The 104,240-nt window shown below is 34.6% G+C and overlaps 1 protein-coding gene across 1 annotated transcript; it reads right to left on the reverse strand.

Annotated features, from left to right (window-relative positions):
* Positions 1 to 10,997: 10,997 nt before the first annotated feature.
* LOC148940466 (cystathionine beta-synthase-like) lies at positions 10,998 to 76,252 on the reverse strand. The gene is made up of 8 exons (XM_089105514.1): positions 76,012 to 76,252; positions 69,774 to 69,880; positions 63,784 to 63,918; positions 57,392 to 57,606; positions 29,826 to 30,096; positions 20,058 to 20,188; positions 15,240 to 15,514; positions 10,998 to 11,750 (listed from the first exon to the last, which is right to left on the reverse strand). The coding sequence occupies exons 1-8, from the start codon at positions 76,131 to 76,133 to the stop codon at positions 11,468 to 11,470; spliced, it is 1,539 nt and encodes a 512-aa protein (XP_088961640.1). The 5' UTR covers positions 76,134 to 76,252; the 3' UTR covers positions 10,998 to 11,467.
* Between the last annotated feature and the right edge of the window lie 27,988 nt (positions 76,253 to 104,240).

The raw sequence follows: 104,240 nt of genomic DNA on the forward strand, positions 1-104,240 counted from the left end.
CTACTAACCTCATTTCTTACTTTTACCGCAGCAATATTATTCTCACACATAGCACTAATCACTTTAATGTATTTATCTGGCATGCCACACAAGGATAGGACTTTTGCAAAAGCTCTTGAATCACCTAAAACTAAGGACTAAAGGGTTTTGATGACTCAACACTTCTCAATTATTAATTTAAAAGTGAAAATTTTCCCGACACCTCCTCTCTCTTTCTTGAAACTACACTGTTCTTCTCTTAAAACTTTATCAACAGCATCTCAAAGTCTAAAAAATATCATCATACTAAGTAATTTGCCTTACACAGCAACCTCGCTAATGCCTCTATAATTACCACACTCACTCTTATCACCTTTTTTATAGAGGGGTTTAATTAGTTTTATTGAAGTCGCTATGTAGTTCCCGCTTTTCAAAAATCATATTCATATATTCTGTAATTTAGCTCTATTTTTACAACTACCATATTTAAAAAATTCATTTACCACACCATTAAAGTGTCAAGCTTTTTCATTCTTCTCTTTACCTTTTCGTGAAACTCTATCACGGTGACATTCTCAAAATATTTAACAGTCTCGCTTTAACTCTTCCCTTATCACTAATTGTGGCCCCGCTCCTATCTTTAACTGGGATAAGTCGAGATTGACTATAATGACTATCATCTCTCAATTTATTAACATGCATGCACATTTTTTGCTGCTATACCGTTTGGCTCCGTCTTCCAGATCTTCAGTAATTGTATCCATGGCCTCCACTTCACACCTCCTTAATTCATACTTAATTGCTTTCTCCACTTTCTTCAGATTCTTCTTCTTTTCATATGATCTTTCGCTCAAGTAATTCTTAAACAAGCCACTCCTCCCTTCTACTAAACATGAAATATTTCCACTAATTTTCATAGTATCTTCCCTAAAATACCATTAGTTGCTTTACAAACTATTTTCCTACAATTATTCCATCCATCCTCAACAGTGATAAACTCTCCAGATTGGTATGCAACTGTTCCTGGAAACTTTCTCTCAACTCTTCATCCTGGAGTCTACTAACGTCATAAATTCCCGGAAGGCATTTATCCTTCCTATATTTTAGCTATACATTAACTGTAGACGCTGAATCCTGAAATAGGCCTGACCGATATAAACTTTACTAACGACATCACTGTACTAGAATCGTGCAAGCAATGACCTAAAGAACTCTTCGACCAAGGAAGATAGAGAGGCTGCCAGGTAGGCCTAAAAATAAATATCGAAAAAACAAAATGCAAAGCCACAAAAGACTCACCCCTGATCATTGCTTGCGGATCCCAACAGTTAGAACAAGTCGTCCATTTCAAATACTTAGGTAGCATAATTGAAAATACAGTATCTACCACAAAAGAAGAGCTCATAAGAACTGGTCAAGCTAATTGATCCTCCAATAGACTACGGAAAGTTAGGTGGTCTCAAAGCTGCTCTCTACGGCTGGAATTGCGACTCTTTAATAGCAGCGTCTTGCCAGTTCTGCTTTACGCACCCGAGACCTCGTACTTAAACAAGGAAGAAGAGAGACGAATTCTTGCTTTCGAGAACCCAATTATTAGAAGAATTCTCAACATCCAAAGGCAGCAGATGATAACCAACCAATACATCCATGATAAAACGAGTCATCCTCTTGTGAGGGTTGTAAGAAGAGTTCGTCGATGGAGAAACTTTGGCCAGTTCTTTGTCAGAGTTCAACCTGTCAACACCTCTCTAAGTACAAAGCTACAGTGATTGTGACCTTTGTCCAAATGGCAAAACAAAAACAATACTGTCCAGAATGCAGACTACGAGTTACTTCTAACTCAATCAAATGTGCCAATTGTGACTCTTGGTTCCACGTAGGGGCCGAAAAGTGTGCCAGGATAGACATTACTAATTGGAGTAACTCTTGGATGTGCCTTGTCTGCTTCACTAAATCCAAGGTAAATCTTACTTCTCCTCCGGGTCTTTCTGTACCCCGTTCTGGCTTCGCTCGAATGCCTCGTACCCCAGTTGACACAAAAAGAGTTCTTAGCATCCTAAGTGATCTAAACAGTCCTACTCCTTATACTGACCCTACACACAGCCAGCTTTCTGTTTCCACAGATAAATCAAACAAGCCACAGGAGGCTATTTCAGTTGGTCCTACAATTGTACTTGCCCCACCTCAGTGTCAAGTTCTTGACGTTCTTCCCGAAGGCCCAACATATGTATCATGCCAAACCACTGAATGCAGCATGGATAAATATGTTCGAACGGACAGCGTCGCGACATCCCCCTCATCACAAGCAGATTTTACAAAAAATTTTACTTTAAAAGAAAAGCTAACGGATGTGTTAATACTAATTAGAGATTTTTTGTCAATCTATGAAAATGATTCAAGAAGTCAACTTACAAATTATTCCATCACAAACGAGGTAAATAACACCTTAGATTCTCATCATCAAAACAGTACATTGTCCCCAAGCTCAATGAATATTAATGAAGGAAGCAGAGGATTAAGTTCATCAACTTTAGCCACTACGAGTGACATAAACCTAAGTTCAGAAATTGTACCTGACCCCAGTATCACCTCTATTCAACCTAATTATAATCCTGACCTTGAGAACTCAATCAGAGATGCCCGAATTTGTTTTGGAATTACTGAAGTGATTCTGACTAATAATAAGGACTTCTCTGCAAATAATCGCAAATGTGCTAACATAATTTTGGCAGGTATTTGCAAATTAGGCGATAAATGTCATTTTGGACATGATTGTGCTCCAAGCAAGCTGCAGGAATTAAGTGTTCCTGATAATAGTGTTATAAAAATTGCAAGTTTTTTAAGCAAGAAAATTGTAAATTAGGTCCAAAGTGCCCCTATAATCATGAATCTATTACCCGTAACTTCAAAAAACAAAATGAAGCTAGTCCAAGAGTTTGTTCTCAATTTTTATATAGCAAGTGCGACCAAAAGAAGTGCTTGTTATTGCACTTATGTCGTTTTTACCTCACTGGCAAGTGTACTAAAACAAAGTGTAATTTTGACCACGTTCCTTTATGTAAGTTAGCATCAAGTGGGCGTTGTTTTGAGTGTGATAGCCTGCATATTCATGTCCCCCCTTCCTTTTTACGAAATAAATCGAGCTGCAAACAAAAAACAAGTGCACAAACTTGGGCAGTCCCAGCTGTTACCAGTCAAGGTAACAAGGTAACCCAACGTTTTTTAGGGCGACGCCGAAAGTATTCACGACCCCCCCCTCCCCTAGTTCGTGTTTCATTCGAATTTCAGTCTTATCCCCCTGCATACCCGATACAGAGCAGTATACCTCAGAAATCCATCCCTCGAAACAATCCTCCGCCCCAAGTACTTACGCCTGCCCAGTCAGTCCAACCCCCACAATCACTTTACTCAATTCGGACCATCCCCAAACCCTTCCTCACTCATTTTCCTCCCAAAAATCCACTTCCTTTCGACTCCATTCTTCTCCGTGCGTCCAAGAAGTTACCGACCGGTTCTGGACTCCACCCGTTATTTGCCGGAACAAACCTAACCCCTCCCCTCTCAGACACCCTCCACCGTACTTCCCTCCCTCAGCATCATCTTGCCCCCCCCCACCCCCCATATAAAGAACACTCCCATTTTGACTTATTCCCAGATCACCAGAAAACCTTTCCCCATCCCTTGCACTATATTCCCCCTGGTTACCCTACCAGTATGACTCTGGTTTAAGAGTAAGCAGGCAGAATGATCCACAGGTAACACATCCATGCAGAGTTTCTAAAACTTCAAATAGTAAGACGAATTCCACCGTAGTTCCATCCCAACTTAATATTCCCATTATTTGTCCGCTGTCCTCCTTTTCTCTCAAGCCCGGTCCAGTCCCGCCTTTTAATAATGCCTCAAAACCACACCCTTACCCACAGCATCCTTCTCATAAACTTCAACCCCAAATAACTCCCTCCGGAATTGAAAAAAAATTTCAATACCCAAATCGGTTTAAATTTCCAACTTTCCTACTTACCAATGCTGAGAGCCTGAATTTTGACAAAATTACCAAACTCGAGGGTATCTCTGAAATTCATAAAATTAATATTATTGCTGTGACAGAGGTTCAGTCACAGAACCCAGATTTCCTAAAAATCAGCAATTATGCTCAGTTTATAAAACTTCGCCCTCCCGATCACCCTCTCGGGAAAAAAGGGGGTGGTATATTATTTTTTGTCCGAGATAACCTCCAACCTAAACTCATCCCCACCTCCAACTTATCAGATTACGATAAAATTCTATGGCTGAGCCTCAGAACGAAAGTACTTCCCCGCCCTTTCAATTTAGTTGTAACCGCCGTTTTTTATCATTCCCCTAACCAAAGTATTGATCAGAAACGCAAATTTATACAGTAATTTCTTATAAGTGCTGACTTTGTGTTATCAAAGTATCCGAACGCTGGTATTTGCTTACTTGGCGATGCAAATGACCTGAGGATAGACTCTATCTGCACCTCTCTTAATATTAAACAACTGGTTAAAATATCTACAACAAAAGGTAACACCTCTCTGGATACTATTTGTTCAAACATGAGTAAGTATTACAACTCCCCGCAAGCGCTGCCACCATTAGGAGGCAGTTACCACTATTGACTTCTTTTTTCTCCCTCTTCAGCCATTGAACATTCCTTTACTACCTCCATTGGGGTTTGCCGTCCCCTCAGTGACACAGACCTTTTTTCTTTTGGATCATTGGCTGACCAGCGAAGGTTGGTCAGAACTTTATATTTCTAATAACCTTGATAATAAAATTCGATTTTTTAAAAACAAATATTTGATTCCTGATCATCATATTTCCCAGAAAAAAAAATCAGAAAATGTTCCAGTGATAAACCTTACATAAAAAATCACATAAAAATATTAATCCGCACGAAAATAAGCTTATTTAAGAGGGGTAATTTAGCTGAAGCAAATAAGTTAAGAAAGGAATTAAAAAGTCAAATTAGAAAAGCTGCCCGAGTCTACTATAAAAATAAAATTAAATACGTTTGACCGCATAAGCCAAAGAATTGGTTATCTGAAATTAAAAAACTTATCAACTAGAGTCAAGAACAACTACATTTTAATATAAATAAACTAACAAAAGCCACTGCACGCGAACAAAGTACATTACTAACCCATAGTATCCAGAGTCTCCAACCACTATCTTACGTATTTCCAGATGTTACTGATCCTTTTTCATTCCCACATATTTCTCCACTTGATGTTGTAAAAAAATTGAAAAACTAAAACGACCAAGCATTTGCCCTTTAGATATTCCTGTTCCTCTGATTAAAGCTTTCAGTGATTACCTGTCAAAACCCCTATCCACCTTGTTTAATGAAATTACAAAATCTGTACAGTTCCCTCAATATTGGAAACAAGGCTTTATTACCCCTATCAAAAAGAAAAATGGGAAGCCTGGCTTTGATGGCGTTCGTCCTATTACCCTCACCTCGATTTTTTCAAAATTGTATGAAAGTTTTCTCGCAGACTGGCTTAAGATGAAAGTCCTCCCCCTCATTGATCTTAGACAGTTTGGTAATCTCAAATCCACGTCAACCTCTCATTACCTGATCCATCTTGTTGATACCATGGGTCAATTACTTGAAAAACCTAACACTTGGCTTAATCTAATTTCTATTGATCTTCAAAAAGCCTTCGATTTGATTAACCACAATTTACTCATAGATAAACTTATAAATGAATTCCACATTGAAACTTTTCTTGTTAAGCTCGTTGCCTCTTTTCTTTCTAATAGATCTCAAGCAGTTAAATATCTAAATTGTTTCTCAGATCATATCCCCATATTTAATGGCATTCCTCAGGGGACTATTCTAGGCCCTCTCCTTTTTTCTCTTATGATTAATAGCCTTTCAACCCTTTATGACAATAGGTGGAAATTTGTCAATGACTTGACAGTTTTAGAGATATGTCATAAAAACATCTTTAGCAACCCATTAGCATACTCCAAGATATTGCCTGTGAGGCCTCTTCCCTTGACATGACAGTTAACCCTTCTAAATCCGCAATAGTCTCAGTAAGTTTCCTTAAATCCCCTCCCCTTTTTCTTGCCCCTATTCCTCCTGAAACCTCTGTCACATCTCTTAAACTCCTTGGTGTTACAATTTCTTCCAATTTGAAATGGGATGCCCATATAAATAATATCCTACGACAAGCAAACTCCTTGCTTTCCCTCCTTAAACTTTTAAATAAATTCAGTTGCCCCCAATCACATTTACTACAAGTATACATTTCTTTTGTGCGTCCCATATTAGAGTATGCTCGTCCTGTGTGACACCCTGGCCTCTCATATGAAGCAACACAAAAGATTGAAAATATCCAAAAGAGAGCTCTAAGAATTATTTTTAAAGAGGGCAAGATACCATATTTGCATTTGTTAAATATTTCAAACCTAGAGACCCTCGAGAGACGAAGAAATAATTTGTGCCTCCGTTTTGGTAAGTTGGCGCTTTTGAACCCCCGTACTGCGAACCTTTTCCCTGAATACCATGTACCTGATAGAAATCGTCCTCCACGAACTGTGTCCCAGCCTATCCCCACCTTATCTCCCCTTCTTTGTACTACCTTGCGGTATAAGAAATCTTTTATCCTTTTGTTTACTGATATAATAAATAGTGGTTAATTTGTACATAAATTTTGTCTTTTTTCTTATATAATAAAAGAAACTGCTCGTTTTTCTTTATACTCTTTTTTTTGTTCCCTAACCCCTTTTTATGTTGTTTTTTAAATATATATATTATTCTTTTTTTCAGTTATATCAGTTTTTATCTTTTTAGCTTGCTGCAATTTTGCAGTTTTTAATATAAGTGACAAAGGAATCATATAGCATTCCGATATTTAATTATTTATTTTTTTGCATTGGTTGCCAATTTTTTAGTTGTTGTGCTTTTGTTATGATTTTCTTGCTTGTTTGTTTTTTTATGGACTTCGAAATTCGATTTCGGCCGTTCAGGGCTTGTGATAGTAATTTCTCGAAATAAATATTTTTTATCTTTATCTTTTAAACACCTCAATCCAGCCTCAATGGGAGGACATACTGAGAACTGCAAACTTGCGGTAAGATCGGCGGCTCCTTCTTCATGTCCTGAGTGACTAATGGCACAGGCGGATCTCTGGTCTAAGCTAGGAGCCCACTAGATTTTGATCTTCACTTTTAACATTAATAATACATCTCCTATATACCATAGTATCTTATATCAATCCTGACTGTCTTCGATTTGCAATAGCATAATAAGGTTAGCTGACTTACCATCATGTGAATACCTTGTTAACTTAGGGGACAAGTTATGACTAAATAGTCATTTGCTTTCTAAAAAACAAGCTAATGCCTCTATAATTACCACACTCACTATTATCACCTTTCTTATAGAGCGGATTAATTAGTTTTTTTCTAAAATCGCTAGGTACTTCCCCCTTTTTAAAATCATATTCATAATCGTCAGTACTGTAACTTTCTAAACACCATATTCAAAGATTCATTTACCACACTATCAACACCTGGGGCCTTATTATTTTTTAATCCTCTTAGTCTTCCACTCATAATAAGCCTTTTTTTCCTGTAGCTCTATCATGGTTTAGCACATTCTTAAAATGTTCCGCCCATCTCTCTTCATCTCTTTCCTTATCGCTATTTTGCCCCGTTCCTATATTTAGCTTGGGCAAGTCCAAATTGACTATTCCTTCTTTATTTATTAACCTGCCAGTACGATATTTTAGTATTATGTTCTCTGGCTGCATCTTCAAGATATTCGGCAATTTTATCCATGGCTTCCAGTTTTGATACTTTATTTTGATACTTCCTCCATTTTCTTTACATTTCTCTTATTTTCATATAATTTATCACCTAAATATGTCTTGTACAAGCCCTTCCTCCCCTTCTTTCAAACATAAAGCACTTTACTAATAACCCAGCTGCTTATCTTACTTTCTTCCCTTGGACACTACCCGCAACTTCACAAACCATTTTCCTAAAATTGTTCCATCTGTCTTCTACATTGTCAAACTTTCGACTCTCGAGTTTAGCATTCAAATGTTCCTAGAAATTTTCTCTCAAATTCTCATCCTGGAGTCTGCCAAAGTCATAGCTTCTCGGAAGGCAGTTATGTTTCCTAAATTTCAGCTTTAGAATAATGCGGGGCTCCCACGGCGTCAACAAAGTTAATAAACCGTTTTACTCGCATGATTTTGTTGACTTTATTGCTGTCGGAAGAAAGTTGAACTTTATTTAACTTTTTCAAGAAAGTCCACAAAGTTCAAGCAATAGCAGAAGACGTGTGGAAAATTTCAAATAAACAGCATACAACTTATTGTCTACAAGTATAATAGTGTATACTTGTTTAAATATTTTGCTTGGTAAAAGAAACAAAAAATATTATTTGGTAACATTAAAAGGAAAAAATGCTTTAAAATGGTTTTCTCAGATCCATGTCTAACTATTTCAGTTACTTTCTATGAAAAATTGGCGTAAAGTCAAAAAGGTAAAATCCTTGTATGAGTGCGATAAACTTTATGGTTCGCACTTTCATGAAAATGTTTATTACTTTATTGACGCTGTGGGAGCCTTGCATAACCCTACACACTACTAGATAATGATCTTTAATAACATCAATAACAACATTCCTATATATCCTAGCATCTTGTATTGAACCTGTCAGTCTTCAGTTTACAATAACATAATCAATAAGGTTAGCTGTCCTACCATCATGTGAATACCATGTTAACTTATGGACCATTTCATGAATAAATTCGTTATAATCAGACTGCTACACAATGACGACACAGTGAAAGCATAGATACACAAGTATTTCAAATCCAACAAGAGGGGTACTGATCAGCGTTGCCAACGTGGTACAATTGTACCGTTTTTAGTACCATTTAGAGGTCCTGGTACAGTGCAGTACATTTGGAAATTTTTTGGTACAGTCAGATTTCCCGCTACATTTAGGTTTTACTTGCTCCCTTTTTACTCAAATATCTGTTCCAAGTTTTAGTTTATTGAGTTTTCATATTGTTATGGCAAATTTTTAAGCTATTGTTCCGGTACTAGAAATTATTTTCTTGCGGTACGATTTAAATTGTAAAACTGGTACAGTTCATTTCAAAGCGTTGACAACACTGGTACTGATAAGACTAGGAGGAATCGAAGAAGGCCCAGTAAAAGGTCAGAAGTGATTCTTACGAGACATTTTGAACCTAGCTAACCTTAGCTAAAAAGATCTAAGGTCCCGGTATCTAAAGTTAAATGAGACAGGATAGATAAACAATTTTTTTTTCTTTTGAAAACTACTATGGGGTAAATGGTTGAAAGGGTTGTCGGTTAAATACTTAGAAAACAAGAAAAAGAAACTTGTAAAGGGATTGAACCAAGTAAAACCACAAAGACAATTCAGTCTTGTGACTAAAAAAGAAATCATAAAACAGAATATAGTAAAAACGAATCATGAAAAAGTAAGTTCATTACGTATGAGCAAAACATAAAACAATTGTAATGTGAAACGGGATTCGGGAACGAGAAGATGTTTGGAAAACGAAAAACAGAAAAGGGAAATTAGGCTGCCGTGTTTCAAATGACACATTGGTGGTAAGTTGAAATCAAATAAAAAGTGCAGGAATTTTAAAAAAAAGGTGGAGGTTGATTAGACAGAAGAAATAATACAGCGGTCTTTAGTTGAATTTGTAAAAAATAATAAGTTGAAAAAATGGAGTGTGGTTTCGTATAGGTGTTTTGAATTGGGAATAAAAAACCTTGAGTAATTTTTGAGTACATTAATGTGGAAGATGATGCACAGACAAGATTTTTTGGTAAATTGCGGGTACTGGGTAGGAGATTGGGATGAAGAAAACATGAAGTGAGTAGAGAAACTTTGGAGCAAAATAATGTATGTTTGTTAAATATTTGTAAGTATGATGCCAGCGTAAAAGGGATACTTTATAAAAAAAACGGCATGCTGTTAAACATATAGGAAGATGTTATTTTCGGGTAGTTGATTGTAGAGTGTCAAAATCAAACCTTTAAAAAAGTACAGAAAAATTTCTGCTCTGGAAGCGTACTGACAAACAATGCTATATGCTCGTTTCACAATTAAGTATATAAAGTTTTTCAAATTAGTACCTGCAGTAAGCTTTGATGAACCTTTTTTTGAATGAAAACAGAGGCTCGTTCTTAGGCAGCGGTTTCCAATACGTAATAAAATCCAGCTCTGCATCCTGCTTTTTCAGAGCCCTGGGTCCAATATTTTTACAAGAAGTTTTCAGCCACCGTGTTCTCTCTTGTCATCAAACCGGATTTGCTGAATCCAGAAGGAGATAGAATACCGAGTTCAAATTCGGGGCTCCACTATTTCTGAAGTTTAGATTCAAAAATTAACCACAATGGTAAATTCACGTTGACTTTTAAAAATGTCAACTGTTTTGGCTCAAAAACTCGCTTTGTGAAAACTGCGTCATGGCACTACACATGTCCAACCCGCCCTGGAACCCGTCGATTCTGAGAATGAGGTTTAGGTGACAAAAGGAGTGACTAACTCCCAATGCGAGTCTAAATATTTTACAAGGCCGTACCCAGGGGGGGTTGACCCCCTCCCCCGAAATGTTTTTCTGACTCTTAAAAACGTAACAAAAATGGATAAAAAAAAATTTTGTATGCGTTTTTTGTTTTTTTTGTGTAACCTCCCCCCCCCCCGATTTTTTTTAGTAAAGCCCCCTCCAAAAAAAAAATCCTGGGTACTTGTCCTGGGCCTTGTTATTTTAACATAGTAATGAGTAAAAGTCGAGTCTTCAAAAATTGCGTGAGCATCCTGGGTTTTTGTGAAAAAAAACAAAAAAAACATAAGAAGATACAAGTATTTAATTCTTCCTGGGCTGACCTTCATGACACATTGACCTTTAATTCAAAGCTCTGAAAGGTTGGAAATAATAATGTATTTAATTACTTCCCTCCTGGGTTTTTGTGAAAAAAAAACCATAAAAATATACGTCAGAATAAGTATTTATTTGCATGTTGAAGTACAATGAAGAATTAGAAAACAAGACAGAATTTCAGTTTCTTATTACTTTGTATCAATTCCAACCTCTATAGAAAGTTGGTTAAAAGATTATTTGATCAAATAGGATCCAAATAGATCAGGTATGTGGAATCTAGTAGTATACATACATTTTGTTTTTGATTTTAGTCCTTTTGTCAGGCTATATTCCTTTTTTTGTTGTGAGCGTTGAAATTTCTTATAGGAATACAATAAAAGATTAGATATCAAGAGAGTATTTCAGTTTGTAGCTAATTTGTTTAGATTCTAAACTAGTTTGTTTCAAATATTGTTGTAAGAACAGAATCCAGACTATGAAAAAAAAAACATCTTAGGCTATTTTATTAGACGGGATATACCGAACAAATATAATGAACATTTTGCTATCAGAATTAGCAGTAATGAGAGGCAATCAAGTATTTAATGTCCATTAAGGATGGGCTCGCCATTAAGAACAGTTTGTCCGTTAGGGACAGGTTTATTAGATGAAATATATCTGAAAAACTCAGTTTTTGTTATAATTTCTTTGCCTAAAACGACAAATCCATCACGCTCAAAAAATCGAGCTACTGAGCCAATTGAGGCGGTATCATCTGTGAGTTTCATGTTGGTAATCATGATTCTGTCAGCTGCATGATTCTTCTCAACTTTACAGTCTAACATTTTGCTCAACAAAATATCTTGATTGAAAGCTCCAACAACCCTGAAAAAAAAAAAGATCGTCGGTGGAATAGATGGAGTAAATTTTCAGGTTTACCTTGAGCATTTTCAGAGTTTCAATTTTAAAAATTTCAGCAAATTTTTAATGTTGAACAAATAAATTTTCAGATTAATTTGCTAGCTAAGCGATGAATATATCAGTTGATGAATTTTCAGACGCTTATCATTAAAATTGCAAATTCTTCTTTGAGCCCTTAAATAGACCCTTAAAGTGACCCATTATTCCTTAGTTTTGGCTAAAACTACGGCTAACAACGACTAAAACTTGCCATTTGATTAGAAATTCAATACTACTTTGGTGTTTCATGGTCGCCTATTCCAAGTACATGGGTTTAATATGGTCGAGTCCAGTAAACTTATATAAACCTTTCAATTCCACCATTTTCAAGGTTTTCATAGATCACGGGTGGGTATTTTCACCCCACATGAGATAAGTTTCAAATTCCTTTTGTTCAAAATATTGACAAGATGAATAAAATTAGAAAGAAATAGTTATAAAAAAAGATGCGATATTATATAAAATCAATAATGGATTTTGAGCTGAATTATATATTTTTATCTTGGTTCTATGAGATCAAAAGTAATTGATAAGGTTTTACTATAAGGATCCCTTTAACATTGGCGTAATTTTGTGGTGGGGGGGGAGAGGGGAGCAAAACTAGCTCTGGAGAAGGCAATACCGCCCCCCTGGCCCATAGAAAATTACGCCCCTGCCCTTTAAGGGCGTAAAATGGAATTTTTGATTGTAGCTATTAGTATATTTGGGAAGGGCATTAAAGACGCATCGAGTGGTATATTCCCATTTTGACTAACATATTATGTTTGATATATCTAAAAATTTCAGGGAGGAGCTGGGAGGAGCTTGAAAACATGGAGGAGCTTGCCGATGGTTTAAAAAAAAAACTTGTAATTTAAGTCCATGATACACAATCTTTAAAAAGGTGTTCAACAAAGTCACTAAAACGTTTTAGTAATGTAAGGTCAAGTAAGGTAATGTAAGGTCAAGTAATGTAAGGTCTTATTATTGTATAAATGTTAATCTTGTTTGAGTGTTCCCCTTCCAAACAAGCTGCAGTAACAGTAAAATTATTACCTCGTATTACTAATACAACTCTTTTTGACGTCACTGTGAAAGATTTTTGAAATTGGACTTTGTTTAAGTTGATTAAAAAAATGTTTCAGTAATTTCCCCCATGTCAAATTTTTAAAAGCTTGTGCAAAAAAAAAAAATCTGCCATCTTTGTTAAAAGCATCGCAGACAATGTGGGAAAAGGGTTGCAAGAATATGTAAAGTCAGAACACTTACAATAAAAGAACTTTGAATTTTGGACGGAATTAAATGTAGCAATAAAAAAGTAGTTAGTAAATTTATGGTGACAAGAATGAAGCAAGGATTTTGCTGTTACTGCTGCTTGTTTGACAGGGCAATTCTCCTGCAAGGTTACCTAAAAATCACGTCTTGCTGAATTGGTATAAAATAGTTTTATTTGTTTTTATTTTTGATTTCTCAAAAAGCGTCTTAAGCATCATCCGCCACAGGCTTTAATAAACCTATCCTTTTAAGAACCCTGAGAAAAGGTGTTCTTTCTAGCGTTGTTTATCAAGGATTTAATAGTTGCTAAATGAACATGAATATGTAATTCATATTATCATTAAAATTAATAAATATGCAATAAAATTAATGAATGAATAACTAAATGTATGTTGATGAATAGCTAAGCAGAGTCTATATATATATATATATATATATATATATATATATATATATATATATATATATATATATATATATATATATATATATATATACCAAATATAATTTCCTTCTAATAGATAATTGGCGCAAACTACTTCAATCCACCATTACATACTAATTAAATTAAGCAAAAAGTGTTTTGTTTTTTTCAATTTTGGACATCCATAAAAATCAGAATTGATGCTTAAGAAGGACAAAAATTTCACTAATTACATTTAAGATGACTTTTAGAGACCAATCTGACCAAGTCCAATCAATATTTTAGCTTCAAATTCTCTATACCTAATATATGTCATTAAGATTTATAGGAGTTGGCCATGTTAAGAATTAGACTTATAAATTCAAATTAAATGATGATACAACTATTTACCATAATTTTTGTCCCATAATTCAAATATAATTTATTTTAATTAGATTTTAATTTTATTTCAATTGAAGAAAAAAGGTCTAAATGAATCAGGACATATTTTGAAATTTCTTTCAAAAATTCGAGATTCAAAATGTTTGTTGTTTGTAAGCGTAAATCTTGTCTGTTAAGGTTTTCAATTCTTTACTGCTGTATATAATATCCCCCCCCTTAACACAAGTCAGCAGAACTGGGATGCTCAAGCGCTTCCTTACTAAAAGCACATTCAGGATAAGATTTAACTAATACCAAAATTTAGCAAAATTTAATACCAAAATGCCAGACCCATTCATAATAGGATTTACTTAAATTCTTGATGTAGCCAGATTCAGAACCGATGTTCAGTTTGTCTTTACTTCTTTCGAATTTAAATAGAGGCAACTAATCAAAGAGCTTCATTACCAGACCTTATCTACATAGAAATATGAACTTCACAGTGATTCAATCATAAGGTCAAAATTTTCTCTCCTAGCTAGCGTGAAGTGGCTAATTAGACAAATCTAATTATGAATGGTCCCGATATTGGCTCAAAGCTCGACGTTACCTAAATCTCGATGTTAGGTATACATCAGTGCTAGCTAAATAACATTTGAAAGAACCTCAACAAAGCCAGAAGAAGATGTTTTTGTAATGACCTTCCCAGCACCAGTAAACATATAGCCTTCTGTTCTCACTCTTTCAACTTACGCTCACACATTCAAAGCTAAATTGAAAAACAGAACATATTGCCTCAAATCGCCAATAATCTCAGACCAGAATTCATCAAACACTATCGGATGCTAACGAGGCTTGTATCTTTTCCCCCTTTAAGATTTGAAAAACAGATATTTTGACCAACTGCTATCACTAATACAACTCCCAATGCTCCTACCATTACTTTAGCTAATCGCATTAGTAAAACCTTCAGGGAACAGTGAATGTGGTGTTAAACTGAATCAAAACACAATGTACACGTAGGTTATCAAAGGGGTCCAATATTACCACCACTTCTTCTATTACTACTGCTATTACTAATGATGCTATTGAACTAAATCAAAATAGTTTAAGCGCATCCAGGTTGTCAAAACAGGCCAGGTTGTCAAGGTATCCAGGCGGTATATCTTAGGATTGGAATAAGATATAAAGTGGAAAATTTCAGGGGAAATTTATGTAGCTTGAAAGCTAAGTCAAAAGGCACTATGGGCATGATTCCAGATTCCATCATAATTTCAGATTCCATGAGAAATTTGTGTTCTCCCCTAGTTTACAGCACAATATTATTACAGCACAATTACAGCACAAAATTTACAGCACAATAAAATAAAACTTACTTTCCATTTCGTTCTAACAGGCAATATTCCACCTTGTTATGAGTCATAGCTTCTGCTACACTATCTACAGTAGATTCAGCAGGAACAATTGGCACTTTCTCCTTATTCAAGTTTGACAGAGGGTGTCCAGCAAACCATTGTTTGTTAACTTTTGTGTCTTCTAAAAATCCTCTCTCAATCATCCAATTATCTGACAAGAACTTTGTCATGTAATTTCTAACGCTGTCTGCAAACAATACTAGACATCGCTGATTCTCCTTAAGCTTTGCGGCAGCCTGGAAAGATATTTAGTGTTTATTTGGTGTTTGTATTATTATTAGTGTTTAAATTTTAATAAGTTAGTGTTTTACATAAAACAAAGAGAAAGGAATTGACTTACCCGCGGCTCCCAAGGAATACAGTAGGTACGTAGCACACTAACTGTGTTTTAACTATAGTTTACCTCTCATCCCTATCCTAGTAAGCCTCCATACATTTATTTCTTTATTCCAATCATGTTCAAAACCTTCAATCATGCTTTTATTATAAAGAGCAAACGGAATGACCGGAATAAGTTTTCAAATGTTTCCTCTTTAGCTTTTCGCATAGTTAGTTTTTTCATAATTAATTTTGCTTATGGAGGCGCCAGACAGGGAGGAAAACATGTGCTCTCTCTTCCTAGATTTTGAAAAGCACCATATGGGGTATTTTCACTGAAAAATATCCTTTTTGGCATTTCCAAGGAATATATTGAAAAAAAAACCTTAGATTCTTAAGTCGTTCGACTTATTTCTTGAGAAAGGAGGGGTATCAATATGGAAAATGTCATTTTTGAAAAATTATAATACAATATATTTGAGAGCTTTTCAGCTACGGATAAATCATATATTTATTATATTTACTTATTTTTATTTTAAAAACAAAATCACCGAAAGCCACAATATGTGTAGAGTTAAGCCTTAGAAGCAGCTGATACTCCCAAGGTACAAAAATAGTCCCCTTTGCAGATCGAAACTTCTACTTGAAGAAAAACTTGAAAAACCCGACTGGTTCTTTTATGAGAAATATTTCTTAATAATTTTATGAGAAATATCGAAACAGTAAAAAGAACGAAGCCCTTGAGCCACAAAATGGTATAGGTAAACTCTAAACTCCTCTGCGATATAAAGCTCTGAATATATCGAATGTTGTATCGAATATAGCATTCGATACTATTTGGTTTCTAATTAGTTTATCTTGCTAATTAAAGGAATGAAAATATGACATAGTTATACTCGAAGACCACACTGCCTTTTCATGATATTCAAATAACAGTTCAATACGGACAAATCATTTTATTTGACAGTGAAAAACAACAAAATCTCAGGATATTTCCTTTACATATACAACGGCCGTCATCAATTTCAATCCAATGGGTTTATTTACAAAGATAAAAAATAAATTGCACATAACAAAAAATACTCAGTCCATCTCTGGACGCCGAGAACCACAATCAATATCATTTCAACATAAAACGCAGGGTGGTCACCGCTCTTACTCTCAAACAAAACATTACCTCTCATTAATAAAAAAAAAAGCAAATAACCATTACCTTCCTGCTCCTTTCCCCAGGGGAAGCCACCCCATCATAAATAAAAAAAAATCATACTTCGGATATTTATATTTTAATATTTTTAATTATCATACTTTAAAATATTTATCACACTCTACTTTAACTTTTCTTTTGTAATGCCAATAAATGATTTTTTACTCTTTTTTAAATGACGCTAGGGACCTCCTAGGTCTCAGCTCTTCAGGGATCAGATTCCATATCTTGGCGCATGTTATATTTGGAGAAAAATCTGATCGTACAGTCAGGGTGAAGGGTATGTGCAGGTTTAATGACGATTGAGTTGGCAAATTATGATGGTCCGAGATAGGCCGGAATGGTGTTTTAAATGAAAATAGTAGCTCACCAGCTAGAAACTTAAACTCAAAGGTCAAGCATGACAATTGATGTAGCGACTCTAATAATAAGTACTCTTAGTTTTTTTCAATGAATATGAGACATTGTGTATGAATGGAGTTCATTTTTCGCAGATGATATTTAGAAGTTGACTACCAGACCATTGCACAGTACTGTAAATGGGACTTTACGAGCATCTTCGGACTGAAAATAATCTCCATCGTGGCATAGGTTATAGCAGCGGAGTTTAGTGTGTGCGGGGTTCAGCACTCGACTTCGATTGTTAACGTGGATCAGGAACAGTAGCAGGCCTTATATTGAGCCTTGGGGGACACCACATTTGACGAGTACATCGTTCCTTGGATCTTCTCCCATAAAAATTCTGCGTTCCCTAAGATAAGATCTGAACCAATCCAGAGCTTTGCCTCGTATTCCTATGTCTTCCAGTCTCCCGAGGAGAATTGAGTGGTACATACTATCAAATGCTTTTGTGATATCAAACAGAACCACTGCAGGTAGCAGGCCAGAGTCCAGAGCTTTGTTCATCCATAAACTTAAAGCTGTTAGTGCATCTTGAGTGGAGTGCCCTGGTCTGAACCCAAACTGGCGATTATTAAGAAGCCCTTTCTTTTCCAGAAACAGGAGTAGCTGCTGCTGCATAGGTTTTCAAAAACTTTTGAAAATACTGAAAGAATAGAAATAGGTCTGTAATTAGCCGGGTCAAGTCGAGAACCTCCTTTGTGCAGCGGAATTATTCTAGCTCTCTTTAGTAATTCTGGGAAAGTACCCTTTTGCAACGACAAATTTATTAAGTAAGTAAGGGGCGCAATGATGGACGGAGCAACTGCTTTTAAAACCTTTGTGTGTACTCTGTCGAACCCAGAAGCCGAATTGCCTCGCAGATTTTGTATGACTAACAGGATTTCAGATCGAGAGACAGGTAAGAAGTGCCATTGACTTACCATTAGTCGGACCAAGGTAATCTTTAAAACTCTTGCTGGGCTTTCCAACAGAATCTGCAGTTTTTTTTGCCAACCTCAGCGAAAAATGTCCCCAATGCATTTGAAACATTTACTGGTCCCGTTACAGTTTCCCCATTAACAGATAATTGCGATGGAAGATCAGGGAGAAGGCTACAGGGGCACAGTATGGAGTTTACAACCTTCCATATTTTTCGAGAATTCTTTCCACTTATCTATTTTCTCATTAAAATAATCTCTCTTGACTTTTCGTAAAATTGATCGAAGACATTTATTATAATTTTCATATTTCTCAAGCGTTGCTATGGCATGGGTCATTTATGTGATCAGTCCATAGTTTATTTTTCTTATTAATAGACTGGAGTAGTCCGTGACTAATCCAAGGGCTGATAGGTTGATTTTTCTGTTCAGTGATTTTTGTACGCTTTTCGCAGAAACAGTTCGTATATGTACTCATAAAAATACTATGGAATTTCTCAAATCCTCTATTAACATCATTTGTGCTCATAACACTTTCCCAAGAAGTGCTCTCTATATTTTGTTTAAGAGTTTCCAAGTTCTTATCATTCAAATTCCAAGTTGTAAATCCCTGTTTAATCAAACCATCAGGTTTAGGATGTAGATGCTGTATGTTGAAAATCGTAAGCAGAGGGAAGCGATCAGAAGTGTCAGATAGCAGAACTGAGGCCGATATTGGTTGCATCGTCGAAAAAGTGTTTTCAATCAATGAGTGTGAAGTGGGAGTAACTCGGGTAGGTATCGTCGTCAAGGGGTACATATTCGAGGCTGACATTGCACTAAGCAGATCTGCCGAACCGGCGGACAGAGGAAGAGTTAGATTAATAATGAAGTCTCCCATTAAGATAGCTTTGCTGCCTCGTTTTTCCAGAATACCAGTTATCTGGCTTAAATTTCCCAGGAATGCAGAGATGGATCCTACCGGTGGATGGTATACTTCTCCAACTGTTATTTTCTTCTGCGAAGGTAAGGATATTTCAAGGAAAAGTGATTCATAAACGCCTTCGACGTTCCGTGTTAATTCTCTACTAATACACACTGAGTAGTCTTGCCGTGGGTAAATAGCTAAGCCTCCCCTACTCATAGTCGATCTGTGAAAAAAATGGGAAATGTATCCAGGCATTTCCAAAAGGGTATCTGTTTGTCCTGTTAAAAAAGTTACTTAAAAATAATAAAATAATACAAATTAGACACCGATATTTGTAAAAAAAACAAACAAATTAATGACATATCGTTTAATGCTCTTTTTTTTAAAGCAGTCTATATATATATATATATATATATATATATATATATATATATATATATATATATATATATATATATATATATATAAAAATATAATATATATATATATATATATATATATATATATATATATATATATATATATATATATATATATATATATATATATATATATATATATATATATATATATATATATATATATATATATATATATATATATATATATATATATATATATATATATATATATTATATATAAACAGAAAACAAAAATAAAGGGCATAAAACAGAAAACAAAAACACAGAAAAACAAATTGGATGTATCCAAACATATTGTAAATGATTAAAATATGTATTTTATTTTTCGTCTGTGTTTTTGTTTCGTGTTTTTTTGCTTTTTCTTATATTTTTTGTTTAATTTGGTTTAGTTTGTTTTTATAAAGGCTTTCGGAACAAAAGTCTAAATATTCAAACCTTTCTTATTATTAAAGTTTATTTTTGTTTTTTTTCCGGAAAAACTATAAGATATATCCAAAACTTATGAATAAATTTTAGTTTCAAATAACTAATTACGAGAGCCTACGGAAGCAAAGGTGCTGCTTTACGGGACAATAATGAATATAGATTCAACAGCTTCTAACTTGCCTTTAATGCTCCCGCTAAGACCGTTCCGCAGGATCCTCCAACTAAAAGGCCCTCTTCCTTCATAATTTCTCTGCACATGTTAAAAGATTCATGATCACTTGGTTTATACCATTCATCTGTAACTTGGCCATCTACAAAAAAAAAAAAAATACACAAAAAGCCATATAGTGATAAATAAATTTGAAAAATTATTCGTTCCAATTTTGAAAAAAATCAGTATAGTTCTTTCAGATTTAGCTATTGTCTTTCAAAAAGGACAGTTAAGATTTAATCACCGCAGTTTCTTCTTTCTTTTTGTAAATCTTATATAGCCTACACCAAATAAATTTTTCCAAGAACAGTGAAGAGCAAAATTAAAACTTCAAAGAAGCAGAAATCTTCTTATGTGAGATGTCAAACCAAAACCTGGGCAGAAAGGACTGAATAAAGAAATAAAAGAAAACAAAAATAAATAAAATGAAAAATAAATTCAAACTTGATGTTGGAGCTTTTCTTTTCTCGTGCGGTTAAGGATTTCGATTTTACTGCTTACAAATAAAGTGCGATTTCAAAATTAAACAAACAAGTGTGCACACAAATAATTTGCATAAATTCATTGTGCTCCAAGGGGGTTCGAACGCCGCAGACGAGAATCCCGATCAACTGCCGCCGACGTGTCGTAACACCGCCACCGAGACATTCCATTGACTTTAAATTAATTTGAGCCAATTCTTTATTGCGTCAATCGCAATGTTGGAGCTTTTCTTTTCTCATGTGGTTAAGGATTTCGTTTTTCCCGCTTAGACATCAAGTGCGGTTTTCAAAATTAAACAAACAAGTGAGCACACAAATAACTTGTATGACTTCCTTGTGCTCCCAGGGTGAGTTTTTATTCAGCACTAGTTCTTGTAGCACATCCATTGAACAGACAATTGTCTTTTAAACAGACACCAGATTAAATTCCATGTAGGAACTTGGGATTTAAGGACCTCTCTATTTCAAGAGACCTTGGTATAGCAAAAAAAAACAATATTTTTTGAGCCCATGCCATAGGCAGGTGCTTATAAATACTGAGGTTTTGATTCCGTGACATACATGCGTTACTTGACACGGTAGGTTCTGAAAATTATCAAGTTCCTAACTGTTAGAATTTAACATCGAAGACTATTAATGTGTTTCATTATTTGTCATAAAACCACTGGAGGTGTAATTACTAGGAGGTGTCTAATTATAGGACGGGGATTTTCTTTAGACATAGACAGAAATTACTGGGAAGGAAACTACAAATTCAGATTTCCCTAATCACCATCTCAATAATAGAGACCATGCAGTTAATAAATTTTTAGTTTGACTCTAATCTTGGAAAATAGGCTATTGCCCAATCTTGGACAAAGGATCTTTAAATTGAAGTAGCTCAATCACGGACAGATTAAATCACTGAAATCTGTTGTGAAAAAGAGTAATTATATTTAAATAGACTTGGCTTTAAGATTGTAGACAGCCAATCCCAACTATCTGCATGAGGTCCAAGATTAAGAACCTGCTGTCCTTGTTTAGGGAAGCTACATTTTAGTCAAAACATTTGTCCAAGATCACACACTGTCCAAGTACTGTTTTTTTTTTATTCAAAGTCCTCTTTCATGTAGTAGATATGATCTGGCTGTTCCAGCCACTTTCATACATTATCTCTCCCACCACTCATAGTTGTCACACTGACCTCTGCAGTAGGTTCTACCTTCTCCCTAATGGCCTCATAGATGACTTTTACAAAGTTTCCAACTGCAACCCAAATTAAAACTAAGTTCACATTCCTTTTCACTATCTTACCCAAGAGAACTGTCTGAGTTGCCATCAACAGTCACTGTCTGAACCTTTTCAGTTTCATTTCCGCCCTCAGTGCTGTCTTCTCACCAAATCTCTTCACAGTTTGTTTCTTTTTTTTCTTGATTTTGTTGCTTCAATTGTTTGTTTTCCACCTCTTCGTTGCCTTCCTTGTAGCAAAGGCAGCTTCAATCTTGGCTTTCACTGATGTATCAATGAGCACTTTTGTTCTGCCCTTCTTCCTTCCTTGAAGCATTTTGTTTTCTTGGTAGTACTGGGATGTGGTTGTACCTGTTCAGGTATGACTTTCCTATTTCACAGTGCTGCAAAACGACAGGGCTTACAGAAAGCACTGGTTGAGAGGATAGCAGTGCAGGTAGTGATGGGGTTGGAGTTAGAGCCTCTAATGAGCACGGCAATTTGCCACCAGCTTCATGGGCTAAAAAACATTTGTTTGGTCTGTATTTGAGAGCACAGATCTTCATGATCAAAACCATCTAGATTGAAAGGGGATATACCTTCCAAATCCCTTCTGGATGTTTGATAGAATGAAAGCTAAGGGGAAAGATTTTTCTACTAACCCAGCTGTGATTTAAATGGTGACAGTTCTTCTCGATGGTGACGGTTGTTGGATGAAAAAATACTACTAATTCTGATAATTAATTCTGTTAGGAATACATTGCTGTTAGACATTTCAACTATTATGCAAGGGTTCTGAAATGCCACAGCCATTTCGTTTCTACCAGATTTCTACTTCTATTGATGAATAACTCCTGGCAGCGCTCCTCTGGAGCCCTCCTCTGCCCCCTCCCCTTATGGGCGCCCTTGATACACATTGTACTTTACTAATTAAATGGTATTGAATTGATGTTGGGAAGGGGCTGAGGAATAGATAGAGACAAGATTTAACACCAATGAGTACATCAAAATGAGTAGAAGCGATAACCAACCGAAGAAAAATGAAACTTACAACAAACAGAAATTGAACAGAAAACAGAAATTAAAATAAACGATGATGAAACCAGACTTTTGAATCACCAATCTACCAAACATAAAGACGGGATATTAACCTTCCCCAGGGGTGTCAATTAGGGTAAGGGCATAGGGGGGAATTGCCCCTCAGATTTTCGGCATTCTTATTACACACAAATGCCTCATTATACAAAGTGTGTGCTTACCGTGTTTTAATTTTTGACTTTTATTTTGCAATGTTATCCTCAGATTTGCAATCAACATGCTTAGACATTTTAAATTCTTGCTTGGGTGGAAATAAACACCATTTTTTTTTATTATTGAATAAAATAAAAGTTTTTTCAACTGAAAGTAAGGAGCAACATTTGAAACTTATAACAAATAGAAATTATTACGTATATGAGGGGGTTCACCCCATTGTCATACCACACTCTTTACGCTAAAGTACGAAATTTGTTGCAATTCTTTAAGAATGACCCCTGAATCAAAAAGGCCGTTTAATTAGAATAAATATCTCTTTTGAAAGTACTAAATAATTTAGCATAAAGAGCGAGATATTGACGATGATATTGACGATAATATGTAATAATTTCTCTTTGTTTTATGTTTTAATGTTGGTCCTTACTTTCAGTTGAAAAAACTTGTTTTTTTATTTAATTTCTGATCGCTTTTTAAATAATACTGGGAAATCCAGCACCCCCTTCATAGAAAATTCCCTTCCCCCGTGGAAACTATCTCAGTGTAAAGATCCTCCCACGTAACCCCATCCCCGACCCCCTCCACCAGAAACCCCCCCCTGAAAACATATGTATACTTCCCAACAACCAATACTATATGTAAACAATGGGCAAAGTTCATAACTTGCAGCCTTCCCCCCAGGGACTTTGGGGGATTGAGCCATCCTCAAAGATAAAGGTTATTTGATTTTTCGACTATACTGAACAAAATGGCAATCTCAAAACTTTGATCGGGTGACTTTGGGAAAATGATTAGCGTGGAGGGGGCCTAGTTGTCCTCCAATTTTTTTGATCACTTAAAAAGGGCACTAGAACTTTTAATTTCCGTTCGAATGACTCCTCTCGCGATATACTAGAGCCACTGGGTCAATACGGTCACCCCTGAAAAAAAAAACGTATCTGTGATCTTTCTTCTGTCGCTCCTTACTTACAGTTCGCTACCACGAACTGTTTAATGGACTTGTATTTTGCAATATTTATCTAAAATTCACAATTAACAAACTCACGACTTCTAAAAAACGACTTTGATGGATATCAAGCGCAAAAATACGTGCTGAATGGGTTTTTATTCTATAGTTTTGTATTGAAATTTCAGCCACAGATCAACAGCATCAGAAATAATTAAACACTCAAATACCATTTGTGAAATATGTACCACATATGTGCTAATTTTTAACTTCGATATTGCAATATTAGGTTGTGATCGACAGGCTTAGAAGCCCTTTAAATACCGGCTTTGGGACAAATGAAACACGATTCGTGAAATATGTGCTTAGTGTGTTTTTATGTGAAGTCATGCTGCGATCTGAAGGCCTTTTGATCATTGAAACTAAATCTGTAAATGTGAGTCAAAATGAAAAGATCAATTGACCAAAAGGTAATATGTGCATGCTAATACTAATTACAACATACTTGGAGGTGGGGGGAATGAAATGGTAACGGTTCCAATGGGCTAATTTTGAACTTTTCACACACATTGAAAATCCTTGTATTTCGGCAGGTTTATTCACATAGCCTATGGCTCTTGCCTAAATACAGGGATGATAGCACCCCCAAGGCCCATATCAAAATCGTTTTAGGGGAGCCGTGAAGATATTTCAGGCTGCCCTTAAATCAGTTCAAAGGCAGGCATGAAGAGGCTTCAAACTGCCCTTCAATCAGTTAGAAAGCCAGGATAACTTCCAACTTGCGACCAAATGAGCCATTCTCCAAGCTTATCCGACTATTCATTCTATGGCTGTGAAAAATTTGACAACAAGTTTGCACTGCATTGACCTTACACAGCTTCGTCCTATAGCAAATTATGGCTACTTACCGTATTAGTATCAACGTTAGCACATGCCGTCCTATGGACACTAGCCAGAGAATTTTATGTCGGCTGATTCAATTGATTCACTTAATGTCGCTCATTCTTGCAAATAAATTGAAGTAATAAGAGTAGCAGCTCTCAAAAATGTCTGCTGAGGAAATGGCGGTTTTGCCATCTAGCTTTAATGCTTGGAATTACTAATTCTTAATGATCACAGATGATCTACTAAATTCGGATGATCTATTAAATTTGGATATTTTTCTTCTCTTTTACCAGAGGAGAGGGTACCACCTCTGAGGTTTCCAGGAGGGCGAGAGGGTGACAGCCTGTCATAGAATATCGACAAAAGGTCTCTTTTGAACGCAAATTTAAAGTCCCAGTGCCCTTTTTAAGTAATTAAATAAAAAAAAATAAAGTTTTTCAACTGAAAGTAAGGAGCAACATTAAAACTTAAGACGAACAGAAATTATTACATATATGAGGGGGCTCACCCCCTAGTCATTACCTCCCGCTTTACACTACAGTTTGAATTTTGTTCCAATTCTTTAAGAATGACCCCTGAATCACAAAGGCCGTTTAATTAGAATAAATAGCTCTTTTGAAAGTACTATAGAACACTTTAGCGTAAAGAGAGGGGTATTGACTAGGGGGCGAACTCCCTCATATACATAATAATTTCTGTTCGTTTTAAGTTTTAATGTTGCTCCTTACTTTCAGTTGAAGGTTTTTTTTTATTTAATATCTGATCGTGTTTTAAATAATACTGGGAGATCCGGCGCCCCTTCACCGAAATGTCCCTTCCCCCATAAGAACATCCTCCATGGAAAGATCCTCCCACGTAACTCCCTCGTCTGACTCCCCCTCCCCCTAGAAAGAATCCCTCCTGAAATGTCAGTATACTTCCCAATAACCAGTACTATATGTAAACAACGGGCAAAGTTTATAACTTGCAGTCCTTCCCTGGGCACTGTGCGGGATTAAGCAGTCATCCTAAAAGACCTGTTTATTAGATTTTCGACTATGCTGAACAAAATCGCTATCTCCAAATTTTGATCGGGTGACTTTGGGAAAAAAAGTCAGCATGGGAGGGGGCCTAGTTGCCCTCTAATTTTTTTGGTCACTTAAAAAGGCCACTAGAACTTTTAATTTCCGTTCAAATGATCCCTCTTGCGATATTCTAGGACCAAAGGGTTTATACGATCACCCCTGTAAAAAAAAACAACAAATAAACACGCATCTTTGATATTTCATCTGGCAAAAAATGCAAACTTCCACTTTTTTGCTGAGAGGAGCTTGAAACCTCTACATTAGGGGTCTTTAATATGCTGAATGTAATTGTGTGGTTTTCGTTTAAATTCTATCACTTTTAGGGGGTGTTTCCCCCTTTGTTTTGAAAATAAGGCAAATTTTTTCAAGCTCGTAGCTTTTGATGGGTTAGACTAAAATTGATGAAACTGGCTATGTATTTGAAATCAGCATAAAAATTCAATTGTTTTGATGTATCTAATATTATCAAAATTCCATTTTTTAGAGTTTTAGTTACTATTGAGGCGGGTTGCTCCTTACTTACAGTTCGTTACCGCGAACTGTTTGACAAAAGAGATCACCGCAACAAAAGGCTAATTTCTGCCATGCTGGGCCACAACAAATAGGACTCAAACACAACTGAATCCGTGTGCCGAAAATAGGACCTCATTGTTTCCAAATAGGAACAAATACAGCCAAGGCCGTACACAGAGGGGGAGTTAGGGGGGTTTGAACCCTCCCCGAAATGTTTATCTGACTCGTAAAAACGTAACAAAAATGGATACAAAACAAATTTTGTATGCGTTTTTTGATTTTTTTTTGTGTATCCCCCCCCCCCCTTCAAATTTTTTCATTAAAACCCCCTTCAAAACGGCCTTGAATACAGCCGAGAAAACATGCAAGGTATTCAATTGGTTATAAACTGCCGAACAGCTATTATATTACTTCCCAGTTTCAGACACCATCCTGCCACGCGATGATATTGTATAGTTGAACAACAGTGATGATCCTCTGGGATGGAGGGTGTACCCTAATTCTGCTTTATTGGGACAAATATGTGAAAACCCGTAAGAAGTATTTCAAGATAAAAATGGCGGGAGGGTAATTTAACATCTGACGTATGTTCTTTTGGAAGAGCGTCAAGGGTTTGATCTTATTAAGTATAAAATAGAGTGTAAGTATAAGTATAAAAGAGTATATTCACTATACTCTTAAGTATAAAAGAGTATATTCACTATACTCTTAAGCATAAAAGAGTATATTCACTTGCTTTTCTGGTCAGAGGCGGCAGGGTTTGGGGCCATGTCTCCCTTAGGAAGAATATGTGTCTGAAGAACCCCTTGCCCCTTGGAAGTATGATAACTATGGCCCGAAAGTAAACTTTCCGCATTTCAGATTAAAAAGTAAGAGTATGAGGGGGTAGCAGCCCCCTTATGTTTGAGAGAATCCCATTTTAATATTGAGAGTAAATACACCTGAACGATGCCATCCACTCTCAAAACATTGTAATGTAATGGTTTAGCTCTATCATAAAAAAAAACTTAAAATTTAATTGTAACGGCCGCCTCCTTTAGGCTTTGGACAGGACTGACTATTGAATGCTATAGATAGATAGATAAGTGTATTAAAGCCACAAATATGGCCATGAACACAAAAAGAACACAAATATAATAAACTTAAATCAGCGATCGTCATAAAAAGCACAAAGACAATGAACTTGTATCAGCCATCATCAACAAACACTTAAATGAGACATACACTTAAAAACAAGTTTTTTTTACTGAAAGCAAGGAACAGCACACAAAACTTAAAACTAACAGACATTAATCCGTATATATGGGAGAGAGGTGCTGTCCCTTCGTTGGACCTCTCTCTTTACGCTAAAGTTTGACTTTTTGTCATAATTCTTTAAGAAATACTGCTCAAACACAAGAGCCGTTGAATCTTAATAAGAAGTGTTTAGCAAGAACTTTAAGGCAGCCACCCCCCATTTTTTCTTACTATCCGGCTGAAAAAATTGCGTTTTTTAAAATTTAATTTGAACTCAACACTTTAGTAACAAAAAAAAATGCAATGCAATTCCTCATTGAATACTCTTTGCAAATATATTCATCTTTGCAAATACTCTTTGCAAATATGTTTATAAAAGAACACTAAATAAGAATTATATTTTAAGTGACGTCACATTGGCTCGTATTTCCAGCCACTTAAGAATTAACTTCGAATTAGACCCCTCATTTTAAAATTCTTCTTTTTGTTTTCTTAAACCTGATCAATTGAAAATAATTTACTCATTTTATTTAACAAAATTTCCAGATACCTTGCTATTCTACAAATAAAACGAGGCGACGTACTATTTTAAACACCTGGAAGCATCAACTCATTTTTTCCGAATATCCCTTCCCTTATCGTAGAGGCCCTGGCTCTGGCTCAAGCAATGCATTAAATAAACCTCTTTGACTCTGCAAAGCGGGCAAGTATGTCTGTCTTCATTGAAACATCTTTCTTTAGAATATCCTTTAAATTTAGCGTTGATTGGCAAGCATTTTTTGTTGTATCCACAATGTCAAATATCTAGTTGATAAATTCAGCTTAAGGTAAAACTCCTGCCCATAAGACACCTTAACATCCTTATAAAATTTTAGTGTTTCTGTTTTTTTTTTATCTCCTCACTCCCTTTCTGGATCATTTGAATTTCTAGTACTATCTTAATCCGATTCTCCAAATTTGCATTTACGTCCATTGGTCCTCTACCTTCATTAAAAAAAAAAGAAAATCATATTTTGTCTAAAATGTATTTATTTTTTGTGGCCCTGATTTTTTTCCCTCTGCAAAAGCAAACCTACATAAGCTGCCTTAAATAACCTGTCACTCGATAACTGGACGACTCTCAACCAAAAATTTATCATTGAAACTAGTCTGTAATTTTTTAGTGCCCATATACCTAGATCTTCATTTAAAATTTGGGAACGAGTTGTTCTATGCAGCCCAAACAATCTCTTAAAGTACCCTAATTGAACTCTCTAGCTGAGCCGCTTTCTCATGTCCCCAAATCTCTGCTCCGTAATGTAGAATGGGTATTATTCTCGCTAAAAGACCCTTTTATGAAACGACAAATTTGTTATTCCCATTACATTACTCCGGAAAATTGTAAACATTGCTGCTCTTCTACGGTTTATCGTTTCTTTTATATGTGAATTTCATCTTCCATTACTTTGAAAAATATATCTAAGATACTTAATTTTATCCACAACTTGTATCTCCTCCCCTTCAAACCAAAATTTACTTTAACATGTATGATTCCTTTTGTTAAATACAACCATTTTTGATTTTTGAACGTAAACGTTCAGAAATTTCTGAACGTTTACCTGATTAAACCTGAAGGCACTTCATCTTTAGATAATCATCTGTTAAATCCATAAGGTTCTGTAAATCGTGTGCCGAATTCGCCACTAGAGCAGTGTCATCCGCAAACAACAACACTGACAAGTTTTCATTACCTAATGTCACTGTTTGAGCACATTTTTTTGCTAAAGATTCAAAAATGTCATTAATAAAAGGACCAAAAAGTCGAGGTGGCAAGGCGCTTCCCTGCTTTACTCCTTTCTTAACTTTAGAAGGCCTTGAAAGACCCCACCCAAATACTCTTACTATTGCACTAGTTTCAAAATACATATTGACAACCAAACAATAAACTATATTAAAATGGAATTTGTTTTAAAGAAACTAAAGAGGGGCGTTAAAACTTAAAAGAAGAGAAATTAACTAAAATAACATGCCCCTACCCCTACAGAACAGGCTTTTGGAGCTATAGATCTAAGAAATAGGTTCCAATTGAATAAAGAAATATAAGCATAAAATAAAAAATAGAAAATTGTAAGTTCAATTTAAAAAGAATAAAAATTTTTGACATTTAATACGCACCAAGCACTGTAGGGGTAAAATCGTGGCCAATCCCTTCAACTTCGAAAAACTTCTTTTTAGATCTATCTTCGTCGCTCATAATTGAACCTTCTGGTTCTACACCAACAATAATGCAGTTGGGCATTTTTTCCTTGAATTTCCTTCCAATTCCAGTAAGGGTTCCACCAGTACCAGCTCCAATGACCACCATGTCTAGTTTTCCATCACATTGTTCAATGATTTCTTCTGCAGTCAAGTCGTAATGGGCAAGCGGATTGCTGGCACTTCTATACTAAAAGACATTTATTAATTTTAATTAAGACAAGAGCATGTAAAATAATATCAAAATAGGAGGGAGGGACACATCATCAAAAAGCCCCCTAATCAGATAAATTGCAAAAAAGGAAATTGTTTGAAAAGTCGCAAGTCTGGACATTTGGTAGGGTTTAAAAGCCCCCCCCCCCCCAAACTGCATACAATGCATTTTTAATATAAAATCCCAGTTATAGCTTATCGAGCCATGAAGTGACTTAACAGATAAGTATACAGAGGGAAGATGGATGGAGAGTGTCTACAAGCCCTGAACCTTCACCCCAAATTTTATGGTTTCCCAAGATTACATGAACCTTTCCCCTCTAGCTAGAATAACCTTCTACTCAAACACACTGACTACAAAATTCAAGAGGCGACACGTTTCTAGTTTCTAGGCGCGCAGAGAAACTAGAAATGCGTATCAGGCTTTTCAAGTGTTACCGACCTGCTGACCGTACAATGAAGCGCTTTCATGCAGTGAAAATCACCAATCAAAAATAATACCGAATTCTCAACTTCAAATTAATAAGTTTTAAGCTATTCAAAATAATTTTAAAAATGATAACCAGTGTTGCGTTTGAAATAAGGACAAAATAATGCCTAGTTCCTGATTTCTTCCATGAACATCTTAGGATTGATGACCAGATAGTATGTTTTCATGAGAAAATCCATTTTTCCGGGATGGGGGAGGGGGTATTGTTTTTGGTATTGAACGGCTAAGCTACGACGAAAAGCTATTTACTCTCAAATCTTCAAAATCGACTATTTCTGCAAGCGAATATGCAAGCGAGTATGCAGGTTCAACAGCAGGGCTGAGCTGTTGTCAGAGGCAACGCTATAGCGTTGCCTATAGTAAAGGCCATACGGCTCCAATGTTTTATTATTATTAAATTAAAAAAAACAAGTTTATTTAACAGAAAGTAAGGAGCGACATTAAAACTTAAAACGAACAGAAATTATTCCGTATATGGAAGGGGCTGTCCCCTCCTCAACGCCTTGCTCTTTACGCTAAAGTTTGACTCTTTCTCACAACTCTATTTGTTCAAACAGTAAAAGAACTTAAAAAAAAACAACATACAAACAAACAAATAAACACGCATCCGTGACTTTTCTTCTGACGAACAATGCAAAATTCCACATTTTCTCAGGTAGGAGCTTGAAACCTCTACAGTAGGGTTCTCTGATACGCTAAATATGATGGTTTGATTTTCATTACTATTCATCACTTTTAGGAGGAGTTTCTACCTTTTTTCTAAAATTAGGTAACTTTTGATGGGTAAGATTAAACTTGATGAAACTTAAATATTTGAAATTCCAATTCTTTCGATGTATCTACTGGTATCAAAATTCAGTTTTTTTTAGAATTTTGGCTACTATTGAACCGGGTCGCTCCTTACTTACAGTTCGTTACCAAGAACTGTGATTTTTTTCCCCGGAGGCATTTCATATAGAAGGAGTCGTCGTATAAGCTTCAAGGGGGGCCCATACGATAGGTTATCGAGAGTTCTACTTCTCTTTTTCAGAGTCAAAAGAGATCGGAGGGCACCTAACCCCCCCTTTCATACCATTTTTTCTCAAACCCATCCGAAGAGCTTTGAGATAGCCATTTTTTTAAAAATAGTTCAAAGACCATATAACGAAAACTCCGGGGTCAACACGGCCCCCCACGGCCTGATGGCAGGCGTTGTAAGTTATGCCTCGGGGGAATATATGGTTCTTATGGAAGGTATGCTCGTAAAAACTCCAGAGAGGGCTCATTTAATTGGGAATTGAAAGTTCTTGTTCAGTTTTTGAGAGTCAAAAGAGATTGGAGGGCAACTAGCCCCTCCCCACGCTCCTTTTTCCCAAATGCATCCGATAAAAGTTTTGAGATAGCCATTTTATTAAAAATTGTACAAAAGTCAGAAACAAAAACTCAGGTGGCGACACAGCCCCCCAGGGCCCGGGGGCAGGCGTTGTAAGTTATGCCCTGGGGCAGGGCATAAGGAACGTGGAAGTTTATACATCCCTTATATATCTGAAGTTTATACAAGGGATGCTTGTATAAACTTCAGAGAGGGCTCATTTGATTGGAAATTGAAAGTTCGAGTTCAATTTTTATGAATCAAAAGAGATTCGACGGCAACTAGCCCCCCCCCACGCCTTCTTTTTCTAAACCAATCTGATGAAAATTTTGGGATAAATATGTTGTTAAAAATAGTTTAAAAGTCGGGTAAGAAAAACTCGGGTGTCAATACAACCCCCCAGGACACGGGGGAAGGCATTCTAAATCATGCCCTGAAGGCATGTATGGTTTTTACGAAAGGGATGCTCGTATAAACTTAATAGAGGGCTCATTTGATTGGAAATTGAAAGTTCTAATTCACTAGAAAAAAACTCCGGTGTCGACTCAACCCTCCAGGGCCCGGGCGGTAGGGTTGTAAGTGTTGTCCTGAAGGCGTATATGGTTCTTATGAAAGGGATGCTCGTATAAACTTCAGAGAGGGTCATTTGATTGGAAATTGAAAGTTCTATTTCACTTTTTAAGAGTCAAAAGAAGTCAAAGGGCAACTATCCCCCCCATGCCTCTTTTCCCCCAAATGCATCCGATACAAATTTCGATATAGCCTTTTTGTTAAAAATAGTCCAAAGGTCAGATAACAAAAACTCCTGTGTCGACACAACCCCCAGGATCCGGGGGCAGGCGCTGCAAGTTATGCCCTGGTGGCATATATGGTTCTTATGGAAGGGATGCTCGTATAAACTTCAGAGAGGGCTCATTTAAATGAAAATTTAAATTTCTAGTTCCATTTTGAAGAGTGGAACTAGATGGAACCTGGTGGCATATATGGTTCTTATGGAAGGGATGCTCGTACAAACTTCAGAGAGGGCTCATTTGATTGGAAATTGAAAGTTCCACTTTACTTTTTAAGTCGAAAGAGATCCAAGGGCAACTAGCCCCTCCCCCTTCCATACATTTTTCTTCCCCAAACCCATCCGATAAAAATTTTGAGGCGGCCGTTTTGTTAAAAATGGTTTCAAACATCAGATATCAAAACTTCGGTGTCGAAACAATCCCCCGGGGCCCGGGGACAGGCGTTGTAAGTTGTGTCCTGGGTGCATATATGGTTCTTATAGAAGGTATGCTCGTATAATCTTCAGAGAGGGCTCATTTAATTTTTTTTACTTTGAAGTGTTCACTTTGATACTAGTTTTGATACTTCGATGAACATTTGATTTAAACAAAAAAAATTTGATTTTGAAATAAGGCATTTTTAAAAACTTGAAACTTTTTTAAATAAAAAATGAAGATAAATTAATTAAGAAAAACTTCCGACAAAGAAGTTTTTCAAAGAAAAGTAAAGGCCATTTAAAACTTAAGATCAGCAGATACAAATATCTGTTAAAATTCAAACTCAAAACGACCAGAAATCACTATTAAAGAATAAATGAAACCCAAAACAAACAGAAAATTAAACAAAAATCATAACAGTAATATATACAACAAGTAATAATATAAATGAATAAATAAATCTTAAAGCGAGTAATGATTAAATTGAGTATACAAATCAAGATTAAAACGAAAAAAATAGTTTGTTATTGAATTATAAATGAAACCCAAACCGAACAGAAATTAAATAAAGAATCAATGCAAACAAACATGCAATAGATACTAATGTAAATGAAGAAATAAATCTTAAAACGAGTGAAACTTAAATTGAATATGCAACTCAGGCTTGAAATGAACAAAAATCACTACAAACAAGAACTCGGGTATCGCCTCCTTCTCTCACTGTAAAAGTCTAAAACCCACTGCGTCATGGCGCTTTACTGAAAACTATATGTGTCTTGAACAGTCTTGGAAAGCATAAACAAAATCAAACTGAATATTTGATTTGATACTTGAATATTTGATATTTGATATATAATGATAATAATTGTTTAAAAAATCCATCAGTTCAAGATTTATTTCACTGTAATTTTATTTTATTTTCAAGGCTGTAAGAACTGAAAAAGAAAATATTTGTAATACAACTCGTTTTCAGTGAAGCGCCAATGACGCAGTAGGCTTTAGGTTTTTACGCTTAAGGAAGCGGATAATTTTAGGGGTCTTTAACAATTTTAGAAAGAACTAATAAATTAAACTGAATATTTGATGTATAATGATATTAATAGCTGAAAGCTCATCAGTTCAAATTTTACTGTAACTTTAATTTTAATTTTCAATATTAAGTACAAAAGAAAATAATTGTGATACAATTCGTCTTATGTAAAGTGCCAATGATGCAGGCCAGAACATAATTTGCACTTTACTCAAAAAAATACAAATGAATTTGCATTGTCAGTTTAATATACATATACTGATATTTAGTAATCAAAATGTTAATATTATTTGATTTATTATAAGAATAAAAACATTTATATTTTTTCAGTAAAGTGCAAATTATGTTCTGGCCATGGGAAGGCATAGGGGTTTTGAACCCAACTCATGTTAATTTCTGCCCGTTTTGAGTTGACTCGGTTATTTATTGTAATTTCTGTTCGTTTTGGGATTCATTTATTTATCAATGCTGATTTGTGGTAGTTTCACGCTTGGTAGAATATTTGATTATATTTTTGCTGATTTTTGGTTTAACGGAGTTCCTTACTTTTCTTTGAAAAAATTATTTAGTGGTAAAAGTTTTTCTTAATTAATAACTTTCAAAGGGTGAAATAAAAAATGATGAAGTGACATGTCGGAAGTATAAAAAGCAGGAGACTTAAATGCAAGTTTGGTAGCCCAAAAAAAGACCTAATTTAGCGTGCAAATCTTTCCTTGGAAGTTTAATTCTTCTAGCTTAACAACCTTCCAATATTTGTCATGTAACAGGCTTATAACAGATGAAATGGGAAATTCGTGGGAGGGTGTAAAAAGGGAGGCTTTGAATAGTTCGTGTGTTGGCTTCAGGCGGCTTGGTGCTGCGGTGAGTTATTAGTAGTAGTAGTAGTAGAAATTGAAAAGCAGATTATTGTAATATAGTTTTAGTTTAATCAAGTTAGACCTAATCAAGGTTGCAGGTCTATTCTTGAAAACTTTATTCATATAGCTTAAAAATTTCCCAAGATTTTATCATGCAACGAATCTTCATTCAAACGCCTAGACATCTGATGCAAGTGACTGGTTTTTAATCTTTATTGCAATACGCTCAGTCGGCCCCTAAGAATGACACCCTTAACCGAATAAATGAATAGGGGAATTTTTATGCCCGAGCAACATCATAGTCACATCTGTTGATATAAAAACACCAAGATTTATGAATGATGGATGACAAATCCTTTATAGTAACTCACACTGCTTTTTACGAGATTTGCTGGGTAACTAAAGAACTGTCAGTGGCTACATGACAGAAGAAATTACGAGATTTGCTGGTTAACTAAAGAACTGTCAGTGGCTACATGAGATAGAAATCTCACAACAAAAATAGAAAAATAAGGCAGCATCATTCAGCCAGGGGGGGGGCCCGCCCCCCCCCCCGTATGGGCACCCATGCCAGTGTATACTCAGGTCCACCCTGTTGTTCTACAGGTTTGTTAAAAATCCTAAAAAAAAATTAATTCCTTCTGCCGTGTGTCACGTTTTGCTAACAAACCATAAGAACGACCTAGTAAAACTTGGCAATATATTGACTTAGTCCTTACCTTAGACCTTAGATCCTCCTGCACCGCCAGGGACGCCTAGGGCATCAGTGAATATTCGCCAATCGGGTCTGAGATGAGCCGATGCGTATACATCTTCCCAATCTGGTTGGAGAGAGGCATTCAGGCGGCATAGGTCACTGTTGAGGTTTGCCTCAATGTGTTTCGAGGTCTCCCTTGCTTTTGGCTTCCAACTGGCTGCCACTCAACTGTAGACTTCGGGATTCGATAGTTTTCCATTCTTAAAACGTGTCCGAGATACCTCCATCTACGGGATCTGATAGTGTCGGTTATTAGTGGTTGATTGGTGATTCTCCGAATGGTATCGTTTGAGACCCTTTCCGACCAATGTATATTCAGCATCCTCCTGAGGCAATTGTACTCAAAAGCAAGAATCTTCTTCTCTTGTTGAATGTTCAAGTGCCAAGTCTCAGCGGCATACAGGAGGACTGGTAAAGCGTTACTGTTGAGTAAGCGCAGCTTCAGGCGATTTGAATAATTCCTGGATTTCCAGATTCTTTTTAATTAATTGAAGGCTGCGTTAGCTTGCCCTATTCTAGTTATGACTTCTTTTGTGGTAGATCCAGTATTCTCTATGATGCTGCCCAAATACTTAAACTCAATAACTTGTTCAATTTCCTCACCAGCACTTGCGATATGTAAGGGGGAATTGGATTTTGCCATGGTTTTTATCTTTCCTGCATTTATTTTAAGACCATGTTGGCTGGCTTTCACACTGACTCTGTGAATGAAGTACTGCAAGCGGTGCTTGCAACCCTGAACTAATGTTATGTCGTATTGACATAGTAACCTGGTATTTTAGCCTTCGTCTTCTCCAGGCTTATAGTAATTTCAATGATAGTTGCAGCAGAATAGAGTTCACAAGCTTGAACCCATGGTATAAAAAAACATGTCGTATTGACATAGTGACATCTCGTACATAGCCCAATCACTTTAATGTATTTGTCTGGTATACCGTGCGAGGATAAGACCTTTGCTAAAGCTCTTCTATCAACGGAATCGAGCGCTTGCTCATAATCTATAAAACTGAGGACCAAAGGTGTGTGATAAATCAGGCACTTCTCAATTAGGCTAATAGCCTAAGAGTGAAAATTTGATCAGCACATTCTCTACCTTTTAAAACTGCACTGTTCTTCTCTTATAACTTTGTCTATAAAATTTAGCTCCTTGTTACGGACAACAAAATTGTTACTGCTGAGCCTCAGCTTGGCTCAAAAATTTCGGGGGGGGGGGGGTTCAAACCGGGTCCCCCCCCCCCGGATACGGCCTTGGTTTTTTTTTTGTTGCTTTTATTGATGCATGTATATAGTCACTGAAACCCTTATAGTCACTTGGCAAACCATGTTTAACATCAAACCTTACTACAGATAAGGAATTTGCAATACGGAGATTTTGGTTTGAAAAGCCATTAATTTGTTTCCAAGTATTGTCTACTAATATACTACCTTGTCTTTGTATATTCTGCCAGATCCATCATACTCGTTGTCTCCTGTTCATAAGGAAAACTCCTGATCTAAACTTCCATGTGTTCTAATCACAAAAATTGAATCTTAGATCAATATTCTGACTGGCCAGTCACAAATTTTACGCTTGAAAGTTTAACATTGACACTCACTAAAAATTTCGCCCGGGATGCATTATTGTCGCTGTAGTTGTGCATAATTTTGATTAATCTGCAAGTGTGATTATAATGCGGCCCTGGCAGTATAAAACTTGCTAAACAATTTCGAATTATTCAATAATTTTTGACAATAATTTCTAATTGTTTCTAATTCCAGAAATCATTTCCAATTATCCAATGATTATTGACTATTTCAGTTATTTAATATTTATAGAATATTTATATCCACTAATTTCCAAACAGTTTTATAATTTTCAATATATTGAAATAATTTTGATTATTTTTAATGATTTCCAAAATTCCAGTAATTTCAAATAAATTATAAAAAGCTGAAAAAAATGTCAAGCTATAACAACATTTTCTTCACATAAGCATAGGCATTTTTCATTTTATTAAAAACTTTAGTCGGTAGAATTTCTTGTTTTCTTTCTAAATGTATTTAGTGGTCAATGAACTAAATAAATTAGTCTATAAATTAATGTTCACGGTCCGTAACCGTGTTAAGAATTATAAAAACAGACATAAATCTGACTCTTGTTTGTATTTGAAATTTATCTTCTTTTTATGATCCAACGACACATTTTGTTGCCAGAACTTTGCTCCTTATAAGATAGGGAATATCATAACCATAGGATAGAATTTCAATTCTCTTGCAACACAGGACAAATAATTACACAAGAATATTTCTAGCTACAGGTGGAATACACGTATGGACACGTATCTAAAGATATGTTTCAGGGGAAGGGTTTACACATTTAAAGGAACCTGGAAAACGTCTCCCGTTGTGTAATGTTTCCAATAATAATTTTAGTAATAAGGCTTTTGAATCATATTGAAAAAAAAAATCGAATAATCTTAGTAATTTCAAAGTTATTCCGATAATTGAAAATAAAGAACCAAAGTTTAAAAAAAACATAGAAAAAAAAATTCTATATAAGTAAGACTTTTCTATATAAGACGTGATTTTTGACAGTCAAAAATTATATTGTTTCTCATCTTATGATTTCTAAACAGGCGCCACGTGTAGTTATTCCACATGGACAGGCGGAAATTATTTTCGCCTGTATATTTGGACCATAGCAACATGTTTAGAAGAACCGTAAAAAATGCTATTAAAATAAGCATAAAATGCACAAAAGAAAACGTTGTACCCAAAACGAAAAGGGCTTATCTCTCATTTTCATAATGAGACCTGTACAAGAGAGCAAAATCAAGATTTTAAGCTTTTAGTAGGTATAGCCTTTTATTGAGGATTTATATAAAAATAAATTAAATAGTTCGTGGTAACGAACTGTAAGTAAGGAGCGACTCCGCCCAATAGCAACTGAAACTCGAGAAAAAGGAATTCCGATAGCAGTTATTACATCTAAAGAATGCTGATTCCGAATATAAAATTCATTAAATTTTATGTTACCCATCAAAAGCTACGAGCATGAGAGAATTCACTTGATTTTCAACAAGGAAGAAACACCCCTCAAAAATGAAGTAATCTTAATGAAAATCAGTTCATCAGATCCAGCATATCAGATAACCCTATTGTAGAGATTTCAATCTCCTATATAAAAAAATAGAAATTTTAGATTTTTTGTCAAAAGAAAGATCACGGATTCGTGTTTATTTGTTTGTTTTTGTTTTTTCATTTTTCCAGGAGTAATTATATCGAACGAATAGCCCTAAAAAACCAGGAAAGAGTTCATTCCTATGGAAATCAAGATCTAGTGGATCCTTAAGTGACCAAAAAGATTGGAGGCAGCTAGGCCCCTCCCATGCGCCTTTTTTCCTAAAGACAACCGATCGAAATTTTAAAATAGCCGTTTGGTTCAGCTTAGTTGAAAGGTACAAAATCTATGCCTTTGGGGGAACCGTATGGCCGGCTGTAACTATGGTCTCCGGGTAAATTTTAAAGGAATTTTTTTGTTGCAGGGGGAGGGGAATTTCCTGACATGATTTGAAAAACCTTCAGAAATTAAAATGAAAAAAAAAGTTTCTTTCAACTGAAGACAAGGAGCAACAATAAAACTTAGAACGAACAGAAATTATTCCGTATATGAGAGGGGACTGCCCCTTCTTCAAACCTCGGTGTTTACGCTGAAGTTTTTTCTTCTCAATTCTATAAGAAAGAATTCCGAAAAATAATCGCCATTGGATTTTAATGATCAGTATTTTAAAGAGCTTTAAGACTTTCAAGCAGTTCGAGGTAATAAATTGTATATCAAAAGATTCAGCTTTTTATGCTGACTTCAAATGTATAAGTTTCATTCAGTTTAGTCTTACCCATTTAAGGTTACGAGCCTGAGAAAATTTGCCTCATTTTTGAAAAAATATGGGAACACCCCTTGAAAGTCAGATGCAGCGTATCAGAGAGCCCTACTGTAGAGGTTTCAAGCTCCTATCTGCAAAAATGTGGAATTTTATATTTTTTCCAGAAGAAAGATCACGGATGTGTGTTTATTTGTTGTTTTTTTTTCTCCAGGGAAGATCGTATCGACCCAGTGGTCCCAGAATATTGGGAGAGCTCATTGAATGGATATTAAAAGTTCTAGTGCCCTTTTGAAGTGACAAAAGAAATGGAGGGCAACTAGGCCCCCTCCCACGCACCTTTTTTTCTAAAAATCGTCCGATCAAAATTTTGAGATTACCATTTTGTTCAACATAGTTGAAAAGCTAAATAACTATGCCTTTGGAGATATCATGACCCCCTCCACAGCCCCTGGGGAAAGGTCTATAAGTTACTTTATTTGCCTATTATTTACGTATAGTATTTGTTATGGGGAGTATGCATACTTTTTTCGGGTGGGAGGGGCAAATTTACTACTGGTGGGATTTTCCACAGGGATAATTTTCTATTGGGGATGGAAGTTTCCAGGGAGTGAATTTTTCAAGGGGAATCTTACACTGGGGGGAATTTACCAGAAGTTCTATACGAAATTCGTCTTATGTCTTGCTTTGTCTTTGCCGGCTCAATTTTACGCTTAAAGGTGTTAAGGGTAATTACACGGGGTAAATTTTCACCAGGATCGAATTGTCTAGAGAATAAATCCGTGGGGGGAGGGATTTTTCCATGGAGGTGTAGCCAGATTTCCTGACATTATTATAAAAAACAATCAGAAATTAAATAAGAAAACTTGTTTTTTAAACTGAAAGTAAGGAGCAACATTGAAACTTAAAACGAACAGAAATTATTACGTATATGAGGGGGCTATTCTTCCTCAACAGCTCGCTTTTTACACTAAAGATTGAATTTTGTCTCAATTCTTTAAGAACGACTCCTAAAACACAAGGGTCGTTTAATTAGAACAAAAAGAAGTTTTTTTATAGACACTAAAAAACTTTAGCGTAAAGAGCGAGGTGTTGAGGAGGAGACAACCCCTAATATACGTAATAATTTCTTTTCTTTTAACTTGCAATGTTGCTCCTACTTTCAGTTGAAAAAACTAGTTTCTTTATTAAATAGCTTAAAAAACGAGGGGTGATGAAGGGGTAGCCCCAAGCCCATATACGTAAGAATTCCTGTTCACTTTAAGCGTTCATTTTTTCCCTTATTTTTAGTCGAAAAAGATTATTTTTATTTAGTTTCGTCAAGGGTTAATCTTTGTCAATTTTTTATCTTGGTATGTGATAGTGGTAATGCATCTATATATTTCACGACTACATGAATATACAGTGTATTTTCACGACTACAAGCCTGAGGCATGAATATACACTTCAGTTTCACGTGCACATTGCAAAAAGCGATCAAACCTTTTATACCTATAAAGTGAACAAACATATTTTGAAAGTATAATTCCTTGTGTAATTGATATCAATAGCAATAACCACTCTGGTTGGGTTATCTGTTGCCATTCATTGAGTTTGTATTTTTTTTCTTTTATCCATTGAGGTAAGCCATCGAAGTATTTAGTTTTGTATGGTTCAGTCACTTTGTTTGATTTTGACTTAAAGCTTCAATTGCTATGAGGTATGTCAATATGTTGTTGAATCATTTACCAAAAAATAACTATTTGCAAAAAAAAAGGTTTAGCATTTGCGAATTGAACTCTATTAAAGATATTAATTAATGTTTGAATAATAGGAGCGTGAATGATTCTAATTAGTGATTGGATCGTATGAAGACGGAGACAAAGGTTTAAAGTGATTAGCAGTTAAGGTAACCCCAAGGACCATGTTAACTCACAGCTTATTTATTATAAATTTGGTACAATAGCAATCTATGAAAACGGTTACCGATGATAAAATGGTCATATGATTTGGCCTTGATTTACTTCTTCGATGTGTTCTGTATAATACACAAGTGGTGTTTGAACAGTGTTGTCAATTTAAAATAGTTTAACGTTATAGTATACTAAAAAGTTGATACTAAGAGAGATGTAGATGGCAAGAAAAGGATTTTAATAATGGATAGCTTTACTTCTTCGATGTGTTCTGTATAATACACAAGTGGCGTTTGAACAGTGTTGTCAGTTTAAAATAGAATTTAACGTTATAGTATACTAAAAAGTTGATACTAAGAGAGATGTAGATGGCAAGAAAAGAATTTTAATAATGGATAGCTTTACTTCTTCGATGTGTTCTGTGGAGATGGGGCGATGAACATTTTAGTTGTTCATCATAGAAAGGCAGTGTAGTCTGGGAAAACGATACCTAGTTTAAGGTATCAGGTCGAAAATGGTAAAACTTAACTTTGAAGTTTTTTGAACATTTTAGTTGCTCATCATAGAAAGGCAGCTTAATCTGGGAAAAGGATACCTAGTTTAAGGTATCACGTCGAAAATGCTAAAACTTAACTTTAAAGTTTTTGAAAATTTATTTGTTAATCATAGAAAGGCAGTGTAGTCTGGTAAAAGGATACCTAGTTTAAGGTATCAGGTCGGAAATGGTAAAACTTAACTTTAAAGTTTTTTGAACATTTTAGTTGTTCATCATAGAAAGGCAGTGTAATCTGGGAAAAGGATACCTAGTTTAAGGTATCAGGTTGAAAATGGTAAAACTTAACTTTAAAGTTTTTTGAACATTATAGTTGTTCATCATAGAAAGGCAGTGTAGTCTGGGAAAAGGACACCTAGTTTAAGGTATCAGGACAAAAATGGTAAAACTTAACTTTAAAGTTTTTTGAACATTTTAGTTGTTCATCATAGAAAGGCAGCGTAATCTGGGAAAAGGATACCTAGTTTAAGGTATCAGGTCGAAAATGGTAAAACTTAACTTTAAAGTTTTTCGAACATTTTAGCTGTTCATCATAGAAAGGCAGTGTAGTCTGGGAAAAGGATACCTAGTTTAATGTATCAGGTCGAAAAAGGTAAAACTTAACTTTAAAGGTTTTTGAACATTTTAGTTGTTCATCCTAGAAAGGCAGTGTAGTCTGGGAAAAGGATACATAGTTTAAGATATCAGGTCGAAAGGGTTTTGGATCGAAAAATAAACTATTTCTGTAAAATTTGAGCTAATAAGGGTGTTTGACCGTAAACTCTAGTTTTTTGTAAGAAAAATATGGAAAATACAATTCTCTGGTTCAAATGTGAAACTTAAGTCCATTTTTGGATCGAAAAATAAAACTATTTCCGTAAAATCTGAGCTAAAAAGGGTTTTTAACCGTAAACACTAGTTTTTTGTAAGAAAACTATGGAAAATACAATTCGTTGGCTAATAGGTGAAACTTAAGTCCAGTTTTGGATCGAAAAATAAACTATTTCTGTGAAATCTGAGCTAATAAGGGTTTTTGACCGTAAACTATAGATTTTTTTTGTAAGAAAAGTATGGAAAATACAATTCTCTGGTTCAAATGTGAAACTTAAGTCCATTTATGGATCGAAAAATAAAACAATTCCCGTAAAATCTAAGCTAATAAGGGTTTTTGACCGTAAACTATAGTTTTTTGTAAGAAAATTATGGGAAATACAATTCTCTGGTTCAAATGTGAAAGTTAAGTCCATTTTTGGATCGAAAAATAAAACTATTTCCGTAAAATCTGAGCTAATAAGGGTTTTTGACCGTAAACTATAGTTTTTTGTAAGAAAATTATGGAAAATACAATTCGTTGGCTCATAGGTGAAACTTAAGTCCAGTTTGGATCGAAAAATTTACTATTTCTGTAAAATCTGAGCTAATAAGGGTTTTTGACTTATGGAAAATACAATTCTCTGGTTCAAATGTGAAAATTAAGTCCATTTTTGGATCGAAAAATAAAACTATTTCCGTAAAATCTGATCTAATAAGGGTTTTTGACCGTAAACTCTAGTTTTTTTTAGGAAAATTATGAGAAAATACAATTCGTTGGCTCATAGGTGAAACTTAAGTCCAGTTTTGGATCGAAAAATAAACTACTTCTGTAAAATCTGAGCTAATAAGGGTTTTTGACCGTAAACTCTAGTTGTTTTTTTTTAATTATGGAAAATACAATTCTCTGGTTCAAATGTGAAACTTAATTCCATTTTTGGATCGAAAAATAAAACTATTTCCGTAAAATCTGAGTTAATAAGGGTGTTTAATCGTAAACACTAGTTTTTTGTAAAAAATTATGCAAAATACAATTCTCTGGTTCAAATATGAAACTTAAGTCCATTTTTGGATCGAAAAATAAAACAATTTCTGTAAAGTCTGAGCTAATAGGGGTTTTTCACTTATGAAAAATACAATTCTCTGGTTCAAATGTGAAACTTAAGTTCATTTTTGGATCGAAAAATAAAACTATTTCCGTAAAATCTGAGCTAATAAGTGTTTTTGGCCGTAAACTCTAGTTTTTTGTAAGAAAATTATGGAAAATACAATTCTCTGGTTCAAATGTGAAACTTAAGTCGATTTTCTGATCAAAAAAGAAAACTATTTTTTTAGAGTCTAAGCTAATAAGGGTTTTGGATCTAGTAAGGGTTATTTACTTGAAACTCTATTTTTTGTAAAAAAAATTATGGAAAATACAATTCTCTAGTTCAAATGTGAAACTTAAGTCCAGTTTTGAATACTCATAATGATGAGGACTGATGGTTCAAATTCAATATTTTTTTCATAAAAACAAACTATTTTTTTTAGCTTCGAAATTATACAATTTTATTTATTTTTTATTTATTTATTTTTTGTACGTATCTTAAAATGACAAAATATGCTTACGGCTCTAGCAATTGTACTCTATGATTGCTCAGAGACACGACGTGGCTTTCCCACTGGTATTCTATGTCCGGTTATCGACACTACCTAGTCTATTGCATGTATTAAATCAGTATTTTTTACGCAGTGGAACGATAAACACATAAGTCATATGTTTAAAAAAAAAGTGAAGATGGAGCATTTTAATAAAGTGTGTTCACATGACGAATTTTATTGTAGCATTTAAGGCTAACAAGGTAAAGTATCTAAACGATGAAACAAGTACAAGTAGTAGAATTATTGAGATGTATGCAGGCATGGTCATGACAGTAAGGAATTAAATTTCTTTGGAGTACCGAAAAAATTCAACCATTATGTTGGTGGATATGCGAGATTGAGATATCCAGAGATGATTGCACTCAAAGAGAATTCAAACATAAAAATAATCGATGATGATACGAGGACAACTCCTTGCTACTGTTGCAGGTAACACATTACCTACTGATACATCCAATCGTCAGCTTTCGGGTATTAGCATTCAATGGAAGGTCAAAAAAAGAAAGGCCTACTCTTCTACTAATATCGTAAGCCATATCTTGTCTACATGCCAAAACTGTTACCTGTGTAAAAATAATGTTATAATAGACAGTGAAATTACCAGAAAAATAAAAAGGGCATTGACAGAAAATATCACTATGGTATATAAAGATGAATCGATGAAAAACGAAGCACCGACAAACGTTACTGACATTGATCAAACAGTCAATGAACCAAATAATACCAAAGACGAAAAGCAAATTAAGCCTGTTGATGAGACACCAGTAAAAATTGTGTGTGACTAAAAATGGAATAATGATTATTCTACTGATTACGAACTAAGAGAAAACAATAGCTACAATATCAAGAGAGAACATGGTGAACTATTTTATGGAACAGATTCAAAATGTTCAAAGTTGATCATTGATATTAATAATGTACAATAATATCTTTTTGTATTAATATTCTACATAGCATTATTTCATTAAAAATGTATTATGCCTTACATTGTTATGTGTTCATTATTTTTAGAGTAAGCTAGCATACGAGGCATATTTTTTAAGTAAGTACCGTGTTGGAATTAAAAAAAGACTTGCAAAGATATTGCAATAATTTTATTTTTACATGAAAGCCAGTACCTTAATCTACTTTTCTAATTAATTTATGTGAATATTGAGGCACTTGTCATAACGTGGCACCAGTTTTTCAATACCCTCCTTATTAAATTCTGCCACCTGATTTGTATCACAACTGTTTTGAGTTCGTTATCGTCTTGAAGACACTGACCACCCAGGTGTTTCTTCAAGTGCAGGAAAAAATGGTGGTCGCTGGGCGCCAGATCAGGGATGTATGGTGGATGATCCAGAGTTTCCCATTGAAAAGGTTTGATGATATCTTTGGTCCGATTAGCCATATGTGGACGGGCATTGTCATGCGGCAAAACGACACCCTTACTCAACTTGCCACGTCTTTTGTTCTGGATTGCACGACGCAGATTGTTCAATGTCTCACAATAAGACGCTGGATTGATTGTCTCATTACGAGGCAGAAACTCCACTAGCAATACTCCCTTTTTTTGTCCCAAATTACTGTGCACATGATTTTCCGGGCAGAAATTGCTTGCTCAAACTTCACTTTTTTGGGTGATGATGAATGTCACCATTCCATGGATTGTTGTTTTGATTCTGGTGTGACGAAGGCCACCCATGTCACTTATAATATTTTGTCCGTAAATTTCACAGATCTCACGATGAATATCTATCAGTTTGATGCCTTTAGCGCTAAGAAATCGTATGACAGCCCGTACTTCACAATCGGCGGGAGTCACGATTGTCGGAGGCATCTTAAACACTCAGTAAACAACGTATACAATGAAGAATCAGACTGTAATGGCGTCAGTGCGTAGGCAAGAGATGTAGGTAACCAGCGCGCATGTGCAGAACACCCACCGTAGCGCTGCGGCAGCGGAATCACACAACGGTACTTACTTAAAAAACATGCCTCGTATCAAACGTTTAGAATGTCTATTAAAACATCGGAGATGTAAGAAAAGGAATGTACATACATCTGTTGTCAGACACATGGGATAACACTGACAAAATCTAGGTATCAGAATGAATAAATTCTTTATCAACATCCGTTGTTGGATATGTCATTATGAAAAAATTGTAAGTAAGTAAGTAAGTAACAAACTCTTTCTTGAATTCACCTCTTGGATACACAATACAGAAATTTAATTCAGGAAATTATGAAAAAAAAAATTGAACAAATTCTTTATCAACATTCATTATCGTTTGAAGTCGCTTCCTAGACAGACAATACAAGCATTTCACAAAATCTAAGTATAAGAGTGATTAAATTCTATATCAACATCCATTTCTCGGATATATAGGATAAAATTGACACAATCTAAGTATCAGAGTAAATAAATGCTCCATGAGTACTCTTTGAATGTATTATCAGAATCACATGTCGGACACATCGCATAAAAGTTATAAAATCTTATTACAGGGAAAAATAAATTTGTTTATAAAGTTTTAATCGAAAACATCAGATAACAGTTATTAAATTTAATTTCTATTCATTTGACTTCATGCGTCTTTACGTTGAATTTAGGTTAGACCCGTTATAGATGATACTACACCCGCTCAGACACACAGTCATAGTGAGAGAGATATTTAAAAAGTTGAGTTAATTTAAGTTCACTTAGAGTGGCCAGACATGCATTGGAATAAGTAAAGCTGGCCCCGCGGCGCATCCCGGCCAGATTAGGTTAGGTTAGGCTAGGTTAGCCTACGTACGCGCGCGTACGTAGGCTAACGTAACCTAACTCAACCTAACCTAATCTAACCTAACTTAATCTAGCCTAACCTAACCATACTCGCCGGAAAATCCCCCCAGATCAACCGCCGGGAAGCGCCGCTGGCCGAGAAATGGATGTTGATATAGAATTTAATAACTCTGATACTTATATTTTGTCAAGCTTATCCCATGTATCCGAGAAAGGGATGTTGATCTGGAATTTAATCACTCTGATATCTATATTCTGTCAGTTTTATCTGACATATCCAACAAACGATGTTGCTAATGAATTTATTCATTCTGATACTTAGATTTTGTCAAGTTTACCCCCTGTATCCAAGAAAGGGATGTTGATATAGAATTTAATAATTCTGATACTTAGATTCTGTCAATTTTATCCAACATATCCGGCAAAGGATGTTGTAGAGCATTTATTCATTCTGAAATTTAGATTTTGTCAATTTTATTTGATGTATCTGACAAAGGATGTTGATAAAAAAATTTATTCACTCTGACACTTAGATTCTGTCAATTTTATCCGATGTATCTGACAAAAGATATTGATAAAAAAATTTATTCACTCTAACACTTAGATTTTGTCAACTGTTTCCTATGTATCCGAGAAATGGATGGTGATATAGAATTTAATAACTCTGATACTTATATTTTGTCAAGCTTATCCCATGTATCCGAGAAAGAGATGTTGATCTGGAATTTAATCACTCTGATACTTAGATTCTGTCAGTTTTATCCGACATATCCGACATACGATGTTGCTAATGAATTTATTCACTCTGATACTTAGATTTTGTCAATTGTTTCCTCTGTATCCAAGAAAGGGATGTTGATATAGAATTTAATCACTATGATGCTTAGATTATGTCAATTTTTTCCAGCATATCTGACAAAGGATGTTTTCAAAACATTTATTCATTCTGAAAATTAGATTTTGTTAATTTTATTTGATGTATCTGACAAAGGATGTTGATAAAAAAAATTTATTCACTCTGACACTTAGATTCTGTCAATTTTATCCGATGTATCTGACAAAAGATATGGATAAAAATAATTTATTCACTCTAACACTTAGATTTTGTCAACTGTTTCCTATGTATCCGAGAAATGGATGGTGATATAGAATTCAATCACTCTTATACTTAGATTTTGTGAAATTAGTGCATTGTCTGTCTAGGAAGCGACTTCAATCGATAATGAATGTTAATAAAGAATTTTTTCAATTTTTTTTTCATAATTTCCTGAATTAAATTTCAGTATTGTGTATCCAAGAGGTGAATTCAAGAAAGAGTTTGTTACTTACTCACATACTTACTTACAATTTTGTATAATGACATAATGACATATCCTACAACGGATGTTGATAAAGAATTTATTCATTCTGATACCTCGATTTTGTCATTGCTATCTCATGTGTCTGACAATAGATGTATTTAAATCTCTTTTCTTACATCTCCGATGTTTTAATAGACATTCTAAACGTTAGATATGCTTGCTTACTCTAAAAATAATGAACACATAACAATGTAATACATAATATATTTTTAATGAAATAATGCTATGTAGAATATTAATACAAAAATATATTATGATACATTATTAATATCAGTGATCAACTTTGGACATTTTGAATCTGTTCCATAAAATAGTTCACCGTGTTCTCTCTTGATATTGTAGCTGTTGTCTTCTCTTGGTTCGTAATCAGTAGAATAATCATTATTCCATTTTCAGTCATGCACAATTTTTACTGGTGTTTCATCAACAGGCTCAATATGCTTTTCGTCTTTGGTATTATTTGGTTCATTGAATGTTTGATCAATGGCAGTAACGTTTGCTGGTGATTTGTTTTTCATCGATTCATCTTTATATTCCATAGTGATATTTTCTGCCAATGCCCTTTTTATTTTTCTGGCAATTTCACTGTCTCTTATCACATTATTTTTACACAGGTAACAGTTTCGGCATGTAGACAATATAGGGTTTACGATATTAGTAGAAGAGTAGGCCTTTCTTTTTTTGACCTTCCATTGAATGCTAATACCCGAAAGCTGACGATTGGATGTATCAGTAGGAAATGTGTTACCTGCAACAGTAGCAAGGAGTTGTCTTCTATCATCAACAAATATTTTTATTTTGGGATTCTCTTCGAGTGAAATCATCTCTCGAGATCTCAATCTCAAATATACACCAACATAAGAGTTGAATTTTTTCGGTATTTCAAAGAAATTTAATTCCTATACTGTCATGACAATGCCTTCATACATTTCTAATAGTTCTGCCACTTGTACTTGTTTCATAGTTTAAATACTTCTCGATGTCGGCATTCAGTTCTTCAATAACATTGTCATGTGAACACACTTTATTAAAATGCTCCATCATAACTTTTTTTTAAAGATATGACTTATGTGTTTATCGTTCCACTGCGTAAAAATTACTGATTTAATACGTACAATAGACTAGGTAGTGTCGATAACCGGACATAGAATACCAATAGGAAAGCCACATCGTGTCTCTGAGCAATCATAGAGTACAATTGCTAGAGCCGTAAGCATATTTTGTCATTTTAAGATACGTACAAAAAAAAATAAAAATAAATTTGTATAATTTCGAAGCTAAAAAAACAATAGTTTGTTTTTATGAAAAAATATTGGATTAGAACCATCAGTCCTCATCATTATGAGTATTCAAAACTGGACTTAAGTTTCACATTTGAACTAGAGGATTGTATTTTCCATAATTTTTTCACAAAAAACTGAAGTTTACGGTCAAAAACCCTTATTAGCTCAGATTTTACGGAAATAGTTCTATTTTTCGATCCAAAAATGGACTTAAGTTTCACATTTGAACCAGAGAACTGTATTTTCCATAAGTCAAAAACCCTTATTAGCTCAGATTTTACAGAAATTGTTTGTTTTTCGATCAAAAAATGGACTTAAGTTTCACCTATGAGCCAACGAATTGTATTTTCCATAATTTTCTTACAAAAAACTATAGTTTACGGTCAAAAACCCTTATTAGCTCAGATTTCACGGAAATAGTTTTATTTTTCGATCCAAAAATGGACTTAAGTTTCATATTTGAATCAGAGAATTGTATTTTCCATAATTTTCTTACAAAAAACTATAGTTTACGGTCAAAAACCCTTATTAGCTCAGATTTTACGGGAATAGTTTTATTTTTCGATCCATAAATGGACTTAAGTTTCACATTTGAACCAGAGAATTGTATTTTCCATAATTTTCTTACAAAAAAAACTAGAGTTTACGGTCAAAAACCCTTATTAGCTCAGATTTTACAGAAACAGTTTATTCTTCGATCTAAAACTGGACTTAAGTTTCACCTATGAGCCAATGAATTGTATTTTCCATAATTTTCTTACAAAAAAACTAGAGTTTACGGTCAAAAACCCTTATTAGCTCAGATTTTACGGAAATAGTTTTATTTTTCGATCCAAAACTGGACTTAAGTTTCACATTTGAACCAGAAAATTGTGTTTTCCGTATCTTTCTTAAAAATAAGAAGAGTTTACGGTCAAACACTCTTATTAGCTCAGATTTTACATAAATAATTTATTTTTCGATCCAAAACACTTTTGACCTGATATATTAAACTATGTATCCTTTTCACAGACTACACTGCTTTTCTAGGATGAACAACTAAAATGTTCAAAAACCTTTAAAGTTAAGCTTTACTATTTTCGACCTGATACCTTAAGCTAGGTATCCTTTTCCCAGACTACACTGCATTTCTATGATGAACAACTAAAATGTTCAAAAAACTTTAAAGTTAAGTTTTACCATTTTCGACCTGATACCTTAAGCTAGGTATCCTTTTCCCAGACTACACTGCCTTTCTATGATGAACAACTAAAATATTCAAAAAACTTTAAAGTTAAGTTTTACCCTTTTCGACCTTATACCTTAAACTAGGTATCCTTTTCCCAGACTACACTGCCTTTCTATGATGAACAACTAAAATGTTCATCGCCCCATCTCCACAGAACAAATCGAAGAAGTAAAGCTATCCATTATTAAAATTCTTTTCTTGCCATCTACATCTCTCTTAGTATCAACTTTTTAGTATACTATAACGTTAAACTCTATTTTAAGCAGACACCACTGTTCAAACACCACTTGTGTATTATACAGAACACATCGAAGAAGTAAAGCTATTCATTACGAAAATTCTTTTCTTGTCTTCTTAATCTTTACGGTCGTCAACTTTTTCGTAAACTAAACTTTCAGTCTTTATTTTAAATTGTCAAAAAAATCCGAACGCTAATTGTGTTTAATACATAATATGTAAAAGACGAAAAAATTGCCATAGGCAAAACTATGTTTTTGCACTGTACATCACTCTTAGTTTCAACTCTTGTGTATACTATAGCCTTAAACTCTATTTTCAACTGACAACACTGTTCAAACACCACTTGTGTATTATACAGAACACATACAACACTGTTCAAACACCACTTGTGTATTATACAGAACACATCGAAGAAGTAAAGCTAGGTCAAGTCATAAGACCATTTTATCATCGTTAACCATTTCCATAGATTGATAGTGTTCCAAATTTATAATAAATAAGCTGTGAGTTAACATGCTCTTCGGGGTTACCTTAACTGCTAATCACTTTAACCCTTTTTCTCCATCTTCATATGATCCAATCACTAATTAGAATCATTCACGCTCCTATTATTCAAAAATTAATTAATATCATTCATAGAGTTCAATTTGCAAATGCTAAACCTTTTTTTTTGCAAATAGTTATTTTTTGGTAAATGATTCAACAGCATATTGACATACCTCATAGCAATTGAAGTTTTATGTCAAAATCACACAAAGTGACTAAACCATTCAAAACTAAATAATTTGATGGTTTACCTCAATGGATAAAAGAAAAAAAATACAAACTCCATGAATGGCAACAGATAACGCAACCAGAGTGGTTGTTGCTATTGATATCAATTACACAAGAAATTATACTCTCAAAACGTGTTTGTTCACTTTATAGGTATATAATATAAAAGGTTTGATCGCTTTTTGCAATGTACACGTGTGAAATGTATATTCATGCCTCAGGCTTGTAGTCGTGAAAATACACTGTATATTCATGTAGTCGTCAAATATATAGATGCATTACTACTTGTAATACCAACATTTGAGTGCGGGATTTCGAGTAAAACCCATAATCGAAGCACCAAAGCCAAAAATGGCACACCTCGACCTCACGAAGGAAAAAGAGAAAGAACAAGGCAGCAAAAAAAAAGCATTCTGATTTGCTTCTTTGAAGGCCAATAAATTGTCCACGGAGAGGGTGTCCCCCAAGGTCAGCAGTAAAACAACAGTTTTATTGAGGACTTCTGGAATACAAGGGAGTTGCATCACAAAAATGTGCCTTGCAACAACACTGATTTCAAGCATTAAGTTTCGGAAATATATTCCCGTGACTCTTCAGCCTCCTGATTTGTCCGAATTTAGCCTTTGGTAACTTTTTTCTTCTACCAAGAATTGAGGTCTTTCCTGAAGAACAACATTTCGGAATACGAGAAAATATCCTAAACGCTCACAATTGAGCTGACTAGGGCTTACTAGAGTATCTGAGCTCCAGAGCTACTACGAATAACCGATACAGCGCTTTCAGCACTTTATGGATCTACAAATGTCATTACTTTATTTACAAACCTCACTCCCCCACCCCCACCCCCCAAAGGTTTAAAATTAATTTTGATGTTCTAGGTTCGGAAGGGAGAACTAAAACAGCTCTATCCTCCCCGGTGGGTACCCTTGTTTTTAAAAAAAATATCTAGATATAAGAATTAAAATGCAGAATGTTACTTTTCTAGCATTTGCCTCCAAAAAAACCAGTAAATTCGATAAGACATATTCAATTACTTTGATTTTTTCTTAAGTTAAATTGAAGTAGCACCGTATCATTCATATTTCATTATTCTCCTTAGATATAGTATTTTAGTTTGTTTTGATAAGGAAAATCTTGTTCTGATGGTCTATGGACTATCAAATTAGTTTACACATTGTTCATAATTGAGTAATCAAATAGAGAAATTAATTTTCCCTTCAGAAATAAGAAACATGAAAAAATATAAACAGCATAGCATAAACGTTATTTTATTTTCCACGTGGGAACGAAGATAAATCCAAACATTTATACAATAGCGCTGACGATATTTCGGCGATTTGCAGCTTTCTAATAATTTATGATCAACTGTAATCTGACCATCATCTGACTTTGCGCTGAGGTCGAACTCAATTAAAGGAGCTAATTTGAAAGATTAAATCTTTTGTTTAAGGTTCAGGCAGTTAAAAAAAAAAAAAAAAAAAATTGAATTGCTTGGGCCGAGGGCTCTCCACTTTCAATAGTCATATATACGAGGGAGCGCACGATGTGTGCAGTAAAAGCATACCATGCAGGGTACGAAGCATCTCATACATGGCACAAATAGATATGGCTTGGCAGAAATCTGCTATCCACAGAGAAACAAGAAGCGCTCGGAGATGTACACCTATTGGTGGCGAGTAGGCAACCCCCCGATTGGACGAGACAGTTGGCTTACACCTGAATGCAAATTATAATACACTTAGTAACAAATTTTAGCTCAAGAATAACATTCTTCCCTAAAAACCTTATTAGTATCTCACAAACGAACAAAAGAAACAAGCAAAACATAAAAACATCTTGGTTAATCGAATTTGCTTCATTTTAGTTGGATTTCAACGTGAAAGCTTTGCTACAGGCTTTGCGTTTTTTTGGTATTTCAAAGGAAAAAAGAATCTAAGTGATGAAGTGCTATAGCCAATATGTCCGCATTTTTCAACTACGTTTGACCTCAAAAGAAACTTTTATTTATTTCGTATTTTTTGACGATCAAGATATATCAGAGCAGATGCATACGGAGCATTCTGTTAGGGGTGGGGTTGGGGGGAGGGGGTAGCTTCAAAAGTGTCAAAATTAGGTGAAATAAACGGAATATATAAAAAATTATATAAACCTCTCAGTTTCCTTTTAGGTGAGAGCACGAACGCAAAGCCCCTTCGTAGAATTAAAAAGACATAATCTTCAAAAAATAGTCCAAATTAACGAATTCGAACTACAAAATCGTATTTTTCTCAATCTGTGGGTTGCAATTAAATCGATAAACATACAGATAAATACTTATTCATACAATAAACAAACAGTAGTAAATAATAAAAGCAGATACAGCATCATATGCTTCCCGTAAGGCTCTTTGGCTGGGAAAACTGGGAGATAATTTCATAATTTTTTTTACGAAAAGTTTTATATTGAAATTTAGTGTTATAATTTAATCTTACAATTTATATTAAAATTTAAAACGAGCAGAAGTAATTCACATACCAATTCAAGGTTAAAACGAGCGAAAACTACCACAGATGAAAAAATTAAACAAAATAAGACATAAATTACAATGAATACAAATAGTCAAACTTAAAATTAGTAGAACTTACAGTGAACACAAAATACAAACTGAATAAATAACCCGAAATTTACCAAAAATAAGAGTTGAACTATCTTCCCCCAGGTCAAAGTAGAAATAAGCAAAGTGAAAGAACTGCTTCTATTTCTTTTGTTCGGTACTAAATCCTACCACCTGGGCCGTACTGTACCTACGCGTGGTCTCGAGGCCAAACACCCACAGTGAACCCCAAAATATGATGAGATATTGGCATCTTTTGTATGTAATTAAATAAAAAAAACAAGTTTTTTAAACTGAAAGTAAGGAGCGACATTAAAACTTAAAACGAACAGAAATTATTCCATATATGAAAGGGGCTCTCCCCTCCTCAACGCCTCGCTCTTTACGCTAAAGTTTTTTATTGTTTTAAAAAATAAAGTTGTGAGACAGAGTCAAACTTTAGCGTAAAGAGCGAGGCGTTGAGGAGGGGACAGCCCCTTTCATATACGGAATAATTTATGTTCGGTTTGGGTTTCAATGTCGCTCTTTACTTTCAGTTTAAAAAACTTGTTTTTTTTATTTAATTTCTGATCGTTTTTTAGTTAATGCAGCTTTTATTTGCATAAAAATTTTACTTTTCTTTTGCTAAATGGATGTCTTTACAAATTAACTTACGTAACTAACTTCTATATTCGTATATTTTTCTTCTGGCAAAAAATACAAAGTTGCAGATTTTTTCAGATATGAGTTTGAAACATATGTAATAGGTTTTTCTGATACGCTGAATCTGACGGTGTGATTTTCACTAAAATTCTTTCACTTGTAGGGGATGTTTCGCCCCTATTTAAAAAATCGAGTAAATTTTATCAGGCTCGTAGCCTTTGATGAGTAATACTAAACTTAATAAAATGTATATATTTAGGATCAGCATTATAAACACATTCTTTTGATACATTTATTGACATCAAAATTCCGTTTTTAAAAGTTTCGATTACTATTGAGCCGTATCGCTTGTTTTTTTATTGTTTTTTTATTACGTATATGTTATTACGTATATGAAGGGGTTCTCCCCGTAGTCAATAACACGCTCGTTACGTTAAAAGTTAAAAAAAATTTTTATTAACAAACCCCAGAATCACAAACGCCGTTTAATTAGAATAGATAGCTCTTTTGAAAGCACTAAAAAAAACTGTAGCGTAAAGAGCGAGGTATTGACTTGGGGAGAACCCCCTCACATATGTTATAATTTCTGTTCGTTTTAAGTTCTAATATTCCTTCTTACATTTCAGTTGAAAAAACTTGTTTTTTTTTTTAATTTAATTTCTGATCGTTTTTTAAATAATGCTTGGAAATCCGGCGCCCCCTTCATAGAAATGTCCCGTACCCCAAAGAAACATCCTCCACGGAAAGATTCTCCCGAGTAACCCCCTCCTCTAGCCCCCCCCTCCAGAAAAAATCCTTCCTGAAAATGGTTGTATACTTCCCAATAACCAATAAATAATGCTGGCAAGTCCGGCGCCCCCTTCATGGCAATTCCCCTTCCCCCATGAAAAATTCCTTCATGAACAGATCCTCCAACATAACCACCGACCCACCCATCCCCCCCACTACCAGAAAAAAAAACCTCCTGAAAACTTCTGTATACTTCTCAATAACCAATACTATATGTTAACATTAGGTACAGGTCATAACTTTTAGCCCTCCCTCTCGGAGCTTTGGGGGATTAAGTCATCCTAAAAGACTTATTTATTATATTTTTAACCATGCTGAACCAAATGGCTATCTCAAAATTTTGATCGGGTGACTTTGGGCAAAAAATAATCGTGGGAGGGGGCCTAGTTGCCCTCTATTTTTTTTGGTCACTTAAAAAGGGCACTAGAACTTTTAATTTCCGTTCCAATGAGCCCTCCCACGATATTCTAGGATCACTGGGTCGATACGATCACCCCTGGGAAAAAAAACAACAAAACACACAAATAAACACGCATCCGTGATCTTTCTTCTGGCAAAAAATATAAAATTCCACATTTTTGTAGATAGGAGCTTGAAACCTCTACAGTAGGGTTCTCTGATACGCTGAATATGATGGTGTGATTTTCATTAAGGTTCTATAACTTTTAAGGGGTCTTTCCCCTTTTTTTGAAAATCAGCCAAATTTTCTCAGGCACGTAACTTTTGATGGGTAGCACTAAACCTGATGAAAGTTATATATTTGAAATCAGCATTGAAATCTGATTCTTTTGATATATCTATTGGTATCAAAAACCCGTTTTCTAGAGTTTCGGTTACCATTGAGCCGGGCCGCTCCTTACTTACAGTTCGTTACCACGAACTGTTTGAAAAAGCTAAAGGGATGTTTTTTTTGTTTTTTTTGGGAGGGGGGTAAGTTTTTTTCAATATAAATAAAAAGATGAAAAATAATAAATAAGAAAGAGAAACAGGAAGAAAAATCTAAGAGAGGAAGCCTTGGTCATAACGTGAAGGAAAACTCCATTATAGATCTCTTCAACTTACATTATTTTTTGTGCGGAATAATATCATTTTTGTAATGATATTTAATTCTCATTTACTATATTTTGTTCTACTCCAAAAAAAATTAAATTAGCATATCAATACCTGATCAACAACAACAGAATTGGGGATCTCTTTTTGTAGCTTTTGAGCAATGTAATATGATGAAAGTGGTGAATCCCATGAGGCTGCAGTAGGAGTCCTGATGATTTCAGCTCCGAGTGCTTTCATCGTATCTTCTTTTTCGGCAGACATTTTCTCTGGCATCACAATAATACATCTGTAACCCTTGACGGCAGCAAACATGCAAATACCAATTCCTGAAATAAACATATTTAAATGCGAGCATGAATTTCACTTGAAAACTCATATTAAGTCAAATATTAAAATAAGGGCAAGCCAATCAACAATGAAGAGACATAGTAGAACAAACATCGAACGTGTGAAGTAGTCACAAGGCCCTTTGTGGATAATCCCATCCATTTTTGCGTGATTTCACTTCCACAAGAATTACCGATCCTTGAAATACAAACCCCAATTCCTGAAGCAAACATATTTGTACGTGAATAACATTTTCCCTTGAGAAATTGTGCTAGATCAAACAGATCAAACTGCAAATGAGGAACTAACAAGATGTAACAGCCATACATCTTGGGATTGAGTCACAAAATCCCTTGTGGATTCGTCAAGCCCTTGTTACATGATTTCCCTTCCATAAGATTTACCGATTTCTGCAATAAACTAACGAAACAAGTTTTCTCAGCTGAAAGTAGGGAACAAAACTAAAACTAAAAATAATAGACATCATTCCGTACATGAGGGGGGGGCTGTCCCTTCCTTATCCCTCACTCTTTACGCTAAAGTCTTAAAAGTTTAAAAAAAATACTTATCATTCAAATTAAAGCACCTTTGTGTTTCAGGAGTCGTTCATAGAGAATTGGGATAAAAATTAAAACTTATGGGCAAAGAGCGAGGGATAAGGAAGTGGCAGCCCCCTCATACAGAGAATATTTTCTGTTCGTTTCAAGTTTTAATGCTGCTAATTAATAAAAAAAATGTTATATTAATTTAATTTCTGGTTGTTTTCATATATTGCCAGGAAATCTCCCCTCCCCGTGTAAAATTTTTCCTGTAGAATTCTTCCCAGAGACTTTTCTCCCCAGGGAAAATTATCCGACAGGAAAATCCACCACCCCAAAAAAATTCCTGTATATTTCCCAATAACAAATACTAAACGTGAACAAAGGGCAAATTTAATAGCTTACAACCCTTTCCCCAGGACCAATGAGGTCATGTTATCCTCAGGGGCATGTTTACTGAACCTCTCAACTATGCTGAATCAAACAGCTATCTAAGATATTTTGGGCCATTAATTCGATATGAAAAATATTAAATATACCTTTCTGCATAAAAATTACACAATTATTATTTTGAACACAAAAGCATTTAGCGTTTGATGTTTATCCTTCATCTTTTAAAAGACGGGTTGGGATAGCATAACTCCGTGATCATCCTTAATAGCTGTTTACTCATGTATCTCAGTTTACATGAGGAAGAAGGAGGCAATAAGGTTCAAGAATTCCCTCAAGTAAGGGGGATAAAACACAAGAACTTCAAAGTTCTAACCCCAAGAGCCCCCAGGGACTTCCCAAATGGCAAGCTTATATTCGATGTTGTGCAAATAATTTTATGTGCAAACTTTTCTCATTAAAATAAATGGGCTTAATTATCTATGACTCTTCCTAGATGAAATATATGAGTGTACTTCAAGAAGAGGAAATAATAGACAAGGAAAACTAAAAAATACAGGAAAATTTCAAGAGGAAAATGAGAATACATTTCCTCTACATTTCCTCCTCCAGTCCTTTTAAACTTAAATTTTGTAAATTTCATTGATATTAATCTTTCCTTAGACTTATTACCCGTAAACCCTCCTTATACCTATTAGACTTTAAACTTGTAAGATGTTCTTTGAAAACTTTTTACTTAATTTTATTTTTTATTTTTACTTAAAAATTTTATTTTTACTTAATACAAAGGGATAGATGGTGCTGCAAGGAGCTGACAAGGAGCCAAGACAAGGAGCTGCAGAAAATAGTATGAGGTGATAATTAAATGTAAATATTTTATATAAACATGTAAATATACATCACATATAAATAAAAAGAGTGAATCATTTAAATATATAAGGAATTATGGGAGCAGTTAGACAAAAAAATGATTTTTCCAGGGAAAGGAACCCCTTCGCGCATTTTTACATCCATACATTCAAACAAATTCAACCCTGGTAAGAAATTAATTAAAAAAATTTTTTCCACGAAATAAGTTTTTCAAAGAAAAGTAATGAACTCCATTAAACCAAAAATGAGCAAAAATAAAATCAAATAATCTACCAAGCGTGAGACTACCATAAATCAGCATCGATAAATAAATAAAAGACAAAACGAACAGAAATTACAATAAATAACTGAGTCAAACTCAAAACGAGCAGAAATGAACATGAGTAGGGCTCAAAACCCCTAAGCCTTCCAAAGGCCAAAACATAATTTGCACTCTAACGGAAAAATATAAATGTTTTTACTTTTATAACTTTAATAAATCCAATAATATTAACACTTTGATTACTAAATATCAGTATATGTATATGTAGGCTATATCGATGCTGATTTGTGGTAATTTCACGCTTGGTAGATTATTTGATTTTATTTTTGCTCATTCCTGGCTACGTGGACGTGCGCTGGGTTGAGAATTCTTTGTCCCAAGGGGCAAGGGTTCGATTCCTGGCGTGGCCTGTTATTTGGGTTTGGGACGCGGGTCAATGGTGTGACTCTGTAAGCTTAGCCAGAGTCGACCCAGCTCCAAATGGGTACCTGGAGAAATCTCGGGAAGGTAGGCAGGAAGGGTGTGCGAAAGCACAGGATGGCTAGCCCCCCATTGTACGTCCTGGCTGAGGGCCACGAAGCGGAGATCAGCACCGCCGGTTTGGACCTTAAGGGTCTTGTACCGTCATACTTACTTACTTACTTACATTTTTGGTTTAATGGAGTTCTTTACTTTTCTTTGAAAAACTTATTTTGTGGAGTTTTTTTTTATTAATTTCTGTTCGTTTTATATTGACATAGAATTTTACTGGAAAATGAAAATATACTTTAAATCTTTTCGTTTTTTTAAGATTTTATAGTTTGGCCTGCTATTTGTGTGCCGGAGAAAAATTTTCAGAAATTTTTAACAACATACACCCTTTTAAAAATCTGGACACAAATAGTAGTATTTAATTTAGTTTCATGCCTCCTCTAGTTGACCTGAAATAGAAAACTTGATACCATTCGCAAACAAAATCTGTTTACTTTCTTCGATAGCTTGGATACACTTACGCTATTTTGATTTGGTTAAATTTTAAGAGCAGAAGTAGTCCCGAAAGTTTGAACATAATAGCCTCAATCGTTCTTGGGATACTGCTGAGATGTCTTATTGGAAATTAGCATTAATACAGTGGATTTTGATTTAATCTTAAGGCAACATTTAGTATTTAAGCATAATGGGCATTTGGGAGGGTAAACGTGGGAGAGGGACTAGTTACCCTTCAATCCCTTTTAACTATTAAAAAGGGCATTATCTCTTTCTACTTTCAATCGAATGAGCCCTTTTCGAAGTTCTTACGACAAATTCTTCTAAACGAAGTGTACTGGTCTAAACAAAAAAAAAAAAAATGAATAATAATAATATATTGTACCCTCATCGATCTTTACTATATAAATGTCAAGCCTTCCAATCACTTTCGACTATTGAAAAGGGCACTAGCCCTTTCAATTTCCAATCGAATGAGCCCTTTTTGAGTTTCTACTACAACAACGCTTTCTATAAACACCTTATATGTCATCAGAGCATAAGTTACAACCCTTGCCCTGAGGGCTGTGAGGGGGGTTGTCATCCTCAAAGACCCAATTTCCAGAATTTTCAACTACACTGAACAAAACGGCTATCTCAAAATTTTGATTGGATGGGCTTGGGGAAATGATGGGCGTGAGAAGGGCGTTAGTTGGTCTCCTAGCACTTTCAACTATTAAAAAAGCACTAGCCCTTTCAATTTCTAATCGATTGAGCCCTTTTGAAGTTTCTACAAAAACGCTCTCAATAAAAACTTTATATGCCCCCACGGCATAACTCACAACCCTTGCCCTGAGGGTTGAGGGAGGGGTGGGGGGTTGTTATTCTTAAAGACAAAATTAAAATAATTTTAAACTAAGTTGAAGAAATTGGCTATAACAAAAATTCTATTATATTTTTTTGGGGAAATGGTGGACGTGACATAGGTCTTTGATGCTTGTCAAACACTTCTAACAGTTAAGTACGGCACTGGTCCTTTCAAATTCTAATTAAATGTGTCCTTTTCAAAGTTTCTACGATAACACTGTCTATAAAAACCTTATATGCCCCGAGGCATAACCAAGTTGACCTTTCAACTACGTTGAAGAAAATGATTGTCTAAAAATTTTGATTGGATGTGTATGGTGGGCGTCAGAGGGGGGTTACTTGCCCTCCAAAAACTTTCGACTATAAAAAGGGCACTAGCCTTTTCAATTTCCAATCAAATGATTCTTTTTTGGATTTTCTACGACAACGCTTTTTATAAATAAAACCTTATATGCCCCCAGGGCATAACTTACAACCCTTGTCCTGAGGACTGTAGGGAGAGTGTCATCCTCAAAAACATAATATCCAAACTTTTGAACTACATCAAACAAAATGGCTATCTCAAAATTTTGATTGGTTGTGTTTGGGGAAATGGTGGGTGCGAGAGTGGTGTTAGTTATCCTCTAATCACTATCGGCTATTAAAAAGGACACACGCCCTTCTAATTTCCAATCAAATGAGCCCTTTTTGAAGTTTCTACAACATCACTATCTATAAAAACCTTATATGCCCCCAGGGCAAAACTTACAATGGATGTGTTTGGGGAAAAGGTGGGTGTGAGAGGGGGGTTAGTTGCCAATAAATCACTTTCGACTATTTAATAGGATACTAGCCTTTTGAATATTCTGTCGAAAGAGCCCTTTTTCAAGTTTCTATGAAAAAGCTTTCAATAAAACCTTTTATACCAAGGTGATACAGCGTAAGGCCCTTATTCTGGGGAATGTGGGGGGAATTTTGTCCTTAAGTAATCAACTTACAAATCTTTCGACTGCGTTGAACAAAATCCCAATCTAGAAATTTCCATTGGACGTGACTATATAAATGGGGGGTATGGAAGGGGTGTTAGTTGCATCTTAATCACTTTCGACCATTAAAAAGGGCACTAGCCATTTCAATTTCCAATAAAATGAGCCCTTTTTGAAGCATCAAAACACTTTCTATAAAAACCTTATATGCCTCCAGGGTATAACTTACAACCATTACCCTGAGGGCTGTGGGACCGTTGTCATCCTCAAAGACCTGATTTCCAGAACTTTCAACTACGTTGAATCAAATGGCTATCTCAAAATTTTGATTGGATGTGTTTGGAGAAAAGATTGGCGTTAGAGGGGGTTACTTGCCCTCTAATCACTTTCGATTATTAAAAAGGGCACTAACCTTTAAATTTCCAAACGAATGAGCCTTTTTTGAAGCTTCTACGACAACGCTTTCTATAAAAAAAAAACCTTATATGCCCCCAGGGCATAACTTACAACCCTTGCCCTGAAGGCTGTGGGGAATTATCCTCCTCAAAAGCATAATTTATATTTGGAAATCAACTACGCCGAACAAAATGGCTATCTCAAAATTTTGATTAGATGTGTTTGGGGTAATGGTGGGCATGGAAGCGGTGCTAGATGCCTTCTAATTACTTTCAGGACACAAGCAACGCCAATTTCCAATTGAATGAGCCCTTTTCGAAGTTTTTACGACAAGTCCTTTGATACGAATTGCCCTGGTCTAAAGGAGAAAAAAAAAAATAAATTGTGCCAACATCGTTCTTTACTTAGGCAGTGCGATTGCGCTGCCTATGATTTTGCTGTGAATTTTATTTAGAGTTGTTTTTATATCACCTTCTCAGGTTTTTCATTTATTTATTAAAAAAACTGTATTAAGCCATGGGCTTTTCATAAGAGATTTGAAATTTAATCATTAGTACACTTATAGAAATAATCAAATTGCCACCCCGGGCGGCAATTTGCCACGTTTCCTGACGTGGGTGTATTTGCTTTTACGCTGCTTTTACTTACATTTAACGAATCTGTAAACCCAAAAAGTAGTCAAAATTCTAGCCTTCGATTTTTGAAGTAAACAAGTATTAAAACTCTAGGACCCCCCCCCCTCTATCTGAAAGTCATGGATCTACAACTGAGGTACGATACCTTAAGACACAGGTGGACCTTTATTCAAAGGCACATATGAAACAGTTAGCACTGAGATATAGCTTCGCAATAATTACAGTTTTCGGCAAGGGAGGGGGTTTAAGCATGGAGAGGCACAGGTCATTAGTTAACTATTTGGGCATTATAGCATTATGAACTCACCTGTGTTTCCAGATGTCGGAGCAATAATCGTGCAACCAGGTTTGATCTGTCCCATTTTTTCCATGTCATTGATCATTCTTGGACATATTCGATCCTTCAAACTTCCCCCCGGATTCAAGAACTCACATTTGGCCACTGAAGGGAATAAATATGATTATTGTATATCATTACTAGTAAATCAATACATCATCAACGTAGTAAATAAGATGAACGATCTTGAGAAGTCGTTTGGAACTTTTTTGCAAATTTTGTTCTTCCAGTAACACCAACTTAACACTATAAGACTTAACCAACTTAAGAATTTATACGAAAATCATCCAACCATTGGTGTGGCTACAGAGAAATAACAGAGAAGCTTACTCAGGCTGAATTTCCTATTTTTATATGACCCTTCAACCATTTCTTGGAGGGAACTAACCCTAATGAACCCCTACCACTTCGGTTGCATAAATGCACGCAAATAAGTTCAAAGTCTGTCGCTAACAGGAACATATAGCGAGGGGATTACCCCCCCCACCTTCTTGAGACAATTCTACATATTTGTTCTATTTTCCCAACAAGCCCCGTGTCTAATATATATTAATTTAAAAACAAAGTTTTTTTAGGGAAATAAAGAGTGAAGTTGAAACTTAAAACGAACAAAAATTATTGCTTCACAGTCTATCTAACATATATCAATAAAACTAGTACAAAAAAACAAACAATCATATTTCCCTATGTTTGTAGGATTATAGAAAACTAGCGCTTTACTGAAAACACAGAAACCAAGTTTAAAAAACAAGAATGTTGTTTTATTGGTTAAAAGTGAGTACGTAGCCTGACAACAACAAACTAATCTATAAAGCTTTTCATAGTCTTACACCAGCTGTAGTATCAGTAACTTTCAGCATACAATTAAAATTATCTTAAAAACATAAGAGTAAAAGTAAATATTTTTTTAACAACAGCAAAGTAATAAAAAAATTGTAATACACTTTAGCATTACTCAAAAAATGTTTTTTTCTTATGCTGTAAAAAGTGGCCTTAATTGGTTTACTGTGGTAAGGTGGTTTTACAGGTATTTAAGTGATGTACTGGTAGATGCCTTTATTCTCATTTTATAGGGGAGATAAACTCTGGTCCTAAGGTATTTAAACTTTGGTAGCGTGCCTTAGGCTATGACCGGACTAATGAGGCGTACCAGCAGGGTATGTTCGAGGGACTAAAGGTAGATTGTAGAGAGGTTGGCTATAATACAATACTTTTATTCAGTTAGCATATAATAATACCAGATATATATATATACATTCTACTGGAACTGGCTGTGCCAAATAGACCACAAGTCTCAGAAAACTACAATAATATATAATAAGATACTTAGACACTTACAATCATTTGACAATATTCAAAGGTATTTCTAAATCAACGGACCAAAGGTCAGTCCGGCATAAAGTTAGTATCGGTCTCCCCCTTTCCATAAAATGTATCTTTTGTACATTTTTTCCAACCACACCTTCCTGTACCCAACCGACGCAATTAGCTAGGAAGTGGTGATTTCTCAATTTCCCTTTAAGCAGAAAACATAAGGATATGTTCCTTATCTTAATAAAAAGTGGTATTTCGAAACTTTGTATTTGCGTCTTAATATATTTTTACTAAATTCCAAATTGACTTAATTAGAAGCTTTACCACAATACTCCCCCTTTAAAGAAGAGTTGTCCCAACTCTCAATATTTTACTTTAAAAACAACTTAATTTTGTTTAAAGCTATTATGCAGCTATCTTTGGGTCATTATGTGCATATACCCTCAATGGGTTTCCTTAGGGTCATGTTTCTGCTGCAATATAGGCCATGTTCTTTTTTTTTGTTGAAGGATTTCAATTTGAAATTCATCCTTTTTTCTCTTTTTCTCTGTCTCTAGGACTGAAAAATACTTTTTTTTTACCCTTTTCATATGCATCTTCTGTTTTAGCTTGACCCCAAGCGGCTTAAGCATTATATTAGTGGTTCTGCTTAAATTAGATTTCAAGTTATATTAGAAACGTTTATGAATTATTTGAGTTTAAATTTAATCCCCATTAATAATTTAATTTATCTGTGTGATGTGGTTGATATGCCGCTTATTTTTCAGGCTTAGAAATGCCTTGGATAAATTACAAATATCAATTTTGGTTTTTAAATTTTCACATATTTTTCCAGCACAAAGCATTTTCACATATTTCAATAATATAAAGCATTGAGCCTATGTAGCACATTCTCTAGGCCTAAATTAAGTTCTGATTTTATCTCACTTTCTGATGAACTTGTGGTAAAGTCTGTAATACTGCATACAGTTTCCAAAATATCGGTTGGATAATGATGGGTTATCTGGTATTGCGTAATTATTCTTGCTTTCAGTGAAACAATATAATAAATCCAGTGACAACCCTCCCATCTGGTCTTTTGAGACACAGATACTGTGGCAGCCCCTACCCCGATGTACTATTGAAGTTGCCAACTCCTTTTTGGGCAACATTCCAATCATATGCATCCTGGTTTCCGAAAATTTCTTGCTATGTTTCCGAGAATTTCAAGAAAAGAATGATGCGTTATCTGGTATTGCGTAATCATTTATTTTGTCAGTGAAATAATACAATACATCCTGTGACAGCCCTCGCATCTGGTCTTTTGAGATAACAACAGAGTCAACAACATTTTTATCTATTTTTGTTGGGGGGGGGGGAGCTTAATTACTTTTGTTTTTTGGACTTAAAATTTTTTCGGGGACTTTCAGAATTTCTTTGAGACTTAGAACTTCTTTTGAACTTAGAATTTTTGGATCTAGAATTTTTTAGGACTTAGGATTATTTTGGGACATCGAGAATTTCTTGGTATGTTTCCGAGCAAATCTTATTAGTAAAATCAGATGTATTTTAAACGTGGATGCTCGTATTTTGGAAAACCAAAACCCAAGTTTACTAAATATTCAAATATTATTAATAGAATCAGATGTATTTTAAATGTCAATGTTCTAATTCCTGAAAACTAAAATCCAAGTTTATTAAATTCTCAAAAATTATTAACAAAATCAGATGTATTTTAAACGTGGATGTTCTTATTTCTGAAAACTAAAATTCCGGTTTATTAAATATTAAATTATACTTTTGAGTACAACAAACTCAACTAGTTGTTAATTTTCAAGTGTTTTAGTTGCTGACTGAATATAATAAATTTAATAAAAACACTTTAGTACAACAAACTCGACCAATTGATAAATTCCGTGTGTTTAGTTGTAGGCTGGGTACCAAATATTAATAAAAGCACTTTCAAGTTCAGCAAACTCAGCAAGTTTATAAATTTCGAGTCTTTTACTTGCAGGTAGAGTAAAAAAAAATTAATAAAGTTTAAAATAAAAAAAATAAAAATGTATCTTTGGAGAAGAAAATATGTCACCATCTGTAACTGTAGTTAAAAATAACGCCATCTATGATTTGTTATCTAGATGGCAGCATTGGTGGAATCACCGTTAAACCTTCTTCATGATCTCAAGCCAGTAAGGAAGAAAGATTAGGAGGGGGGACTGGCCGCTTGTACCTGTTGATAGCATACTACTAAGGCATCGCATCAAAATTTCAAAATAGCAATTTCAGTCAGAACATTTAAAAAGACTAAAAAAAACGGGCCTCTATGCGCAATATGATGCTTCAATCCCTTGGTGGAGTCAACTCAAAATATAAAGATATTTCCCACCAAAAGCCTCATTCATACATTCTAGTTAGCAAAAAAGATGGACACAATTAAATTAGAATCATGAATCCCTTTCAATTAGATTGGATATATATTTTTTTTAAATTTTGAATAAAAATCCTTTCAAAATTAGAATGATGTTTTAACCTACACAAATCATGGGTCCAAAGTGGGGCCTTGCACATCTATCCCTATCTCCAGCCTTGTGCAGATAGATATGCTGCATTTTTTGTATTCCCGATTATTCAAAAATCATTTAGGAAATATCGTAATTGATTGAATATTTATTACCAAAAACTAATTGAACCAACAAAATTAAGTTACAACGTGAAAGCTTAAGGAAAAGAAAAATGAGGAAAAGAAGAATATTCCTTTGTAATCGCAGGGATATGTATAATAGTACTTAGAAAAAAGAAATAATTATTACTTTTTTCAAATACAGACGATTTCGAGAAATTAAATAATTTATTATGCAAATAGTACGTCCTACCCCCTAAACTGGAACAGTTGGAAGTTTTATTTCAACCTTCTCAAAAGTGTCAGCTCCCCCTTCATTTTGTTCATATATTTAACTTCATAAATTGATTTTGACTTTATCTTACAAGATGTGCCTTTGAAAAATTTTGGTGTTGACAGTTAGCTTTGTGGCATTTTATTGCCTTATTTATTTTTCCAGATATGACTGGTAATAATTGAATATTTTGACATAAGCTTGCATTCGGCTTAACCCACCTGGGATATACTTTTAAATACTCAAGTTTGATTTTATTTTATCCAGGCGGCTCCCCCCCCCCCCAATGGACTATAACTAATTGTTTCAGAGAACATGGCCTCCATCGAACCCCTCGATAAAACTCCTCACAGCAAATTTGCTTTTACAGCAACGCTGAAGTATATAATCTACCTATATAATTGGTGAACGTAACGTGTCAGTTTCTGAAAAAAAACACTTGACGTCACATGACGGATACCTAAGTCGATTCAACTAAGTGAGAATTTCTTATTATACAGTCCGGTACTTACGTGTTATCCCGACCCCACTCAAGAAGTGAAGTTAGTTTAATCATAAGGAAATATACCAAAATATGATGAAAATACAACACTTTAGTAACAAAATTATCGAAACTACAACAGAGATTTATGGAAAATATGCCGCCCAGAACGCATTATATTAGATACCTAACTAACTCTATTTATTAAATATTTAATTAAAATATACCTTCATAGTAGTTTATTTCGTTCAGGCTAAGCTTATTATCCCCGAATACAGACAGAGAAACTGGTTTTACTCAGATCAAGAACTTGAGTGTGGTCGAAATAACACGTAACTACCTACAGTCGTTACAACAGAGAATCCACCATGGTTTATTTCTCTTCGATTATGCTTGTCGTCCAACATGCTGTCGTAATAGTTATGCAGGGTACAAAAAGAACTATAATTTAGATTCAGATATCTAATAAACCCTATTCAATTCAGAAGATTAGGCCTGTGTAGGTCAGAGTCACAGTTGCTACTTGTATATTATATATTCTAAGGTCAGTTACTTTTGCCAAATCTGCATGGCAGTCACAAAAGAAGTAAAATTTACTGTCTAAGCCTTACTTAAAATCCAAAAAAAGGCGTAACAATTTCAACTCAAAACTTAAACTGATCAACTTGGTACCCCGATTAAAGTGGTTGCGCAAAACAGTGAAACAAATATAATGATTTTTTCAACACGTCAAATTCAATATAATCAAATTCAAACATTCAAGCACATTTAATGCAAAAATTCATGTTATCAGATCTAACCCTTTGTTACTTATATTAAGGAATTTTTAACACGCAAGATTCAATACATGCTATTAGGTTTTTGCAGGTCGAAAGCGTAACTGCAACTTATGGTATAAATTTTGGAACCAGTTATGTCTGCCGACTGTACATGGCTGTTATAAAAAAAAGAGGCAAAATTACTGTCTAGGCTTTATTTAAAGGGCGCAATAATTCGAATTCTAACAACTTGATTATCAGCTCGGCCTCCGGATTAAAGTGGTTGTACCCTAACCCTAAGGCTTTATTTAAAGGGCGCAATAATTCGAATTCTAACAACTTGATTATCAGCTGGGCCTCTGGATTAAAGTGGTTGTACCCTAACCCTAAGGCTTTATTTAAAGGGCGCAATAATTCGAATTCTAACAACTTGATTATCAGCTGGGCCTCTGGATTAAAGTGGTTAAACCCTAACCAGTTAAACAAAACATACCTTAAAATGTAAATAAATCACTTGACTAGAAAATAACTTACAAACTTCACATTTGACTCCATAAGACTTTGGAATACGATTCAGTCGGACTAGAGGTGTTTCATTTATTCCATGTAAAATATCTGGTAATATTTTGGGCTTCGGTTTTCTAAACAAAGAATAAAGTCAATTAATTTTATAAGGAAAACAAGTTAAAGATTAAACGTAAAACATGAAAACAAGCAGATTTTTAATATTTTAATGAAAAAACAAAAAAAAATGCAAAGAAGAGAAACGAGGATAACGAAAGAAGAGAGTAACGAGGACAATAAAGCCAGTGAAAACAGAAGAAAAAAGTATGAAAATATGTCGGTTGAGACCTCCGCTCAACCGTCCTCAGTGCAGAATAAAAAAAAACAGATAAAAGTCCAAAGGACAATATAAAAACCAAACCTCAATATAAACACTTCAACTAAAATAAGATATATATATATATATATATATATATATATATATATATATATATATATATATATATATATATATATATATATATATATATATATATATATATATATATATATATTTATCGCGAAAACGGGTCCATATTTTTTTTTCCAAGTTGGCGCTCTGGCATTTTATAACCTGAAAAACAAAAAGATCTAGATAGGTCACGAGTTTGGGAAAATTTGTTTAGAGCGTTAATTTTGGGAACAAAATTTATAGGAGTGATCGTACCGTTTATAGTATCTATGGCACATGCATAATTGCACAAAATGACAAACTGCTCTGAACACAAAGAAAACGGCAAAATGACAACGGCAAACGGTAAAATGAAAACGGAACAAGAAACGGCAAAAATGACATTGAATTGCAAACAGAAATGTTGCAAAACGAAATTTGCTGTTAGAAGAAAAAGCAAAATTACAATGGAATGAAGGAACGTGTTATTTCAGCGTGTGAGTCTCTGATTGATAGATAGGATGGAGGAATTAATATTTATGACACGTGCAAAATTATACAAGATGAAAAATGACTCTAAACGACTACGGAAAAAAGTATGGAACAAGAAACAGCAACAAATCACATTAAATTGCAAACGAAAATGTGACTTAAAACTAAAGAATAACATGATAATTTTGCTACTGCGTAATTTAGATATTTCATAAAATTACATTTGAATAAGGAACGTGTTATTTTAGTGTTTGTAAAGGATAAGCAGGAATGAGGAATTTAATTCACAACATAATTTCTTGATTTAATTGAAATTGATGATTTGCCACTCTATGACTTGAAACTAAAGAATAAAAATGATGATTATGCCAATTTGTATTTTATATATTTCACTGGGCATAGGCATCGAACATTCCAAAGTCGGAGGTAATGATGACTTAAAAGTAAAGAATAAATCGATGATTATGCCATTTTGGTAGGTATCTATGACGTTAGCAAAATTAAATAAGATAACGAATCTGCTTTCAACAGCTAAAAAAAAGGCATGGAACAAGAAACAGGAAAAACCATATCGAATCACAAACGAAAATAATGCACAGTAAGATTTGTGGTTAGAAGACAAAACAAAATTACAATGGAATGAAGGAACGTGTTAGTTTAGCGTTCATGAGCGGTTAGCAGACGAAGCAAAATTACAATGGAATGAAGAAAAGTGTTGATTTATTGTATGTGAGTCTATGATTGATAAACAGGAAGGAGGAATTAACATTTAGTATATATGACCAGTGCAAAATTACACAAGATAACAAATGACTCTGAACAGCAAAGGAAAAAGACATGGAACGAGAAACAGCAACATATCACATTGAATTACAAGCAAAAATGTGACTTAAGACTACAAAATAACACGAAAAAATTTATTGAATTCACGATAAAATTTATTAATTCAACTGAAATTGTTGATTTGCCACTCCATGACTTGAAACTAAACAATAAAAATGATGATTATGCCAATGCGTATTTTATATATTTCACAGGGCCTAGGTATTGGAATATTCCAAAGTCAGAGGTAACGATCCACGAAAATGAAGCCCAAGCAAAATCCGACATTTCTTCAAATCTAGAAGAAATGTATATATATATATATATATATATATATATATATATATATATATATATATATATATATATATATATATATATATATATATATATATATATATATATATATATATATATATATATATTGAATATTCGTACAGAGTTTCAGATAGTTACAATCTAATCACTAATTGTCTGTTCAACCTAGTTAGGCCTTAGTTGCTTGGGAGTGCATAGGCTAATTTTTACAAGAGGTGATCAAATATACCCATAGTTTACTTCTAGCAAAAGGGGTTACGTTGTTCTCGATCCAATGTAAAGCAAAAGAGAGAAAATGAAATAAAATAACCCATTTTTTTCGTTTTATACTTAATTTGGTGATAACTGTGCCAAGGACATCCGTAGGAGAGGGAACCCTCGAGGCATAGAAACTCTACATTTTCTTAAGCTTATATGGACATTTCTTCGTCGAATTATCAAATATTTCTTTCTAATTATTGCCCCCCTGCGAAAAAATACTTTTATTAGCACCCCTCCCACTCAAAAAATTGGATAACTTGAGAACGCCTATAAGTAAATTCAATAGAGATGAACTAATAAGAAAAAGGTTGTTCTGAAAAAAAAAAAAAATTGGAGAGACTGATTTCAAAATATCCCCAAATCCTGAGCTTCCGAGATAGGCTACACACAAAAATCGATTTATTTTTTTTTCAATTTTTTTAAAACAGTTGATTTTTTCCTTCTCTCTAATCTTCAAAGCTTTAAGACCTTGATAATTCCATAAATATTTGTACAGTTTTCTTTTTCTAACCAGATAAGCACTAATTGTCTGAAGATCTATCGTCTGCCCTGTGTATTCTCTGGCCAGACATGTCTGTATGCAATTAACTTAAATCTTTTTTTTCTTCTTTTTTTAATTGGTTTGGAAGTAAAAAATATGGTATTTGCTCAATCACTCCCGGGTTTTAAAGGACATCAGAAACCGTTATTTATGTTCAAATATCCTAAATAAAAAATAAAAAAAACTTTTAAAATGCAACGAGCCAAAAAAACTTTCAAACTACAAGATCATAAGAACATACAATGAAAATGAACAAAAAGTTAATTTCTCGTTCCCTTCATAAGAAAAAGGATATTTGACCCAAGAAATATTTCGGGGTGACCTTAGATATGTTTTAAGGGACTTCTACTTTCATTACTTTCCCATTTTTAAAAATTTAACTCTAAAATGTGTGTCTTTTATTCTTTTTACTAGGATGGCCCAGTTTCGAAAACGCAAATACAGGTTTGAAAAATCGGTAATATTTTAATGGACCCCCCTCCCCGTGAACTAACTGCTATTACATCCAAATTCTTACCATATTCTTATCAATAAATGAAAGTTCAAATAGGGATAAACTTTTTTATTAGAGAGTGATAATTCACAAAAATATTGAATATTTCGGTCACTGCACTTGTGACCGAAATATTCAGTATTTTTCTGTGAATTATCACTGTCTAATAAAAGATTTATTCCTGTTTGAACTTTTATTTATCATCATGGAAAGGCAGTGTCTTCGAAATTACCTACACATTCTTATGACTAAAGCTTTATTGAATAGATTTCTGTAAGTGTCTAATTCGATTTTTTTTTGGCATTGTCAATTCAAAATTCTGTAATAAAACCAAACTACATCAGCGCCTAAGTGGTAAATGGTGATGTTCGTTCAAATCCTAATTTAAAATTTGTCTTTTATTCGCCAAAAAAGTATTGTACCCTTGGGGCAAGAACAAAGATTATTTGTACCACAAGTTTGCTTATGCTAAAAGCAAAAAATTATTTATCCGCAATAAAGATTTTTGGAATTAGTTTGGCATCGGGCCGCCAGTTATGCATTTTGTAGATAGTGCTTTAGTTTTATTACTTGCACTCCTACACAATTTACATCAAACCCCCTTAAAAGCCCTTTAATTCCCCAGTTTCTAATGCGTTAGTCTTATTTACCCCTTTTGAGGTTTCTCGGATATCCCCAGACATTGGCGGTGCAATTTTCATCAATATCAGATAACGGTACTGTTCTATTAGATGGGAGACCCGCGAGATATTGCATAGCGATGATGATCAAAGAAACTAGTCCAACAGGTTCTTTCAACGGAGAATTCGTATGCCGAGCATTGCAAACAGTTGTTTGTAATGCTCACTGCGTTTACAATATTAAACTTTAGGTTTTTTGGGATTTAGGGGGGGAAAAGGTACCCAGGTTAGGTTAGTTTAGGCTACGTCACCTATTTAATATATGCTATGCTTTACCCCCCACCCTCCTAATGTGCAAACACATAGCCAAAACTCGTTTGTAAACTGTTACATTTCCATCCTAGTCTGTTTTATTTCATTAGCAGTAACGAAACTTCCCTTTTCGCGTCTTTTCCAGCTAATAGAACAGTACCCAGATAACCTTGGAGGGGGGGGTGTTTTACAAGTTTGCTTATGCTAATACAGTACCTTTTGACGGGTCTAGAAGACAAGAGCCATACCAAGGTTGTTTATAAATGACCTATTGTGAACCTTCAACATTGTTTACTCATATAAGATTGCATAATGCTTAAACTGGTTGATTTTGCAACTGCAAAATTTTATGATTAAAACGCGATTACACTAACATCTAAGTTGTAAAAGGGTTCAGGCAGGGTAACCAATGAGTTTTGGTAAAATGAATCCAATAAGACAATATTTTAAGAGGAGAGGAGAGGGGGGTGCACAACCCAGTCACAACTCCAGACATTCCCTCCAAAAGCCTCTTATTTTTGCCTATTAATCGAGTCATTATTTTCGGAAATTCATACTTTTAACATACAACTACTAGAAGCTTTATATGGTGCGCCTAGGGCATTTTGGCATGCAAAGTTAAGATGCAGTATCTGCATACAAAATATGTAGTTGATAGTGGGTTTGATTTTGTAAGGTCAATGTTGGCCTGTGAAACCAAAGGCCAAGGACAAGCTGAGATACCCTCAAGTTCTTGCTCAATTCTACAGCATCAGCTTTTTGGACGATCATAGTGACAGTGTTCGACAAGAATGTCAATGCAAAAACTACTATAGGAAACATTATCTCCTTAACTTTTAAAGGTGTACGCAAACAGGCAAGGAGCTTCACGCCTTTGCTTCCTCGAAATCTTGGCCTTGCATTCAAATTGCCTTCAAATTTTTCGACTAAAGCAATACGGGAAGGCGTCATAACATCCAACCGTGAGGACATCCAACGTCAGGACATCCACAAAATCCGTCAAAACGTCGACAAAAAATCCGTCAGAATCCCCAACATCACAACATCGACAGTCATAACATCGACACGTCAGGACGACAAAATCCGTCATAACCTCTAAAATTTTAAACTTTAGTTTTTTGGGGTTTAGGGGGGGAAAGGTACCTAGGTTAGGTTAGGTTACGAATTTAATATATCTATGCTTTACCCCCTACCCCCCTGATGTGCTAATATATAGCTGAAATTCGTTTCGACCCATCCCTGAAAGTTTCATTTTCCTAACTCAACCCCTTTCTAAGACAGCCAAAAGTAACTAAAGTAGAATTTTACCTCTGTTTCTAAACTATTATATACTTATTACTATTATACAAACTTATAAATTTTTTTGTCGATGTCCTGATGGATTTTGTCGGTTTCCTGACGTGTCGATGTATGACTGTCGACGTTCTGACGGGTAGCAATTGTGACTGTCGATTCGATGTTATGACTGTCGATGTTGTGACGGTTGGTGGTTCTGACGGATTTTCCTTGTCGACGAAATTACGTTTGTTGCTTGTGACGGTTGTTCGAAATGGTAGCACCCCACGTAATACTGAGATAACTAAGAAATACACATATCATTGGAAAAAGAATTTCATTCTGATTCCAAATTTGACATTGATTTGGGTTGGAAATGAACTCCCCCTCCCCTACCGCTAGTGTTCAAATATATACCCTGAATTGTATATAGGCTATATAATGATTTTCTATTATTTTGATAAACCGTTAAATCCATTTGAAAAATGAGTGATCAATTTACTGCATATATACAATTCACTGTATATATTTTCAGATGAAGGGGGGGGGGTTAAAGTTCGTTTGTGATGCAAAGGAATGTTATAGTTGGATGAAACTCTGATTCTAAGAGTGTATCTCTTTCTTTGCTACCTTAGTATTACTTTAATCCGAAATTTACCAAGCAGTTATACTAAAAACAAAAAAAGGAAAACAAAATTACTTACAATTCCTCCTTCGTATGAGGAGAGTCATTTGGATTGACTCCTATGTGCCAGGTACACTTGCTCGGCAGACTTGGAGGCTTGTAATCCGGATCCAACAGAACATCTTCTTTCTTTGAAGTCATTTTGACAAATAAATCCGTCTTCAGAGCTAACGACTTTCTTTATACACGAAGATTGTTTAACCGTGACTTCCCGACACAATGATACCTGAATTATGTTTAAACACTATTGGCAAAATCCATATAAACAGCTGTAAGGGAATACCGTACCCTTTTGTCAATTTGGAAAGAGATAAGAGATAATTATGCTAATATTTGTCTGCGTCTGTAGTTGCTCCACTGAGCGAGCCAGCTGTTTGAAGCTTTCAAATGAGCACGAGGAAACGTTTTTATATTTAATTTCTTTTTTTTAGTGTTTGGATTACAAACAAGGATTGTGTTCAGTACTAAGGCCTTCTCCAGGGGAAAGGGCTATCATTTTTTACCCCTCCCCCGATTTTTTTTGTTCGATTCGTAAAAATGTAAAAAAAGCTTTAAAAAAATTTTATACATTTTTTTTAATTTCTGTAACAACCCCCCCCCCCTCCCCCAAAAAGAATCCTCCTGAACACAAATTCTGGATATGCCCTTGTCTGTAGCAGTCTAAAAATACCAATATTCTGAAGGAAACATAGGAATAACATTAAAGCAGTACCAAAGACTCCTTATTTTATACTCCTTTTCAATATAATACTCGTTGCCCTGACATTGCCACACCCCACCCCCTATGATGGTCCTACAAATGCCCTAATAATGCATTTTTCCATTGGTTGAATCTAGTTATTCGTCATTCGTACTTTGTAAAAAATGTTTTTTTTTGTATTCAGGAAGTTATTTGCTGAAAATATTATTTGAAATGATTTTAAAAAGTGGATAACAATGGAAGAAAACATGATTAGCAGATTAGCAGAAACATGTAGCATATTATAAAATAAGTATTTCATTGTTTTAGTGTTTTCTTTTAGTTGTTTGATATGTCCTAGGGCTATATCAGTACATTGTCGGTAAAGTTATGATAATAAAGTTATGAAAAGAGCATAAAATGAAGAATATAACTGTGTTGCTTTTATTTTATTCAAACGTTAGCAGCTGGTTTTGCATTAAATCAAAAGTTAAGCAGGGTTGTGTTCTATCCCCCTTTATATGGATTACTTTGATGGACTTTGCATTAAGGAGCACAGGAAAGGCAATTGGAGACCACGGAATCAAATGGGGAGGAAAAAGTGTCATGGACTTAGATTATGCTGATGATGTAAGCATCCTAGAGGAAAGCGTGAGCAAAATGAGTGACATTTTAGAGGTTTTGCGAGTTCAGGGTGCTAGAATAGGTTTGAAAATTTATGTTAAGAAGACTAAGTCACTAAAGATAGGAATAAGTGAAGATGAAAGGTGACGTTGGGTAAAGAAAAGATTGATCAGGTGGGCAGTTTCACTTACCTTGGTAGTATTATTAGTAAAGATGGTGGGAGCGGCGAAGATGTTAAAAGTAGAAGTGTTTTTTCACAATTAAAAAAAGTTTGGAAGAATAGGAAGATAAGTCTGCAAACCAAGGTTATAATATTAGAAGCTACATATATGACATTAGTCAAATATGGCTCTGAAGCATGGGTGCTTCGAACAGCGGATGAAGATTTGCTAGAAGTTTTCCAGAGAAATTGCTTAAGGATTGTTCTGGGTACCCGGCTGACTGACCGTATTTCAAACATTAGGTTGACGAAAAATGTGGTTCAATACCACTCTCTAGGGCCATAATGAAACAAAGGTTGATATGGCTAGGGCACAATGTGCGGATGAAGGATGACAGATTGCCGAAGATTATTCTTTTCGGCCAACCGTCTGGGGCTAAACGGAAAACAGGTCGTCCTCGTCTGGGGTGGAAGGACGTCATGAAGAAAGGTTTGAAGGAAATGGGAACTTCGTGGGAGAGTGTAAAAAGGGAGGCTTTGAATAGATTGGGATGGAGGAGGAGAATGCGTAGCTGTGTTGGCCTAATGCGGCTTGGTGCTGCGGTGAGTTGTTAGTAGTAGTAGTTGTAGTAGTAGTTTCATTCAGAAGAATGGTACTTCTGGACTGTTACCCTATATTCTATCACAAATCATGGCTCTATTTACATTTAACGCTTTAAATCATTTCCAAAAAAATGTTTATACGCTGCTTTTCGGTCATGCTTAATCATGTGCAGTAACGTGCTTAGGGGACAGCAGTTCCTATTCTTCCTCGGGAATCTCAGTATTGTAATGATCTCTAATACACACGATGAGCCACCCTATCCAAATGGATGGCACTCTGATTTTGCAATCCTATGTCCTTCGAGATACGGGTTCAAATCCTGGTATCACCAAGACCCTAGTTCTGGCTTGGGGTCGTGGTTATTGGTGAGACTCTAAAAGATAAGCCACCTGGGGTATGAAGAAAATAGACCTTTGAGGCCTGAACTTCAACCAAGTTGGGACCACTCCATCACAGATTTCAGATCGCGAACACACACCATTTTTGTGTTTTCTCTATATGGTCGGTCAATTTTTAAAACTATGCTCCATATCTCCTAAATGTCACCCTTCACCAAAAAGTATTTTGAGAACCGGCCTGTTCCCATACACTCTTTTTTCGTTACATAATAGCTCTATTTTGATAAATGTGCACAGTTCTTGAAAAGAGTTTGCCACAAAACACAGTACTTTATGCGTTAAAATGATCCAACAAACCCGGAAAATTAAAGCTTACTCCAAAAAACCAGTTTTGCTATCTAACCTATCACCATACTATTAAGATTTTTCTTTTTCTTCAGTAAGAAATTTGAAAGAGTAACCTTGGATTATGCTGATGATTTAAGCATCCTAGATGAAAGTGTGAGCAAAATGAATGAAGTTTTAGAGGTTTTGCGAGTTCAGGGTGCTAGTATTGGTTTGAAAATTAATGTTAAAAAGACTAAGTTACTAAGGCTATGAATAAGTGAAGGTGAAAAGGTGACGTTGGGTAATGAAAAGATTGATCAGGTGGGCAGCTTCACTTACCTTGCTAGTATTATTAGTAAAAATGGTGGGAGCAGTGAAGATGTCAAAAGTAGAATAGCCAAGGCTCAGGGTGTTTTTTCACAGTTAAAAAAAGTCTGGAAGAATAGGAAGATAAGTCTGCAAACAAAGATTAGAATATTAGAAGCTACAGTGATGACAATGGACAATGGTCAGCATGGGTGCCCAGAAAAGCGGATGAAGATTTGCTAGATGTTTTCCAGAGAAATTGCTTAAGGATTGTTCTGGGTACCCGGCTGACTGACCGTATTTCAAACAATAGGCTATACGAAAAATGTGGTTCAATACCGCTTTCTAGGTCTATAATGAAAGAAAGGTTGAGGTGGTTAGGGCATGTTGTGCGGATGAAGGATGACAGATTGCCGAAGATTGTTCTTTTTTGTCAACCATCTAGGGCTAAACGGAAAGAAGGTCGTCCCCGTCTGGGGTGGGAGGACGTCATAAAGAAAGATTTAAAGGGAATGGGAACTTCGTTGGCGGATGTAAAAAGGGAGGCTTTGAATAGATTGGGGTGGAGGAGCAGCGTGCGTAGCTGTGTTGGCCTCAGGCGGCTTGGTGCTGCGATGAGTTGTTAGTAGTAGTAGTAGTAGTAGTATCGGAGAACTGATAAGGTTTAAGTTCATAGCTTTAAAGCCTAAGATTACATTTGACGCGGTCAATCTTCATTACCGCAATTGTCTCAGTACTAAATATTTTATCGCTACATATAGCGCAGTCGGAAATTGGAGAAAATCATGCGAAATGATTAGGCTATAAACTTTGTAATTTAAATCTAATTATTGAAGAAATACAGACATATAAGTAAAGTGATTAGGCCTATAACCGCTAAGCTATTACAGGAAAATCCTTTAAAATATCTCATAGGAGATAATAGCCTCCCGCAAAATAGGTTAAGTGAAAAAATCAATTTATTTTGAGTTATTCAAACGCAAAAAAAAAGGTCAGAAGAATTAGACGAACAATTAAAGGCGCAAAAGTTGGTCGCGAAAAAAAGTAGAAATAGCAAAGACTATTCCACAGTACAATGGACAATCAGATATTGACGAATTTAATATCCAATTGGCCCAGTTTGTAGAATTAACAAAAAGAGAGCTAGAAACGTTAGTTGGCATGCTTCTATTAAGATTGTAGTTTGTAGAATTAACAAAAACAGAGCTAGAAACGTTAGTTGATATGCTTCTATTAAGATTAAAAGGCCAGGCTTTAAACTTTCTAAAGCAGATGGAATGTACTATAGGCGATGACGCCAACTTGCCAATAAACACGGTGGACAAATTGTTAACGGCATTTAAAGACAGATTTATCGAAACAAGTTCCACAAATAAATGAAAACACGGAATGGTATGCTTTGACCATTCACAAAATATAAGGGAATATCTTGATAATATACGTATTTCAGTAGAAGCAAAATACGGAGAAGGTTTGGGAGAGCTATATGAAAAAGTCATATTACATACCTTTTTGCAAGGGCTACCCCCAAAACTTTATAGAATGGTAATATCCAAAAATATTCAGACATTGGATCTTGCAGTTCAGGAGGTAGAGCGATTGATCGAAGTTGATACGATGGTAGCTAATCACAGTAAAGCAAAAATAAATAGCCTAGGCGAATCAAACGCAAACATGACCTTCAAGGGCAATCAGGCGTATCCCAATTTCTTTTCAAGGGATAACTCCCCAGTGCCACAAAGAAATAAAACGCAAGAACCCGCTAGGCAGAAAACAGTACGTTTTCAGCCTGTCAAACAATCTAGTTATGAAAATAACCCTTAAATAAGAAGATGCTATATTTGTAATCGACCTGGGCACATCGCAAGGGAGTTCCGTTATGTCTCCCATAGCATACCAAGAATTGCTGTCGGTAGTACGCAAAATTATGGCAACCATTTGTTCGGAAGAACAAATTTTAGCGCCGATGGTGCACTAGGCTATAGTGAGGAAAGATTGCGCCAATCAGTACCTTACAACGCGTACCAACCAAATTTGTATAACCCTCCCCCCAATAGACAAAATAATTATCGGCCGACGGGAAATAAAAATTTTTCAAGCCAACGGCATTTGCTGTCAGCGCCAACACCCGGCACTGGCGCAAGAAATCCAAACTATAGCAATAATACATGGCGAAGGCAGACAAATGTAAATCAACTAGATATGCCTACGAAATCTCACATATCTGAATCTCGATTGCAGACACTGACGTACGAAACAAATCCACGGGGAAACTCGTCAGGCCCCTCGGAAGAACAAATTGGACCCAGAGGACACCTAGAATGTTTCATAGGTCCAAACCGATAGTAGTACCGTCTTGTAGTGATATTAATAACAAGTTACCTATATTTAATGATTTGTTTGCGGCAAATGTTTACTTTAAAGCTTTGATTGACTCTGGTGCAACGATTAGTATCATAAACTCTAGCGTATTTAATATGTTGCCTCCGCATATTAGGCAACAGAGGAACTCTAATAATCCCAATTTAACTAGCGTGACAGGGCATAAATTGGATGCAAAAGGTTCAATTCGCCTAAACATAAAAAGGGATAATAGAATCTTTTCAACAAATTTTATAATATGCGATAACTTTCCGTACGAAGCCATCATCGGCGCAAATTTTTTAAGGTCTAATAGAGTACTATTAGATGTGGCTAACGAAAGGCTTGTCTACCCAGCTAAGGTAGGGGAAGAAATTTCTACCTTAAGAAATTGTAACAGAGGTTACGAAGACAACATAACAGTGAAAAAACATTCTGACTGTATAATGTCGCAATCTTTTGAACCTCATGTCTTGCAAGGAGGACATGGCATAGTCAGAAATTTGTTCAATTATTCTGAGAGACATTGCAGAGATGAAGTAAACTTAAATAATAAGTGTATTGAATCTGCAAAAATAAAAATAGGAGACATGCGGCAGTACAGGTGAAACGAAATCAACAAAATAGTGGAAATATAGAAAAAAGTAGTGACCCCCATTGCAGTTCAGGCACAGCCAATGCTATTGACGAATAGCGCCAGTCTAAATTTAATAGACAATGAAAATAAAGAAAAATATTACTGATTCGCGATAAGGAAAACAAAAGTCCCTCCCAAAACGATGCAAAGAATTCAAATATTACAGATGATTGAACCAGTGGATAGCAAATCTGAAATATGGTTTGCGACCCCGTCAAATGAGATCCCTGAAAATCTGCTATGCGAGGAACAGATTATATCTTACGACAAACGAAAAGGTTTTATTTGGGTAACAAATAACCATGAAAATGACACAATTACAATAAAAAAGGGGACGTGTTTAGTCCAAATCCAAGTTTCATCAGAGAATGATTTAAATAGATGGGAGAATTCCAAAAGAAACCTTGTTAACGGCATTAAAACCTCAATTAACAAATATCCTCTAACTTAATCGCAATTTTTAAACAAATTTACTATGGATCATATTAAGGACTTAGATCCTAATAAAAAATAATGCAAATCACTACTTAATTTTAAAGATGTATTTTCCGCATCCGAATATGACATCGGACTGATACAATTTTATTAACACTTAATTTTTACAACTGGTGGCACTGTCGCGAAACAGCCATATCGTGTGCCGTATAAGCACAAAGAATCGTAAAAAATAAAATTCATGAATTAGAAAAAAATGAAATTATACGCCCCAGTATAAGTCTGTATAGTGCACCAGTGATCTTTGCACCAAAAAAGAATGGTGATCTTAGACTTGTAGTAGATTATAGAGCCCTTAACAAACAAGTAGTTAGCGATAAATTTCCTTTACCAAGAATAGATGAAATTCTTGACTCTATTTCAAGCAAAAATAAAATCTTTACTTCTTCGGACCTTACCCAAGGCTACCACTAAGTGAAAATAGCCTAAAAAGATGTCTATAAAACTGCGTTTTCAACAGCTGAATGTGGTTCATATAAATACTTAAGAGCACCTTTTGGACTTAAAACATGTTCAAGCGCGCTATGTAGACCCTTGTTACACCTATTAAGAAGATTGAAAAGTATAATTCATTTTATTGATAATATCATATGCGTAGGAGAAAACGCTGAACAACACTTAGCAGCACTAGCTAAAATATTCGAGAAGTTCAGAGGGCAATTTAAAATGCCGGCCTGAAAAAGTAAATTTATTTCAACCTAAAATAAAATTTTTGGGAGTAGTAGTGACACAAGGAGAGATATCCCCAGACCCAGATAAAATAAATGTGTTGAAAACCTCAAACCCCCAAGAACTATGAACGAATTAAGAGGAATTTTAGGTCTGTCTGGCTACTTTCGAAAATTCGTGCGCAATTACGCCCAAATTGCGAAACCCCTCACGGAATTAACTAAAGGGAACTCCCAAAATGTTACCTGGTCCCAGGAAGCTCAAACTTCCCTAGACCGTCTCAAAAAGGCACTCACTTCTGAACCAATATTATCACTTCCTGATTTCGAAAACGGACAATTCGTGGTCACAACCGATTCTAGTTCAAAGGGCATTGGCACTATTCTTTCGCAAATTATCCCGGTAGAAAACCCTAATCCTCTAGAGGGAACGCCTAAACAAAAACAAATAGAAAAAGTTATATGCTATTCGAGTAGAACTTTATAAAAAGGCGAAAGTAGTTATTCCGCCACAAACCTAGAATTATTATCTATAATCCACCACTTGGACAAATTTTGAAACTATTTAATTGGTTGAAAATTTATACTACGATTAGACCATAAAAGCTTGCATTACCTGCGCACATTTAAAAACCCGACGGGCATTCTAGCTAGATGGATTATGAAAATCCAAGACCTAGATTACGAACTTGAATATTTAAAAGGTAAACAAAATGCAGCTTGTGACTTTTTGAGTAGATACCCAGAAAGTATTCCGTCGGAGGCTGAGGAAAATGAAGTTGACGCTTTCAATACTAAGAGCCAACATAAATGTAACAAAAACAAAGACAATGACACAGTAAAAGAAAATAAGGTTAACTATTGTCCCTTATCTTTAGAAAATATAAAAAGAAAGAAAAAAAGGACGAAATATGTGTAGCACTTATTAATTATTTTTTGAATGACGTTACCGGATAAATTCAAAACTCTTAGAAAAGAGATAGATAATTTTTACTACGATCACGATGAAGAAATACTATGTAGAATCGTGACTGCTGAGACAAATAGAAACCAAACCTCAATAATACCTGTATTACCACAAAACTTAATAATACCTGCCTTCAAATATTTTCATTCAGATATAGGAGGACACTTAGGAGTAACGAAAACTTTCCATAAATTAAAATAATATTTTTACGTGCCGTCGGGAATAACAAAACTTAAAGAATTTGTAAGTGCATGTGAAGCATGTAACTTAAGAAAAAAACCCCAAGTTTATCCTAATCCTCCAATGGGAAGAGTCCCAGTAGCGAGATTCCCCTTCGATATTGTCTCATTTGACTTATATGGAACCAGCGGAGGATTGCCTAATTCGAATAGAGGCTACACTTGTATTCTTTCAGTTATAGATCACTTTTCCGGATTTACCTTTGCAAAGGCATTAAAAAGTCAAGGTGCTTACGCCACAAGTAAAGCGTTAGCGAAATTATTTTTAAAATTTGGCATTCCAAATAAGGTTTTAAGTGACAACGGAAGCAATTTTGTTTCAAAAGTAACAAAAGACTTAATGAGTTTTCTTAACATAGAGAAAAAGGTGACAATCCCATATCACCCACAAGCTAATGGTAAAATAGAAAATAGGCATAAAATATTTTCGAATGTGTTAAGCATTTATACAAAAGACAACAGGAACGATTGGGATCTATTCTTACCCTATTTAACCAACGTAATCAATACTGCTTATTCAGAAACAACTAAAGACAATCCATTTTTTTTACTTTTTGGTCGTGATTTTAGAATCCCGTGAGATTATTTAATCTCGGCAGTATTATAATAACTCGGAGGATTACAAACAAGAATTCATAAATAGAATGAGGAAAACTTATAAAATAGTTAAGGAAGAATTGGAAAAATGTAAAATAAACCAAGAGCTAAGAAATCAACCCAAAGTCAAGGGGAGTATAGATTTCAAAATAGGAGACTGCGTTTACCTAAGGAACGAGGCAAAAACGGAAGGCAAAAAACTTTCCAACAAATATTTTGGACCGCAAAGAATAGTCAAAAAGTACGATAACGATTATACCTTTAAAATGGTGAACCCTGATAGTGGAAGAACATACAAAGCACTTGTTAGCCGAATAAAAAAAGCAACATTTCCGGAAAGATGGGTACCGCGTCCCTCGTCTACTGATTCGTCAGATGCAGAAAATGAGTCCCCTAAATCAAGATTGGCATAGCTGAAACCCTTTAATTTCAAGCAAGACTATTTCGAGAATGAGAGCGATGAGGAAAACTTTGAGGAATTTTTAGCTTTGAAAAATATAGTTATTCCCAAGAGAAAATCCCTAATATCAGAGAGAATAAAAACGCCAAAAAATCCAAAAAGTTCATCATCAGAGAGCGCGGGAGAATTAGATTATACAATATCTCCAAAAACCCAATTTTTCCCTGATAGAATTTCGACCCCCTTGTCCCCCCAAAAGATTTCCAGACGACATGGTTTCCCCTGCAACACCAATAGAAAGGCCTCTGTCATTGCAGGAAGAATTGAACAGAGATGTAGAAACTCCGGGTATTACTGTAAAGTAAACTCCTCCCAAAGATTCAACTAGAACAAATCTGCGAGAAGCTATGGATTTCATAAATTTCCCAATATAAACAAATCAAAGTACATTGTCTAAGAACAAAACTCCCGAGGATGACCAGCAATGACAATATCATGATATAACTGAGTCCAAGGTCAAACCTAAACAATGGACTTCATGGAGGGAAACCCTAGTGCAAAGAATGCCCCACCCCCCTGAAGACATGGCATTTAAACAGTGGAGGAACCCCGCAAAAACTCTTGATTCCTCTCAAAGCTCTCAAGAATCTTTCAAATCTCCCGAGTTGAAAACTCAAAGCGAGGACTTAGAGAATAAACCTTCTACTTCCAGATGAGTTAAAATTTACGAAGGAAGGGGAGGGGATACCTCATAAATGCGAGGTGCAACTTCTATAACTTATAATAGAGAATCATCGGAAACCAGTTCCGAAGACTCTGACAGCTAATCAAACTACATAGTAGTTCAATAAGCAGAGAAATCAAAACCGACTTCAGCAGCCGCACACGCGCAGGAAAAAAAATTAAAAGGGCAAGAATTTTTTAGAAAATAATACAAAAATTTTTATCGTATTTCGCTATAGAAACCTAAAAACAAAAAACCGCAAGAAACAGAAGAAAAAGTAACGACACAGTCAGGTAGAACCGTTAAGAAACCGGACAGATTAAAATACCCTTAAAAATCCAAGAAAAAATTTATGGATAGGCGTCATAAAGGAATAATAATTTAAAAACTTTTAGCTCACAAGTAAAAATCATACAATTATAATAAATTCTATAGAAAAATTTTGTTCAACATATATCATGGCTTCGCATGAATCAAAACCGTCTGACACCGTCTGTTCAACATATATCAGTTCCCGAAAACAAATTCTAATTAAAAAGTTTCATATGATTAATTCGAATAATTTCCTTTAATTTTTAAAAGTCTACCCGTACCATGCCAGTACGATTTTGATAGTCCAACTGAAAGAAGCCGTGATAGGAAATACTAAGCGAGAAATATTCATACACCTTAGAAATGATCTTTAAAAACAAAAAAATTTTTTTAAACACGAAAAACGGGTTTTAATTTTCTAACAAGCAGTGAACTACAAAACAATTAATTATGCACAAAAGCTCCGAATATTTCGGCCCCACATCCGGGAGCCTTTCTCAACGGGAAAAAAAAAACCAACTTAATTACATTACAATAAAACATACTAAACACATAAAGAGAACGAAAAGCAAAAACGAAAGAAAAATATAAATAAATAAGAAACAAAACTCACATATTAATTAAACACTTCCATGCACTGAATGTCTTTCAACTGGCCTCCTCTCAGAATATAAATGGAAATATATAAAATAAACACTTCCATGAACTGAATTTCTATAATGATTCTACTCGCCTCAACCCATTATATAAATTGAAATATATTAATTAAACACTTCCATGCACTGAATGTCTTTCAACTGGCCTCCTCTCAGTATATAAATGGAAATATATTAAATAAACACTTCCATGTACTGAATGTCTATAATGATACTACTCGCCTCCTCCCAGTATATAAATTGAAATATATTAATTAAACACTTCCAAGCACTGAATGTCTTTCAACTGACCCTCTCAGTATATAAATGGAAATATATTAAATAAACACTTCCATGTACTGAATGTCTATAATGATTCTACTCGCCTCCTCCCAGTATATAGAATTTATATACTGGGAGGAGGCGAGTAGAATCATTATAGACATTCAGTACATGGAAGTGTTTATTTAATATATTTCCATTTATATACTGAGAGGGCCAGTTGAAAGACATTCAGTGCATGGAAGTGTTTAATTAATATATTTCAATTTATATACTGGGAGGAGGCGAGTAGAATCATTATAGACATTCAGTACATGGAAGTGTTTATTTAATATATTTCCATTTATATACTGAGAGGAGGCCAGTTGAAAGACATTCAGTGCATGGAAGTGTTTAATTAATATATTTCAATTTATATACTGGGAGGAGGCGAGTAGAATCATTTTAGACATTCAGTACATGGAATTGTTTATTTAATATATTTCCATTTATATACTGAGAGGAGGCCAGTTGAAAGACATTCAGTGCATGGAAGTGTTTAATTAATATGTGAGTTTTGTTTCTTATTTATTTATATTTTTCTTTCGTTTTTGCTTTTCGTTCTCTTTATGTGTTTAGTATGTTTTATTGTAATGTAATTTAAGTTGTTTTTTTTTCCCGTTGAGAAAGGCTCCCGGATGTGGAGCCGAAATATTCGGAGCTTTTGTGCATAATTAATTGTTTGTAGTTCACTGCTTTTTAGAAAATTAAAACCCGTTTTTCGTGTTTAAAAAATTTTTTTGTTTTTAATGGAAAAGCAGTGTGTTCTAAGAAATTATTTAAGAAATGATCTTTGGTTATTTTCTGTTCCAAGAGAAACTGTTGGAACTTTGTCTTGTTACAATAATACAGAAAGAATAGACCCAAGCTACAAAACATAATTACTGTTACAAGATGTAGGTACGATAACCATAAAACAAGGATGTCGACTTGTAACTAAAGAGTTTACTTTTCGAACGCCGTTAATTACCACGAGCACAAAGATAATAAGTCCCAAAATAATCAATTTCAAGGCAATTAACCTGTCGTTTACTATTCTCAAAATAGAAAATTAGAAAATGAAAACCTCAATATGGTCCAAAATAGAAAAAAATAAAGGGAGAATAGAGCTTACAAGAATAAGAGAAGCATTAGACTCCCAGAATCCCCTATTTACAAATGAAGACCAGAGATTAACGTACGTGGACTATAGATACGGATTATTCTCAACCAATTGCTGGTGGAACATACTACTGACCGTATGTTTCGTATTCGCGACTTCCCTGACCATCAGAACCTTATTGACTTTTAATTACGGAGAAATCCTGAGACTAAGAAGGCGAAAATCAAGAGAAGAACACGGCGAAACGGCCGTAATGCAGAAGTTAAACCCGGAACTCCATGAGAACGTCTAAGCCAAGAAAAAGGGAAGACCTTAGAAAACGAGTGGGCATAGAGGTCTCCACTCGTCCTTGCTATGTCTTGTTCCCTCATTGTAAGTGTCGTTTACGTAAAACCGTGTGGTTATGACGCTGCAGCATGCGTCTCTTAAACAGCACGGACGTGCGTGAACAATGCAGGCATGAAATATGTTGTAAAATTAGACCTCAAACTTAATAATGTAGAGTAACTTATGTTTAAAGGATTGTTTTAAATCTAAGGGAAAATTAAATAAGTATTGAAGAATTAAATAAAACTTTTATCGTTGTTTCCTTTCTCAAAATAAATTTGAAGACATCTCTGTTTTAGATTTCCCAATGGGAATTATATGTATATGAAACCAACATGATAATAATGTCGTTTTATTAAAACCAATGTTACGTAGTAATATCAGTGTAGCTTTTTATATTATCTTTTAGGGTAATCTTCACCCTAAAATGCATCCAATCGTATTGTTTATTATGTATTAAGACTACTTGGTTTTAAAGAACGTGTGATTCTGCCTTGTTATTTTTATTACAGGAAGTGGATTGACATATTGGATATCGATCATTACAATGAGTTGTCCAGTGCAGATACAACCTAGTATCATTTATTTTCATCGTACCTCAACCAACGAAGAGTACTCACCATAGACTCCAGCCAATTTTCATCCCAGCTACGTCTACGAAAATTACAGCTACCGTTTGATCGTTGTTTCCTCGACCATGAACCACATTACGTATCAGGTAACATTATATTTGAATCTCAGTATCCAGTGCATTATCGAACTATATAATCACATAAATCCTGAGAACCCCATCGACCAGTACAAGATATAAGTACCTAAATATCACCCATGATAATCCTTATGGACACATGAACCATTTGACTGTATAGTTATGATATTTAATGATCCCCAAAATTATTTATATGACGCAGATTCACGCGTCGAATCCCTTTCGACCATCTCTCAAAATCCATCCTATCCCCTCTGTGTGGAAAGTTCGTATCTCTGTTATCCCATAATATTGTGAGATAATTTCTGAAAAATGGACCTGGAAACCAACCATTGAATTACAGAAACCAAAATTAACCCCAGTGACTAACCTGTCAGTGACAATATACCCCTCCTACAAGTTAAAGACAATATGTTGAAGGAGTCACTATAGTTTGATGTCGACCTGTTCCAAATCCAAACTTCAATTCCCCTGTCATTAATCTAGGAATCACCGCAAAGGTTAATAGACGCATTCCATACACTAACACTTTTACAAGAGAACCGTGATCTCTAAGTGCATGAATGAACAATTTTATATGAGAAATACATTCTCTATGTGCCTTAAAATATCCCAAAAATGATATGCAGAGAAGAAAATGAACGCACTCTCAGTGTTCGACCCTTTAATGATAAGGCACCCTATGAACTATCAAAAAGCAGGTGAGAATGAACTCTGATAGTACATTCCCACACCTGTAGTTGGAAGCATCATTTCCCAGTTGACAATTAGACAAAGCTCGTCGTGTGAACACATTTATGCTCGAACTGTTCCATGAAGAAACTATATTATAAGTGCTTTTAAAATTTTGCCAAGACGAAAGGAGTGAAGGACAATAATTTACAACAGGAGGATTGAGTACGCTAAAGAGACTCGAAGGTGATGAAATAGGTGTGAATTTACAGATGTTACTTCTTAATAACTTTGATAACTCAAAAATCCTAATATCCTATCATTAACGTTGCGTAACAAACATCCCCAGTGAAAGTGTTCTAATGTTACCAGTGAACATGGTAAACCCAATATTGTGCGCTTAAAATCGTTCCTATATGTAGTGTTAGATGTTCAGATAGAGCTATGTGTAGCGTTGTCGTGCTATTCATTTAATATAGCGCAGATAGAAAGAAGTGTGCCCTATAGAGAGCAAAATAAAACAAAAACTTGTAAAAAAAAAGAAAAACCAGCAAAATAAAAAAAATCTTATGTTAAGGTAGAATAGTCCCAACCTTCTTGGAAATGTAAAAGTAATCAGTGTTAGATGTAGAAAAAAAAAATCTTTAGTATAGTAGCTAGCCTAGAACCATGAATAATCTTAGTCCGGTAGATCAATTTTAGATTCGGATGTAGAATAAAATAAGAAAAGTAATAGAGAAAATTTTTAGCACTCCTGATTAAGCCAAAATAAAAATATGAAATTATACAATGTTAATCAAAATTATGTAGAATAAATAGTTAATAAATTGCGAACATTTCAAAAGCCCAAAGGCAAGCAAGTCCTAATGACGGGACGTCATTAAATAATGGGAAGGGTAATATGTACCGTGAGTAAAATATGATATATTTAAAATACAAAAAAAATAAAGTTCCTTCTTTCTAAAGATAATTCCGACTTCCTCTAATTAAGTTTAAATCTAGTTTCAAAAAAAGAAAAGTCCTTAATCAGCAAAGAGAAAAATTGCATTTTAGCCTCAGACAAAGAACGGCGCTATCCAGTTTTGGATTTCGCTAAGATAGTGGGCAATAAAAAAGATGCTACACACAATTTTTCTCAGGAAGTTTAAATTATAAGAGCGGCGTGAACGTTTGAATTATCAGAAATATTTAAAACAATTTATTGGACGAAGAGTTCGCATCCTTGGGCCACTTGGGCCCATTGTGAGCCAGTTTTTAGAGCGCAGGACAAAAAACCACGTTTGATAGTGGGGTAAAAGTGCTTTTTAGAAGATTATTATGATCAGAATTATTTCGGCACTCAGGCATTGCAATTCAGTCAATATTATTATCTCTGCTCCTAATTGTCGTCAATTGAAATGAGCATTGCTGTACACCTAAAATGTAAGTTACAATGAATCTATTGCTTTTCTATTTGTGTTTATTTTACTTTACATGTCTGTATATAGTCACACCACAGGTAACTAGTTCGTATGCCTCCAAGGTAGCGCTCCCAGGGATCTGATTTCTACATAATATAAGAGGTAATTGATTTTGAGATAACCCATGGAAAGGAGGTTACATTTATATAATTACATATTTTATTTTCTCGCTTTCTGCGAGGGGCGCGATTGGCACTCTGCCTTAAATCATAATATTACATATGGCGCAGTCCTTAGCGCTATAAGTGACTCTATCGGAGAACTTATAAGGTGTAAGTTCATAGCTTTAAAGCCTAAGAATACATTTGACGCGGTCAATCTTCATTACCGCAATTGTCACAGTACTAAATTTTTATCGCTACACTTCATAATTGGTGTAAAATTTCAAAATGTTTATAAGTACGACTTCCTGCATAAATGTGTTCATGCATGGGTTTTCAAATCATGTACGAGGGGTTGGTGTTTTAGAATATAACTCCCATGTCTGCGGGTGGATTGGAACTTAACTTAATGGTCAATTTCCATATCCTGTCGTTGATATTTTTACAAGGTACATATCAGTTGAGGGATAAATTACAGGGGATGGCTTTGTTAATAGCTGGGCTGGGTATCTCTTTTGAGCACTTTATCCTCGGGAAAATCTAATACGCGTACAGTTTATGTTTCCCGTAAATTGTTTCACGTTTGGCTCTTCTTATTTGAACGATGGGCTGCGTCACGACATATAAAGGTAATTATAATTGGATCCAAAACTTGATTTTAGGGTTTTGGTTCGACACATTGTCTTTGATTCGTGGTTCAATGATACGCAATCGTTGAGGGATTAGTCACTGGGATTACAGTGTTAATAGTTGGGTTGAGTCTCTTTTCTGTACACTTTATTTTGGGAAAGATTTAACACATTTCCCACACAGTTTATATACAGTTTATATTACAGTTTTATACAGTTTATATTTCCCACAAAATTGTTCATATTTGGGTCTTCTTTTTATGGAGGATGGGCTGCCTTGCGACATCTAATAATGACTGTGGTAGGGTCAAAACTTAATTTTAGGATCTTGTTTCAACACATTGTTATTGGCTCGTGGTTTAAGATACGTAATCATTGAGAGATTAACCTCCAGGATTATTCTTGGTCCTTGGTATATATTATTTGGGACCTTGCCATCTAAGGATTGTTATTCGACGGATTTTTATGCTGTTTTACGACATGCTTGGGTCGGGGTGGTTTTCTAGATAATCGTCAATAAATATATATATATATATATATATATATATATATATATATATATATATATATATATATATATATATATATATATATATATATATATATATATATATATATATATATGGGGTATTCTTGTTCGACGATATTGTTGAAGTAGTGTTACCTGGTACTAGGTTATGGTAACTGGATTGTCATCATAATATTGTCTTTAGGGATTCATTTGGTGAGTACTTGTCGTTGGTTGACGAATGATGAAAGTATATGCTACTAAGTTGTATCTGAGTTGCGTGATCGTATACCATGATTGAGTTTCCATTGATTTACTCCGCTTCCTAGAATATAAATACCTAGGCAAAATCATATGCTTTTTGCAATCACATAGGTTAAGACACATAAGGCAATAGTACATAATTCATAGGACATTATACAGGGACTATTATTTGAAGCATAAGTCGTAATTAATCACACCAACGATATTAAATTAATTAGACCGATGTTAAACTTAAAGATAAAACACAAAAGGAATTCTCATCGTTTTAGCATATTGCAGCAATACTTGATTACTACGAGACAAGCTGAGTAATCATTGAAAAAAATGATTAGTACAAGGAAAAATAACATAATATGAAAATTTCCAGAATAATACTTATATACATTTTCAGCACATGTTTCAGCGTTTAACTTATTCTAAACCTTCCTCAACACTCGACTAATTTTCCATTTAATTTTCAACTATCTAGTCAGACTGAATATGAATATGAGGTAGATTACATGGTTTAATTAGAGGTCTAGATTTACTATAAACTTTCAAGCCTTTACTGTTTACGCACGTCCATGCCGCCTATGAGACGCATATTTAGTCGTGATAGCTGCATGGTTTTACGCAAACAATAATTAGAGAGGTGGGACTGGACATGGCATGACGAATGAGGTACATCTATTAGCATTTGCTCGATCATGTCCTCCCTTATTTTTGGCTTAAGGGTTATCTGGGAGTTCTGGGTGTAGGTTCTGTATCTCGCTCGACTCATTGTGATCTTTCTTTTCACTTTTCCCACGTGGTCTAATAATTTTCCCATAATTCAGGGTTAAGAAAATCCTCATGGCTAGGGGAATCAATGAGCTTCTGTCTCGTAAGCAACTAAATATTCCACTTGATAATGAGCTGAAGACACTCCACATTGGCTTCCCGCATATGATTATCTTTGGTCTTTCTTTTGAATAGGAGAATTTATACTTTTCATACATTACGGCTATTTTGGGGGTAGTTCCCATGCTTCGGTATAATTCCCTGATTTACGACGTCTTTGGCTGCTGCACAAACAATTAAGATTATCATAATATTCATTAGTCGCACCATTCTGTTTGATTCTAGAATTAATATGTGTTAATTTATATTGCAATGCGACCTATTTTAATATTTTTTTGCAATTTTCTTGTCTCATGCTATTTATATTGAAGGCATTTTCCATTTCTCCCGTTGTATTTTATTCCCAATTTTCCTCTTGCGGGTCGATATTTGGATGTATTTGCCAATCGTAGTCCAAAACGATACGATTCTATGTTATATTTCCTTAAATCATATTTGACATCCCACTTTTTTGCAAAAACTTCTTCCCCTGAATTATTTACAATGAGGTTTGCTGCAGAGTATATCATGTTTTCTTTTGCATACTGGATAGTTATAAACTCTGTATCGATAATTGCCTTGGCCATTGTTCTGAAATGAAAGATAGTTTCTATTGGCTATTGTCTAGTTGTTTTCATTTAAAATTAGTTACAATTATGGTTACTCTTGGTTGAGATCAAACTACCTTTTCACCAGTACTTCCTCATACTCGGGTTCTTATTCGTTCGACGTAATTTGATGCTCCAAAGCTCCATATTAACTAAGAATGAATATTTATTTTTTTGAATGGATAGTAAGGTAACTTCGGGTCAAGGTTGAACTACTTGTTCAGCAGTGCCACCTTGCACTTGGCTATTGTTTGTTCGAATATAATTCGATTCCCCGAAGTTCCATACAGGCTTAAAAGTATTGACTTTTCCAAGAAACTACCTTTTTCTACCTTTTTTTTTGTCAATTTCCTGACTTATAGTTTTACAGCATATTAATACACTACAAACCTATTCATGTAATGCACTTTTCAAATAATAACTGATCGATCTAGATATAACACTTCAGAATATTGGTAAGCCCTTCTATTATTTATTTTTATGGGATTATTTATATACACAATTTCTTGCACGGATATCGGCTTTCAGTTTTAATATGGGTGCATCGTATATGCACCCATATATATATATATATATATATATATATATATATATATATATATATATATATATATATATATATATATATATATATATATATATATATATATATATATATATATATATATATATATGGGTGCATATACGATGCACCCATATTAAAACTGAAAGTCGATATCCGTGCAAGAAATTGTGTATATAAATAATCCCATAAAAATAAATAATAGAAGGGCTTACCAATATTCTGAAGTGTTATATCTAGATCGATCAGTTATTATTTGAAAAGTGCATTACATGAATAGGTTAGTAGTGTATTAATATGCTGTAAAACTATAAGTCAGGAAGTAAAGATCCAAAGACATATATATATATATATATATATATATATATATATATATATATATATATATATATATATATATATATATATATATATATATATATATATATATATATATATATATATATATATATATTATGTCTTTGGATCTTTACTTCCTGACTTATAGTTTTACAGCATATTAATACACTACTAACCTATTCATGTAATGCACTTTTCAAATAATAACTGATCGATCTAGATATAACACTTCAGAATATTGGTAAGCCCTTCTATTTTTTATTTTAACGGGATTATTTATATACTTAATTTCTTCCGCGGATATCAGATTTCAGTTTTAATATGAGTGCATCGTCTGGCAGTACTGCCTTTGAGGTTGCGGATGTTAACATATTTTTAAGTCGATAATTTTCCCATGATGATACGTTAGAACTGAGAAATTAGAGTTCATATTCCACGTTATTTTTACCAATTTCATGCGTATTCAAGTGCATTAAATATACTAATAACTGGTTTGGGATTTGCAGACTTTCCAATGTGCCAATTATGTCACTCCTTCGCATATTTAGTCGAATGACTTTTCGGCACCATTCAGATAATGAAAGAGGGTTATTTATTATTTTTTCAACGGAAAAACTAAAGTTTATATGTAACTGACAACAACATAGTTGCTCGCTTACAATTACATCAAATCTGGGGAATAATTTGATTCCGAAATTTTGATCTTGCTGATAGAAATTCAGGGTTATTTTCTTTACGTCTTTATAATCCCTCGGGGAGACTTGAAAAAAAGCGGATCCCGTTGAAGGGTTTATTGGGTTTAGGTTTGTGTTATTTACACAAAAAACAACAAAGAGAAAAATCTCTAAGAAAAAACAAACAAACGAGACTGTGGCCAGTGGAGAAAAAGAAAACAACAGAAACAAAACAACGCGGATATTTCGCCTGTATACAAACAAAGTGTCTTTAGCACGAAAGACACACAAGAAGAACAAGATAAAAAAGGTTGGCGCTTAGTCTGGTGTATTTGATTTTTCTTGTGATTGTACGTGCACTAAAATTATAATGAACTAAGGTTACCATTAGTCTTAGGATTATTCTGTCTTCCAAGACCTTCCTTGGAGATTCTAAAAGGAAATGTAGCGTGAGGAAGTCAAGATTTTCCACTGTTTTGATAAGGACCCTTTCTTTTAAGGACTCATTAATATTATCCATGATGTGGCTTTTCTTGAGTTTCCATGACGTTACATTTGCCAGGCTACAACTACTTAATTGTGGTTGGATCGGAAATCTTATCATGTTTGCTTCTTTTTGGATTGATTACTTTTAGATTTTGAGTTTACATTAGCAACGTACCATATAGTCGCTTGTTTCGGCGTCTCACTGAACCAGTGGTAGACGGCTATTTGTGTACCCGTATCTGCAAATGTGTTATTATATAATATCTATCAATCAAAAGGAACTGCTATTGATAAGTTATTTGAGGTGAAAAGGGAAAAATTAACAATTTTTTTTATTTTCCATTTTTGTTCTTTTTACTTTTATGGACGTTCCTTTTCCGTTGGCATACCTTATGTCTTATGAATATACTCTTTAGATTCCGGATTTGTCATGATTTGAAATAATTTTGTAACAGCTTTACACTCTTAGTTTAATAACAGTCATCTTGTGCTATAGTATTTTAAGGAATAGTGCGTATTTACGTAATAGCTATATACCTTTAATTTAATAATGGTTACGTTAGGCTACCGTAGTTAAGGGATAGTAAATGATTACATAATAGCTATATACTTTCAATTTAATAATGATTATCATGAGTTATAGTCGTTTACTTGGCCTTTTATGTTGTGGCTTTTGATTTTACTAGTATTATTGCGTTACTTTTCCTGTACAAGTTGTTCATCGTAAATGAATTCATCGTCAGAGAGCTGACCACCGAATAATGTAACCGTGTTCCCCTTCCATGAAAGAGAACTGCCCACTACTCGGACTTTCCGTCTATTTTGATTCCAGATTTGTTTCGAGCGGTTTCTTTTGTCAAGGCTATTTTCCTAAAAGCAGGAGCAATATAGGGTAATTCTTGCGGGTCACTTTTCATAGAGAGATGAGTTGATTTTTTCATGAGGGTTCCCCGGACAAACAGTCATGACCAATGGAATAAGAGGCACCACAGGTCACGACGGTTGCCCAACGGCTCCCCATGACTTAGGGTAGTTTTGTCTAACTTTAAAACCGTAGTTTTGCATTATGTGATGATCACTTTTCGTAACTGCATGGTCGTTTCTCATAAGAGAGTTAGGGCCAAATGGCAATGGGTTGTTATATAGACACCACCTACCATTGCTCCTTGGCCATAGCTTCCCATGACTGAGGGTCCATCTATTTAAAAGAAAATTTTGTGTCCATCGGGATCTAGTTATATTTCCTGGTTACCTGATTTCTTATTCTGTAATTTTAATCTCGTATCTGTATAGTTGTTTCTCATAAGAGAGCTAAGGCCGAATGAAAACGGTAACAGGATAAACACCATTCACCATTTCCCTCTGCCATGGCCTCCCATGACTGGGGGTCCATCCATTTTCATGAATTTCAATTTAATTCCAATTGCTATTCTGAATAAGTCATCCTGCGTCGATTTCCAAATGTTTCATGGGGTTTTCACGGATTATTTGCTTATTACTGTTTGAAGGATTTTAAGCCAACCTGGCCCGCTATGACAAAAAACTAACAAAGAGAAAAACCTCTCAAAAAAACGAATAAATAAGACTGAGGCCAATGGAGAGAAAAGAAAACAACAAAAACAAACCAACGCGGATATTTCACCTGCAAACAAAAAAAGCATCTTCAGCACAAAAGAAGAACAAGATAAAACAAAAACCCAACAAACCCCCCACCAAAAAAAAAAACAAAAATGTACACTCGGCGCACACTGATCCACGTAGTGATAAAATGCTAGTATATAGTAACTTCAGTGAGGACATCAGAGTATCTGAGTAAAAATAAAAAATTTGTAAATTAATTTAATTATTCAGTTGCGAAATAATCCTTTTGTTAGCTATTACTGAAGCACGTCGTGTTTGTATTGAATGGAAAAAATTAAATATGTTTATATTTAAAATATTTAATAACTTATTAAATGTTTTTTAAAAAATTATAATGTTATAAAATATTTGGTCATTAATTAAATTAACCCTATACCTTTTTATTGAAAGGTTAGCACACATATGTTTTTTAATTTCTATGGCTTCCCTGGCCCATTGGGTGTACCCCTTATCATTAGAAATAGCCAAGGCTTCATCAAATTTTAACAAATGATCTAGTTGAAGCAAAATATGCTCTGCTAAAGCTGAAACGAAAGTTTCTGGAGGCTTGCTTAATTGTAGGTTTTTTTCTATTGAATTTCAGTGTTCAATAAACCTTTCCGCAAATTATTGGTGAGTCCTACCAATATAGAACTTCCCACAAGAACACGGAATTTTATACACACCACTTACTAAATTTCCCCGAGTTAAATACTTACCAGAACTAAAAAAACTACCCATTTGCCTCAGCGATTGGAAACATGTATTAATACCAAATTTACGTAAAACCCGTGAAAGTTTCTCCCCCCAACCAGGTACATATGGTAATGATATGAAGCTTTTTGATACAACTAAATCTAAAGACTGAGAAACCTCAATAACCCTACTACTATTTTTAACCCGTCTATTTTCTATTTTTTTATCAATGAACTTAATTGGATAACTATTACAAAATAAAATATCACTCAAGTATAACAATTCCGAATCCAGAAATTCCTGGGAACAAATTCTAAAGGCTCTATCCACTAGTGAAATTACAACCCCCCTTTTCACCTACATAGGGTGGCAAGAATGAAAATTTAAATACCTATCATTGTGCGTTGGTTTTCTGTAAATCGAGAAAAGTAAATGGAGATCCCTTTTAATTGATAAAATATCCAGAAAAGGTTATTTATTATTATCCTCAAAATCAAATTTAAATTTAATATTATTATCAAAACTATTTAAATGCTCACAAAATGGGTCTAAGGAGTCCAATCCATGTTTCCAAACGCACACCACCTCATTCTTGAACCTATCACAAACGAAAGGGTAGATTCTAAACTATTTATAGAGGAGGTTTCAATGGAATCTATGAATAGATTTGACACTAAATAAGAAAGAGACGCCCCCATAGGAAGCCCATAAATTTGCCTATAAAACTCGCCTCGAAAACCAAAATAAAAAGAAAATTCAATTACCAGAATAATTAGTCTCATAATGACATCAATATCCAAACTGGCTAACGTCGCATCTTGTATTAAATCAAAGTGTTTTTCTAATTTACTTTTTAAAATATCCTAGCACTTTTTTAAATCAAAATTTGAATACATTGACACAACATCATAACTGCAAAGAATTGAGCTTTTCTCCAGCGTAAAATTTCTCACTTTCTTAGTAAGATCAGTCAAATTTTTTAAATATGATTTTTGTGTTTCCAAAAGTGGACGCAAAGCTACCGACAACCATTTTCCTAATTTTGAAAAAGGTGACAGAAAAGTTGACACAATGGGACGGAGGGGGGATCCATTCTTATGAATCTTAGGTAGACGCTAGATCTTGGGTGCTGAACAACCCCTAGGATAATCTTTGTGATAAAACAGTGAGGTAATTTGAAAATTATTTTCCATTGACTCTAATTTCTTTATTGTTGATTTTACATATTTATATGTAGGATCAAAATCAAGTTTTTTGTATGTAATAGCGTCCGAAATAATTGAATTCATTTTATTAGTATAATCATCAGTGTTCATTATTCCGATCGTGTTTCCCTTATCAACTCTAGTGATAGTAAGTCATTTATCATTTTTGAACTCAGATATGTTTTTAATGCCATTTTTTTTTGAAATGTATTTAAAAATTAAGTTCATATTAAATGTATTTAGTTTTCTTACTATCTAAAATTTGAGTTCTTGAGGAGTATAAACATTATCTATAGAAGTCATAATTCCTGACTCCACCTTTGAAATTACTTTTGAATAGTGGACTGGTGTTTGAAAAAAAAACTTAGAACCCTTAGACAAAAGGGCCTCCTGTTGAATATTAAGAGGATTAGAAGAAAAATTCTTAATTGCGGGACCCAGACAATGACGAGGATAAAAAACAACTGAATCTTAGATATTCTCAAACAAAAGTTTATTAAACGTGTCAACCAAACGAACCTTGGACTAATTAAAATCATAGCGAAAATATATCTTGCCATTTTCATTATTTCTTATAAAAATGTAATATGTATCTTTTTTTCTTAAAAATTTTTAATAATATTTTAAGTTATTAGACATTTGAACACGGCTTTGTTTTTGTTCCTAAATTACTTGATTTAAAGTCCTTATGCTTATTTTATTTTTTAATTTTTTTTCATTTTCAGTTCAAAAATCGGTCCATATTTTAATAGATTTCGTAATCACTTATCCCTTCTTGAAATTTTTACAGAAAATTTTTTGATTTACTAGATGTTCATTTTTTTTAACTAAAGACAAATAATAATTGACAGAAGCTGCTAATTGTTGCCCGTACAATTGACGAATGATTTTTTGATTTTTATGCTGATTTTTATGATGATTTTTATGCAAAAAATGCGCTTTGGTTTTTTAACTTCTTTTATGCTGTAATTCAAAGCCTTACGCGTGTTCATTTGAAGAAAACTTAAAGTGAGTGTATTAGGCATTCCAGGATTTCAGGAAAAAGAGTTAGAGATGAATTTTAAATATGGATAAATAAAATACCAAAAATATTTACTCTTTTTTTTCGAATATCAATACATGAACTGCATTGGCAAAACTGTTGTAAGTTTTAACGTCGTTCCTTACTTTCAGTTAAAAAAACTTTTTTTTTTTTAATTTATGTTTAAGTCAGTATATTACAGTTATTTCTGAACACTCATTAAAAAAATGATTTTATTTAAATATTTGTCTTAAGTTTTAATAAACTTTTGAAAGTTTATAATTTAAATTTTATAACTTTTTGTGAATTTTTTATACGAAGCTGTGGTTTTGCGGCCTCGAATGACATAGATATACCAATGGTGTCAACTCTTTGACTCTAAATGTACCAGGGGTTAGAATAAGATTGCACTGTAAGAGGTTAATTTGCACCATCTGAACACCAGGAGCCCCATTGGAATAAATATGACGACAAATTTTGATAAACTAAAAATTGAACAGGTATCCAATAACGAAATTAGCACGTAAAACTTGTATTCAGTTACACATGTAAGGTATCAAAAAATTTCTATATCGTACACATGGTATAATGACCTCGAAATTTTCCAAACAAAGGTACAAGTGTAAAGTTTTTGCACTTCTGATATAGTGACTTTTCAGCGAAAAAATCTATGTTGTTTCGGTAAAAAAGGAAAATTAATGTCGTTTCTACGGTACACAAGTTGAATGGCCTTAGATTTAAAGCTTGGACAACAGCTTATAAATTTTGGGACTCAAGTAAATATGAAGGTACTTAAAATATGAGATACGGATGTGACGGTAGGCAATCTCAGTTTCATGGAAATTAATTAATAAATATGCATAATATGAGAGTACGACCATTGAATGAGTGCTAACGCCATTAGTAATGTTGATAACTATTTTAATAGTTGAAACAGAAGTCAAAATAGAGATACAAAATCTGAGCAAATAGTATTTGACTTACTTGCTCCCTCTCCCATAAAAAGCTAAAAGACACAGTCACAGGACAAGAAATTGAGGCTACAGTGCCTCTCTGGTAGCAAAGAAAAGTGCAGGAAAAAACTCCTAAAGATACTTGGGCACCACAAGTAGTAAGTTATTATCCTGGCTTTTGATGGCTTTATATCCCAAAACTGGAAAACTGTCGCCCCAATTTTAGATCCCAAGAGGGTGGATCCAGCTAAGGACGACACAATTTTAGTGAAAGCCTGTTATATAGGTCTTAGAATTTTGTCCATTCGAATAAGTTCAATCTCTGGCTTGAGTCGATTATCATTATTAATAACACCTACAGGTCGCAACAATTATTACACTTTTATCTCGCGTCCAAAGGCTCCGAAAGCAACTGAGACTCAGCTCTAGCTGAAACCTTAGCTATACCATTCCTTTTTAACAAGAAAAAGACACGTTTGTACGATGACGACCAAAACACAGCATATCTGTAATAACTATAATTAAATGAAACATGTTTGAAGTAACTTGAAGAAGACTTGGATGTAGCAGATGAAGGAAAAAAAAGACATTTGAATGAAGAAATGTCCCTAGAAGAGTACCTCTCATAGGGAAGTTAGGCACTTCCTGAGGCACAGCATGCAACAGCTACTCAGCTAGAGCTGAGAACTCAGTGCGACCATTACTATATATAAACGACAAATTCACGTGATTACGAGGATAATTATAAAAGTTCCGAGCGTTCATAACTTAACGTACATGTCTCACTATAGAATAACATAGAAGAAGACATTGATGAATCATATCAAGTCCAACATCGAATTCTGTAGGAAAAAATGTAACTAACAGTGAAGGGCTAATAGGTTAGTTAGGCACTTCCTGAGCCTCCCCATTCAACTGCTACTGAGCAAGAGCTGAAAACTTAGAGAGACCATCAATATATAAAAACGACCAAGACCATTGATGAACTTTTAGACACCAACCTATAAGCTCTGTCATAAATATATTTAAATGTCTCTCTTTTGTATTAAAGATACGACGACACGTATGTAGCAGATTAAGTCCAACAAAGACTTTGGCATGAAAAAATGTAACTAGAAGAGTCGGGCTCATTGGTAAGTCAGGAAGTGCCAGGGGATCATCATTCTTCTTATTAGCATCAAGAGCATAGAACTATGTTAGTCCTGGCCTGGATATAAAAGAACAATAACCGGGATTACGATTACGACAAAAAAAGTGACGATCTGGAAGCTAGTTAAGTAAGTGACACTCGTTTGAATACACTTGAAGAAGACATGGATATCGCAGATGACGGCCATCAACTAAAACTAAATGAAAAAATGGCACTAAAAGAGTACCGATCATAGGTCAGTTAGGAACGTCAAGTTGAGCAGCTTTCTACTTCTACTGATAACGAGAGGAGAACTAAGTGTGACCAGGACTTTATATAAAAGAAATAGACCCTTGAGGACGAGGAAGACAAACACAGTGAAAAGATGACATATTTTCATTAACAAATGTAACAGCTGGACAAGGAAAACAAGTTGAATTGAGAGTGCTTGAGGACGTTGTGTCGCGTTTAATCATTGATACTTTAGAAGAGAGTTTAGTTGTTAAGGATATAATCATTGTAGATTTGTGATTTTATATTTCTTACAAATTGAATTATCAAAGTGAATCAAAGTGAATTATAAAGAAGACAAACAAAGTGAATAATAACTTTAGATATAAACTTAAATAAGCACTGTAGGAAGATTATACTAGAATACCATCCGTAACAACGATATATGCCCCCAGGGCATAACTTACAACGCCTACCCCAGGGCCCGGGGGGGCTGTGTTGACACCGGAGTTTTTTGTTAGCAGAACTTCAACTATTTTTAACTTTATGTCTATCTCAAAATTTTTATCTGATGCATTTACGCCGGAGAGGAGGGGGGGGCTAGGTGTCCGCCTATCAATTTTGAATATTAAAAATTTAACAATAAATTTCAATTTAAAGTACAATTAGCCTGTGAAATTTTATATCCCAAACCAGGTAC

The sequence above is a fragment of the Artemia sp. Qi Xiang Cuo genome, chromosome 19 (genome assembly GCF_049724085.1).
Source record: "Artemia sp. Qi Xiang Cuo chromosome 19, ASM4972408v1, whole genome shotgun sequence".
Taxonomy (NCBI): domain Eukaryota; kingdom Metazoa; phylum Arthropoda; class Branchiopoda; order Anostraca; family Artemiidae; genus Artemia; species Artemia sp. Qi Xiang Cuo.

Bases quoted from the DNA above. Each gene is read 5' to 3' on its own strand.
- LOC148940466 (XM_089105514.1), bottom strand. From the start codon at position 76,133: ATGACTTCAAAGAAAGAAGATGTTCTGTTGGATCCGGATTACAAGCCT. The intron at 57,607-63,783 runs GTGAGTTCATAA...TGTTTATTTCAG, and splicing joins TCCGACATCTGGAAACACAG to GAATTGGTATTTGCATGTTT. The intron at 15,515-20,057 runs GCAAGTTAGAAG...ATATCTTTCCAG, and splicing joins TCTTAGCGGGAGCATTAAAG to GCTGCCGCAAAGCTTAAGGA.